The 144,179-nt window shown below is 41.9% G+C and overlaps 2 protein-coding genes across 3 annotated transcripts; one reads left to right on the forward strand and one right to left on the reverse strand.

Moving 5' to 3' along the window:
- The first annotated feature begins 44,687 nt into the window (after nt 1-44,687).
- On the forward strand, nt 44,688-79,424 carry LOC112224951 (von Willebrand factor C domain-containing protein 2-like). Its single transcript, XM_024388542.2, has 3 exons — nt 44,688-45,140; nt 69,585-69,714; nt 78,462-79,424. The coding sequence occupies exons 1-3, from the start codon at nt 44,688-44,690 to the stop codon at nt 78,611-78,613; spliced, it is 735 nt and encodes a 244-aa protein (XP_024244310.2). The 3' UTR covers nt 78,614-79,424.
- A 7,153-nt stretch (nt 79,425-86,577) lies between these two features.
- On the reverse strand, nt 86,578-115,647 carry bard1 (BRCA1 associated RING domain 1). 2 transcript variants are annotated; one of them, XM_024389654.2, is made up of 11 exons: nt 115,379-115,647; nt 115,173-115,229; nt 114,892-115,046; nt 112,324-113,435; nt 111,444-111,524; nt 110,711-110,886; nt 99,531-99,657; nt 99,174-99,306; nt 98,042-98,134; nt 89,810-89,907; nt 86,578-87,602 (listed from the first exon to the last, which is right to left on the reverse strand). In XM_024389654.2, the coding sequence occupies exons 1-11, from the start codon at nt 115,465-115,467 to the stop codon at nt 87,237-87,239; spliced, it is 2,487 nt and encodes an 828-aa protein (XP_024245422.1). In that variant the 5' UTR covers nt 115,468-115,647; the 3' UTR covers nt 86,578-87,236. The 2 variants fall into 2 exon arrangements, with proteins under 2 accessions (XP_024245422.1, XP_024245423.1); XM_024389655.2 differs by lacking the exon at nt 115,173-115,229.
- Nucleotides 115,648-144,179: the final 28,532 nt, after the last annotated feature.

A 144,179-nucleotide genomic window follows, 5' to 3' on the forward strand; every position in this document is an offset into this window, starting at 1 on the left:
ACAAAAATCTCCGCCACGGCACAACCCAAGGGGGGGGGCGTCAAGAAATGAATTGCCTTTTGGTTGAAACTCTATATCAACTATGTTCGACTACCTCAAGTTTTTGAAATACATATATTTTCTGCCAAAGTCTGCGTCATACGCTCACTATCATTTAAATATCTGTCAGAGGTGGATGGTAGTTCTTCTTCAGTCTTGCCTTTTACATTAAATCAAATCAAATCAAATCAAATCAAATCAAATTTTATTTGTCACATACACATGGTTAGCAGATGTTAATGCGAGTGTAGCGAAATGCTTGTGCTTCTAGTTCCGACAATGCAGTAATAACGAGCAAGTAATCTAACTAACAATTCCAAAAAAAAAACTACTGTCATACACAGTGTAAGGGGATAAAGAATATGTACATAAGGATATATGAATGAGTGATGGTACAGAGCAGCATAGGCAAGATACAGTAGATGATATCGAGTACAGTATATACATATGAGATAAGTATGTAAACCAAGTGGCATAGTTAAAGTGGCTAGTGATACATGTATTACATAAGGATGCAGTCGATGATTATGCTACATTATGCTACGTACTGACTCGTACTTGTGACAGAGATGCATGCTCGGGACAGCACGTACCAAAATAAGTATACAGAGTGTACTGTAACAAGTCAATCCATTGCAAACTAAAACAGATGGTTTGTAGTTAAAACACGGATAGGATAGAAAGGGCTGGGTGTTTCCTTTTGCTAAGTCCCAAATGGCACCCTTTTACCTACATAGGGTGCCTTTTGGGACTTCAACTTGCCTCAACCTAATACAGAAAAAGGCTAAGATAAACGTGTGTTAGGTGAAGATGAGAGTATTTAAATGATTTTAAAATATGTCTTACTTCAACCTGAGTCCAGAATGGGAGCTGTGTCCTGGTCCCACCCCTCAGTAAGTTCACTTTTCATGCATCCAACAGTTATTGATGACTCTGGCACTTCCCTGACTTCATTATAGTGATTGTGTCCCAAATGGCACCCTATTCCCTACATAGTGCACTACTTTTTGTAAAAGTATAGTGCGCTATGTTGGGAATAGCGTGCCATTTGGAAAACATCCCGTAGATTTTTAAGACTCAGGCCCAATTTAAGACTCAGGACCAATTTAACCACATTAGCAAGGATATTTCAGTCATTTAAAAAGTAGTCTAATAAGGTTCTCCTGCCAATGCATTGAATGATATACTGTACCTGGGCCTGTAGTCAGTTAATAACGGTAATCTGGTTTTGTAAGAGATAATAGACTAATTCAGCTTGTGCCGTAAGCCGATCATGTTTGAATCATTACGGAGTTGGGTTTCTTTTTCTTTTCTTTCACAAAGTTATCATTGTTTTATTACATAAAGCCATACATACGTTCTCACAGCTCAATAATACATTTTTTTGTCTTATCTTGAAAAACTAGTTTAATGATAGGATACTCTCAGGCCCATCCTTAAATTCAGCATATATCTCACCAATGTCTTGTTATTAAATTAATTATCATGGCCTATGCACAAAAACAATAGTTTATTCTAAGTGGCATATCTTTCCAGTACTCTAGTCTACAGAATGGTGGTGCTCTCCTCTTCAGTATTGCAGAGCCTTGAGAATTGGAGCCTGTGGAGAAATACACAATCCCAGCTAGCACTGGTTCCATCCCAAATAGCACCATATTCCCTATACAGTGCACTACTCTTTACCAGAGCCCTATGGACACTGGTCAAAAGTAGTGCACTACAGTATGTAGCAAATAGGGTGCTATTTAGAGATGCAGATACTGTGTTCTCTATTGAAGGCATCCAGGGGAACAAAAAGAAACTGCCGCAATGAAACGTAACCCATGGAAAACTGAAAACCAATCAATTGTAAAATCAACGTAGTAGACTTTCCAGATTGCATCACCATTTTCTTTCTCTTCATGTTGCTAGAACCCTATTCCCTCAGTTGGTCATTATGTCAGATACCTAAAACCAGTTTTCAAACGATAATAAGCAGGAAGTAATAGGAGGGAGTAAAACACAGATTGTAAAATAATTTGTATTAAATCATGAATGGAAATAGGATTGCCTATGTCCAAAATGGTACCCGATGGGCCCTGGTCAAAAGTACTGCACTAAATAGGTAATCTGTGTGAGATGAGGGTATACTTATGGAAAACCAAGAGACCAACCAAGTTCTTGAGAAAATTGCTGAAGAACCAACCAACTTTATTCCAGTAATTCAAGGTCAAAGGTGAGGTCCGACTGATCCAGTAGTTTGCAGTAATTCTATTTCTATGGTTACAACATTAAATCATAGAATCCAGTGAATTACATTAATTCCTTAACCTCCTCAGTATTCTATTTCATGTGGAGAGGAAGGCAGAGATAACAACAGACAGTATGAGCGATGGGGCTATGACACAGTAAGAGATATGGATATAGATCGGACCAATAAATACTATTCCAGAGACAAGGAGGGGACAGATGCATTAGTTTAATCCACTTTCAGAAAGGCTGCGAGCAAGGGAGGCTGGCTGTGCCAGTAGACTCCTATAGGATCCTCCTTGAAGAGTCTTGAGGGGATGTAGAGCTGGATATATATATATATATATATGTGGGCTGGTTTAATGTAAACAACTCATGTCTACAATATGTCAGGGCCTGTGTTCATAAAGCATTGCAGAGTAGGAGTGCTGATCTAGAATCAGTTGCCACCTGTCCATACAATCTTATGCATTATGATCTTCAAAGACATTATGATCGAAAATGCCAAACGGATCCCAGATCAGCACTCCTGGTTTGAGACGCTTAGTGAATACGATTTCTATTCTTACTATAATGAATAGAACCAGAGCAAACCCACTAGGCGCAGACATCATTTTAATGTCTAGTAAGTAGTTTTGATATACATTTGGTTGCCAACTAAAGTGAATTCAACATGAAATCAACAAAAAACGTCACCATGTCATTGGAATTTTAAGTTAAAAGTTGGGTGAAAAAATAATATCCTTTACATTGTACACTTAGGGTGATACGTGATTACTGCCCTGAAAACAACCACTTAACAGAATGATTTAAAACACAAAGCAAGTCACAGAACATGGATTATTCAACACATTACCCACAAAGCTAGGGAGAAAAGCAATCAACCATTTTCTTCTGTCAATACATTTGAGTTTGTGTGTTGGATGGAGAGCAGTTGTCAGAGGGAGAAAAATAACAGAAAAGTGTAACGTCCTTTGTTCAACATTGTGATTGATGAGTCGACCCTGAGAGAAAGTAAATATGTCTTCCGTCTGAGTACACAGTCCTCTATAAATCTGTTGGGATGAGGGTTGGATGCATGCAGAGATGGGAGGAATAACATTTGCTCATCCACAAGAAAGGCCCTGCTACCGTTTCTTCTGATTCAGTGTGCATGGCCAATGCAATAGCAGGGCTAAAAACCATCCATCAAACTGGTCCATTCATAGGCATTAAACATCTATCCTAGGCCACAGCAATAGCTATTGGTTTCAGAAGCTGTGCTTTTTTCTTTGCTTCGTTATAGACTCATTTTGAATGTGGATTAATATTTGTCATTTCACAAAAACAAGCCATTTGTATTTCTTCCTTTTGGAGATTTCCATGCATAAAATATAGATTTGATCACTGGTTATTGGATGTGAACTCTATCCTATGCATGTTGCATACTTGCATTCTTTTCCTTTGCATGTGTGTACAATGAAGGTTTGAATATTGTCTGCTGTGCTGATTGCTTGGGCAAGCACAAGAAGTGAACATGACTTTACTGTCTATCGGGACTGGTATGCACAGAGAAAGAAGCAGGTAAAGGAAGTGAGTTTCTTGAAGTTGCAGTAAAAATATGTTTAAACATGTTTTTATTTTTTATTTTACCTTTATTTAATTAGGCAAGTCAGTTAAGAACAAATTCTTATTTTCAATGACGGCCTAGGAACAGTGGGTTAACTGCCTTGTTCAGGGGCAGAACAACAAAGGTTTGTTTTCGATATATCAGTTATTAGTGACTTGGCAGTTGTACTAAGGCAAGTTAATGAGATAAGCATGCTGACTACCTGCCCAGAAGTAAAACTTCTAACTACCATTTCCAATACATTTTAAATGTCATTTAGATGGAACCAGATCCCAGATGCCGTTTCAATGGGAACATGTGGCCTTTTCAGTGTTCATTCCTCTGCTACACTTGGGCACTAATGCCTTCCCTAGGCTCTGAAATGGCTGGATAAGTCAGAGGAACAGCTGACAAGACATGCTTGGCAGATGTGTCCTGTAAATCTGGGCACAATCGAGCAGACTGAGGCCTTTTCAGTGGCACAGATGGGAGGACATAGAGGCAGGAAACAGGATGCTATACAACAGCATCTCTAATGCAGGACATTCTGTAAATACAAAATGATTGCCCATTTTGTACAAACAACATTCTGTTTGGATTCTGCCCAGCTTTGAATAGGTTTAGTACCGTCCATCTGCATTGGGGAAAAAGAAGGGAAGGGATGTTCTCAAAAAAACAACATTCTACAAACCCAGAAGGAGAGAGAGAGAGATGGGAGAATTGGAGGGAGCATACTTAAGTTCACACAGGACACCAAATAACCAGTGCAATGTTACAGTAAATGATGTGACTACCCAAATAGCATCCTATTTGCTATAAAGTGCACTACTTTTGACTACAGCACTATATATGGAATAGGGTGCCATTTGAGACGTAAGCATTAGATGCTATTTCCCTCTCCTATCCCATCCTTGGAATGATTTTATAAGCTACCAGATATATCACAATCCCTGGTCTTTGTTGATAAGAGTTTAGTTCTATTTGAGCTGGGAGGAGGGAGTGGGGATTTGAATGGCATTTAAACTCTACTAGTGAGCATTCCTTATGGAGCATAGATATAAACAGTTGTAGATTTCAAGGAGACATTCAAATGCCATTAAGGGGCCGTAATAAACCATTTATAAGGCATTTATTAACCAAATTATACACACTAAGCTCACCATTTATTAATCATGACTCCCACATTTGTAAATGTTGGTAAGGTAACTATAGTTATTCACACATGTATGTATATTTCACTAAACATCCAGTGTTGTGTGTATATTCTTTTACCAGGTACTGCTGGAACGTCTAACAATGGCATGCCCATGTTTTTGTGAGAAATTACACTGGTCACTCAAAACATTTTCTGGTCTCTGGCAGGTCTCTGGCAGTGCTCCTCCTGCTCCTCCTTGCACAAAGGCGGAGGTAGCAGTCCTGCTGCTGGGTTGTTGCCCTCCTACGGCCTCCTCCACGTCTCCTGGTGTACTGGCCTGTCTCCTGGTAGCGCCTCCATGCTCTGGACACTACGCTGACAGACACAGCAAACCTTCTTGCCACAGCTCGCATTGATGTCCCATCCTGGATGAGCTGCACTACCTGAGCCACTTGTGTGGGTTTTAGACTCCGTCTCATGCTACCACTAGAGTGAAAGCACCGCCAGCATTCAAAAGTGACCAAAACATCAGCCAGGAAGCATAGGAACTGAGAAGTGGTCTGTGGTCACCACCTGCAGAACCACTCCTTTATTGGGGGTGTCTTGCTAATTGCCTATAATTTCCACCTGTTGTCTATTGTTGCTTCCTAAGTGGACAGTTTGATTTCACAGAAGTGTGATTGACTTGGAGTTATATTGTGTTGTTTAAGTGTTACCTTTATTTTTTTGAGCAGTGTATATCAGCTACTCAGTGTTATTTGCCAAAAAGTGAGCATAGAAGTAATTTAGCTCGTCTGGTAGGCTTGTGTCACTGTGCAGCTCTCGGCTGTGCTTCCCTTTGTAGTCTGTAATGGTTTGCAAGCCCTGCCACATCCGACGAGCATCAGAGCCGGTGCAGTACATTTCGATCTTAGTCCTGTATTGAAGCTTTGCCTGTTTGATGGTTCGTCGGAGGGCATAGCGTGATTTCTCATAAGCTTCCGGGTTACAGTCCCTCTCCTTGAAAGCTGCAGCTCTCGTCTTTAGCTCAGTGCGGAGGTTGCCTGTAATCCATTGCTTCTGGTTGGGGTATGTACGTTCAGTCACTGTGGGGACGACGTCATCGATGCACTTATTGATGAAGCCATTGACTCATGTGGTGTACTCCTCAATGCCGTTGGAGGAATCCCAGAACATGTTCCAGTCTGTGCTAGAAAAACAGTCCTGTAGCTTAGCATCTTCTTCATCTGACCACTTTTTTAATTGATCGATTCACTGGTGCTTCCTGCTTTAATTTTTGCTTGTAAGCAGGACTCAGGATAATAAAACGATGGTCAGATTTGCCAAATGGAGGGTGAGGGAGAGCTTTGTATGTGTCTCTGTGTGTGAAGTAAAGGTGGTGCAGAGTTATTTTCCCTCTGGTTGCACATTTAACATGCTGATAGAAATTTGGTAGGATGAATTTAAGTTTCACTGCATTAAAGTCCCGGCCACTAGGAGCGTCGCCTCTGGGTGAGCGTTTTCCTGTTTGCTTATGGCGGAATACAGCTCATTGAGAGCGGTTTTAGTGCAAGCATCACTCTGTGGTGGTATGTAGACAGCTCCGAAAAATGAATGAAAAAACAGATTAACACTCTCTAGGTATGTAGTGTGGTTGACATCTTATCATGAGATACTCTACCTCAGGCAAGCAAAACCTTGTGTCTTCCTAAGATATCGTGCACCAGCTGTTATTTACAAAAAGACATAGTCCGCCGCAACTTGTCTTTGAAAGGCTGGTCATGGCTCACATCAATCCTGTTATCCCTGAAACCCTAGACACACCTCAATTTACATACTTCCCTAATAGATCCACAATCTCTGTTGCACTCCTCACTTCCCTTTCCCACCTGGACAAAAGGAACACCTATGTGAGAATGCTATTCATTGACTACAGCTCAGTGTTCAACACCATAGTCCCCTCAAAGCTCATCAATAAGCTAAGGACTCTGGGACTAAATACCTCCCTCTGCATCTGGACCCTGGACTTCCTGACGGGCCACCCCAGGTGAGGGTAGCTAACAACACATCCGCCATGCTGATCCTCAACACAGTGGCCCCTCAGGGGTAGTGCTCAGTCCCTCCTGTTCTCCCTGTTCACTCATGACTGCACGGCCAAGCACGACTCCAACACCATCATTAAGTTTGCCGGTGACACAACAGTGTTAGGCCTGATCACCGACAGCGACGAGACAGCCTACAGGGAGGAGGTCAGAGGCCTAGCCATGTGGTGCCAGGACAACAACCTCTCCCTCAATGTGATCAAGACAAAGGAGATGATTGTGGACTGCCGGAAAATGAGGACGACGCACACCCCCATTCTCATCGATGGGGCTGTAGTGGAGCAGGTTGAGAGCTTCAAGTTCCTTGGTGTCCACATCACTAACAAACTAACATGGTCCAAGCACACCAAGACAGTCATGAATAGGGCACGACAAAACATATTCCCCCTCAGGAGACTGAAAATATTTAGCATGGGTCCTCAGATCCTCAAAAGGTTCTACAGTTGCAAAATCGAGAGCATCCTGTCTGGTTGCATCACTGACTGGTTTGGTGTCTGCTCAGCCTCCGACCACAAGGCACTACAGAGGGTAGTGTGTATGGCCCAGTACATCACTGGTGCCAAGATTCCTGCCATCCAGGACGTCTATACCAGGCGTTGTCAGAGGAAGACCCTAAAAATTGCCAAAGACTCCAGTCACCATAGTCATACACTGTTCTCTCTGCTACCGCACAGCAAGAGGTACCGAAGTGCCAAGTCTAGGTCCAAGAGGCTTCTAAACAGCTTCTATCACCAAGTCATAAGACTACTGAACATCTAATCAAATGGCTACCCAGACTATTTGCATTGCCCCCCCCCCCCTCTTTTACACCGCTGCTACTCTCTGTTATTATCAATATGCATAGTCACTTTAATAACTCTACCTACATGCACATATTACCACAATTGCCTCAACTAATCGTTGCCCCCACACATTGACTCTGTACTGGTACCCCCTTCTATATGGTCTCGCTATTGTTATTTTACTGCTGCTCTTTGATTACTTGTTACTTTTATTTCTTATTCATATTTTTTTTGGACTGCATTGTTGGTTAGGGGCTCATATGTAAGCATTTCACTGTAAGGTCTACAGCTGTTGTATTCGGCATATGTGACTAACACAATTTGATTTGATATATATATATTCTAAAAGCAACTAATCTAAAAACATCTACCTTTTTTTCTATCATCAAACAAGCAAACGAGTGCCGCCACACCTGTTGTGACGATGGAAAGAGAATGATGAAATCCAGCAATCTGGACATGTAAATATCAATATTTATACAGTGGTTAACTCTCCATTGGTCTCATTACATAGCATATGATGCTAACAGTATGCTCCAGATGATATGACACATATCATTGGGCTTGCATCAGTCCCCACTCTGATGCTCATAAATCTCGACTTAATGTGAATTTATTAAACATCCCCATGGTGTAAGCAGTGCTGATCTCTACGGGAATACAGACTGTAATTAAACAGTGTGCAGATGGCTGCAAATGGCCACACCAATGGGGAGACAGATCAGAATGACATTAAGCAAAACATTTAATGTAACAGAATGTAAATATGAGTGTGTGGGAGGGTTTCTTAGGCTTGAGTCACATTGCTGTGTCTAGTAACCCAAAGTTGCAATCGACTGAGCAATGGATCTGCCATAGTAGAGATCTACCCAGTAACCCAGAGTCACAATCTACAATGGATCTGTAGAGACAGCCCCCTAACCTTCCCAGTGGTTTCTCTAGTTCATCTACTGCAGTAGTTCCCAGTACGCCTCTTTCCTTGGGTGCTTTTCTATTGTGTCATATCCAGTGTAAACTGTTTAATAGATGTTTATCTTGAACACTTACTAAAATGTTAATGTCACACATTTAAAGGACTATTTGGGAACAAGACAAAAGCTGGGTTATGTGAGAGAAAATATATAATCAAACATTTCACTCTGAATCTGAGATTAAAATATTTATGATGAAAAGGCATGATTTAATCATGGTTTTTATCTTCTATGTTTAAAAACCAAACATAAAACAACTCTCCCTCAATTTGGTTGAGGTAACTTTCATCTTCTTCTTCAAAGCTGTTCCATGGCTTACAGCAAGTATTCTATTTTCCCTTCCTTTTTTTCTGGTATGTTTCAACAACACACCCTTTCCCCAGATGGATAACATTTAAGAAAATATTTGAAGCATTGTTGGAAAAGTCTTTCATAATTCGGACACTTAGGGGAAAATAACACGTCATTGACAATTAGTTTGTTGTGTGAATTTAAAGGGTTGAAATGATAACAGTTCTTAGTTAATAATAGAAAGGAGAGGACACATGGAATCAAACTGACATTTTCATGACTTCTCAGTCACATCCATTCATGAGCAAAAGTGGATTGTTGAATTATATTTTCCAATTCCTACCAATTACGAGATTCATTTTTACATCTGTTTTTGTTTTGCACTTTCAAAGAAGAGGACCCCTTGGCTTCTAAGACTCTTGTTGCTCATACATCATAGACTGCTTTAACTGTGACTACTATTTGCGAGTGTAGGAGTCTAAACAACAGTCATATTTCTACCATGGAGAAATAGAAACAGACAAACCATACTGTAGCTATTGCTGAGAGAAGCTGATCCGGAGCTGTTTACTGTGTGTCATCCACTCCCTCGTCCCTTCTCCTCCTTTAAAAGGTGTTGTTTACCTCAGTCTGTCTGTCTCACTCGCTCTCTTTACCAATCACTGATTCTGTCAGGCAAGATTTCAAATGATCTCTATATCTACTGGGGTTCAACTCTGCTTGCGTGCTGAAATATATTTAATTTAATTTACCCTGCAGTGGTATTTTCTTCCACCCATTGATATTGAAAGAAGAGTTTTTGCGTTTTATCATGTAAGACAGAATCAAGGACGTTCAAATGTTTATCGAATCACAGCACAGTTTGGCACCAACAGGGTACATCAGATTAACTGAGTCGCTGGTTGGAAACAACGCTCTATTCCTTCATGATCAGGAAAGGTTTAGACATAGCTCTTAACCACCTCTGTACCAGAGACACTCATTCATACCCTTTGATATAGTATGGAGAAGAGTGCTCCTCTGAAGTCAGGTTTAATTTGCCTGTGGCGACCCAGGGTTTGAGAAAGCCTGCTGTGACTGAGTGACTGGCTAAGGGCAGGAGGAGGATAAGTGAAGTTGCCTTGTATTTTAATGGAGGTCATAAATGTAAAGGAGCTCATGTCTTCCTATCCTCCATAAAATGAAATTCTACATAATGTTACCCCTCTGAAGGAAGGGCATGAAATACAAAAATGTACTGCATAGGATGGAATTTTTAAAGCAGAAATATAAAACTTCAATGAAAATCATAATATTTTGTGTCTTCTAATAATGCCTTTTTAATGGTTATGATGATTACAATTTATGCTACCATTTAGCCTACAGTAATGATCAATTAATAGCAGTATAAACAAAATAGGATTCAGCAATATCAAATAGGTTGTTATTAAAATGAATTATTACCACTAAACTTGATGCCAATGATCTAAACTACACTTTTGTGGTTTATTACATTCAATCCAGTGTCCGTGATAGAAAAGCAACTCTTGATAGTGTGCCAGTACAGATCTGCAGGACACTTTGAAACTAGTGTAGCAGATACAAAGTACATGCAACACCTAGTAAGCATACAGTCAAGAAATGGGGTATTACAGTACCATCACTCTCTTGAGCACAGTGTATAGGATATGTTGTACCCACTGTGACTATTAAAACCTACCCTAACCAGAAACCGTGGATAGATGGCAGCATTCATGCAAAACTGAAAGCGCCAACCATCATATTTGACCTGGAAATATGGCCGAATACAAAGTGTAGTTATTCCCTCTGTAAGGCAATCAAACATGCAAAACGTCAGTATAAAGACAAAGTGGAGGCTCAGACACGAGACATGCGTATGTTCTCCAGAGGGTAGTGCGGTCTGCCCAACGCATCATCGGGGGCAAACTACCTGCCGCCCAGGACTGAAAAACAGCTTCTATCTCAAGGCCATCAGACTGTTAAATAGCCATCACTAGCACATTAGAGGCTGCTGCATAGACTTGAAATCACTGGCCACTTTAATAATGTTTACATATTTTGCATTACTCATCTCATATGTATATACTGTATTCTGTCCTATTCTACTGTATCTTAGTCTATGCCGCTCTGACAGTATCCTGTCCAAATATTTATATATTCTTAATTCCATTCCTTTACTTTAGATTGGGTGTATTGTTAGATATTAATTGTTAGATATTACTGCACTGCTGGAGCTAGAAACACAAGCATTTCGCTACACATGCAATACCCTCTGCTAAACACATATGTGACAAATAAAAATGAATTTGATTTGATTTGAGTAATGACCAAGCATGGACAGCACTTCACTGATAGGTTTTAGGTCTAACAACTAAAAACTGCAAAAACCTAATCAAAGTTAGCTTCACTTGTAAAGTAATGACTGCCCATAACCATGAAGCATGTTTGGCAAGTAAAAATACTGGTTTTATAAATCTATTGAGCTTGCAATTAGCTGTGTCATGTTATTGACTGCTAGTTTGCTTGCCTAACTAGCTTAGCGCTAGTTTTGAGCAAACATGAAGGCTTTGAGGAGAACATGTTAGAAACTCACAAGCCCAAAGGCCGGCGGATGGTGATATTGAGATGTTTTATCTTTCCAAGGGGAATTAGTACAGCCAGCTATACGCTCGTATCCCTGTAGACCGACTTGTACATTAAACATTCTCCATTCGGGCTGCAAAGGCGTGAATTTCCTCTTTAACTCGATTTGGGAAAATATGCATACTTTATTTATGAAACAATCTGATTGACTGAACATGATACACAATGTCCGGGACTACTATTAGCTACTCTAGAATGGTTGTAGAAAATGGTGTTTCATAAAGAAAGTTCTGTATGAATATTTTTTTCTGCCTTCTCGCCATTAAACCGTCAAGTGACTTGCTTAGTCGGGCATGTAAGCCCCAGGGTTACGTTCAGTATATCCAACAGAGGAGGAAAAATTACCCCATTGTCATACTTGAGTAAAAGTAAAGAAACCTTAATAGTATAAGTGAAAATCACCCATTAACATCCTACTTGAGTAAAATTATTTGTTTTTAAATATGCTTAAGCATCAAAAGTACATTTAATTTCAAAAATATACTTAAGTATCAAAAGTAAAAGTATAAATAATTTCAGTTAAATAGACATACATTTATTTTGGAAAGTAGTGAAGTAAAAGTAAAAGTTTAAAATATATATGTGAATAGTAAAGAAAAGTACAGACATTCTTAAAAAGTATTTACTTTCAAGTATTTTTACTTAAGTACTTCATACCACTGATTGCCAAACATTGTCATACGTTGCAGATAGAAATGCTATGAATGGAGCCAACATTATTCCTTATTCTACATGTTCTATCTGAACATGTAGAATAATGTCCTGGTGCTCAACGCGCACCACGACTGGCCTGGAGGGCCAGACCAAATCCGAGGGTTGACTCGGTTGTTCAACAACTTATTTCATCAACATTCAAACCATGCAGACTATAATGTCTGCCTATAATAAAGCATCTCTATAGCATGTCGCGTAAGCACGATTAAAAAGTATAGGCCTAAATACGAGTGAACACAAAGGTATTGCAGCTCATTGTCAGCTTTTCAGATAACCCTGACCATGATCCCTGACCTCTTCATTGTGAGCTATGCTGCTTACGGTACAATTTTCACCACATACCTCCTCTGCATGATTTATTTCTTCTGATTCCAGTGATGACTTCACTCTCTGTGCAAACCTTTCACACGTTGGAATTGTGTTATTCATATCTCCCTCTTCATTACGGACTGAAATTACCTTATTATTGCTGGTGAATAGGAGAGCCACAGAGATATGACCTTAGTCTACCTCAGAGTATTAACACATTATCATGGTTTGACGCTCGGGGAAAACATATTATCCATCATCCATCTCTTTGTATTTTGATACGTAATCTTGGACCTTGAATGAACCATTGATTAGCTCCTTTACATGTTGTAGAAGGGAATACAAACAACCATTATTAACAGTGCACCCATCAATAAATCAAATCAAATCAAATTTTGCACCAAATACAAAACCTTACAGTTAAATGCTTACTTACAAGCCCTTAACCAAAAACATTTTTTTTAAACAAGAGTTATGAAAAGTATTTACTAAATAAACAAAATAAAAAAATAAAAGAGCAACAATAAAATAACATTGGGGCTGTTACAGGGGGCGGAACCAAGTCAATGTCCGGGGGTATAGGTTAGTCGAAGTAATGGAGGTAATATCTACATGTAGGTAGGGGTGAAGTGACTATGCATAGATAATAAACAGTGAGTAACAGCAGAGTAAAAGGATGGCGGGGGGACAAAGCAAATAGTCTGGGTAGCCATTGATTAGCTGTTCAGCAGTCTTATGGCTTGGGGGTAGAAGCTGTTAAGAAGCCTTTTGGACCCAGACTTTTCAGTCTCCTGCATGTCCTCTTCGACTGTCTTGGTGTGTTTGGACCACAACTTACCACTTGTCCACTCTTGATCACGACATTTCCTTTGTCTTGAGGAGGGAGAGGTTGTTGTCCTGGCACCACACTTCCAGGTCTCATCGTTGTCGGTGATCAGGCCTACCACCGTTGTGTCATCTGAAAATGTAATGATGGTTTTGTAGTCGTGCATGGCCACGCAGTAATGGGTTGTACAGGAGGGGATTAAGCACGCACTCCTGAGGGGCCTCAGTGTTGAGGATCAGCGTGGCAGATATGTTGTTACCTACCGTTACTACCGGGAGGCAGCCCGTCAGGAAATCCAGGATCCAGTTGCAGAGTGAGGTGTTTAGTCCCAGGGTCCTTAGTTTATTGATGAGCTTTGAGGTCACTATGGTGTTGAACACTGAGCTGTAGTCAATAAACAACATTCTCACGTAGGTGTACCTTTTGTCCAGGTGAGAAAGGGCAGTATTGAGTGCAATAGAGATTGCATCATCTGTGAATCTGTTGGGGTGGAATGCAAATTGTAGTGGGTCTAGGGTTTCTGGGATGATGGTGTTTATGTGAGCCTTGACCAACCTTTAAAATTACTTCATGGCTACAGACGCGAATGCTATGGGTTGGTAGTCATTTAGTTATTTATGCAGGTTACCTTGGTGTTCTTGGGCACAGGGACTATGGTGGTCTGCTTGAAACATGTAGGTATTTTAGACTCGGCCAGGAACTGGTTGAAAATGTCATTGAAGACGCCTGCCAGTTGATCAGCGCATGCTCGGAGTACACGTCCTGGTAATCCGTCGGCCCTGCGGCCTTGTGAATATTGACCTGCTACAGTGAGACTGATATATCACAATGTATTTAATTTAAACCTGCAGTGTCAGAACAATCTTAATTATAAAGTTATTATCAATCAGTACAGATGTGTTGAATACCAAGTGACATTGATTGATTCAAAAGGCAGAGCTATAAATGGAATATGAGGCAAAACATTTAGTTGTGTTCTTTTACCAAGAGGTATAAGTGAATGCTAAATGAAAGACATACGTAATTCATTGACTCATGAGATGTTTATCATAGTTACTTCTCTGTGTATTTCTAATGCGAGTACAAAAAGACTAGCATCATTACTCTATCTCAAAATTGCCCACACCATGCAGTTTTGGTTCTAGCTGAACTGTACAGCTTCGCAAATGGCAGCCTATTCCCTACACACGGCACTACTTTTGACCAGGGCCCATATGTATTTTGTCAAACGTATTGCACTATATAGGAAGTAGGGTACCATTTGGAAAGCAGACTAATTTTGATGAATAGTTTAAGAAAGTTGGCCCAAAAAAGCCCACAGCTACATTTAATTCGTCTCTCTCCCTCTTTCTCACACCAGGGCAGAGGTGTACCAGGGCTGTAACTTTTCACATTCTAGAATGGTGAATTATTGATGTTTCCTTCCAGGCCATTTCATCAGTCTTCTGGTTGGCTACAACTGATTACATCTGCCTTCCTGCCTGTAAGTTAAACTTTACAGACTACAAAATGTTCCCTGTTAAACATAGTCGAGCTCTTCCCATTTACCCACTATATTGTGCAAGTACTGTAGACACCTCTGGCTAATGTCAACCACCACTGTACTAAGTATTTAACACTGTACATTCTGGCAAATATAAGAATATAAATATAGAACTAGCAGCTGTGATAAAAATAAATTATAAACATGTGCCAGGGTTATGGATATGTTTCTAAACACTTTAATTGTGATGCTAAAAACTGAAAAAGAGGACATTTTGCAGTTGCCATCAATGTACATATTCATATAGTGTCTCAGAGCAGGAGTGCTGATCTCGGATCAGGTCCCCCCTCTTATTCATTAGGATTTAATATGTACAACTGATCCTAGACTAGCACTCATATTCTGAGATTCTTTGTGAATATGGACCCAGTTCTCTGAATCCAAATGACAAGTTGATCAATGGCTAAATTAGAGGTAGGGATTGTGCTAAAAGGGTGCTAAAGGCTGCCACTTAGTAGGCTGAAGGACCATGGCCCTCAAGAGAACCCCAAAATCCAATTATTTTGGTTAACAGGCTGACCTTCGCACGTCTAATGCCAGCGTGTCCTTTAGATTATTTTCCTTGAGGCTAGCAGCCACTCCAGGGCCTCAGCAAACCTCTAAATATTGCTGTGATTGCACTCAGAAGTAATGTCCATCTTCATCAAACTCTAGAACTGCGTCCCAAATAGCACCCTATTCCTTATATAGTGCACTACTTTCGACCAGGGTCCTTTGGGAATAGGGAATATGGTGCCATTTGGAAGTCTGCGCTTGGAGGAATGTTGATGGAATGGAGCTGTTGGAGACTGATTCCGTGCCAAAAGATTGCCAAAATTTCAGGACAAAACTCATTTTTAGTTTAATTATATATTCTTATAGATGATGTATGAGTCTGATCTAATGTTATTTTACATGGTCTCTAAAGACAATAACTTTAAATATGTCATATAAACAATCTGGGTTGATATTAACTCTCCGAGAACAAAAGTAGCATATAAATGGATTCTGTTTTGGGAAATTCCTTTACATACCAAAGCTTCAAATTGACTTTGATGAATGTAGTCTTAGCTGAGTGATTTGGCAGGTTATGAGGTGTAAACTATGCATGAATAAATACAGGGATATTTTCGCCTTTGATAGATATATGGCAACCTCTGTAATAAAGACGCTCTCTATTCACTCTCATCTGGTGCCAAAGTGCCATTCCAAAGTGGCAACCATTAGCATAATATTGCGTAATTCGCCCTGCTAGGAAAAATTGCAATTAGAAAGGAAAAACGTATCAGCCTGGAGCATCCCGGCCCTTGACTTCCCAGCTCTGCATGCAGGAAGTTGTGCCAAAAGCTTTTCTGGGGATAAACAAGAGGAATTATTGAGCTTTTTAGAGTGTGATGAGGCTTTGAAAGCCCTCTCTCTCTCTCTCTCTCTCTCTCTCTCTCTACCCCCCTCTCTTTTAAACAACACCCAAGTGTTGAATTGCATTAATTGAAAATATTTTCCACACTGAACAAAAATATAAATGCAACATTCAAAGTGTTGATCCCATGTTTCATGAGCTGAAACAAAAGATCCCAGAAATGTTCCATGCACAAAAAACATATTTCTCAAACATTTTGTGCATAAATTTGTTTACATCCTGAGGGAATATTTCTCCTTTGCCAAGATAATCCATCCACCTGAAAGGTGTGGCATGTCAAGCAGCTGTTATCCATAGATAGACAGGCTATACTATTGTTTTGTTGCACACAACAATTGTCCATTCCCCCTGTCACAACAGGATTTATGGCTGATTTAAAAATAAAGCCTCAACCCTGTTACGGTCACACCTGTTACGGTCCCACCTGTTACGGTCACACCTGTTACGGTCACACCTGTTATGGTCACACCTGTTACGGTCACACCTGTTACTTTATAGGTACTTACTACGGTATTTGTTTTAGATGGGAAAACATGTATTTCATTAAGTTAAAAATGTCCTCTTTATGACAATGTTATAATTAGGTGAAATCCAAAGCTACACTTCTCAAAATGCACTGAATTGGTGGAACGGCCCAATAATTGTATTGTAAGCCATATAGAATACAATACAATCAGTCTTTTGACAAACAGATTTTTATATCATACATAAAAACGAATGACAAACTGAGCCACTACGTCACTTTGGTACTTTATTATTATGTACAGTATGACAGCTTTCGCAGTGAGATTACTATTTGTTTGTCTGATTCAAGCTGTGAAGCTGAACAGGTGCTGTGCAGAATTGTGGCGAGCAGAATGGCAGTGGCATGAAAATGATTGTTTTACCTGTATTGTTGATTTGCAAAGACACTGCCTGGAGCTCTACAACCGCATGTTCTACTATTCTCATCACTCCCCTCCAGGTGAGAGAGGGGGGGATGGAGAGAAGTAGAGAAGACACTAGAGAGAAGTAGAGATGTTGGTTCCTGGGTGTAAACAGTCCCTGGAGAGGTCCCCCTCTCACTTTCTCAGAGTGCAGCATGGGGTGGCCACATGCACCATTAACACACTCTAATTGATTATCAACCAAACCAGGAACAACCAGATGTTCAGCATCCAATCCACATCATGTTCAGCATCCAGTCCACATAATATCAAGCATTAGCATGAAGAATGATAACCTGCCACTTCCAAACAGAACAACATGAATTACAACTGATGGGTGATAGTGCTAAACATATTTTTCATTTGGATAAAGTTTGGTGATTTTTAATTTTGGCGTAATATATTCCAAGTAAAATGAAACAAAATGGACTATTTCCATCTTCCAATTCAGAGTAACGGCCACGTATAAAAGCAGTCATAGTTGAATGGAGCTTTTTGTATTCATGTTTTGTGTTGGACTGTATACATCATTTCAAATTCCAAATGTAACTCTGGAATTCAAGCAGGAAGTGGAGGGTTTACTTGGAATTGAATATGAATTAGATTTGTGGAATTGACCCAAACCATGGTATGCATTCTACATTTCAATAGATTTTCTCCAGTGGTATGAGAAAACACTGGTACAGTGGGACCAGTGTCATTAAATGGGGAAACATTAGAAAAGGATGGGTAGGTGATAATGTATTGATTAATCACATTGAAGTCTAGCTGTCCTGCCAGCTAATCGATTAGACCTCAACCTGAACGGTTCCTCCCTAATTACTGTGAAGAAAAAATGAATTTTGGTCTGATATACCTTTATTGTACTTACCTACAGATGCAATCACACAATGTTGCACCTTCATATGAATCATTGGAGTTGCTAATGTGCATTTGGTCATTGCACATTGTATCAACCCATAATGATTGAGCAGCATCACCATCGTTACCAAGGTAGTATCGTTACCCAGCAGTCACATTTTCCTGCCGTCTGATATTTTGTCTGCATCAAAAATGGCACCCTGTTGCACCTATGTGGCTCTAGTCAAAAGTAGTGCACTACATAGGGGAAAGGGTGCCATTTGGGACACAATCTTTTCCTCAGTGACAAGTTTTAATGAGGTCGTCAAGTCCCCCTCAGTATGCTAAACACTGTTTCATTTCACCCTCCTACTCACCCATTCATTCCACTACCAAATCAAATCCCCACTCAGAGCCACAGAGCCACAAGATTATCCTCTAGCAAACCTGCCCCATTAGGTTTGGGGGGAGGGAGGGAGTGAGGGAGGGAGGGAGGGAGTGAGGGAGGGAGGGGGGAAAGTGGGTCTATGATTACCAAGGAGCCAGTCGATGATCATCGCCATCCTGATGCATTATGGAAACCAACGGTTAGATGTGGAATTTTACATTTTCCCCTACTGACAGCGGCCCATTGAGACTAAAACTACGTCCCAAATGGCACCCTATTCCCTATATAGTGTACTACTTATCAGGGGCGCAATTTGGTTTTAGAGGTGGGGGGGGCATCATCATTTTTTATATATTTTATCCAGTTGGATAAACACTCCAAACAGCCTACCCGACCGCTCAGAGGGGTCTGCATGGTCCTAAACCACACCGTTTCCTCGTTTTGTATTACATCCCGATGATAAAACTGGGGGGGACAAAAATGCAATTCCAGTGAAACTTGCACCCATGTTACTTATGACCAGACCCCTATAGACCTTGGTCAAAATAAATGCACACTATAGGGAATAGAGTGCCATTTGGGACCAGATTAAAGCTTACGATGCATAACCATAAACGGGACTTGTTTTTCCTCTGAATGTTCCTTCGGGGTGGCATAACACAGTGGTAGGAGACGCACAGAGAGATTTTGAATAACACAAAACATGCTTGAAAACATTCTGTGACAAATGTGTTGCAATCATGCACCAGCATCATCAGTCTGTGATGGATTCATTGGAGTTATTTGCATAGCCCTTACCGTAGTTCTCATCAGAGTAAATGGGTGGAAACTGAGAGCATTGATTTAATCCACAGAAAGCGGACACCAAAATATTAAACATTTTCCTAAAACAATCAATGCAGCTGATCGGAAGTCGAAGCCCTCCATTTTCTATCCATTTTGCAAATGTAACAGAAGTGATCTGGGGCTACGCTCATCTGATGAGTAACAGTGCTGATACCTAAACAATTGTGTTAGCTCCCTAAATTAATGACTAGGCTTTAGCTCAGCAAGCTAACAGTCTAATGGCGTGGGCTCGAACCCCAGTCTGCCACACAATCTATTTACGTTGACTGATAAATGGGTGGCAGGTAGCCTAGCGGTTAAGAGTGTTGGGACAGTAATGGAAAAGTTGCTGGTTTGAATCCCCTAGCCAACTAGGTGAAACATCTGTTTATTTGCACTTGAGCAAGGCACTTAATCCTAATTGCTCCTGTAAGTCGCTCTGGATAAGAGCGTCTGCTAATTGACGTAAAAATGTAACACTGAGATGCAAGTAATGCAACCCGCTCTCTCATTATATCAAGTTAGCTTGTTGTGGAAACATCAGAAGCCTGCTGGAGCCTGCCATATCAAAGCCAGGAAAGGATATGGGCTCTCTATCCTCAGGGGTGGCATAATTGATGCTGATTACATAAAATATATTACACCCATAAAAGGACTACCTTTGACCCTGCATGTGGTCATAACCAATCCGATTGACCCCTGGCTGCCTGTGCAGAGCAGTAGCACACAGCACACTCCCCCCTCCCATGCCTCGCGCCGCTGTAAGGTTATCCTTTGGGGATCTTCCTTCCCTAATAACACAAAACATGCTAAATAAAGTTAAATAAAGGTTAAGTCAAATATATAAATAAATACATTTCCTTCCTCACTTTTTCCTTGCTTCTTTCTCACTGCTTGCCTGCCTTGTCAAGCAGCTAAAGACTTGAACAAAAATGCCTATAGAGAATCAATCCAGGTCAATCAGATACGTTAATATCAGTTGTGTGAGTCTATACAGTACTGTATCGGCACAAAACCAGGAAGAGTTCATTACTATGTACGACAATACTCCAGGGTATGTATTCACAAAGGTCCCTCCTGCCCATGTCATATTATTCATTATCATCTGAAAGGTCCTAGATCAGCAGTCCTACTCTGGGACTTTTTGAATACAGCCTCAGGTATTTAAAACAGAGGCTTCATTAAAAGCAATGAACAGTGACATGAACTCACTCAACAGCCTCTCTTTTTCTTCTAATAGCAGTGTGTGAAGTGCTGAATCAGTCTTTGGAGACAGATCAGCAAACCTGGGATCAAATAATACACTGAACAAAAATATAAATGCAACAATTTCAAAGATTTTACTGAGTTGCGGTTCGTATAAGAAATTAGTCAATGGAAATAAATTCAATAGGCCCTAATCTATGTATTTCACAATTTGGGAATCAAATCAAATCTAATTTTATTGGTCACATACACATGGTTAGCAGATGTGAGTGTAGTTAATGTGAGTGTAGCGAAATGCTTGTGCTTCTAGTTCCGACCATGCATTAATATCTAACAAGTAATCTAACAATTTCACAACAACTACCTTATACACACAAGTGTAAAGGAATGAATAAGAATATGTACATGAGCAATGGCCGAACGGCATAGGCAGGATTTAGTAGATGGTATAGAGTACAGTATATACATATAAGATGAGTAATGTAGGGTAGGTAAACATTATATAAAGTGGCATTGTTTAAAGTGACTAGTGATACATTTATTACATCCAATTATTAATTATTAATGTGGCTAGAGGTTTGAGTCAGTATGTTGGCAGCAGCCTATCTTTGTTAGTGATGGCTGTTTAACAGGCCTTGAGATAGAAGCTGTTTTTCAGTCTCTCGGTCCCAGCTTTGATGTACCTGTACTGACCTCGCCTTCTGGATGACAGAGGGGTGATCAGGCCGTGGCTCGGTGGTTGTTGTCATTGATGATCTTTTTGGCCTTCCTGTGACATCGGGTGGTGAAGGTGTCTTGGAGGGCAAGTAGTTTGCCCCCGGTGATGCGTTGTACAGACCTCACTACCCTCTGGAGAGCCTTGCGGTTGTTGACGGAGCAGTTTCCGTACCAGACGGGGATGCAGCCCGACAGGATGTTCTCGATTGTGCATCTGTAAAAGTTTGTGAGTGTTTTTGGTGACAAGGCAAATTTCTTCAGCCTCCTGAGGTTGAAGAGGCGCTGTTGCACCTTCTTCACCCGGCTGTCTGTATGGGTGGACCATTTCAGTTTGTCCGTGATGTGTACGCCGAGGAACTTAAAACTTTCCACCTTCTCCACTACTGTCCCGTCAATGAGGTTACGGGGGTGCTCCCTCTGCTGTTTCTTGAAGTCCACAATCATCTCCTTTGTTTTGTTGACGTTGAGTGAGAGGTTATTTTCCTGACACCACACTCCGAGGGACCTCACCTCCTCCCTGTAGGCCATCTCGTCGTTGTTGGTAATCAAGCCTACAACTGTTGTGTCTTCTGCAAACTTGACGATTGAGTTGGAGGCATGGGTGAACAGGGTGTACGGGAGAGGGCTGAGAACGCACCCTTGTGGGGCCCCAGTGTTGAGGATCAGCAGGGTGGAGATGTTGTTACCTACTCTCACCACCTGGGGGCGGCCCGTCAGAGAGTCCAGGACCCAGTTGCACAGGGCAGGGTTGAGACCCAGGGTCTCGAGCACAATGACGAGTTTGGAGGGCATTATGGTGTTAAATGCTGAGCTGTAGTCGATGAACAGCATTCTCACATAGGTATTCCTCTTGTCTAGATGGGTTAGGGCAGTATGCGGTGTGATTGCGATTGCGTCGTCTGTGGACCTATTGGGGCGGTAAGCAAATTGGAGTGAGTCTAGGGTGTCAGGTAGGGTAGAGGTGATATGATCCTTTAGTCTCTCAAAGCACTTCATGATGACGGAAGGGCCAACAACCTTGCGAGGGTTAACACGTTTAAATGTTTTACTCACGTTGGCTGCGTTGAAGGAGAGTCTGCAGGTTTTGGTAGCGGGCCGTGTCAGTGGCACTGTATTGTCAAAGCGAGCGAAAAAGTTGTTTAGTTTGTCTGGGAGGAAGACATCGGAGTCCACGACGGGGCTGGTTTTCTTTTTGTAGTCCGTGGTTGACTGTAGACTTGCCACATTCCTCTCGTGTCTGAGCCGTTGAATTGTGACTCTACTTTATCTCTATACTGACATTGCTTGTTTGTTTGCCTTGCGGAGGGAATAGCTACACAATTTTTATTCAGTCATGTTTCCAGTCGCCTTGCACTGATTAAAAGCAGTGGTTTGCGCTTTCAGTTTTGTGCGAATGCTGCCATCAATCCACGGTTTCTGGTTGGGGAAGGTTTTAATAGTTGCTGTTGGTGCAACATCACCGATGCACTTGCTAATAAACTCGCTCACGAAATCAGCGTATACATCAATGTTGTTGTTCAACGCTATCCGGAACATATACCAGTGCACGTGATCGAAGCAATCTTTAAGCGTGGAATCAGATTAGTCGGACCAGCGTTGAACAGACCTGAGCACAGGTGTTTCCTGTTTTAGTTTCTGTCTATAAGCTGGGAGCAACAAAATGGAGTCATGGTCAGATATGCCAAAAGGAGGGCGAGGGATGGCTTCGTATGCATCACGGAAGTTAGAGTAACAATGATACAGAATTTCCCCAGCCCGGGACGCACATTCGATATGCTGATAACATTTAGGGAGCCTTGTTTTCAGATTAGCCTTGTTAAAATCAATACAGATATGGATCTGTTGGTAACAGTTACCATAAAAAAAGGTAGGGGTCGTGGATGAGAAAACCAGTGAGTATCTAGTGTGACCATTATTTGCCTCATCTCCTTCGCATAGAGTAGATCAGGCTGTTGAATGTTGTCCCACTTCTCTTCAATGGCAGTGTGAAGTTGCTGGATATTGGCGGGAACTGGAACACACTGTCATGCACGTTAATCCAGAGCATCCCAAATATGCTCAATGGGTGACATGTCTGGTGAGTATGCAGGTCATGGAATAAATGGGACATTTTTAGCTTCCAGGAATTGTATACAGATCCTTGCGATATGGGGCTGTGCGTTATCATGCTGAAACATGAGCTGATGGCGGTGGATGAATGGCACGACATTGGGCCTCAGGATCTCGTAACGATATCTTTGTGCATTCAAATTGCCATCGAGAAAATCCAATTGTGTTAATTGTCCGTAGTTTATACCTGTCCATAACATAACCCCACTGCAACCATGGGGCACTCTGTTCACAACATTGACATAGGCAAACCGCTCACACACACACGACGTCACATAAGCTATCTGCCGGTACAGATGAAACCGACATTCATTCGTGAGGAGCACACTTCTCCAGCGTGCCAGTGTCCATCGAAGGTGAGCATTTACCCACTGATGTAAGTTACAACGTTGAACTGTAGTCAGGTCAAGACCCTGGTGAGGATACAGATAAGCTTCCCTGAGACAGTTTCTGACAGTTTGTGTAGAACTTCTTCAGTTGTGCAAACCCACAGTTTCACCAGCTGTCCAGTGGCTGGTCTCAGATGATCCCGCAGGGGAAGAAGCCTGATGTGGAGGTCCTGAGTTGGCAGGTTACATGTGGTCTGCAGTTGTGAGGCCTGTTGGGCGTACTGCCAAATTCTCTAAAACGACATTGAAGGCGCCTTATGTTAGAAAAATGAACATTAATGTCTTTGGCAACAGCTCTGGTGGACATTCCTGCAGTCAACATGCCAATTGCACACTCCATGCCAATTGCAAACTGGCACTCCAATTGCACACAATTGCACACTCAAAGCCAATTGCAAACTTGAGACATCTGTGGCGTTGTGTTATGTGACAAAACTGCACATTTTAGAGTGCCCTTTTATTGTCACCGGCACAATGTGCACCTGTGTAATGATCATGCTGTTTAATCAATTTCTTGATATACCACACTTGTCGGGTGGATGGATTATCTTTGCAAACCGGAAGTGTTCACGAATAGGGATGTAAACACATTTGTGCACAGAAATAAGCTTATTGCGCATATGGAACATTTCTGGGATCTTTTATTTCAGCTTATGAAACATGGGACCAACACTTTACATGTTGCATTTATATTTTTGTTCAGTGGCTTTGAAATCTTTCAAATACTGTACTTATAGCGTTTGCTTTAGCCTAACTGGAGTTTTAGATGGTTATGGTTTGTACTCTGCCTTGTGCGAGGCAGGCTAAATTAAGCACAGCTGTATTTTACACTTTTTCAAGCAGCATTTGAAGCCAGGTCTGATGGAGCAGTGCATCAATCTTCAGAGATGGAGCAGAGCTGAAGATTACTAGCCACGGCTCTTTGGGAGAAGGAGGGAGGATACGGAACGAACAGAGCAAATCCCAAGGATTACCACAGCTCTTTGCGAGAAGGAGGGTGTTACAGAACGAAAAGAGCAAACAGAGGACTACCACAACTCTTTACGAGAAGGAGGGAGTTACGGAACGAAAAGAGCAAACAGACGACTGCCACAACTCTTAGCGAGAAGGAGGGAGGTACGGAACAAACAGAGAAAAACAAAGGATTGAACCAGCTCTTTGGGATATAAGGAGGCAGAAGGAATAAGAGCTCCTAGCCCAACTCAGTTGGAAATGCCATCAGCCACAGGGGGCCGTTACACATAGTTTAGTCTGACTAATAAGTATTAAAGAGAGGGAGGCTCTGATCCCCTACAGCTGAGCACACCTACACACACTCCCTCCCTCCCTCCCTTCCACACACACACACACACACACATTATTGTATAACTTACCTTATGGGGACACACAATTCAGTGCCACTCAATATCCTATTTTCGCTAACCCCTAAACCTAACCTTAACCCTAACCCTAAACCTAACCCTAGCTTCTAACACTAACTCTAAAACTAATCCTAGCTCTTATCTCTAACCCCAAACCACATTCTAACCTTAACCCTAAATTGCATTTAAAACCTTGTGGGGACAAACAAAATGTCAGTTTAATAGTTAAACATGTCTACACACACACACACACACTAACTACACTGGAGCTGAGTCATCCTAAAACCTGTTCATTCTCTGGCTGTGTCCCAAATGGCACCCTATTCCCTATATAGTGCACAGCTTTTGACCAGTGCACTATGTAGGGAATAGGGTGCTATTTGGGAAGCAGGCTATACCATGCCATGCCACTTCCCCTCTTGCTAGAGAGCAGCTCTTTAATTGCTGACTCAGTCTCCCATTTAATATGTCTGCTACAGCAGGACCATAGGAAAATGGATAGGGGGAGAGGGGATGGGTTGTTTTAATGTAGCAGGCTATGGGAGACAGGGGTTAGGTTGAGTTACTCTTCGAATTCAGAGCCATCCATGATTGTTTAATTTATTCAAATGGAATATCTTCCAAATATGATCATTAATAAATGGCCAGGTCTATATGATTGCAGTAATATTGAAATTAAAGTCACTTATCACAAAGTACACTCGTCATTTACTGAATAGAATAATGATAATCAATTGCATTACTATGCAGCATAAAGACATGACAAGACATTGTACGCTAAGTTATTGAACAGTTGGGTTAATTCCATGCATTGCTTCTGCAGCTAAGTAGGGTTGGTCCTGGTTAGTCCCTGGATAGGAGACCAGATGCTGCTGGAAGTGGTGTTGGAGGGCCAGTAGGAGGCACTCTTTCCTCTGGCCTAAAAAAATATCCCAATGCCCCAGGGCAGTGATTGGGGACACTGCCCTGTGTCGGGTGCCATCTTTCGGCTGGGACGTTAAATGGGTGTCCTGACTCTCTGCAGTCATTAAAGATCCCATGACACTTATCGTAAGAGTAGGGGTGTTAACCCTGGTGTCCTGGCTAAATTCCAAATCTGACCATCAAACCATCACGGTCACCAAATAATCCCCAGTTTACAATTGGCTCATTCATCCCCCTCCTCTCCCCTGTAACTATTCCCCAGGTCGTTGCTGCAAATGAGAATGTGTTCTCAGTCAACTTACCTGGTTAAATAAATAAATAAAATGCATTAATAATGTGTACACATTATTATATTTACCACCACACATGGACGCTGGCACTAAGACTGCACTCAGTCAGCTGTATAAGGAAATAAGCAATCAGGAAACTGCTCACCCAGAGGCGGCGCTCCAAGTTGCCGGAGACTTTAATGCAGGGAAACTTAAATCAGTATTAACTCATTTCTATCAACATGTTAAATGCGCAACCAGAGGGAAAAAAATTCTAGATCACCTATACTCCACACACAGACTCATACAAACTCTCCCTCGCCCTCCATTTGGTAAATCTGACCACAATTTCATCCTCCTGATTCCTGCTAACAAGCAAAAATTAAAGCAGGAAGCCCCAGTGACTCGGTCTATAAAAAAGTGGTCTGATGAAGCAGATGCTAAACTATAGGACTGTTTTGCTATCACAAACTGGAACATGTTCCGGGATTCTTCCGATTGCATTGAGGAGTACACCACATCAGTCACTGGCTTTATAAATAAGTACATCGAGGACGTCGTCCCCACAGTGACTGTACGTACATACCCCAACTAGAAGCCACGGATTACAGGCAACATTCACACTGAGCTAAAGGGTAGAGCTGTCGCTTTCAAGGTGCGGGACTCTAACCCGGAAGCTTATAAGAAATCATGCTATGCCCCCCGACGAACCATCAAATCAAACAGGCAAAGCGCCAATACAGGGCTAAGATTGAATCGTACTACACCGGCTCCGATGCTCGTCTTATGTGGCAGGGCTTGCAAACTATTACAGACTACAAAGGGATGCACAGCCGTGAGCTGCCCAGTGACACAAGCCTACCAGACGAGATAAATCACTTCTATGCTCACTTCGAGGCAAGCAACACTGAAGCATGCATGAGAGCATCAGCTGTTTCGGACGACTGTGTGATCACGCTCTCCGTAGCCGATGCGAGGAAGATCTTTAAACAGGTCAACATTCACAAGGCCGCAGGGCCAGACAGATTACCAGGACATGTGCTCCGGGCATGTGCTGACCAACTGGCAGGTGTCTTCACTGATATTTTCAACATGTCCCTGATTGAGTCTGTAATACCAACATGTTTCAAGCAGTCCACCATAGTCCCTGTGCCCAAGAACGCTAAGGTAACCTGCCTAAATGACTACAGACCCGTAGCACTCACGTCCGTAACCATGAAATGTTTTGAAAGGCTGGTAAGGGCTCACATCAACACCATTATCCCAGAAACCCTAAATCCACTCCAATTTTCTTAACGCCCAAACAGATCCACAGATGATACAATCTCTATTGCGCTCCACCGTGCCCTTTCCCACCTGGACAAAAGGAACACCTACGTGAGAATGCTATTCATGAAATACAGTGTTCAAAATCATATACCCTCAAAGCTCATCACTAAGCTAAGGATCCTGGGACTAAACACCTCCCTCTGCAACTGAATCCTGGACTTCCTGACGGGCCACCCCCAGGTGGTGAGGGTAATTAGAAACACATCTGCCACGTTGATCCTCAACACTGGAGCGTGCTCAGTCCCCTCCTGTACTCCCTGTTCACCAACGACTGCGTGGCCAGGCACGACTCCAACACCATCATTAAGTTTGCAGACAACACAACAGTGGTAGTCCTGATCACCGACAATGACGAGACAACCTACCAGGAGGAGGTCAGAGACCTGGCCGGATGGTGCCAGAATAACAACCTATCCCTCAACGTAACCAAGACAAAGGAGATGATTGTGGACTACGGGAAAAGGAGGACCGAGCACACCCCCATTCTCATCGATGGGGCTGTAGTGGAGCAGGTTGAGAGCTTCAAGTTCCTTGGTGTCCACATCACCAACAAATTAGAATGGTCCAAACACACCAAGACAGTCATGAAGACGGCACGACAAGCCTATTCCCCCTCAGGAAACAAAAAATATTTGGCATGGGTCCTCAAAAGGTTTTACAGCTGCACCATCGAGAGCCTCCTGGTTGCATCACTGCCTGGCACGGCAACGGCTCGGCCTCCGACCACAAGGCACTACAGAGGGTAGTGTATAAGTTCCTGCCAGCCAAGACCTCAACACCAGGCAGTGTCAGATGAAGACCCTAAAAGTTTTCAAAGACCCCACCCACCCCAGTCATGGACTGTTCTCTCTACTACCGCATGGCAAGCGGTACCGGAGCGCCATGTCTAGGACCAAAAGGCTTCACAACAGATTTTTCCCCCAAGCCATAAGACTCCTGAACAGGTAATCAAATGGCTACCCGGACTATTTGCATTGTGTGTCCCCCCCCCCATCCCCAACACGACTTTTACACTGCTGCTATTCTCTGTTTATCATATATGCATAGTCACTTTAATCATATCTACATGTACATACTACCTCAATTAGCAAGACTAACCGGTGTCTGTATGTAGCCTTGCTAATGTTATAGCCTCGCTACTGTATATAGCCTCACTACTGTATACAGCCTCGCTATTGTTATTATTCACTGTCTTTTTACTGTTGATTTTTATTTCCTTATCTATTGTTTACCTAATACCTATTCTTTACTTAAAGATTGCACTGTTGGTTAGGGCCTGTAAGTAAGCATTTCACTGTAAGGTATTCAGCGTACGTGACAAATACACTTTGATAATCTATAGAGAGAGATTCATTTATTTTTGCTCAGCTTTTCTTAACAGCAAGGTGGTTCCAGCAGCTCTGCCAAGGAGTAGATTTGTCACGGTGAAATTATGCTAGGATCAATTGAAGTCCAAGGGAAGATTACAACGACGTCAAGAATGACAGCCAATTGGCAAGAGTATGAAGGCAAAAATATGACACAGTCTACTGTACTGGAAGGGAAGGATAATGACACAGTCTACTATAATGGAAAGAAAGGTAATATGACACTGTCTACTATACTGGAAGGGAAGGTAATATGACCAGTCTACTATACTGGAAGGGAAGGTAATATGACCAGTCTACTATACTGGAAGGGAAGGTAATATGACCAGTCTACTATACTGGAAGGGAAGGTAATATGACGCAGTCTACTATACTGGAAGGGAAGGTAATATGACCAGTCTACTATACTGGAAGGGAAGGATATGACACAGTCTACTACACTAGAAGGGAAGGATATGACACAGTCTACTATACTGGAAGGGAAGGATATGACACAGTCTACTATACTGGAAGGGAAGGATATGACACAGTCTACTATACTGGAAGGGAAGGTAATATGACCAGTCTACTGTACTAGAAGGGAAGGATAATGACACAGTCTACTATAGTGGAAGGGAAGGTAATATGACCAGTCTACTATACTGGAAGGGAAGGAGATGACACAGTCTACTATACTGGAAGGGAAGGTAATATGACCAGTCTACTATACTGGAATGGAAGGTAATATGACCAGTCTACTATACTGGAAGGGAAGGATAATGACACAGTCTACTATACTAGAAGGGAAGGTAATATGACCAGTCTACTATACTGGAATGGAAGGTAATATGACCAGTCTACTATACTGGAAGGGGAGGATATGACACAGTCTACTATACTGGAAGGGAAAGGGATGACACAGTCTACTATACTAGAAGGGAAGGATATGACACAGTCTACTATACTGGAAGAGAAGGTAATATGACCAGTCTACTATACTGGAAGGAAAGGATATGACACAGTCTACTATACTAGAAGGGAAGGATATGACACAGTCTACTATACTGGAAGGGAAGTTAATATGACCAGTCTACTATACTGGAAGGGAAGGAGATGACACAGTCTACTATAGTGGAAGGGAAGGTAATATGACCAGTCTACTATACTGGAAGGGAAGGAGATGACACAGTCTACTTTACTAGAAGGGAAGGATATGACACAGTCTACTATACTGGAAGAGAAGGTAATATGACCAGTCTACTATACTAGAAGGGAAGGATATGACACAGTCTACTATACTGGAAGGGAAGGAGATGACACAGTCTACTATACTGGAAGGGAAGGTAATATGACCAGTCTACTATACTGGAATGGAAGGTAATATGACCAGTCTACTATACTGGAAGGGAAGGATAATGACACAGTCTACTATACTAGAAGGGAAGGTAATATGACCAGTCTACTATACTGGAAGGGAAGGTAATATGACCAGTCTACTATACTGGAAGGAAGGTAATATGACCAGTCTACTATACTGGAAGGGGAGGATATGACACAGTCTACTATACTGGAAGGGAAGGAGATGACACAGTCTACTATACTGGAAGAGAAGGTAATATGACCAGTCTACTATACTGGAAGGGAAGGATATGACACAGTCTACTATACTAGAAGGGAAGGATATGACACAGTCTACTATACTGGAAGGGAAGTTAATATGACCAGTCTACTATACTGGAAGGGAAGGAGATGACACAGTCTACTATAGTGGAAGGGAAGGATATGACACAGTCTACTGTACTGGAATGTCAAATTTTTAGATGTTCCAAATTAATTAAGTTTAGGCATTAATTCTGCATTTTTAATTAAGGTTAGGGTTAGATTCAAGCATGAAATAAAAATGATTAACTAAGGTTAGGCATTAACTTTGAATGGTTAAGGTAAGGGTTGAGGCACGGGAAAGGCTTAAAACAAAAATTACTTTTTCATCGCTGGATTTGAACATGCAACTTTTGGAATTAGAGGCAGATGCTTACACCCATCTACAACAGCCTAGCAACACGAAACCTACTTGAAGGTAACAGTGCTCACTCTTGCCCCTAGATGCCGGTTTCTATGTCATCTCCCAACATCCTTAGAAATGGATTGACATCAAGTTGTTATTTTATTTGTATTTAATCTTTATTTAACCAGGAAGGACTCATTGAGATTTGAAATCTCTTCTTCAATAGTGTCCTGGCCAAGATAGGCAGCACCAATTCATTACACAAGTACAGACACTCAACATGAAAAACTACAAGTCATCTAGTAAAAACCATAGAAATCACAGGAGTACGAAATCATAAAACAGTAAATTAAAACATTTCAGGTCTCAAAATCCTTCATCAATGATTTAAAAGGACAAGTTCAGTTTGGCCATTTGGAACAGTTAGCAGGATCAAGTCTTGCGGACGAAGAGAGTACCCACCACATTTCTGAAGAATAAAAATGGCCAAATAAAATGGTAATAAACGCAAAATTGTAGGCTTGTCGTCTGGGGAAGGAGAGGAGGACCAAGATGCAGCGTGGTAAGTGTTCATATTATTTAATGAAATATGCAACACTAGACAAAACAACAAACATGACAAACAAACAGTCCTGAAAGGTGAAACAAAAACACTAAACAGGAAACAACCACCCACAAAACACAATGGAAAACAGGCTACCTAAATATGGTTCTCAATCAGGGACAACGATTGACAGCTGCCTCTGATTGAGAGCCATACCAGGCCAAACACAGAAATAGAAAATCATAGACAAACTAACATAGACAACCCACCCAACTCACGCCCTGACCATACTAAAACAAAAGACAAAACAAAGGAACCAAGGTCAGAACATGGCAGTACCCCCCCCCAAAAGTGCGGACTCAGGCCGCAAAACCTGAACCTATAGGGGAGGGTCTGGGTGGGTGTCTGTCCGCGGTGGCGGCCCTGGCGCGGGACGTGGACCCCACTCCACCATAGTCTTTCTCTGCCTTCTTAACCGCCTCCATGGCCTCTTAAGAGCGGCGACCCTCGCCGCCGACCTCGGACTGGGGACTCTAGCCACGGGTCACGAACGGACTGGAGATTCTGGCAGCGCTGGACGGGCGGGAGATTCCCGGCAGCGCGGGACGGGCGGGAGACTCTGGCAGCTCCGGAGTGAAGGGTGATTCTGGCATCGCTGGCGTGACAGGCGGCTCTGGCAGCTCCTGGCTGACTGACGGCTCATGGCGGCTCATGGCGGCTCCTGGCTGACTGACGGCTCATGGCGGCTCATGGCGGCTCTGGCGGCTCAGGACAGACTGGCGGCTCTGGCAGCGCAGGGCAGACTGATAGACCGGACTGTGGAGGCCACTGGAGCTCTTGAGCACCAAGCCTGCCCAACCTTACCTGGTTGAATACTCACCCTAGCCAGGCCAGTGCGGCGAAAAACACTAAACAGGAAACAACCATCCACAAAACACAATGGAAAACAGGCTACCTAAATATGGTTCTCAATTGGGGACAACGATTGACAGCTGCCTCTGATTGAGAACCATACCAGGCCAAACACAGAAATAGAAAATCACAGACAAACTAACATAGACAACCCACCCAACTCACGCCCTGACCATACTAAAACAAAAGACAAAACAAAGGAACTAAGGTCAGAACATGACAAAAATGGCTTTGTAAATAAAAGTATACCAGTGACTGAGCTTGCGAGTGACTAGAGAAGGTCAGCCAACCCTGGTATATAAAGTGCAGTGGTGCGTAAGGGTTTTGCAGTTTAAAATAAATCTCAATGCTCCATGGTAAAGGGTGTCAATTGATCTTAAACACTGAGCAGAAGCATTCATATATCAAATGTCACCATAGTCTAGCAAAGGTATCAATGTAGCTGATACAAGCCTCCTTCTGGCTTCAAAAGAAAAAATCCTAAAATTAAATCTTGAGCTTCCATTTTTTTGTATATGCAATTTTAAAGAGAGGCTGTCATCAATTAAAATGTTTATGTACGGTTACAACCTCAATCTCATTACCCTGACAGGTAATAATAGGTGAAAGGTTCAGAGGTCTATTTCTTGCTTTAGAAAACACCATTAGTGTAGTTTTGTCAGCATTAAGGATGAGCTTCAATTGACACAAGGTATGTTGAACAGTATAAAAAGCAGTTTGCAAGTTCTGGAAAGCTTTTGTGAGACGAGGCACAACAATAAATAACAGAATCATCAGCATAAAAGTGAAGTTGCACATTTTGCACATTTTTGTCAAAATTATTTTTATAAACACTAAATAAGGGGACCAAGAACAGAGTCCTGGGGCACACCATTACAGATAGACAATTTAGCAGACATGAGCCCATCAAATTGAGTGCTATCAGATAGATAGTTAGCAAACCATGCAACTGCAAGCTCCAAAAGACCTACGCTCAACAATCTCTGCCTCAGTATAGGATGATCAACTGTATCAAAAGCCTTAGCAGTGTCTCACTTTTTATTGGTCTCTCTGTTTTTGTCAAGCGCTTCAGTGATATCATTTAAAACATTCATGGCTGCTGTAATTGTGCTATGCTTCTTCCTGAAAGCCCGATTGGTATATAGATAAAATAGTTAGTATATAAAAACTATTGTAGCTTTTTACTAGCAAAGGTTTCAAGTATTTTTGCAAGGGGTGACAGCTTTGAGATTGGCCTATAATTATTTAAAAGAGTTGGGTCCCCCCTTTTAATAGTGGTAGGACAAATGCTGATTTCTAGATATTTGGAATTTCATTACATTCCAGGGATTGATTGAACAGATATGTAAGTGGTTCAGCTATGAAATCAGCTGCTAGTTTAAAAAGCAGGGATCAAGAAGATCAGAACCTGCAGGCTTTCTCTGATCTAAGGATGTCAGGGCTTTATATACCTCCTGCACTGAGAATGTCAAAAAGCTAAAAGTTTGACCAGCTCTCACTGGTTCATCCACACAGGGTTGTACAGAGACAGAGGATACTGAATCAAACAGCCTAGCAGATGATGCAAAGTGATCATTGAAACAATTCAGCATTTCAGTTTTGTCATATACAGCAACAGTCCTTCAATACCTCCCTGCATACCACTGCTGGCTTGCTTCTGAAGCTAAGCAGGGTTGGTCCTGGATGGGAGACCAGATGCTGCTGGAAGTGGTGTTGGAGGGCCAGTAGGAGGCACTCTTTCCTCTGGTCTAAAAAAAATATCCCAATACCCCAGGGCAGTGATTACCCTGTGTGTTTTTGTTTCACTGCCCTGTGTAGGGTGCCGTCTTTCGGATGGGACGTTAAACGGGTGTCCTGACTCTCTGAGGTCATTAAAGATCCCATGGCACTTATCGTAAGAGTAGGGGTGTTAACCCCGGTGTCCTGGCTAAATTCCCAATCTGGCCCTCAAACCATCATGGTCACCTAATAATCCCCAGTTTACAATTGGCTCATTCATCCCCCTCCTCTCCCCTGTAACTATTCCCCAGGTTGTTGCTGCAAATGAGAATGTGTTCTCAGTCAACTTACCTGGTAAAATAACGGATAAATAAAATAATAAATAAAATACACATAATGGTAATTCATTGACATTACTTTTACCAGATATAGACTTAATCTTCTTCCAAAACTGTCTAAGGTTATCAGTGTTGACTTTTTGGGAAAAAACATAATGAAATAATTTCCAGGCAGTTTCCACATCAGGAATAAGCTCAATCTTGCTCCAGTCAAAATAAAACAAATCATGAAAGAAAGCCTGCTCATTAAAACTCTTAACATTTCTCTTACGAATAAAGCGTGGGTTTGTCTTAGGAACCTTAGTATTTCTACCAGCAACAACAGCACAATGGTCACTTAAATCATTACAGGAAACACCAACCGCAGAATATTTGTGTGGAACTTTTGTCAATATCAAATTAATCAAGGTAGATTTCTCTGGACATTTGAGAGTTGGGCGAGTGGGTGAGTTAATCAACTGGGTAGGATTCATAGAATTACAATACATTTTAAAATCTTTCACACACCGGCTTTAACCAACACCAGTTGAGATCACCAATCAAGATCATTTCGCTGTAAACATAAGGTGCATAAGAGAAGAAAATGCATCACAGAGAGCAGAGGGGGGTCTATAACAGCCAATCACGTCCTGACTTGTATCACAGGTGACCTGGCTGGGAAACCAATAGGAATTAGACATCACTTTGCAAGCCAGCATAATGTGACTTGCAGTCCTGAAAACCAAGAGGTTCCTAAAACCACTGTGATTGGGTAAAATTAGATCAACAAAGTAAGACCTTTTGAGATCTGTATTGTATTATCATAGCATTACATTTTTATTATGGTATTGTACTAAGTTTTCACTTGGCCACAAGCCTATATATTATAGATTTCAATAACTATGTGTCTGTCACTAACAAATACAGTCATGGGTGGTAACTCTACAATTCACTCAAAAAGAGAAGGCACCATGGGAAATATGCACATTTGGCTTTGCACAACGAGCACAAAGGATCTACTGTGATAATACAGGTGTTCATTTCTTACACTGAGAAAGTGTAAGAGTTTCAGCACTAAGCAAAGTAAATCCAGTTCACTCTAAATCAAGTGTTATGTTTTACACTGTAGGTGTTGCATATTACTCCAGAGCAGAGCTATGCAAACACAACAATCAAGTTCTTTTGAACACTTTAAGAGTTGAATGGGGAACACTGCAACAGAGTTAAATCTTTAACACTTTATTTAAGTTCTTTTAACACCAATTCATATGTTCACTGAAAATAATGTACATTTAACACTTTTAGAGTTAAAAGTACTCCATTGATTTTGCTGTGTAAAGTACACCTGTCCGCAAGAAAGGCTTACAGTTGAAGTCAGAAGTTAACAAACACCTTAGCCATATACATTTAAACTCAGTTTTTCACAATTCCTGACATTTAATCAGAGTAAAAATTCCCTGTCTTAGGTCAGTTAGGATCACCACTTTATTTTAAGAATGTGAAATGTCAGAATAATAGTAGAGACGATGATTTATTTCAGCTTTTTATGTATTTCATCACATTCCCAGTGGGTCAGAAGTTTACATACACTCAATTAGTATTTGGTAGCATTGCCTTTAAATTGTTTAACTTGGGGCAAACATTTTTGGTGGCCTTCCTCAAGCTTCCCACAATAAGTTGGGTGAATTTTGGCCCATTCCTCCTGACAGAGCTGGTGTAACTGAGTCGGGTTTATAGGCCTCCTTGCTCACACACGCTTCTTCAGTTCTGCCCACAACTGTTCTATAGGCTTGAGGTCAGGGCTTTGTGATGGCCTCTCCAATACTTGGATTTTGCCACAACTTTGGAAGTATGCTTCCAAATTGTCCATTTGGAAGACCCATTTGTGACCAAGCTTTAACTTCCTGACTGATGTCTTGAGATGTTGCTTCAATATATCCACATAACTTTCCCTGCCTCATGATGCCATCTATTTTGTGAAGTGCACCAGTCCCTCCTGCAGCAAAGCACCTCCACAACATGATGCTGCCACCCCTGTGCCTTACGGTTGGGATGGTGTTCTTCAGCTTGCAAGCCTCCCCCTTTTTCCTCCAAACACAACGATGGTCATGGTGGCCAAAAAGTTCTATTTTTGTTTCATCAGACAAGAGGACATTTCTCCAAAAAGTAAGATCTTGTCCCCATGTGCAGTTGCAAAGCGGACTCTGGCTTTTTTATGGCGGTTTTGGAGCAGTGGCTTCTTCCTTGCTGAGCGGCCTTTCAGGTTATGTCGATATAGGTCTCATTCTACTGTGGATATAGATACTTTTGTTCCTGTTTCCTCCAGCATCTTCACAAGGTCCTTCGCTGTTGTTCTGGGATTGATTTGCATTTTTTACACGTTCATCTCTAGGAGACAGAACGCGCCTCCCTCCTGAGCGGTATGACGGCTGTGTGGTACCATGGTGTTTATACTTGTGTACTACTGTCTGTACAGATGAACGTCGTACCTTCAGGCATTTGGAAATTGCACCCAAGGATGAACCAGACTTGTGGAGGTCTACAATTTTTTATGAGGTCTCGGTTGATTTCTTTTGATTTTCCCATGATGTCAAGCAAAGAGGCACTGAGTTTGAAGGTAGGCCTTGAAATACATCCACAGGTACACCTCAAATTGACTCAAATTATGTCAATTAGCCTATTCTGGAATTTTCCAAGCTGTTTAAAGGCACAGTCAACTTGGTGTATGTAAACTTCTGACCCACTGGAATTGTGATACAGCGAATTATTAGTGAAATAATCTGTCTGTAAACAATTGCTGGAACAATGACTTGTGTCATGCACAAGGTAGATGTCTTAACCGACTTGCCAAAACTATAGTTTGTTTACAAGAAATTTGTGAAGTGGTTGAAAAATGAGTTGTAATGACTCCAACCTATGTGTATGTAAACTTCCGACTTCAACTGTACATACAGCTCTTTGGCTGTCATGTCATGCAAGAGAACATCTTTGTACAGTGACTGACATAATAGAAACCTCAAGGCTGTAGTGGCAGAACTCACCTCAGGCCTTTACTGCCACTCTGGCATTGAGTTTATTAGGCCAGCGTGAACAGCCGTGACCGAATATAATACTGAGAAAATCTGATAGCGGTCTATAAATGTAACCCTAATGGCTAAACCATTATAACATTGTTACAGTCCCTGCCTGGTTGCAGTTTGTGAATGAAGCCCTGGGAATGGAAAAGGAGGAGGAGGATGCATGCTGCTTCTTCCATTAGCTAATTGATTTTGAATCGCTCCTACAGATCTCTTCATTTGATCACTCTTTTGTTGCTGAGAATTTTTATGCACAGTAGCAAATGCAAACGTTACTGTATTCAAGGTTTAAAAAGGCTTCTAAAGTTTATAATTTCCACTTCAAAATTGCAGACTTCATATGCCATAACAAAGAATTATCTACCCCTACATCAGTATACTGACGTCTGTGATTTTCTCATCTTTTGTTTTTCACAGTATGTCAAGCAAGTGCAGCTTTAGGAGCCGTAAATAATTACACTTTTGGAAGTAGCTAGAGAAAGGAAAAGTCAGCAGTGAAAAAATAAATGCTAACCTTCTGAGATGGAGCTATTTTAGGTACTATTTCACTTGTTTCTGCTCGGCTGTAAACAACAGTATGATCCGTTGCATGGTTTCCACAAGCCAAAGTGAAGGGCTAATGGACCAAGGCTTGCTGTAGTAGTGGTTAGTTGTCTGTACATAGCCGACCTTATAACCCTATAAGGACCAGTGTGCAGCAGTGTCACTAAATAATTGATCCAGCGTGTTCTGGCTTGATGCCATGATGCCTTCCCAGTTGGAGTCCTGCCTTAAATGTGAAATCTGGGAATCTGTTCAATGGTCAATTAAAAAGGAAAGTGATAGGTAAGATATACAAAACCTTGCAAGCAAAAAGCATATCCAACTGACAATCTCTTAGAAGAAAATATAAACTATTGGAACCAAGACTTAAAAAGAACTGATGTTAGCACAAGATGGAAGGAAAGTTGGAGCATAACTAATGAATGAACAGAAATGTAAGCTTAATCCAGTATAAACTAATATAAATAATGTATTATACAATTCACAAATTCTACAGTACAACAGCAGAGTCATGTTTTAAGTGTAAAACGAACAATGATTCAATAATCCATGCTTTCTGGGAATGCTATAAAGTCCAAAAGTTATGGGCAGAGCTAGAACATTGGCTGTCAGAAGTATTACTACAACTTACTTTAAATTTGTCTGTCTGCATGTTTCAAGACATGGCATATGGGGGTGTAGTGAGATACCCAACTGACTGGATGATTCTCTTCTCATCACTCATCTTGAAAAAAACATATACTAAAACTTGGAAATCAATTAATCTGCCATCAATAACACAATGGAAAAATATAATGAATTGTTATTGAAATATTGAATTAGCATGGCGACTGAGAAAAGAAATTGGTACAATTTAAGGCCATGTGGCAAACAATAATGCAGGCTCTAGGGATGGACGTGTGAGCATGCGGATCTGGTCAGAGGAGATGTGTAGTTCGTGTGTGTCTGTAAGTTGTTGTTCGTATGTGTATGTTTGTATTTGGTGTGAAAAAATACATAACAAAAATACAAAGGAAAGTGACTTGGCTACTATGGAGCTGAATTGTTTTTCTCCAGATTGAAACCATCAGTGTTTCTAGGCTTCATACAATCATACAACCAGGTCACAGACAAGCATATACTGTGGTGTTAGATGGGAGATGATGTGATTCAGAGCTAAGAACTAAGCATGACACAGCCTGTGACTGTGGCTGCACATCTAGCCCCTGCCCATGGTCATGAGGAGCGAGCTCTCATTCAGAAGTCACACGAGCCGGTCTCGTTAACATCTTCAGAGGCTTACACAGACTCAAAAAGGCACGAGGAAGGTAAGTAAGGTAAGGTAACTCCCTGATAAGTACACTTAGGGCAGGTTTCCCAGTAGACCAAAGAGGGATTTTCAGTAGAGATTATCCATTCAACTTTTTGTGATCAGAATTAGGCTTAATAAACTGTGTCCGGTACACAGGTCCATAAGCTTTGCTGGGTGTAGACGAATATGAAGACATGAGGGATAGCATCAATATGCATGAAGAAGAATATGATAATATTGCCAACAATGTATTTTAGTGAGAGACAGGGTCAGCACATTTCATACTGTACATTCAGGATAGATAATTGTTCTTATCATCAGTGCAAGTGCAACCTTGTCCTTGCTTGTTAACGTTTCAGCTGAAAATGTAATATAATATAGATGGATGTCACATCACACACGATGGCGTCAAACACCCACTTCACCAAGCGGCCACAGCTTCCCATTGGACTGCATCTGGATCTCACTAATCATTCAATACGAGAAATTACCCATGTAGAATTTCAGCAGTAGCGCCTTAGCTAATGTACTATAGGTTATTCCTTAGTGTGTGCGTGTGTGTGTGTGTGTGTGTGTGTGTGTGTGTGTGTGTGTGTGTGTGTGTGTGTGTGTGTGTGTGTGTGTGTGTGTGTGTGTGTGTGTGTGTGTGTGTGTGTGTGATCCTCTGAGGCTGCTGATCGTCTTATGGAACATGCTGTGCCTATGATACTCCAGTACTGTGAAGGGTGACCTATCTATATGTTGCTATAGTGAAACCTTTCAAAGTCTGTGTGGGTCTGTATACCTGTGTGTGTGCATGCATGCATTTGTAAGTTTGTGCCTGTGTATGCTGTGTGCATGTGTGTGAGCGTACGTGAATGTTTTTGTGCCTGTGTGCCTGCCTATATATGTGTGTGTGCATGTTTGTGTGATGGGTGCGTGAGGAGCCAATTAGAGAGTACATTGCGTCGGTGATCTAACAGGGAGACAGCTAACACGTTGCTATTAAAAATGTGATAAATCAAATCAAATCAAATTTATTTATATAGCCCTTTGTACATCAGCTGATATCTCAAAGTGCTGTACAGAAACCCAGCCTAAAACCCCAAACAGCAAGCAATGCAGGTGTAGAAGCACGTAGAAATGTAGAAATCATGCTTCAATTACTAAGGAGCAGGGATATGACATTAGTGATGGGTATTCCGAGTCTTTTCGGTGAGCCAGATCTTTTGGCTCAGCTCACCTAAATGAGGCGTTCATTTGGCTTCCAAACGGCTCTTGGTCCAGTGGTGCTTAAAATGTGATGAAAAGCAATGAAAAATAGCACATTTCTAATGTAAAGCTTAATTAAAGGGCTGCCTACCATTATGTCAGATCATGAAATTTGAGTTCAAATACTACATTTCGCCTGACAAAATTTTGCGTGGACCAGAATGTGGCTCTCTCCCCACTACCTATTGTTCCTGCAGTGAGGAATTACCATCTCCAGATAATGTTTTTATAATGTTTCTATAGATCATAATTTTCTGGTGCTCAAAAATCAGTAGCAGTAGTATACAAATCAGGTACTCAATTGAACGGCTCTTTCTCTCTCTCGATTCGGTTCCCTATGTTCTCCAAAAGATATCTGGTCAAAAAGAGCTGTTTGTTCGCGAATGAATCATCACTGTAAAACGTCATCCAGGGCTCTGACACAATTCATCCTGATTATCTCTGATAGGTGTTGTTTATGCTCCATTTAAAGAAGCATAGCACTGACTCTGACAGAGAGGACGGAGACAAGGCTAAGCACACACAGAGACATTATACCACACGCAGGCAAGCATACGCACACACACAGATGGACTTACTCACGTACTCTCACACACACACACACCGATGCATGGTACTCTCTCACAAACACACACGCACACACACACACACACACACACACATACACACAACATTCTACAGTAGTGTACATGCTACATGTCTCTGCATGGCTACTTGTCAAGTGAGGTATTATGAGTATGTTTTCACTCAGAGATGAATCAACCCTTGACATTTTACACCATGTTAGCCAGAGATCCCCAGGGACAGCCTGAGAAGAGAGCTTTAGTTATATCCATTATAGACATGAACCATACCCCTGTACTGTACAAGAAAATGCCTTGGGAGCTGAGCTCTGTAGTTTCTTATTTCTCCCCTCCACTCGAAAATGTTGCACCTCTGTAGGTTCTGTTAATCTTCAATCCTGGGAAATTACTGTGTAGTCTATTCTGAAATGAACATAACGCCACATTGTACATCATCTTTTCTCTAAGTCTATTTCAGTTATTTGCTGCAAGAATGGTAAAGTGTGTGTGATCTAGCTCATAGGCTACAGTAGCATAAATAACGTCTGCGCACAGAGAAACTGTGCTATCTGTTTATGAAGCTTTCAATAAAAAGTGTTACACGTGATATTTAAGAGAGCAAACCCCATCCATCTATTTCGATTGATTCAGTGCATTTGGGGCGGATATCGATATAATAAAATGCCACTTCAAGTTCTTTGAAGGGTGATCTAGCTGCGCCAAACCATTCGCTTTTTCCTTGCTGGTCTGGGGAGCAACACAAGATGGGAAAGCTCTCCAATCTCCGCGTGCTCAGCGGGACGCTCGACTGAACAGCGACAGTGCTGAAGATAGCGCTGTCTGCCGCTGTGCCCTCTGCCACTGTCCGTGGTCCTGAAGTCAAATGCGTCCCCTCTTACTCACAAGGGCGATGTAAAGCGCCGCTGTTCTGCACGGTCCTCTTCACAAAATTGGCGGTATAGGCGGAGGACTTGAATCGGGGCTTTTTCACCTCAGCTTATTCAACTAACGAGAATCAAGCTATGATTGGTAGGCTACCATATTCTCTGCTTCTTCTCGGAGAGTGCGCACGGAAAAGTGTGGACAAATAAAATATCTTTAGTAGGCTAAACATTTAACTTTTACTGGAGATGCTGGGTTTAAACTTATTTTCTTTTAGTTAATTTTTCTCTTCTTAAAGGTGTATCTTCCAGAGTTTGGGTCTATTGTTCAAATTGCACTCGCTGCTGGATGTATGTTACAATGCATAATTCTGTTTTTGATCTACCTGCAGCATTTGGAAGTTGATTGAAATGACTCTCACTGCCGTGGACGACTATGAGTAGCCTATTGGCAAAAATAGAAGGCAATATAATTTCGTACCATTTTTTTCAAGGCTTCTTTTTCACACATCAGTACCTATTGTTATCTTTATCTACGGGAAATACGGGATCCTCTGAGTCATGTATCAGATTGATTTGTGTGTGCATATCACATCGCTCGCGCTGCTCCGAAGTCATCCGTACCGAAAATGGTCTCGTTTCTAACTGCTTTTACGCGCAACAACAGCAACTGAAGGGGGATTATATTTTTTATCTGGAGCCTGTTGGTTTAATCCAATGGTCAATCTGGAAGTTATTGGATCCTGTGTTTAATCCATTCTACTGGGTTTGGATCTCTGTTGATCCCGACTCCAACTAGTGGAACCGAACATTTCAACGCGGTGAGTTTATAATGCCCAATGTATCCACCTTCCCATTCACTGTAAAACTCATCCTAAAACCTCATGTCTTTTTTTCATTGTAAACACATCTTGTTTTTATTGGGAGGGGGGGGGGTGTTATCTTACTTAATATACTGACATTCTGCAATGTATGTAAGAAATGTAATAATAGAACATTATTCAGTTAAATCAACACTAGTCCATTGTCTATATCGGTCCACACTTTTCAGCGTTAAATTAACAGTGTGTTAAGCATTATTTGCATATTTCCCAGAGTGCCTTGCCTTTCAGTGAATTGTAAAGCTACAAACCTTAACTGTATTTGTTAATGACAGAGACATGATTGTTGCATTCATCAAATACAATTTCCTGGCCATCAAATGAGATCCTATGTAAACATGTTATCATAAGATGTAATTAACACACTGAAACACTTCTATAATAAGATCTTATTTTGAGGGCTGCATTTTTACCTAATACAGTGGCCTGAAATTCATGGCTTTCATGCTACATCAGGCCTGCAAATCACATTATGCTGGCTTGGAAAGTGATGTGTAATTCCTATTGGAATACAGCCAGAGTGGGGATATTCAACATTTTGAATCTTTATTCACCCACAACCTGCATTTCGAAAGACTGCCAGGGTTGGGAAGACTAAGATAGGAGACCACACCATGGATGTCAAACATACGGTCCAATCCGGCCAATTTAAAATGACTCAAATCAAAACTGAGTATAAAGTATAATGGACCTACATTCATACAGTTTCAGTGGGGCCCTCTGGACCTCATTGAAGATCAAATGCAGCACCCAGGGAAAAATGTATTTGATACCCCTGAGCTAAACCATTTCAACTGGAACAACCATTTCAGTAACGGGTAACATATTTTTTCTCTGCCCCATGGCAAAAACTGTGGAATTGCAGGAAAATAGCTTTAAAACTTCAACATTTTCTCTTAGCCTCATGACAAAAAGTGTAGAAATGCAAATTTTTCTCTCTGCACCTTGGCAAAATGTATTGAAATGCAGTAAGTTAGCTTATTTCCCCCAAAAAACGGTGGGTGGGCCCCTGGAGATCGGTGCCCTGGGGCCCCAAATGCGGTAATCCAGCCCTATAGTGCAATAAATCCAGCTCACGGATTGGATTAGAAAAATGTTTGTTATTTATTTTTGAGTAGCATAATATTAATTAACCAATCAATGTACATGCACAAACATAGATATTGAAACAAACAATTCTAAAAAGCCACCTGCAATAGAGCATACTGGGAAATATGATAAAGATGAGCATGGTTTTAACTTAACACTGGTTATTAACACCAACACTGGGGTTCTTTTACATCAGTGAGTGTTAAATTAATTATGTTAGTGTTAAATTAACACCTGGATCAACACACTGGACCCGTGTTAAATTTAACACTAAGTTTTGAATTAACACTTGAGAATTTGATGTGTTAGATTGTAAATCTTTTCTGGAATTGTGTCCGTTGCTGTGGATACTTCTAATTGAATATATACCATTCTATTTGCATGATATCATCAGCATGTTCATTTGGCCTTCGTGCTGCACAGACTGGGAATGGAATGGGCAAAGTAAATGCAACTTCGACCCTTTCCTTGACTGCAATAGGAATACCGCGGCGAAGGATGGGCCCTCTCTTTCCAACACCCTGCATTGTCCTCCTCGTCCTCCACGCCACCTTGTCACCAGCCTCCCTCAGTCCCGAGGATTACGCCGCAGACGAGGCAGAGCGAACTGCCAACAGCGACAACATCATTTTCGACGATTACCGGGGGAAAGTTTGTGTGGACGACAGTGGCTTTGTTTACAAACTGGGGGAGCGTTTCTTCCCAGGACACTCGAACTGCCCATGTGTGTGCACTGAGGATGGGCCAGTGTGCGACCAGCCGGAGTGCCCCAAGATACACCCTAAGTGCACAAAAGTGGAGCACAATGGATGCTGTCCTGAATGCAAGGAGGTTAAAAACTTTTGTGAATACAGGGGGAAAACTTACAAGATCCTGGAGGAATTTAAGGTAGGGATGTTTGGTGTTTATTGTTTTAATTTGCATGGTCTATTGATCAGTCGTTTGTAATCATTTTAAATGTTCAATTCTCATTTGGATGCAATTGCATTTGTACCACAATACACACTATAAGCAGTGTTGCTTATTTAGGTAGGCTGAATGAGCTAAGTGTGACAATTGTATGTGATCAAAACAATGCAGCAGTGTTGACTGGATAGCCATTCCACTCAAAACATCATGATTTTGTTTTCCCCCAATGTTCTCTGCTCGTAGAGAATCAACACAGCAAATTCTCCATTGTTAACGAAAGTCTAAATTAACAGTGTTCAATCAACCATGAAAGGATTGAGTCTGTGGACCTATATAGACACCGCGACAGTGTTAAATTTACACACTCCGTAGTGTAAAGCCTTATTCAAATATTTCCCAGAGTGCCATGCCTTTCGAGTAAATTGTAGAGTTACTGTATTTATTAGTGACAGATACATATTTGTTGCATTCATCCATTTCCAGTCCTATGGACTTCACCAAGTGACATCCTAAGTGGATATGTTATCTTTCAACATATATATTTAACACAACACCATATGTTTTTTTCTTAAGACCTTATTTTGAGGGCCTAGCTTCACCCTAGTACAATGGCCTGAAAGTCATACACAGCTCATTATCATATTATCCAGCATTCAATATTGCAAACATTTATAAAAAATCACATGATTTCATTAGCCTTGAAACCATGTCTCTGTAACTAATAAATTCAGTCATGGGTGGTAACTCTACAATTTACTCGAAAGGCAAGGCACTCTGGGAAATATTTAAATAAGACTGTACACTAAGCAGAGTTAACATTTAACACTGTTTCGGTGTAAACATGGGTCCACAGAGACTCAACATTTTAATTGTTGATTCAACACTCTTAGTCTTAATTCATTATATTACACTGTAAAAAACACAACTTGTTTTAATGGTAAATTACTGACAAACAGTTACCTGTAAGTTACTGTAAAAAGAAGTACAGCATGTTACTGTACATTATTGTAAATAAGTGCCTTCTTCACAGCAATGTAGAGTTAAACCAAGGTTTATTGGAATTTACAGTAACATAAGTTACCTTAAAAACAAGTTACAATGTTTACAGTGTAGAATACTGATAATAATGGCCCCGGAGGGGATGGCTGCCATTTTACGGGCTCCTAAACAACTGTGCCATTTTGTTTTGCATTGTTTGTAACTCATTTTGTACATAATGTTGCTGCTACCATCTCTTATGACCTAAAAAAGCAATTACTCACCTAGAACTGGACAAAGAGTTTTTCTTTAATGAGTCCAATGCAAAATATATGCTGCTTTGTCAAGACAAGGCCCAAATCCCACCTTTACTCCACACACATACAAAGCATACAAAGCTCTCCCTCACCCTTCATTTTTGCAAATCTGATAATTAATAATTATAATAATTATATCATCCTGATTACTGCTTACAAGCAAATACTAAAGCAGGAAGTACCAGTGACTCACGCAATATGGAAGTGGTCAGATGATGCGGATGCTAAAGGACTGTTTTGCTAGCACAGACTGGAATATGTTCCGGGATTCATCCAATGGCATTGTGGAGTATACCACCTCAGTCACCGGCTTCATCAATAAGTGCATTGGCGACATCGTCCCCACAGTGACCGTATGTACATTTCCCAACCAGAAGCCATGGATTACAGGCAACATCCTCACTGAGCTAAAGGAGCGAACCATCAAACAGGCAAAGCGTCAATACAGGACTAAGATTGAATCCTACTACACCGGCTCTGATGCTTGTCAGGTGTGGCAGGACTTGGTGAAACAGATCAGGGTATGACAGTACCCCCCCCCCATAGCAGGGTGGCTGGTCGCCCCATTGCAGGGTGGCATAGAGAGGGGGCGAGTAAGGGGAGAAGAACAATTATCTTTCAGACCCACCAGTGTACTCCAACGAATATGATAGCTCTCTTGAAGGGACAAGTAGACACAAAATGACCGGCAGTACCATAATACAGACAACTCTGGGTCTCAAGTCTGCGTACGCGTTTGGCTGGAGAAAGCCCAGCCCTGCATCGGCTTGGGAAGAGGTGAGTTTATCAGCTACAAGGCGGGATCCCTGAGTGAGCGATTGGGACAGCATTCGAACCTCTTCTCCCTCCTACGTTCCCGTAGCCGACCATTGATCTGGATGGTTAAAGCGATGAGTGAGTCGAGATCCGTCGGTAGTTATCGGGCTGCCAGCTCATCCTTTACCTCTTCTGATAATCCATGCAGGAACGTGTTGAACAGCGCTTCTGGGTTCCAGGTACCCTCTGCTGCTAGCGTGCGGAACTCCACCACATAGTCTGCCGCACTGAAGGTGTCCTGCCGAAGCTGGAGTAACTTCCAGGCAGTCTCTCTCCCGGACACTGGAGCCTTCAACACCTTTCTCACCTCTGCCACGAATACCTGAGGCAGACGGCGGATTGTTGCTCCCATACCGCCGTGGCCCAGGCGAGTGCCTTCCCGGACATCAGCGTGGTAATATACGCTATATTCAAGCGGTCAGAGGAGAATGAAGAAGGCTGCAGCTCAAAAACGAGGGAGCACTGGGAGAGAAAGGCCCGGCAGGTTCTGGAATGTCCATCATTTCACTCCGGTGGAGGTAAGCGGGGTTCTCGGGATACCGGGGTGATGACGCTGCTACCAGCTGGGTTACAGAGGGGCTGGGAGGGTACCGTCGTGGTCGGCTGCCTAGTAGGCAACCCACGGACTTGCTCCCGCAAAATGTCCAATGCTTGGTCGTGACGATCAGCCGTGGCCTGGAATCCCTCCATCATGCCGCAAAGCAACTCCTCATGCATACCAATGGTGGCTTCTTGGGAGGAGATGGAGTAGCGGAGCTGGTCCAAGACTGCTGGTTCAGTCATGGCCAGTTCGTACTGTCAGGGATCAAGGTAAGACCCAGATGCAGACTGTCGAAGTAACACTGTTTATTGTAGCAACAGGGGCAGGCAAAGACAGGTCAAGGCAGGCAGGGGTCGAAACTCCAGGGTAAGGCAAAGGTAAAGGACGACAGGCGGGTACATGGTCAGGACAGGCAAAGGTAAAAACCGGGAGGACTAGCAAAGAAAGGCTGGGAAACGATAGGAGCTGACAGGAAAAACGCTGGTAAGCTTGAACGAACAAGACAAACTGGCAAGTGTCTTCATTGACATTTTCAACCTGTCCCTGACCGAGTCTGTAATACCTACATGTTTCAAACATGTGCCCAAGAAAGCGAAAGTAACCTGCCTAAATGATTACAGCCCCATAACACTGACATCGGTAGCCATGAAATGCTTTGAAAGGCTTCTCATGGCTCACATCAACACCCTCCTGCCGGAAACCCTAGACCTACTCCAATTCGCATACCGCCCCAACAGATCCACAGATGACACAATCGCACTCCACACTGCCCTTTCCCACCTGGACAAAAGGAACACCTACATGAGAATGCTATTCATTTACTACAGCATTCAACACCATAGTGTTGCTGTTAATTGACTGTGTCCACATCACCAACAAACTTTCATGGTCCAAACACACCAAGACAGTCGTGAAGAGGGCACGACAGAACCTATTCCCCCTCAGAAGTTTGAAAATATTTAACATGGGTCCCCAGATCCTCAAAATGTTCTGCAGCTGCACCATCGAGAGCATCCTGACCGGTTGCATCACCGCCTGGTATAGCAACTGCTCGGCATCTGGCCGTATGGCGCTAAAGAGGGTAGTGCGTACAGCCTAGGACATCACTGGGGCCAAGCTTCCTGACATCCAGGACCTACAGTGGGGTAAAAAGTATTTAGTCAGCCACCAATTGTGCAAGTTCTCCCACTTAAAAGATGAGAGAGGCCTGTAATTTTCATCATAGGTACACTTCAACTATGACAGACAAAATGAGAAAAAAAATCCAGAAAATCACATTGTATGATTCTTAATGAATTTGCAAATTATGGTGGAAAATAAGTATTTGGTCACCTACAAACAAGCAAGTTTCTGGCTCTCACAGACCTGTAACTTATTTTTTAAGAGGCTTATCTGTCCTCCACTCATTACCTGTATTAATGGCACCTGTTTGAACTTGTTATCAGTATAAAAGAGACCTGTCCACAACCTCAAACAGTCACACTCCAAACTCCACTATGGCCAAGACCAAAGAGCTGTCAAAAGACACCAGAAACAAAATTGTAGACCTGCACCAGGCTGGGAAGACTGAATCTGCAATAGGTAAGCAGCTTGGTTTGAAGAAATCAACTGTGGGAGCAATTATTAGGAAATGGAAGACATACAAGACCACTGATAATCTCCCTCGATCTGGGGCTCCACGCAACATCTCACCCAGTGGGGTCAAAATGATCACAAGAACGGTGAACAAAAATCCCAGAAGCACACGAGGGGACCTAGTGAATGACCTGCAGAGAGCTGGGACCAAAGTAACAAAGCCTACCATCAGCAACAAACTACGCCGCCAGGGACTCAAATCCTGCAGTGCCAGACGTGTCCCCCTGCTTAAGCCAGTACATGTCCAGGCCTGTCTGAAGTTTGCTAGAGAGCATTTGGATGATCCAGAAGATTATTGGGAGAATGTCATATGGTCAGATGAAACCAAAATATAACTTTTTGGTAAAAACTCAACTCGTTGTGTTTGGAGGACAAAGAATGCTGAGTTGCATCCAAAGAACACCATACCTACTGTGAAGCATGGGGGTGGAAACATCATGCTTTGGGGCTGTTTTTCTTCAAAGGGACCAGGACGACTGATCCGTGTAAAGGAAAGAATGAATGGGGCCATGTATCGTGAGATTTTGAGTGAAAATCTCCTTCCATCAGCAAGGGCATTGAAGATGAAACGTGGCTGGGTCTTTCAGCATGACAATGATCCCAAACACACCGCCCGGGCAACACAGGAGTGGCTTCGTAAGAAGCATTTCAAGGTCCTGGAGTGGCCTAGCCAGTCTCCAGATCTCAACCCCATAGAAAATCTTTGGAGGGAGTTGAAAGTCCGTGTTGCCTAGCAACACCCCAAAACATCACTGCTCTAGAGGAGATCTGCATGGAAGAATAGGCCAAAATAACAGCAACAGTGTGTGAAAACCTTGTGAAGACTTACAGAAAACGTTTGACCTCTGTCATTGCCAACAAAGGGTATATAACAAAGTATTGAGATTAAGTATTTGGTCAATAACAAAAGTTTTTTTCCACCATTATTTGCAAATAAATTAATTAAAAGTCCTACAATGTGATTTTCTGGATTTTGTACCTTAATTTTGTCTGTCGTAGTTGAAGTGTACCTACAATGAAAATTACAGGCCTCTCTCATCTTTTTAAGTGGGAGAACTTGCACAATTGGTGGCTGACTAAATACTGTTTTGCCCCACTGTATATACTAGGTGTTGTCAGAGGAAGACCCCCAAAATTGTCAAAGACTCCAGTCACCCAAGTCATAGATTGTTCTCTCCTCTACCGTATGGCAAGCGATACCGGAGTGCCAAGTCTAGGACCAAAAGGCTCCTTAACAGCTTCTACCCCCAAGCCATAAGACTGCTGAACAATTAGAAATAGCCACCCGGACAATTTCCATTGACCACCCTGTTTGTTTTTACACTGCTGCTATTCGCTGTCTATTATTTATGCATAGTCACTTTACAATTACAATTACCTCAACTAACTTGTACCCCTGCACGTTGACTCGGTACCGATACCCCCTGAATATAACCTTGTTATTGTTATGTAATTTTCTTGTCTTACTTTTTATTTTTATTCTACTTTGGTTTATTTAGTAAAAAAAATGTTGAACTCTGCATTGTTGGTTAAGGACTTATAAGTAAGCATTTCACTGTAAGGTCTACACCTGTTGTATTTGGTGCATGTGACAAATACATTTTGATTTGATTTGATAGTCATAGTGCAACATGAACTCATTAACTTATTGCATTATTTGACATCTGTTCTATTTACCTAATACACCAGATTTTGACGTTAAACTTTATTTTCCACTCAAAATGATGCCATAATATCCCCAAACTCTTTACATAGCAAGAACCTTGAAATGTTAAGGTTAGGTAAGAACCCTGAAAAAGTTAAGGTCCTTTAATTTGGTTTTTCAAAATTCAAAATGATAAATAATTATAACAATAAGCTATCAAGTCAAATTAGGCAAACCAAATGGTCATCTAATCAAGGAAAAGCAAAAACAAAAGCAATCTGTCCATCAGTCAGTCCACAATGTGTCTTTGTGTTGTGGGTGGGGTCTGGGCTGGCAGTTGCTGGATGGAGGTGGCAGTTGTGGTTGGTCAGTGCTGTGTCCAGGGTTGTTGCTGGTGTTGGGGCCAGGACTGAAGTCTTGTTGGTGCTGGGACCAGAGTGGAAAACTGGAGACCAGGAAAAAACAGGAACCGGGAACAAGGAACTGGGGCTGATTCAGGTGCTGGATTGGTATCTGGGTCTGTAGAGGGGAGGAAGGCCAGCCTGATGAGCAAGCAAACACACAAACTTTCCTGTGGCCTGATCACCAGGTGAAGGTTTGATCTTTGGTCCCTCCTCTGCACTTCTTCCAGTATTCTGGTGCTGTGACTCGGTCTGGTGCTGGAACTGGGTCTGGTGCTGGAACTGGTGTTGAATCTGCAGAGGGGAGGTTAAGGTTGGGGTTAAGGTTAGAGGAGAGGCTGGGCCTGAACCTGGTGGCAGAGAGAAAGTTGTAAATGTGCACGTCTTATGACACAGCAAATCATGGTATCTTGTATTCAGGCCTACGCCTACTCTGTGGATTAGAAATGGACAAAATGAGATTATATTAGATAATCTGGTCGGCGTCTATCGGCGTCTAGCCTATGTATTTATCCATCCTCCAGGCTAAGATTCTCAAGCGTCTCAAGCATCTTTGCTGTGACAGTGGGGGGCGTAACGGATATGGCTGATTAGTAATGACACTGTGCTGTACAACTACAGGCACCTCACACTTTATCAATGGGCTTGGAGATTCCCCAAGCACATTCATCAATGGCAAATTGAATGCTTTGAGCCATGGTTGGAGCTGTACCACGATTGAGGTAGGCTGGCCTACTATACTATCCTATTATACTGGATAAAATCTATGCATACCCAGGCCTACCCTAAGGCCTGAACTGGCCTGATATATTTATATGATGATTAATCATGGCAATTAGTCGTGTTGGTTGGACATTACATGATGGAAGAGGCTGAAGCACATTGTCAGTGTTGGAGGGCAGTCGGGTGAGAGCAAGAGAAGATGGCAGAGTCATATATTTATTGTTCTGTAGTTGCCATGGCACCAGCCTAAACAGAGAGCTTAAACAGAGAACTCCTGTAAATGTGTACATATTTAATTATTTGTTATTTGTTTTTTTATCAGCTGTTTTGTTTTTGATAACATTGAGTTTTAGTGCATATTTCTGGTGTTTTTTTACCCACAGATTTGCAGATAGACTGGCAGGTCAACTATTTTTGGCTTGTTAGCTAGCCAATTGTTTTTGTTTGAATGATGCATCTGGACACTGTACCAGCTTTTTTGTTTCACCTGGCTGCTGGTTCCTGATCTTTTGAAAACATCAATTTAAGAGTCACCTGAAGCCTGAGAAGAATGGGAGATGGAGTAAATTAATGCAGTGCTGAGGCAGAGGGCTTGTGGTTGGGGACGACTGGCTTGTACTCTGAACTGTGTGTGGTGAGCTTTCTGGCACCAAGAGCTGCTGATGCGTCACCCAACTGGATGCCATACATTGTGAAGGAGGATAAGTCCAGTAGCTACACGACTCGTGCTGGTTCCCAGAGTAGCCTTCTACATGATTGTCACCAGACTCTTCATCAACCATCTCCCTGACCATACTACCTCTGATCAAGCCATGAACTTCCCATCTCTATCTTTGGATGATGCATGGACTCAAAGACATGACCTATTGGTTACCTAACTATGGCTAAACTACTCATGATGAAGTATTGCTTGTTTATTTTTTGCTTTTGAATCACATTAAGATTGTTATGAAAAGTGCTGTAGAAATGTGATAAATTATTATAATTATTATTATTATAGTGTTGGTATGGACATGTCTTGTCTATACTGACCAATAGTGATTCTTATCAGTGGCTTGTAAACATTACCTACAGTATACTACAGTGCTGCTCATTTAATTTAGCTATGAGAGAGTCAGTTGAACCTACAGATTGGAAGAGTAGGATTGAGTAAAGAATAAGTCGATTTTCACTTGCATAGATAGACCCATTTTTCACCCACACACTGTTGCCTATATCCCCCAACAGTGTTTAATAGAACTCTACCGGATAATGCAGCAATCATTCTAAGCATGAGAAGGAATTGTACCAACTTTTATCTCAGAACATATCTTAGACCTGTGACAGGAGGAACACCTGGGGGGGATACACAATGAGCTGAATACAGTACAGTAGCTCTGACATGACAAACCTAAACTAAATCATCCAGAGATATGCCCTAAATAGTAATGCATATTGAGACTGTAATGCCTTTTTTTACTGATGTGAAATAGGAAATGTTATATTAGAAACAGTAGGCTAGCTAGATGAGCAGCTTAATCCCATGGTGCCTCCCTAATCTGCTGTTAGAGCATTGTTTTTCTCTCCCTGTCAATAAAAAACAATATACACTATTTACAGGGTTCATATTTGTTATTATAAACTGGGTGGTTTGAGCCCTGAATGCTGACTGGCTGACAGCCGTGGTATATCAGACCCTATAACACTGGTATGACAAAACATGTGTTTTTACTGCTCCAATTACATTGGTAACCAGTCTATAATAGCAATAAGGCACCTCTGGAGGTTGTGGTATATGGTCAATATACCACAGCTAAGGGTTGCGTTGTACATAAGAACAACCCTTAGCCCTGGTATATTGGTCTTATACCACACCCCCTCAAGACTTATTTCTTAATTATAGTGTCAAGAAACATACCAACTCTTATGCAGTATCATATCATTCCTAGTATATCTTGTGTAAATTCCTCCAGTGAAGATGTGTATAGATCAAATCCAATTTTATTTTTCACATGCGCCGAATTCAACAGGTGTAGACCTTTCCGTGAAATGCTCACTTACAAGCCTGTAACCAACAATGCAGTTTTAAGAAAATAATGAGGCTATATACAGGGGGTACTGGTACTGAGTCAATGTGTGGGCTTACAGGTTAGTCAAGGTAAAATTACTATGCATAGATAATAAACAGCCAGTAGAGATGTATAAACAAAGGGAGGGGGTGTCAATGCAAATAGTGCAGGTGGCCACTTGATTAATTGTTCAGCGGTCTTATTGTTTGGGGTTAGATGCTGTTAAGGAGCCTTTTGGACCTAGACTTGGCACTCAGGTACACTTGCCGTGCGGTAGCAGAGAGAACAGTCTATGACTTGGGTGACTGGCCTCCCTCTGACAACACGTAGTATGTAGGTCCTGGATGATGAACTAGGCCGTACGCACTACCCTCTGCAGCGCCAAGCAGTTGCCATACCAGGTGGTGATGCAACCGGTCAGGATGCTGTCAAGGGTGTAGCTGTAGAACCTTTAGAGGATCTGAGTACCCATGCCAAATCTTTACAGTCTCCTGAGGGGGAAAAGGTGTTGTTGTGGCCTCTTCACGACTTTCTTGGTGTGATTGGACCATGATAGTTTGGTGGTGATGTGGAAACCAAGGAACTTGAAACTCCCGCCCTGCTCCACCTCAGCTCCATCGATGTGAATGGGAGCATGTTCAGCCTTCCTTTTCCTGTAGTCCACGATAATCTCTTTTGTCTTGCTCACGTTGAGGGAGAGGTTGTTGTTGTGACACCACACTGCCAGGTCTCTGACCTCCTCCCTATAGGCTGTCCAGGGTTGGGTCGGTTACTTTCTAAATGTAATCCATTACAGTTACCTGTCCAAAATTGTAATCAGTAACGTAACTTTCAGATTACCCAAACTCAGTAACGTAATCTGATTACATTCAGTTACTTTTAGATTACTTTAGATTTAGATTACTTTCCCCTTGAGGCATTAGAAGAAGACAGCAATGTATGTTACCAATTGAAGAACATATTTTGCAAGATAAATCTATGTTAAAGTTTATATTGCTGGCCATATATATTTTTTATTTAACCTTTATTTAACTAGGCAAGTCTTACTGTAAATTGGTCAGTGTAGATTAGATTAACAAGAATTTAAGCTTTTGCCCATATGTCTATGTCCCGGGGATTTTTTTGTTTGTTTCTTACAACCTCATGCTAATCACATTAGCCTACGTTTCCTCAACTGTCCCGTGGGGGATATTCTTATTTACAATGACGGCCAAACCCTGGCCTGGACGACGCTAGGCCAATTGTGCACCGCCCTATGGGACTCCCAATCACGGCTGGTTGTGATACAGCCTGGAATCAAACCATGGTCTGTAGTGATGCCTCTAGCAGTGAGATGCAATGCCTTAAACCACTGCGGGAGCCCAAAATATATGGATGTTAAATTTTATGGTTTGGTTATGTAGGCTTCTTCTAACCCATCACCACATACAATGATATGATTAAATGATAATATTTACATTAAAATCACAATTCCAGTCATTCCAATAAATGTTGTACCCCTTGATCTTCAAGAATAGGACTTTGAAATATGGAAGTCTAGATTAGCCAAATTGTTTTACCTGAGCATAACCCCAAAACTAAGGACTTATTAGCCAGCGCTACTCTGTTGTTTATGATTTTGTTGTCATGGAGGACTGATTGGGCTCAATAATTCAAGTTGAAAAATAAATGCTGCGCTCATGGAATGGCATGCTTTGAGCACTACTTAAAAGTGCTATTTACATGTGATAAATGAATGCCATATGCTGCATTTGCAATAGGCCCATTATTTACCTTTTTGTTGGTGACACTTTTATCTCGTTTAAAGGGCAAATCCACAGATGAAACAATAACAAAATGGATGCCTGTCACGCCCTGGTCTAAGTATTTTGTGTTTTTCTTCATGTATTGGGTCAGGCCAGGGTGTGGCATGGGGTTTTTGTATTGTGGTGTGTTTTGTCTTGGGGTTCTGGTGTGTTTGTATTGGGATTGTAGCTAGTGGGGTTATCTAGCAAAGTCTATGGCTGTCTGGAGTGGTTCTCAATCAGAGGCAGGTGTTTATCGTTGTCTCTGATTGGGAACCATATTTAGGCAGCCATATTCTTTGAGTTTGTCGTGGGTGATTGTCCTTAGTGTATTTGGTCCTGTCTCTGTGTTAGTTTACGCAAGTATAGGCTGTTTCGGTTTTCGTTACTTTATTTGTTTTATAGTGTTTGTATTTAGATTCGTGTTACGTTTGTTGAATAAACATGGATCGCAATCTACACGCTGCATTTTGGTCCGACTCTCCTTCACACCTAGAAAACCGTTACAATGCCCTGTTCTGTTTTTGGTAAATGGCTGAGGGATGGGCCACGAGAAATGAACCACTCAGATTAATAGACAGAGCTATCGATGCAAGGACAGACAGTCCATGATATATAAAAAGTATTGTTTTAATCATGTTATGAGGCTACAGTGTTTGTTTACATTTACAATGTTTACAAACTTCGGAGAAAAACAAGCTTACAGTTGAAGTCGGAAGTTAACATACACCTTAGCCAAATACATTTAAACTCAGTTTTTCACAATTCCTGACATTTAATCCCAGTAAAAATTCCCTGTTTTAGGTCAGTTAGGATCACCACTTTATTTTAAGAATGCGAAATCTTGGTTCCAGGAAGATTTCTTTTGGTTTTCCACAGAGGGTTTTACATGGAACTAAAAAGGGTTATCCTATGGGTACAGCCAAATAACCCTTTTGGAACTTTTTTTCCATTATACTTTAGTATTCACTGTGCATGCAGTTGCCAATGTCATTAATTTCCTTTACATGTAATGTGTCCCCAATCATCAACTTATGTGATGATTAGCATTAAATCAAATTATGCAAATGTTCCATTTCCATTCCCAAGCAAACCATGGTCCCTAAAGTTTGATATAAAAGTTAGACAGTAGCTAGGTTTCAATCCAATTGGCAAAATATTTTCATGCAAATATTCTAGAATCTGCATAAAGAAAACATGTGCATTTTCTAACCAAAGGTGTGTTTCCACCAAATGAACTTGTTGTGGATAAAAATCAGTGCGTGATGACATAGTGCACACACAAAATAATGATGTACCGAATAAAAATCTAAAGTTCAATGTGTTTCCATCACTTTTTCAACTCTACCGATAGTTTTTTTCACAAAACTGTTGCGTTAAGTGGCAAATGTGCCTACTCTGGCTCTGGTCTTGGCACCTGCGCACTAGCCAACAGCTAGCAGATACAGTGCGGGTTAGCTAGTCTACAAAATGAGATTATTATGAGATGAGAGTATTTTTATTTGAGAATATTTTTACTTGTCAAATAGCAGTCAAGCATCACTCATCATGTCCCCAGAGTAAAACTCTCAATAGTTATTGGAAAGCAGCATCAAGCTCATCACCGTGTACTTTCACCACCCTGTGAAATTCATCGTAACTTATTTTATCTGTAGCCTAATTAACAGCATGGTTTTCCAAGTAGTGGGAGGACCACACACCATATTGTTGCGTGACTTCAAATTGACTTTGTTTCCACCACCATTTCCCGCATAATTAATTTTACTAACACAAAAAGATCCCACCATGTCGAACTAACAAATTATCTGTCGACATTTAGAAAATTACACCGAAACTTCCTGTTTCCATCACAGGTTTTTTTTTATATATACGATATGACTTTACTTGCATAAAAACTGTGAATTGAAACGTGGTTAGTGGGCACCAAAATTTGTAATTTTTGTTTGTAAGAAATCTCATCTCTCGAATAGCTCAGTTCATTGATTTGATTTTCCTATTGTCCATGTTCCACCTTTGTCCTTGATCACATTCTTCAACTCAATTCAATTCAATCACAATGTGACTGCTCACCCCAGTGAAACACCTGGCACTAATTTTAGACTCCATATCATTTACAAGGCTTTTAGATCTCCAAAAAGAGCATGGCATTAGCTAATTAGTATGAGGCACTTAAGTAAAGCAGTGTGTTGCTAATAAGGTTGTGAGAGATCAGCCCTTTAAACCCGTGTACTTAATCCATTGTGATCAGTGACTGGGGGCGCGTCCCATGGCACCTTATTCCCTTTATAGTGCATTACTTTTGACCAGGGCCCTTAGGGTAGTGCACTATAAAGGGAATGGGGTGACATTTGGAACTCAGCCTGGCTGGATCGGTGTTGAGCGGACGAAGCCTCTTAGGCCTGTATTGGGATGCAGATCCATGCTCCCCTCAGGGAGAGAGAGAGGCCTGTAAGTAAAGCCTGCTGGTTTGATGTGAGATCAAGTCCATCAATAGTGCAGCTCACCCTCACATCCCCACTAACCTTGAGTGGCAGGGCCGGGCGAGAGGGAAGGACATTTCACACCTCTTGAAAAACCATTCATTTGTTCCTATCGATTTTCTCACCTGAACAGAGAAATTACAAGGAGAGGCAGAACACAGAGGGGAAACTGTGGATGGTCAATGAAAATCGCCATTTTCAGATAGTTTAGATAAATAATTGATATAGCAAAGAATTCCCATTGACCACAGCTTTGAAGCTTTGGTCAGATCACTGTTGTGGGGTTGTTGATCCGTGACAGGCATCTGATGACTTGAGGAAGCTAAAGTCATAATCACCATGGTTGTGCCAGAATGAAAGTGCCTATTTATGAAAGTATTAAAGACATGAAAGTATAATTTCTCTTTGAATTACTGTATAAAACGATGACTGCATAGTGTCCAGCGGAGTAAACAAAAAATTGAAGGGTGTTGGTAGCTTCTGATCAAAGCCCCAATTAAGAGGATGCTGACAGGGCTGGCTGGTTAACCTTTGGCGTGGGCTGCGGTGGCATTTCCTTGGCCGTCGTCCTGGCTCTTTATGCATAGCTCCGCATTTACTGAACACAGCAGGCGGGGAAGGAGTCCAACAGAGATCTATATCTTTAAGACCCACAAGGCAGGTTCGATCTCTTTAAGGTTGGAGATCTCTCTGATATCTCTTCTAAACAAAGAGGCATGCAGACATAGGGACCATGAGAGAAACACTGGGGTTTTGGAACACAAGCAGTGTATCTAAGACCAACAAGGCAGGTTTCATCTCTGTAAGGTTGGAGATATCTCTGAGGGTTGATTCAAACTACTGTGCCAAGTGCCAGGCCGAGCTGAGCCATGATGCACTGGCTTGGTTAGGCATTCAACATAGCTGCTGGAACCGTGCTGGAAAGGACAATGTAGGGAGGATGTATAGGAGCCAGGATGTGAAAAGGGTATTATATTTCTCCTAAACACAGGCCAAGAGAGAAACACTAAAGTTTTAATCTCACAGATCAGACTGTATCACCACCTTGTCCAACATTATGTGTCTCATAGTAACTAATTCACTGATCATGGAATAGGGAATGTGATCAATCTTTTGTGCAAGTGTCTCAGGGTTACATTCTGTATAGATGTAGGGTCTTCATTTGATCACTATTTTGTTAATGAGAATTTCCCTGCACAGCAGGAAATGTAAACTTGTAGTGTATTCAAAGTTTAAAGTTTGTAATTTCCACTTTAAAATGTCATACTTAATTTGCCCTAATGTAAAATGTATCAACTCCTACAAAAAATGTCCATTAATTATAATCCACATAATAATTCACATTTACGGTTCCTGTATTATTTTCCTGCTGGAGAAAACTGGCTCAAATTAAGATACTACATCTGTAGATACCTTGTCAGTAATAAAACCCTTTGATAAGTAAGGACTCTCTAAGCATTGATTGATCACGGACGATGCCCTGTAATCTGTTAAGAAATATGATCCAGCCTTAAAGACCTCATTCATCAGAAAGTGAATATTTCTATCCACAGAATGCTGAGTCAGTCTCTATTGGGCAGTGGTCCATTTTTAATATGGATGTAATGTAGTTGATGTGGAGCTACTTTCTTAGCCTGATGGACAGTTATGTGGTTTGGTGATGGGGACGGTAGAGTGAAAACAATAGTAGTTCCATAGAAAAATAGTCATATTTGTGAATTAGTCTGTAGAAATAGAATCACATAACTATGGGTGGGTCTTTGCTGCTGTGTTGTATTCAGTACTATAGCACACTAAGTACAGTTTCATTTCAGATGCATGTAATGTAGAATATAACACAGATATATATATAAATATATATATACAGTATATTTATAAGATAGAGAGATAGTATACAGTATGTATATAAGACAGTATGAGAGAGTTGTGCCACTCAACCTCGGTAGGTGTTTCACCTACAGGGTTCCCCGTCCGACGAGGAAGGGACCAGTCCGCCCGCCGTCGCGCCCGTACTACCCCCGGTCCTACCCCCGGTCCTACCCCCAGCCTCTGCAGCGCAGCTCCAATCAAGAACCAGGAAATATAGGGTGAGTTCAGATCCCAGGCCACAGATATAAAACAACTGTTCTATATCTATGTCCCGTGTGAGAAGAACAGGACTCGACAGGCTGTAGGGCTGAAATCCGATCAATCCCCATCCCATCCGTGTTCCTGACTGAGATCTCTAGGGGAGAGGGGTGAGAGATGGGCTGAGAAGGACCTTAAAGACATTTGTTGTTGGGTCTCCATCCATTCAAAAATGGCACAAAAAGCAACTGTAGTCTTACAAGCTACACTGATTTATTTTGTTTTTACATAACGTTAATCCTCTTAAATATATTCTGAGTGTAAAAAACATTATGAACACCTGCTCTTTCCATGATATAGACTGACCAGCTAAATCCAGGTGAAAGCTATGATCCCTTATTGATGTACATTGTTAAATCCACTTCAATCCATGTAGATAAAAGGGAGGCAGGTTAAACGAGACATGTTAAAGAGGGTGAATGGGCAAGACACAAGATTTATGTGCCTTTGAATGGGGTATGTTAGTAGGGGACAGGCGGGCCGGTTTGTGTCAAGGACTGCGACACTGTTGGGTTTTTGACGCTCAACAATTTTCCGTCTGTATCAAGAATGGACCATCACCAAAAGGACATCCAGCCAACTTGACACAACTATGGGAAGCATTGGAGTCAACATGGGCCAGCATCCCTGTAGAATGCTTTCGTCACCTTGTAGAGTCCATGACCCGATGGATTAAGGCTGTTCTAAGGGCAAAAGGGTGGGGGTGGGTACAACTCATCAGCTAACATCACTTCTCGTGAATTTTTAAGCATTTATGTAATAAAAAAAGCACATCAAGGCTTTATTCTTAATGTTAAATGACTGATATCATCTCATAGAACAAAACATATTAGATCTCCTAAACCTGTGTTAACCTCAGACCATATTTTTGCCGTTTATCCCAAAACCCTATTCTTTCCCCACTATTTTTCCCATAGGAATGGCTGAACAAACCAGAGGGGACTAATTTCCGTTTTTTAGGAATACAAGCTGGCGAGCTCTATTACCCACATTGTTACAAGAGACAGATAGGACACAGTTTAATAACATGGGAATCCAAGAGATCCAGCTCTGAATCTACTGAATAGTAAAGCACTCATCAGAATCATAACAGAAGTGACTGCAGTGGAAGTTTCTAAATAAAATGCAGTTATTTACTAATGACACTTTTGGACAAAATGTCAAGGTTTAGGTTCAATTCTGAGGGTGTTATAACTCTCAGCTCTCTCAACTGCCCAGTCTGACATTGCAGCAGCTTTTTAAACACTGATCAGGCTCATAAGAGTAGTGTCTGACTGCAGTAAAAGTTCTGCAACAAAATGCAATGCCTTTCACAATCACAAATATTACAGGAAAACCAATTTACAAAGTAATGAACCAATATATCACCCTTTGCACAGCAGAAAATGATAGAATGGAGGACAGAACACACACTTTTACACACACGTGTGCATACACACAAAAAAAAACTTCACCGCCCACACTGCACATCCTACACTAATTAGTTACTGTGCTCTTCAGCACTGACACCTATGAAAGGAAACCTATGAAAAGCATCTAAAATAAGTTGCTCAAATTGATTTTCCTATCCAATTTGCCTGAAGAAAAAAGCATTGTTTTAAGTTCAAAAGCTGATTAAGAGAAGCAAACAAGTAGGTCAGAGATAACTGGAGCGTTGAACTAGTTTGAGCAAGTTCCCCGCATAACTTACTTTAAATGAGTTAACTGAGTGAGGTAAATGAAAGCTAAAAAAGATTGCCTTGTGTCTTTATCTGACTTTGGATACCCCTTATACCCCCCCCATCCCTTCATCTCCCATCTCTACCTCTCCTCTCCCATCTCTACCTCTCCTCTCCCATCCCTTCATCTCCTCTCCCATCTCTATGTCTCCTCTCCCATCCCTTCATTTCCCATCTCTACCTCTCCTCTCCCATCCCTTCATCTCCCATCTCTACCTCTCCTCTCCCATCTCTACCTCTCCTCTCCCATCCCTTCACTTCCCATCTCTACCTCTCCTCTCCCATCCCTTCATCTCCCATCTCTACCTCTCCTCTCCCATCCCTTCATCTCCCATCTCTACCATCCCTTCATTTCCCATCTCTACGTCTCCTCTCCCATCCCTTCATTTCCCATCTCTACCTCTCCTCTCCCATCCCTTCATCTCCCATCTCTACCTCTCCTCTCCCATCCCTTCATCTCCCATCTCTACCTCTCCTCTCCCATCCCTTCATTTCCCATCTCTACCTCTCCTCTCCCATCCCTTCATCTCCCATCTCTACCTCTCCTCTCCCATCCCTTCATCTCGCTCCCATCTCTACCCCTCCTCTCCCATCCCTTCATCTCCGATCTCCCATCTCTACCTCTCCTCTCCATCCCTTCATTTCACAACTCTACCCCTCCTCTCCCATCCCTTCATCTCCGATCTCCAACTCTCCTCTCCCATCTTTTATCTCTCCCATCCACCTCCCCTCTCCCATACCTTAATCTCCCATCTCCAAATCTCCTCTCCCATCTGTTCATCTCCACCTCTCCTCTCCTCTCCCATTCCTTCATCTCCCATCTTTCATCTCTCCCATCCACCTCCCCAACTCTCCTTTCCCATCTCCACCTCTCCTCTCCGATTCCTTCATCTCCCATCCCTCATCTCCCATATTTCATCTCTACCTCACCTCTCCCATCCAACTCCAATCTCCACCTCTCCCATCCCTTTATCTCCACCTCTCATCTCCCATCTCCATCTCTCCTCTCTCATTCTTTCATCTCCACCTCCTCTCTCATCCCTTAATCTCCCATCTCCACCACCTCTCCTCTCCCATTCCTTCATATCCCATCTCCACCTCCCTCTTCCATCCCTTCATCTCCCATTTCTACTCCACCTCTCCTCTCCCATCCCTTCATCTCCCATTTCCACTCCACTCTACCTCTCCTTCATTCTGGTAACATAAGATGTTGTTTTGACGTAACTTAGAATAACGTAGAATAGTATCAGAGTACAACCACTACAGTCTCTAATGCAGCTTCGACAGTCAGTTCACTCTTATGTGAACCTGAATGGGCTCACAAATCACCATATAGTTTGATCCACAAACTCACTAACACACCCCTCGGCATGGCAAAACATAGTCTTGGTGTTTTTCTTTTTTTTGTGAGTTACTGTCGTACTTACAGACCGTGGCATGATTAATCCACTTCACCGAACGGTAAATCTCACACAAAAGGTTGCATTCAAAGCACTCTAGCACTGTATTATTGAGATGCAGGAAGTACAGTATACAGTGGATACTTCCCGTTCATTTTAAATATACTTTAATTTCAGATGTATCAAATGTATAACAATGCATCCAGTCAAGAAATTGCATTCAATGTGTTTTTCTTGTCATGATTACAGAGAAATATGTAATTATTCCGGTGATCATGTCAAATAAATTAATCTTACAGTCTTTGTAAGAGACACTGTGACAGCACATGAACATGTACCGTAGGGACGTAACACAACTTATACAAAGGAAATAAATAATAGCTTCAGTTGAATTCAACCATCCATATCTAATGTATCCCTCGATGAGTAGTGTGCAATTTCTTATTTTGTTTCATCTTCTATCTATGCCATGAAGAAGCAAATGTTTGTTATATGATGGTAAATATAGAGTGCAGTAAAGGCTTGTCAGTGTTTTAACTTCATCACCTTCCCCATAGATTTGGCAGTGGCACCAGATCAAGCAAATTCAGCGAGATATATCCATCCATTTACATCTACAAGAAAACTGGAGGCAGTAATCTAGTGCTGAAAATATTTGTTCAAGGTCTCGTACTAATTAAGGTATTTTAATGACTATTGAGTGCTGGTAAAAAATATTCCAAAGGAAAGGGGATAGAGAAAGTTACAGGTATGTTGGAAGATCAGTTGCAGGAAAATATGTAAATTAGATAGATTGATATCAAGTAGATATCACAGTTTGAGGAGTTTTGTGTTGTCTGAAAAACAGAGGAAGCTCTGAAAATGACAGGTTTCGGTAACGGCTTTCTTCCGTCGAAGAAGAGTCGGACCAAAATGCAGCGTGGTTAGTTCGATACATGTTTAATGAATAAATAAACACGACAAATACAAAAACAAGAAACGGAACGTGAAAACCTATACAGTCTGTCTTGTGCTAACACACACAGAGACATGAACAATCATCCACAAACACACAGTGAAACCCAGGCTACCTAAATATGGTTCCCAATCAGAGACAACGAGAATCACCTGACTCTGATTGAAAACCTCAGGCAGCCATAGACTATGCTAGACACCCCTACTCAGCCACAATGCCAATACCTACTAAAACCCCCAATACCACAACACAACACAAAATAACCCCATGTCACACCCTGGCCTGACCAAATAATTATATAAACACAAAATACTAAGACCAGGGCGTGACAGTTTCATGAAAGTCTGTATCATGAAATTGCATGTTACTAGTTACAAGCTGAGGATGCTTGAGTTGTCTGACAGTTCACTTTTACTAAAGGTTCAATAAGACCATTATCCCAGAGCTGCATTCCATAGACCTTTAAATGCCTTCATAAAAATGTTACTGCCAGTCTGTGTATAATAAAGTATTTTTTAAAATTATTTATGACAATAAATTACATATATGATAAGGCATTTCTTTGGGGGCCTAGTTATGTCTAGTGATGTTTGATACTGGAGCTCTGAGGCATGCATCAAAATCTCTACGCAGTATACTTCAAAGCAGTGTGCTGATGCCTGTATCACTTTATCAGAAGCATGTGATCAATGATGTCTGAAGTTTAGTTTCATCGAACAACCACCTGATTGGTTTGGAATTGGTTTGGTAGAAGACAAAAAGGCTGTTGCGCACGAGATACGGGGTGTGGGACATCATCTATAATAATTTGGCAGCTGTAAATTATTTTTACCAGCAGGTGCCACTAATGTACACTGTGTTAATCAATGTCTCTAGTAATGAACCTGTTTTCAAGACTATTGGAAAACCACAATGCTTCATCAAGCTTTGTTTCACTATCACTAATTATACCCTAACACAGTGTTAAGAATCTCCTGTTTTACAGGTCACATCAAGCCTGCAAGTCACATGCTGTCTTACAAAGTGATGTGTAACTCCTATTGGAATCCAGCCAGAGTTAGGATATCCAACAAGTGGCATTGTTAATCGCCTGCATTCAGACTGACTGGCAGAGTAAGGAAACTTGAATACTGAGACTGTCAGTCATCCAAACTGGAACAACCATCTCAGTAACAGGTGCAATACATCCAATAGATTGGATTAGTTTAGAAAACTGTATGTTCTTTATTTTTGTGTTGCATAAAATGAATCAACCAAAGAATGCACATGCAAAATAACAGACATGTTAGGAAATATTATATATGGTTCTATGTAGAACCCTTCTTGCCTTCCAAAGAATCCTTCTTGCCTTCCAAAGAATAATCAAATAACCCTTTCTTCCAAAAATAGTTCTTAATATGTTAACGTTCTAGGTAGAACCCTTTGCCTTACAAAGAACCCACTTTTAACCCTTTTTTTCTGAATATGTACAGTTGAAGATGGAAGTTTACGTACACCTTAGCTAAATACATTTAAACTCCATTTTAAAAAATTCCCAACATTTAATCAGAGTAAAAATTCCCTGTCTTACATCAGTTAGGATTACCACTTTATTTTAAGAATATGAAATGTCAGCTTTTATTTCCTTTATCACATTCCCAGTGGGTCAGAAGTTTACATATACTCAATTAGTATTTGGTAGCATTGCCTTTAAATTGTTAACTTGGGTCAAACGTTTCGGGTAGCCTTCCACAAGCTTCCCACAAGAAGTTGGGTGAATTCTGGCCCATTCCTCCTGACAGAGCTGGTGTAATTATAGGATTGAGGTCAGGGTTTTGTGATGGTCACTCCAATACCTTGACCTTGTTGTCCTTAATTAAGCCATTTTGCCACAACTTTGAAATTATGCTTGGGGTCATTGTCCATTTAGAAGACCCATTTGCGAACAAGCTGTAACTTCCTGACTGATGTCTTGAGATATTGTATCAATATATCCACATAACTTTCCTTCCTCATAAGGCCATCTATTTTGTGAAGAGCACCAGTCACTCCTGCAGCAAAGCACCCCCACAACATGATGCTGCCACCCCTGTGCTTCACGGTTGGGATGGTGTTCTTCGGCTTGCAAGCATCCCCCTTTCTCCTCCAAACATAATGATGGTCATTATGGCCAAACAGTTCTATTTTTGTTTCGTCAGACCAGAGGACATTTCTCCAAAAAGTACGATCTTTGTCCCCATGTGCAGTTGCAAACCGTAGTCTGGGTTTTTTATGGTGGTTTTGGAGCAGTGGCTTCTTCCTTGCTGAGCTGCCTTTCAGGTTACGCTGATATAGGACGCATTTTACTGTGGATATAGATAATTTTGTACCCTTTTCCTCCAGCATCTTCACAAGGTCCTTTGCTGTTGCTCTGGGATTGATTTGCACTTTTCGCACCAAAGTATGTCCATCTCTAGGAGACAGAATGTGTCTCTTTCCTGAGCGGTATGACGGCTGCGTGGTCCCATGGTGTTTATACTTGCGTACAATTGTTTGTACAGATGAACGTGGTTCCTTCAGGCATTTGGAAATTGCTCCGAAGGATGAACCAGACTTGTGGAGGTCTACAATTGTTTTTCTGAGGTCTTGGCTGATTTCTTTTGATTTTCCCATGTCAAGCAAAGAGGCACTGAGTTTGAAGGTAGGCCTTGAAATACATCCACAGGTGCACCTCAAATTGACTCAAATGATGTCAATTAGCCTATCAGAAGCTTCTAAAGCCATGACATAATTTTCCGGAATTTTCCAAGCTGTTTAAAGGCACAGTCAACTTAGTGTTTGTAAACTTCTGACCCACTGGAATTGTGATACAGTGAATTATTAGTGAAATAATCTGTCTGTAAACAATTGTTGGAAAAATGACTTGTGTCATGCACAAAGTAGATGTCCTAACCAACTTGCCAAAACTATAGTTTGTTAACAAGACATTTGTGGAGTGGTTGAAAAACGAGTTTTAATGACTCCAACCTAAGTGTATGTAAACTTCCAACTTCAACTGCATCACTAACTGTGAGGCTTCACAGTAAAAGTCATGCAGTTTCAGTCAAAAATACTGCCATTTCACCCTCAGGCACAAACTTGTTTGTTTGTTCTTGTTTACCATTGAGCTCAGTACAATTAGGGAGCGTTTCCATGGATAAGAGCCCTTGGCTCTGAGGCCAAACAGTGTTATTTAAGGCATAGACAGGGGATCTGTCTCAGTCTGGCAATTACCTATGTACAAAGTTTAAACACCTTGGCTACTGAGAGGGCTCAGGCTTCTCCTCTGTCTCTCATCACCCTATTGACACACACACACACACACACACCACCAGCCAGGCGGAGGCACCGCTCCAAATGTATGAGTCAACATCTCTCTGGCTTTGTCTCAAATGGCTCCCCACTCGCTTTATAGTGCATTATTTTTGACCGGGGCCCATATGCCTATGGTCAAAAGTATAAGACTATATAGGAAATAGTGTGACATTGTTAAGTTGGGGCAGAGAAAAGGCCATTGGGGCTGCAGGGACTTTTAACATTGCTAAAAGGATACCCTTTGCAGTGGGTGAATGTGAAAATGAAAGATAGTGGTTTTGTCATTCTCTAGAGGCAGTGACTTGCTTTCACTGTAGCTTACAACATGATGGCATACATTCTATACTACAAAAGGCATGTAGTACACTCTTAGGAAAAATAAGTGCTATCTAGAACCTTAAAGGGTTCTTTGGCGGTCCCCATAGGATTACACTTTGAATAACCCTTTTTGGTTGCCGGTTGAACCCTTTTGGTTCCAGGTAGAATCCTTTTGGATTCCATTTAGAATCCTTTCCACAGGGGGTTCTACCTGGAACCAAAAAGGGTTTTCCTATGGGGACAGCAAAATAACCCTTTTTTTTAAAGAGTGTACAAACTATAATCGAAATGTGGTCAGTGGGTAAACTAAAGGTTTCTGCTTATGCAGACATGGCATGACAACAACCGTTGGAGTTCATTCTGTTTCAATTGGGTTGAGTTCTCCCACGCAGTATATTCTTTACATGAGCTTAATATTTACTACAGACAGACATTTTTCTCTTTTATTTTACCTTGGACTTACTCTAAGTCCCATGGACATACAGTAACTTTTTTCCAATAGGAGACCTGCCCATGACATTAGGTACCATTTGGATCTCAGTAGGTAGAGGGACAGACGGAAACATACCCAGGTTGATGTGGTGTGATTGAGATGTTCCAATTCAATCACTCTGTTTCCAGCATGGCCCCCAAAGATGAGTAGGCTAAGCACTGTTGCTTAGGAACACTGCTAAATAATATCATAGTTGTCAGTTTACAAGTGAAGTTTCAGTGGATTTCCTAATGTGTTGTAAAGAGTAACCCTACACACTTAGAAAACATGTGTTGTCTAGAACCTAAAAGGGTTCTTCAGCTGTCTCCATAGCAGAACCCTTTGGTTTCAGATATAACCTTTTTGGATTCAATGTATAACCCTTTCTACATGGGGTTCTACCTCAAACCCCAAAGGTTTCTAAGTGGAACCAAAAAAGGTTATCCTATGGGGACAGCCAAATAACTCTTTTGGAACCTTTTTTTCTAAGAGTGTGCAGACATCCTACTGTGACCATGAGTTGATCTTTTAAATGTTCAGTCAAATTAACCCTTGTATTTTTTCAAGGCTTATAACTTGATATTAACAGTAATCTTGCCACCATGTTGTTACAATAGTTATATGATTGGTATTCAAATGCAATTAAAATCTTCCCCTTCCCTTTCTTTCTCCCTCCCTCCCCTTGGTCTCCCTTTCTCCCTCACTCTCTCTCTCTCGCTCTCCATTTCCTCACTCCCCCCTCTCTCCCTTCAGCCTTCGCCTTGTGAGTGGTGTCGCTGTGAACCAAATAACGAGGTGCACTGTGTGGTCTCTGACTGTGCCGTCCCAGAGTGTGTCAACCCAGTCTACGAGCCAGAGCAGTGCTGTCCCGTCTGTAAAAACGGTAAGGGCACTTACTGTCGTGTGTTTCTGACACGCAAGCACATAGGTTTTACTGAAATACTTTATGTATATCAACCTTACGATTGCATTGCTGGTTGTTGTGTACATGTACCCTGGTAAACCAGACTGACGCTGTGCTCACCATTGTTTCACAAAACAGAATGATGAACATAGCTATTTGTCTGGTTAACCAGGCTAGTATGTTTGTATATTTCTTGCTGATCTTGTGATTTTATTGTGAGCACACTGGAGAGTTACATTTCTAAAGTAGTCATTACACATTCGTTACACAAATAAACTTGAAACGAAACTGTTTGAACCTCAACCCACATACACACACAAACCCACTACAAAATAATTACACTTTTATCACATCGAAACCAACCAAAAGATTCTCTTTCTCTACGTCTATATTTTCATGATTCAAGTCTTCAGTCTCTTTAATTGAGGACGTGCATCTTTTATGTTTTACTGTATATTAAACTGTTACTTTGGGGGGGTTGCCGGAGCGCTAATGAGGACACAACAAACTGCTTTAATTAAATACAACACACTAAGCAGCATTAACACTGCAAATGTGTATGAGTCTCAGGCCCATGTATTTGTGTAAAACTAGGCCCTCAAAACAAGGCTTAATGAAATATGTATGATATTTAGTTATGTTACGTTTGATACAGGAACTCCAAGGCATGTGTCGAAATCGCTAAGCAGTGTACCTCGAAGCAGTGTGTCTATGTCTGTATCACTATCAGAAGCACATGATCAATGACGTCTGAAGCTTTGTTTTGTCAAACAACCATCTGATTGGTTTGGTATTGGTTTGGTAGGAAACAAAAAGGCTACACTGCAAACGCGATATGGGGTGTGGGACGTCGTCTATAATAATTTGGCAGCTCTAGATGATTTTGACCAGCAGGGGCCACCAATGTACACTGTGTTGATCAAAGCTTCAAGTAATGAACCTATTTTCGATGCAATTGGCTAGGAAACATCAATGCTTCAGGAAGCTCAGTTTCCCCATCACTAATGGTATTGTGTTAAATAATAAAACATTTTAATTATAACATATGACGGAAAATGGATGAATGCAACAACATTGTCTCTGTCACTAACAAATACAGTCATGGGTGGTAACTCTACTAAGTCCTGTGTTAATTTAATATGGTTCATGTGTATATATTGGTCCACAGACTCAACATTTTCAGTGTTTAATAGATTAAAACATTTACACTGAAGAATTTGCCTTGTAGCTCAGGGCATCCATACCTGAGCCAAATAGCCACTATGCGTGTATGGTCTTGCAGGTCAGACGTCATGATGATGATTTTGCCGTTGTATAGGCTAACTCTCTCAATGGAAAATGCAAAAGGGACTAAACGGACTGTTGATTAAACTAGCTCCACGTAAACAATGAAGAACAAACTAATGAAGGGCTTCTCACATGCAAGAGACAGGAAAGGACATTTCAGTGCATCCTTAAGGAAAAGGACAAGAGCATCCACTTGGGATATGGCTCATAGCAGTATATATAAGGAATAAAGAATAAATAAATGTCCCAATTTAGACTTCAATCAAATTCCTATGTTCACTAAAATGACTGTATCTTCGTTTGTAGCGCAGTTTGTCCTATATAGGCTAAGCTCTCTGAAAGAGGGTACTGGAGCTGTAAGGTGTACAAGGAAGATGCTTGTACACACAGACACACACTTCCGCAGGCGTGCGCGCACACACATGTTGGGCCTGCAGCTGGAGGAAGCACTAATCCACACAGACAGGATACAGTGACACCCTCGTGGTGGTGGCATTTCAGGGAGCCTGCCTGCCATCTCCAGCCCCATAGGGAACCAAAGCCAGCTCTGGCAAGATTCATCTCTGTTGTAGAGCGAGAGAGAGAGAGTGTGTGTGTGTGTGTGCGTGTGTACGCATGTGTGTGTGTGTGTGTGTGTGTGTGTGTGTGTACGCATGTGTTTGTGTGTGTGTGTACACATGTGTGTGTGTGTACGCATGTGTGCGTTTGATTTTGTGTGTTCTTTTTCTTTGCAACTGACTAGAAGGCCAGCATCCCAGAGTTGCCTCTTCACTGTTGACGTTGAGACTGGTTTTTGCGGGTATTATTTAATGAAGCTGCCAGTTGAGGACTTGTGAGGCGTCTGTTTCTCAAACTAGACACTAATGTACTTGTCCTCTTGCTCAGTTGTGCACCGGGACCTCCTACCCCTCTTTCTATTCTGGTTAGAGCCACTCCTCTTTCTATTCTGGTTAGAGCCAGTTTGCGCTGTTCTGTGAAAGGAGTAGTACACAGCGTTGCATGAGATCTTCAGTTTCTTGGCAATTTCTCGCATGGAATAGCTTTCATTTCTCAGAACAAGAATAGATGGACGAGTTTCAGAAGGAAATTCTTTGTTTCTAGCCATTTTGAGCTTGTAATCAAGCCCACAAATGCTGATGCTCCAGATACTCAACTAGTCTAAAGAAGGCCAGTTTTATTGCTTAATTAATCAGCACCACAGTTTTCAGCTGTGCTAACGTAATTTCAAAAGGGTTTTCTAATGATCAATTAGCCTTTGAAAATGATCAACTTAAAACGTGCCATTGGAACACAGGAGTGATGGTTGCTGATAATGGGCATCTGTACGCCTATGTAGATATTCCATAAAAAATCTGCCGTTTCCAGCTACAATAGTCATTTACAACATTAACAATATCTACACTGTATTTCTGATCAATTTGATGTTATTTTAATGAGCAAATTTTTTTGCTTTTCTTTCAAAAACAATGATATTTCTAAGTGACCCCAAACTTTTGAATGGTAGTGTAGCTCTGACTATATCTGGATAGTGCCAATACTGAGATATTCAAGGTAACTTGATGCCAGAGAAATTAAACACAGTAAAAGTGACTATTAAACTGTGAGAAAATTATTTCTACAGTATTTTACTGTAATTACAAGGGATTAGACCAAGCAGGTTGGCTCTATGTATTTACATATTACAGCATAAATACACACACACAAATACTAGGTGTTTTATATCAGTTGCACTTTTGGCCTTAATAAAGGCTTCTAAACTGACAGAAACGGATCAAAAGCACATGGCTAGTCACGCAACCATTAAAGGTTATTCCAAATTCAATACATGCTCAAATTTCAAAACAAATTTTGTTCAATTCCAAAAATAATAAACAATTCAAACAATAAATAATCAATTCAGCTTACATTAATCAAATCAAACAATTACACCCCCCCCAAATTGCATCTGTTATAATAACATGTAACAATCATCAGTCCATTAGGCACCCGGCCCACAAGGGGTCGTTCAAGCACAATGAGCCAAGTAAAGTCCCACCAGCTAAACCCTCCCCTAACCCAGACGGTGCTGGGCCAATTGTGAACCATTCAATATCTCTCACGGCCAAGGCCGACCATGTCACAGCCCAGGAATGTACCCGGGGTGATTTAGCCGTAGACTGTTGCACCATTGGAGTAGCTTATATTACCGTATTCTGTGGAGGTACAGCATTCTCACTCACGGGTGCAACAAATATAGTCTTTTACAAACCATACCTTAAAATATGTTAATGAGTCAGAGACTCTTTCCCTGCCCACACCATTTTCTCAAAATGCACCATAATTAATACAGTAAAACACATTTACGTTATTTTACTCTGCATTTCACAGTGTTTTACTGTTGAAATTACGGTGTACTGTAAAATAAATGTTTTACTGTGCATCCTACGGTAATTTACTATATTCAGTTTACACAGTATCCTACTGTTGATTAATACAGTAAATTACTACTAAAATGACAAAAAAAACGGCTAACATTGCAGGGCCCATCAGGTGACATATGGGACACTCACATAGCATCAGCAGATACACATACTTTGACTAAAGTACTCTGACTTGCAGAGGGCTTCATCAGGCTTTCTTCAAGGTTTCCTTAGGCAAATTAAGCTGAGGATCCCTAAGGACTATGCAAATGTAACAACCTAGCTCTATCCTAAAGGGATATAAATTAACTTGTGAATTTGATTTAAATATGAATTTACTTTATGTAAGATACATTTAAATTATTCACAAGTAAATGTAGCTTACTTAAAGTTCTTTTACAGTTTTGCAGGGAAAATACACATGGGAACTAGTCTTTTCAGCGTCTATCTATTCCTTTTCATCTGACCTGTCAGTCACTGTATGCCTGATAGACACTCGAGTGACAACACAGGAGAAACAGGTAACATGTATCCCTGTTGACAGTACTAACAGACAAGCACTGGCTTTGAATTGAGCAATGTCCCAAGGTCTCAGAGCCTTGTCTTTTCCATCTTCTGCAGTGACAGGCAGTAGTGACAGGCAGTGGTGACAGGCAGTGGTGACAGGCAGTGGATACTGTGTCCTTGCATGTGACTGCATCACAAATGGCACCGTATTCTCTTTACAGTGCCGTTATCGGGAGCCCCATAGGGCGTCGCACAATTGGCCCAGCGTAGTGCGGGTTAGGTGGTGGTTTGGCCAGGGAAGGCTTTGCTCTAGCGAATCCTTGTGGCAGTTGAATGGTGTTTTCTCCGACACATTGGAGTGGCTGGCGTCTCGGTTAAGCGGGCTGGTGTTAAGAAGTGCGGTTTGGCGTGTCATGTTCCGGAGGACGCATGTCTCCACCTTCGCCTCCCAAGCCTGTTGGGGAGGTGCAGTGATGAGACAAGATCGAAATTGGGGAGAAAAGGTACTGCACTGCAAAGGGAATAGGGTGCCATTTGGGACCCGTATTGTGCCTTTCTCCTGATGTGACTCAGAAGTGTCATTTCCCATCGTAAACACCCACACTTGGCAGGGCTGCTTGATGCCCACTTTTCTTATCAACCTCTGCCCAGTTTGTCTATGACTTGTGCCAGCTGTACTGAAGCTGTACTGAAGGTGGATCAATGAGAATTAGGACTTGGCATCAGGCCACTCACGATTTCTCCATTGAGGTACAGATTGATTGATGGGCTTTTATCATATCTTAGTAGACTACGAGAGGAGAATCGACCCGGGCACGGAAGAGAGGGGTATGGGTAGCCCAAGGTGCCGGAAGGAGGTAGTGCTAGGCTAGATAGTGTTTGATGTATTATAAGGTATACTTGATGCCATTAGATCTATTTGGTTCAGAGCAGTCTTGAACTTCTACACTGCTAGTGTGTTCACTCAGCTATTAGCAAGAAATCCGGAAACCGAAGTTTGTTCCAGAGCAGCTGAGGGGTGTTTCCAAATGCCTGGGTGTCTGTTAAAACACTAAACTCCTGGATGGAGTGAGTAGTATACCTTGAGGAAGAGGAGTAAGAGACAGTACTGCAGATCATTGAGGACTGCTTACAGTAGGCCTTGAGACAAGCTATTTTAATGCAATAAAATCAGAAAGAAAACTGATAGTGATTGCATATTTTAGATTCTGCTGTGGGGATGTGGGCAGTGTCTTATTATTATGAGGTGTAGCTAGTGGTCTATTATTACTATAGTGAGAAATGTTTTTACATATGATTATTCCTGACATGATATTCCCCTATGTGGGTTAAACAGACAAGGGTGAGTTAAATATGCGTCTGAAATGGCACCCTATTCCCCTATATAATTCTGACTACAATCCTAAAGAAAATATGTACTTTTACTCCCATACATTTTCCCTGACACCAAAAAGTTACACTTCGAATGCTCAGGCAGGACATAATTATGGTCCAATTCAAGCATCTATTAATATACCGCTGTAATGAATACTCAGGGAGAAAAAGGTGTAGATTCATGCGCAGAGCGCAGCAGGTGTTAATTTCACCTTCGCAGAAGGCAGGAATCGTGGTCACAGGCAGGCAGTGGTCATACACAGGTAGGCAAACAGGCAGATGAAACAAAACTAGGACTGAAAACCAGGTGAGTAACTAACACAGGAGAAATCAATGAACATAAATGAAAGACAGGGCTACGTACAAGAACACAACGAAACAGATCACAAGGTTGACTAAGAAAATAAATACAGAACCTTACAACCATGTTGTCATCCCTAATGCCTCTGATCTGAAGCACTTACTAAACGCAAGTGCTGTGTTTGTAAATTATGTCTGAGTGTTGGAGTCGGACCCTGTCAGTCAGTAAATAAAATAAACAAGAAAATCATGCCGTCTGGTTTTCTTAATATTAATCAAATGTTATTTGTCACATGCTTCATAAACAACAGGTGTAGACTAACAGTGAAATGCTTACTTACGGGCCCTTCCCAACAATCCAGAGAGGAACATTTTTAGAAAGTGTAAAAATAACCAAGCAGTGATGCAGCCAGTCAAGATGCTCTCAATGGTGCAGCTGAAGAACCTTTTGAGGATCTGAGGGCCCATGCCAAATCTTTTCAGCCTCCTGAGGGGGAAGAGGCGTTGTCATGCCCTTTTCACGACGTGCTGATGTGTGTGAACCATGATAGTTCCTTAGTGATGTGGACACAGAGGAACTTGAAGCTCTCCACCTGTTCCACAACAGCCCTGTCGATGTGGATTGGGGCGTGCTCGGCCCGCGTTTCCTGTAATCCACAATCAGCTCCTTTGTCTTGCTGACGTTGAGGGAAGGGTTGTGTTCTTGGTACCACACTGGTCTCTGACCTGGCAGGTGTCAAACTCATTCCACGGAGGGCTACAGGTTTCAAACTCGTTCCACGGAGTGCCAAGTGTCTGCGGGTTTTTGTACATAATTGATTAATTAAGGTCACTAATTAGTAAGGAATTCCCCTCAGCTGGTTGTCGAGGGCTTAATTGAAAGAGAAAAGCAAAAACATGCAGACACTAGACCCTCCGTGGAATGAGTTTGACACCCCTGCTGTAGGCTGTCTAATCATCGTCGGTGATCAGTCCTACCACCGTTGTGTCATTAGCAAACTTAATGATCTTGTTGGAGTCGTGCATGGCCGTGCAGTCGTGGGTGAACAGGGAGTACAGGAGGGGACTAAGCACGCACCACTAAGGGGCCCCTACTGTATGTTGAGGGTCAGCATGGAAGATGTGTTGTTGCCTACTCTCATCACCTGGGGACGGACCGTCACCAAGTCCAGGATCCAGTGAGAGGGAGGTGTTTAATCCCAGGGTCCTTAGTTTAGTGATGAGCTTGGAGGGCACAATGGTGTTGAACGCTGAGCTGTAGTCAATGAACAGAGGTGTTCCTTTTGTCCAGGTGGGAAAGGGCAGAGTAGATTGCAATATAGATTGCATCATCTGTGAATATTTTGGGGCGGTATGCAAATTGGAGTGGGTCCAGGGTGTCTGATGACGGTGTTGACGTGAGCCATGATCAACCTTTCAAAGCATTTCATGGCTACAGATATTAGTGCTACGAGGCGGTAGTCAGTTAGACAGGTTACCTTGGCATTTGTAGGCACAGGGACTATGGTGGTCTGCTTGAAACATTTAGGTATTACAGACTGGGTCAGGGAGAGGTTGAAAATGTCAGTGAAGACACTTACCAGCTGGTCAACGTATGCTCTCAGTACGCTTTATGGTAATCCGCCTTGTGAATGTTAACCTAGTTAAAAGGTCTTACTCACATCGGCTATGGAGAGCGTGATCACACAGTCGTCCAGAACAGCTGATGCTCTCATGTATAGTTCAATGTTGCTAGACTCGAAGGGCGCATAGAAGGTATTTATCTTGTTTGGTAGGCTTACATCACTGGAAAGCTCTTGGCTGGTTTTCCCTTTGTAATTTGTGATAGTTTGCAAACCCTGCCACATCCTACAAGCGTCAGAGCCGGTGTAGTAGGATTCAATATTGATCCTATATTGATGCTTTGCCTGTTTGATGTAGAGCATTTACTTTGACTTTTTACTGAAGTATAATTTAGGCCATGCAATAGACTTGTGTCCTGTCCAGGACGTGTACTTATACAGCAAGCTACCTCGTGCTTCAGAAACAGGAGATAGGCTCCTGCCCTATGGGCCATTCCAGATCAGACAAGGCTAGCCACTTACTTTACATTACTTTTGAATCAAGATCATATGCAGCCAGGGAGCAGGGACACAATCTGGACATGATTATCTTTTCCAAAGAAATTAAATAGGCTACTAGGCTTTCCTAATCTCAGCACCCAGAACCAAATCTCACGTGCATGCTGGGAAACATTCATTGTTAAGTCTTGTAGGAAGATAATGTAATACATTATTCAAAGCGACTTACTGTCCTGTGTGCATTTCACATATGGGTGGTCATGGGAATCAAACCCAGTATCTTGCACAATGATCGACCAAATAAACTTTCCACAGAGGCTGAGGCCTTTTCCATGCAGACTAGGAATCAAGGAGTGACTTTCTCTCTCTCTGTGTGTTGGTGTGCATTTGTTGTTGTGTGTGCAGGAGTACATGTGTACATGTGTGCATTTGCATGTGTGTTTGTATTCCAGCCCTCTCTGTGCTGTCAAGCCCTCTCCTTCCTCTTCTCTCCTCCTCTCTGCTTGCGGCACATTGAAATGCAAAGCATTCTATGTCGAGGGAGAGCCAGGCTAAGAAAAGCGCTTTAATGTTGCAAAAACAAGCCCATCTGTGCATGCCCGTGAAAGGATCTGTGTGTCTGTCCTGACTTCGAAACTCCCCAAGCAGGCATCACTCTGCCATCCTCTTCTTACAGAACCTCCCGAGAAAACAACCACCACACTCATTTCTCCTTTTCTCTCCCCTCCCTCCTTCCCTCTCTGTCTCTCTTCCTTCTGTCTTTCTCTCTTCACTCTCTTCCTCTGCTCCCATGAGGCAGGTCCAAATTGCTTTGCCGGAACGACGATCATCCCAGCCGGTATTGAAGTGAAGGTAGATGACTGCACCATTTGCCGCTGTCACAATGGGGACTGGTGGAAGCCAGCACAGTGCCTGCGCCGGGAGTGCCTCAATGGCCAGACGTTGTCATAGAAACCCCGGCGGGGACGGTGTCGGTGACGTGCAGCCAGGGAGCGGTCCTGCCTGCTGCAAAGGCAAACAAACAAACAAAACGCTCATCTTGTATGATTGATAGGATGGACAGGAGAGGAGCACAATTCCTTGGCAACATTGACTAGGAGACTGCATAACAAGCTGAAATGAAAAGCTCTCGTACACAGTACCTACACACCACCACTACTACAACTTTAACCACAGAGGAGCGGAGAGAGCAGGAGGAACTTTTCTTGAGACTGTTTTTTTGTCTTCTGTTTTGACTGTGTGACTATTTATATTTTCTGATAACTACTTACTGCTTATGCTGCTTATAAACATAATGTTTATATATGAAGTCATTTCCACCTAACCATTAGCACTGTTAAACATGGTCAGATGTGTTCTGTCATCTGCTTACTGTAGCTCTCTCTCTCTCTGAGATGTCTTCACCACACCGCTTCGCTATGGGAATTACAATGGTCACAAAAACGTATCACTCACAGCTGTTGGCTTCCCACTAAATGCACAATCCTTCTATGAGTCAATAGCAAGAGTTCACTTCTGGTGTTGGGGTCAATGAAATTAATTATTGACATAAAATGTCAGCATTCTGATGTGCTGTTAGTTACACTCATCTGGGCTGACAAAAGATGCATGGCCACAAACAGATCCCCTCAGTTACTGTTTTTACTACACACAATATGCTTGATGAGACTGTCTTCGAGGTGCTCTTCTCTGCATGGAGAGATTGGAGGCCAGTTTTATCTAATATACAGTACCTGTCAAAGGTTTGGACACATCTACTCATTCAAGGGTTTTTCTTTATTTGGATTATTTTCTACATTGTAAAATAATAGTAAAGACATCAAAAGTATGAAATAACACATGGACTCATGTAGTAATTAAAAAAGTGTTAAACTAATCTAAATTTATTTTAGATTTGAGATTCTTCAAAGTAGACACCCTTTGTCTTTATGACATCTTTACACACTTTTGGCATTCTCTCAACCAGCTTCACCTGGAATGATTTTCTTGAAGAAGTTCCCATATATGCTGAGCACTTGTTTATTGATTTTCCTTCACTCTGCAGTCCAACTCATCCCCAACCATCTCAATTGGGTGGAGGCCAGGTCATCTGATGCAGCACTCTCTCACTCTCCTTCTTGGTCAAATAGCCCTTACAAAGCCTGCACTGGTAACTGGGTCTTCCTTTCTTTTCTCAGTCCTCATGACAGGCAGTTTCATCATAGCGCTTGATGGTTTTTGCGACGGCACTTGAAGAAACTTTTAAAGTTCTTGAAATTTTCCAGATTGACTGGCCTTCATGTCTTAAAGTAATGATGGACTGTCGTTTCTCTTTGCTTATTTGAGCTACAGTATTCTGGCCATAATAAGCACTTGGTCTAGGAAATTAATTCCACAAATGGACTTTTAACAAGGAACACCTGTTAATTGAAATGCATTCCAGGTGACTATCTCATGAAGCTGGTTGAGAGAATACCAAGAGTGTGCAAAGTTGTCATCGAGGCAAAGGGAGGCTACTTTGAATAATCTCAAGTATAAAATACATTTTGATTTGTTTAACACTTTTTTGGTTACAGCATGATTCCACATGTTATTTCATAGTTTTGATGTCTTCACTATTATTCTACAATGTAGAAAACCTTTGACTGGTACTGTATAGCCAACCGATACATTAGTAAGTGATAAGTTACTGGAAACAGTAGAAAAAGGAACCAACTTTACTTATTTTAGTAGTTGAAACAACTACTTAAGTTAGAAGCCATGTAACCCATAACAGAGGGGGTGAAAAATAAATATGCTCCAGCATTCATACACTACCGGGGCCATTCCTCTTGGCTTAATTGCCTTTGTTGTTTTTCCCCATAGCCCAAACCAACAAAAATTGTCCTCAGTGTGAACAGCTTGAACTTGTTATCTAAGAAATTAGCGAGCCAAGCAGTGGCCTGCTTTAATTTCAATTAAGCAAAGGCTATTCTGTGATAAATCATCTGGCCGGGCCTCTCTGCACTCAACACTACGCCACCTGGCTGCCGTCTGCAAGCATCAGCCAAGCACCAAGTACACTCGGCAAGAACTCAGAGAGAGACAAAGGGGATATCTGCATAAGCAAACAAACACACAGGTGAACACGTATGCATGTGCCTACACACAAGCATGTGCGGGCACACACACACTTGTACGCACACCCTTTCATCCTCTAAGGCCCATACCTACAGCTTTCACAATTAATTTTCAGCTTAAAAAACGTTGATCCACTGCACCCCAAGAAGAAGCACTTAAGCCAATAAAGCTCTCACTGAGATACACAGATCCTCTCCTCCCCTCCCCTCCTCTATAGATTACACAATAGATTTTCTGTTTTCTAGCCTCCATATATCTGCATAGCTCCGCTACAGCACCCCACAGTATGGCCAGGGTTATAACTTAGCTTGATTTAATGCATTGCTTAGCTTATAGATTCCTTCCTATCGGTTTCAGGGTCACACTCCAAGCAACCAACCCCACCCAACCTCCTTTTCTTTTTGAAATGATAAAAACTATTCATTAACTCAAAGGCAGATTTCCTGCTAAGCCCATGCAATTCATCACTGATACTTTATATTTGTGTGTTTCAGTGAGAATCCATTCCTGTTCACCTTTTAGAAGCTATTTGTCCTGTGTGATAGATTAACTACTTAATAACGGCTTCCAGCTTCTGGTAATGAGACGGAAATTAACACAGGAGTGAGACCCCTGACTAAAGAGGTGGAAGAATAGAAAATGACATAGACTATGTCCCAAATGGCACCCCTATTCACAATGTAGTGAGTGCACTACATTTGACCAGGGCCCAAAGGGCTCTGGATAAAAGTAGTGCACTATATATGGAGCAGGGTCCCATTTGGGACATTCCCAAAAATATACATGACCTAATAAGCCTCTCCTCCCAAACCCATCTATGTCTGTCTGCAGCCACTGTACTGTAGACTAGCTCATTCTGTTATACTCAGCTGCCTGTAGTTGTATCATTATTGATTCAGGAATTCAGAAGATGAACAAATGAGGGAAGGGGACTTCAAACCTGGGTGCATCATTATGGTCAAAGTTGCTCAGGTCATTTTTATCATTACCTTGTCTCGTGATGAATTAGTCATTTGTAATGAGAAGAGAGACGCAATTTGTCAAGCCAGAATACTTACTCGTACAGTATCTAGAGAAGAGAGTACAGTTTTACTTTATTAATCCCAACATGGGAAGTTGTTTTATCACAGCATACATCATCAATAACTCACAAGGACACATAACGACAGACATAGAATTAAAAAACGACACATATTAAGATGCATGAAGGCACATGCACCCTAAGATATACATCACTCTACAGGTACATTGTATGAGACTCCATGACACCTTTATCACTCATCTCTTTTAATTAGGTCTATCATAGTCCTGATATCTGAGATTTTCTCTTTAGTGTGTTATAGATGATTTTTAGTACTGGATATAGATTATCTCTTGCTACCATGGTAATAATTGAGAGACAGAAAGAGAGGTGGAGAGAGAGGGAGACAGAAAAAGAGAGAAAGACAGTATTCCAGATGAACAAGACAGAAGTTGCTCTGGAACCCTTACAGGAACCGTCCATGGTCCGCAGCTGCAAACCAACCAGCTAAGACCTCCTCAAGTGCTATGTATATCCATGATCTGCCTCAATTTAGGTAAACATACTCTACATGCATAGCCAAGAGGTAGTGGATATGTAGCTCCCCATACATACAGCATAGCCAAGAGCTAGTGGAGTCACCTCGAACCTACATAGCTCCTCTGTGACCAGTGGCCAGCTGGGTTCAGTGTACAGTGGGATAAGGAGGAGCCATATATAATGTATAACAGTGCATATACAGTATATAGCGCTGGGGATAGGGAAGGGGTCCTCCAGGGATTGTGTGGGTAGCAGTACAGCTGAACTCAGACTAACCTGTTCTGGATAGGTGGTTAACCTCTCCCTCAGGAATTGCTAACTTCTGCAATTCTACACATTTTGCCATGGGGCAAAGAGAAAATGTTGCTGTTTTAAAAGTAATTCAAGCTCAAATATAGGTGTGCTGACTGTGATAAAGGAACTGGATTATGAGCTGTCTTGCTTGTTGAACGAACAAATGATGTAGGCAGTGGCATGGTGCATATAGCCATAGAAGCACAGTGACATATCCATCAATGCGGTCATATTCATGGTTTGTTGGGATGTGGCTTTCAGTTAGTTGTTTTTGGCCACCCATCCCATGAAAGTGAATTTCATTCCAGTGCACTGCTTGCTATGAATTTTTCTGGTGGTGTTTGCATGTTCAGGTAAAAAGGCTAAATAATGTCCCATAGAACACTGACAAGTAGAGAGCCATAGAGATTACATTAAATTAATAGAGGGGCTGTGTCATAAACCCTCAATGTTCCAGAATAGGGTGAAAATAGCAGTCATATTGGTCAGGGAGAAACCCAAACCAGTCTAATTGGAATTAATGGCAGTAGAGGCATTTAATTATGCAGGGGGGAAAAAGTAAGATGTGATATATAAAAAAAAATGTGGTAATATAATTATTTTCAACACAACTTAAAAAGGTTTTATACCAATTTTCTGTAAAATAGCCTCTACAATATATGCAGAGACCATAAATATCAACACATTTGTTTTCTTGGAAAGCTGTGAGTGCTATTATATGAGACAATATCAGTACTTGTTGCATTTACAACTTGTGTAAGTCCTATCATCAACTGATTTCAGCCAGTGTATTGACTGCATTGTTTGAATGGAATGTTGGCCTATTGGCAGTTAGAAATATTTATGGAATCATTCCTCTAAAACTGTCTGGACAGCTAGCTAACAAGCGTACAGTGCAGATCAATTATTAAAATTAATTATTTTACACAATATCTTATCACAGCAATGGCAAACAATGGTTGACCAACTCCCTGACCAAAATGGCTGACCTTTATCCCATAATAAGAAGGTTCTACTCCATTCTAGTATTGTAATTCCTAATTCTATGTAGGGAGCATAATATTGAAATAACCCCTCTCCCATTAATATTGCTAACCCCTCTCTTTATTGACAATCATATTCCAGGTATTTGTTTCATGAACAGTTGTACAATGAAAGGACGGAACGTCTTGTTTGAATAATACAGAGGGAAATTATTCAAGTACAAAAGGTTAAGACGGCAGTCATAATTGTTTTCACCACCAGCTACCGCCTAGCATCCTGAACATGGGTTACTGCAGGGAGCTTTCAATGTACTCAAACTGTTCAGTGAACTTGCAGTAGATTTGGAATCCAACTGTGAGACCCCAGCTGCAGTGAAGAATTATTGACTGAGTAATTGAGTTTCAAAATGTATCAAAAGATAGTCTGAAGGAACAGTCGATATCCCTGTTAATTTTCTGCTCATGAAATAGTCTGGTCTTTTGTGTGTCTGGCCATGAAAGTCTAGCCTACTACTCACAAAGCACTCTCCAACCCATTCAACTTGACACTGCTCATTTGCTGTAAAGGTATACCATACAATTTCTCTTTGCACCGACTTACTGTAGCTGGAAGCTATGAAAGATTGTTCTATTGCTTCTTTTTTTTCTTCTTTTTTTACAAAAAAAACGTACATAAAGTGTGCCTGAAAAAACAAGAGTACTATCTAGTATTGAGAGAAAAACACTTAAACAATCAAATTGCATTATTATACAGGCGCTGGGGGGTTACTCCTAAAGATTCTATTAATATTAACTCCTTCTGTTATCAATTAATGTTATATTGAATTAGAGCCAGAAATGTTCAGAATAAAAACAAAGAGATGGTTTGGTTGGAAATACCAAGACACACTGACCTCTAGAGTCTAGAGACCATACATAGCTGATAACACATGGTGGGTACATACATCTAACCAAACACTCCCGATTTTTGTTCCAATTGAAATAAAACCCTTGGTGCCAATTATGGTGTATAGTAAGTTGTAAATACCTTCAAAACGTATGTGTATTCTGAAAATCAGAGTTGAAGAAAAAAATGTGTATTATTTATGGAGACAAACTATTTTGTTAAATAGAGTGAAAAATAAGTGTTATTATACAGCAAGGGTGTGTGTGTCAATTTATTTCATTTCCACTTCTATTGTCCAGGCAGAAACACAATCCTACATGTGTGCAACTCTTCACCACTTTATTGTAGGAAAGGTCACTCCTTATTCACAATATAACCTCTGCATGAAACTTAGGGGCTGTAATTCACTGCACCACAAATGAGATAAATATGGTGGTGTTAACATTTTACTTCCAATTCTTCACCATTGACACCGACAGTATTTCATATGACTTACACCTGAAGCATCATGCTTCTTCCCATCCCGGTGTAGCTGGGAGCGAGAACACCAGTCAAACAAACCATGCAGAGATCAGAAAAAGAACTATTTTGGGAATAGTGCCTGGGCCATAGCCTACCACTATCGACAACCAGGAAAGGGAGGATACTTGTTTCAGGGGTAGGTCAACTTTAATGATGTACAGATAGAGGATATAAATGTCAAAGAAGTGGGAATTCCTGATTGATCAGGAATAATCATATCCCCGAGGTCTACTAGAGGAAGTGACCCAGGGCTTTCCTCTGTCTTTCTAACAAATGGCACCCTATTCCCTATATAGTGCACTACATTTGACCGGATCCTATATGGCTCTAGTCAACAGTAGCGCACTATGCAGGAAATAGGATGCAATTTGGGATACACAGCATCTGCTTAAACACACCATCTGCTTAAACACTCTGGTTCTATTCCACATTCCTATTAATTACGAGGCTGAGCTGAGGTTCTGTCTGTCTGCACCATTAATTGCCCCCCTACACCTCCCGCAAGAACAGGAAGGGGTAATTTAATGTGGCACGCTGCAATCAATAGCAATTAGACCTATCCCTGACTAATGCTATTGAGAAGGAGAGGGGCATCCTGGGATATGGAAGAGAGAATGGCTGTGTCCTACTTCAAAGGCTGGCAGATGGCGATATTGAGTAATTTCATCTTACTGTCCAAAGGCATCGTATGCAGCCAGCTATACACTTGTATCCCCATGGACCGGTTCGTACATAAAAATAATAAATTAAACAAAAATAAATAAAAACATTCTCAATTCAGGCTGCAAAGGTGTTTCTTTCCTCCTTAACTCGGTTTAATGGAGAGAAGGCGGGAAAAAAAATGGGAATATAAATATATACTTTATGAAACACAATTTTCCACCATTATGGCTAATGCTACTTTCTGATGTTTACACCCCAACGTTCAGCCAGGGACTGCTGCAACCTGATTGGCTGAATACGATACCCAACATCCAGGACTAGCATTCCTATGCATGAGCCACTATGTCCACCTTCTAGCCATAAAATTCCTATTATTGAGTTGCACCCCCCTTTGCCTTCAGAACATCCTCAATTCATCAGGGCATAGACTACATTGGGTCAAAAGCGTTCCACAGGGATGCTGGCCCATGTTGACTCCAATGCTTTCCACAGTTGTGTCAAGTTGGCTGGATGTCCTTTGGGTGGTGGACCACTCGGGAAACTGTTGAATGTGAAAAACCCAGCAGCGGTGCTGTTCTTGACACAAACGCACTGGTTGGAGTGTGTCAAGAACTGCAACGCTACTGGGTTTCACATTCAACGGTTTCCCGTGTTTATCAAGAATGGCACCTACTACCATACCCCATTCAAATATTTTGTCTTGCCCATTCATCTCAAAGCATAAAAAAAAAAAACTTTAGCCTGTCTCCTCCCCTTCATCTACACTGATTGAAGTGGATTTAACAAGTGCCATCAATAAGGGATCATAGCATTCAACTGGATTCACCTGGTCAGTCTCATGGAAAAAGCAGATGTTCTTAATGTTTTGGACACTCAGTGTATATAATTAAGATGCATGAGTCAGTAATTGTGTTGCTGCAACAACATTTATTTTGTAGAATACCATTCGTTCTCAAAAGCCCAAACAGAAAACTGTGTGCAGCAGCAGGAGGTGACGTTGGTATTAATAAAAGGCAGTGTTTCATAATTTTTCTTTTTTAAGTCATACAAATGGAGAAGAGGCCGTCACAATTCAATTTCAAAGAAAAGGTTATTCTCAAAAGCACAGACGTTATAAAGAGTCTCAGTAGGAGAAAACAGTTAGATTTTTCACTCCTTCATTCAAAATAGTGAAAAGTGCTAACATTTTTATAATCTTCTATCGTCATTGAGCGGGGATAAAATTAAACACTTCCCTAGCTTATCTTTGAGCTACAGGTACAAGTCGTGGATATATTTAAGGCCAAATCCAGAGACATCAGAGATTGGGGACTGACTGTGGCTGTACAATCTCTATTATGTCAAGGTTATAGTTTTACAACCACAGCTGTCTGTGTTCAGATTAGACCTTGATATTCAGGTGCGAGACGGAAAGACCATGGGCCTGTTAAAGAGGGTGCAATGTTACGGAACATTTACATAGAAACATATTGTGTAGAACAGATATGATTGTCTGTCATGTAGAATAGGCAATCATGACAACCCTATTTATTACATTTCTATCAGAAATGTTGCGAATGTTTCACCTCACTGATTACACACCAGGTGTGTCTGTGATTCAAGCTCAGGCACTGGCAGTAGCTGGAAGGCCGATATACAGTTTACAACCCATGTAGATGGAGCTGACCACACCTTTCCTAACCTCACCCTGGGTGGCCTGTAAGAGCCCTGGGGATCATAGATGATGTACTGGGTACACAGGGCCTGGTCTGAGCCCAGAGAGGCGTGGTAGGCTGCAGCAGACAGGGTCTGGGTCACATCACTGTCTGGTTTGGGCTGTCGGGTAAGAATCTGGCCCCCTGCCTCTCTCACCAGCTGGAGGAGCTCGTCCCTGGGGGGCTTCCTGAAGGAGCCCATGAGGTAGAAGAAACAACCGTCCAACAGCGGGGGCAGCTGGGGTAGAGTAGAGATGAGTGGAGTATTGAAGAGTAGAATAAAATAAAGTCAAATACAGTAGTCAAAAAGAGTATAGTTAAACAGAGTAGAGTCAAATAGAAAGAGGGGACAGAAATGAGATAAGGCTTGTTAAGACAAAAACACGTCGTCTGTGGACTGCAAGGAGAACTAAACAAATCATTTGTTGTCCTCTAACAAGGAAAAGTGAGGATGTTTCATGAATTTTGTAAATTACGGTAGACAAGCCCTTACAAATTCATCAAAGCCGTGCACATACAGAGGGAGAAAAAAAGAGAACAGAGAATGTATCTTCTTCCTTGATCCTAAACGATGCTAACCACTCTAGTGCCTCGGGATAAAATCAAGTCCCACTAAGAATAGCCGAGTGTCTGGACAAAGTGTCCAGACAACAGAGATTGTTCTGTAGTTAATGAGTTGAAATGCTGCTGAATCACTGCTACATCACAGACACAACATTTCAGTTTTTCATAACCGCAGCCTCTACTCCACTCCTAATAAAATACCAAATACTCCACTCCTAATAAAATACCAAATACTCCACCAGGGTTGGGTGATATGGACTAAAACTCATACCTTGGTTATTTCAAAACTTATGGGCGATTTATGATATACATTTCGATTTGTTTTATTTTCTCTAAATAAGCTTTGTTGCACAATTAAAAAGTTCAAACACATCACATTTTTTAAAAACAGTCAGCAATAATCTATTGATTTCAAAGCTTGTGTAATGATACCGAGGCTGAATACATACCTTCCAACAACCATAAGACCCACTAATCATTTCATCAAAATAGTTGTACCTGCTTTTTTCGTTGCAATAATCACTGATCTGGATTTCAGGTCTGTCTATAGAAATGTCATTTTTGTTACAAATTTAATCACCAGAACCATTCTTAATGCACATTCACTAATAATGTAGCAGGCATTATAGAAAATTAAAACTGGTCTCAAACAATTGCTCAAGCACAAGCCCACGTGCTAGTGAGTAGGCAGCTAATATTTATATTTCAAGTTTAGCCAACTTGGCATTAGGTATAATTCCATAATATCTGAATTCAGCTAACAAGGCAGAACAGTTGAATTGTTATGAACACAGCTTTCTGTCCATCTCCAACTGTTTGATCAGCATGCTTGCCAGATGTTGAAATCAAGTGGCCTACCTTATTTCTCAGAATGAGATGTCAAATCCTTATTTGTTTTACGCTTATTGCACATTTATAAAAACATAGACTAAACAGCTAGTATAACAATCCTTATTTGACTAAAATGCTGCTAGCGATACATGGTACCGTAATGCGCACGCAACAAACTGAGCCTACATTTTCCAGAATGAATGTTCATTGGTACATCCGTTTTAGTAGTGTCAAAAAGATCAAACATAAACAGGGTATGGTTCAAAGGTTAACTTCAGTGTCACAGTAAAATAATAATCTCCATGTGTTTCGGTGTCCATATGACCAATTCTGTTGGACCAAACCTCAAAATGCAAATCGCCGTTGAAAACATTTATCAGAGAAGAAAAAGTGATCTCTCATCTTTGTTGTTGTGAGTGGTAGGGGGAGGGGTGTAGGAGAAAGTGGCAAAGCGAGAGGTTTTACTCCCGCCAAAATCTGCTTATTTTGAACCTTAGCTGGTCGCCTGCCCACCTGCCTTTGGGACAACGACTCCCATTGTTAGGGCGGAGACAGGAGCATCTCAGAAGGAGCGACTGAGACAAGACCAAAAAGACATGAGTACAAGCGGACATAAACGCTCAAAAACTATTCTGCAATTCTGGTATTTGGAATATCACGCAAAAACATGCATTTGAATTAATCAAATTAATTCCATAGATCACCCAGCCCTATTGCATTGTACTCCTGTATTGTATTCCTCTATTGCATTCTATTCCATTCTATTGCATTGCATTCTATTCCATTGGGATTGCATTGTAATGACGTTGCTTTCCAACCCAAGAGTCAGACTCCATTGTAGCTTTTTTTTTTTTTTAAACAAAATTCTTATCAGTTTAGTGGCTGTGTATTCAGGTGCCAGAAGGCCCCTCCACTGAATGCATCAATGCACTCAATTGTTTCCTGCTGTAAACTGGTACTCTCCAGAGTTTTAGAGAAAGCCGGTTCATTGCCTCCATTTTGTTTTGTTTCTTGTTTGCAGGGGTGTGTGTGTGCGTGTGCGTTACCTACCAGGCTGTGTCTGTTAATGCGGCTGCGTTGCGGTCCTGCTCCTGCTTCATGGTCACTCTCGGAGATCCAGCTGTCTGCCTGCAGGCACGCCTCTACCCCTGTATGAGGAGAGAAAGAGACAGGGACAAGAAGGGGACAGCAGAAGTTTAGATGAGAGGAGAGAACTTGAAAACCTATTTTATAGCTAGATGAGGAGATCCCTGCAGTCAAATGAACTAGAGGTCGACCGATTAATCGGAATGGCCGATTAATTAGGGCCGATTTCAAGTTTTCATAACAATCGGAAATCGGTATTTTTTTATATATATATATATATATTTTTTTACACCTTTATTTAACAAGGCAAGTCAGTTAAGAACACATTCTTATTTTCAATGACAGCCTAGGAACGGTGGATTAACTGCCTTGTTCAGGGGCAGAACGATAGATTTTTACCTTGTCAGCTCGGGGATTCAATGTTGCAACCTTACAGTTTATGGTTAGGTACACGTTGCATATAATCGATGCGGTGCGCATTCGCGGAAAAAGGACTGTCGTTGCTCCAACGTGTACCTAACCATAAACATCAATGCCTTTCTTAAAATCAATACATAAGTATATATTTTTAAAATCTGCGTATTTAGTTAATATTGCCTGCTAACATGAATTTCTTTGGGGTAGGGTGCAGTATTTTCACATACGGATGAAAAGCATGCCCAGAGTAAACGGCCTGCTACAAAGCCATAAAAGCTAGAATATGCATATTATTAGTAGTAGATTTGGATAGAAAACACTCTGAAGTTTCTAAAACTGTTTGAATGATGTCTGAGTATAACAGAACTCATATGGCAGGCAAAAAGCTGAGAAAAAAAAATCCAACCAGGAAGTGGGAAATCTGAGGTTGGTTGATTTTCAACTCCGCTCATATTGAAGATACAGTGGGATATTGGTAATGTTGCACTTCCTAAGGCTTCCACTAGATGTCAACAGTCTTTAGAACCTTGTCTGATGCTTCTACTGTGAAGTGGGGCCGAAGGAGAAGGGAATGAGTAAGGTCTGCCATGAGCTGACCATGCGCGTTCACATGAGGAGGGAGCTCTGTTACATCGCACTTCTGAAGACAATGGAATTCTCCGGTTGGAACATTATTGAAGATTTATGTTAAAAACATCCTAAAGATTGATTCAAAATATTGTTTGACATGTTTCTAATGACTGTTACGGAACCTTTTGACATTTCGCCTGCTTTTAGTGAACGCGCTTCGTGACTTTGTTAACCAAACGCACTAACAAAAGTAACTATTTTGACATAAATGATGGACATTACCGAACATTTCTCGTGGAAGTGGGAGTCCTGGGAGTGCATTTCGACGAAGATCAGCAAAGTGAAGATTAAAAATGCTATTTATGACTTTTGTTGACTGCATAATATGGCGGATATTTGTGTCTTGATTGGGCTCTGAGCGCAGACAAAGATTATTGCATGGTTTGCTTTTTCCGTAAAGCTTTTTTGAAATCTGACACAATGGTTGCATTAAGGAGAAGTATCTTGTATCTTTTAGCAATGTTTATTATGAGTATTCCTGTAAATTGATGTGGCTCTCTGCAAAATCACCGGATTTTTTGGAACTACTGAACATAACGCGCTAATGTAAACTCAGATGTTTGGATATAAATATGAACTTTACCGAACAAAACATACATGTATTGTGTACCATGAAGTCCTATGAGTGTCATCTCATGAAGATAATCAAAGGTTAGTGATTCATTTGATCTATATATCTATACTTTGGCTGGAAAAATGGCTGTGTTATTGTGTGAATAGGCACTCCCCTAACATAATCGTTTGGTTTGCTTTCGTCGTAAAGCCTTTTTGAAATCGGACACTGTGGCTGGATTTACAACAAGTGTATCTTTAAAATGGTGTAAAATACATGTATGTTTGAGGAATTTTAATTATGGGATATCTGTTTTGAATTTGGCGCCCTGCAGTTTCACTGGCTGTTGAATAGGTGGGACGCAACCGTCTCACGTACCCTAGAGAGGTTAACTAGGTAAATTATGTCACTTCTCTTGCAACAGAGTCAGGGTATATGCAGCCGTTTGGGCCGCCTGGCTCGTTGCAAACTGTGTGAAGACTATTTCTTCCTAACAAAGACAGCCAACTTCGCCAAACGGGGGATGATTTAACAAAAGCGCATTTGCGAAAAAAGCACAATCGTTGCACGACTGTACCTAACCATAAACATCAATGCCTTTCTTAAAATCAATACACAGAAGTATATATTTTTAAACCTGCATATTTAGCTAAAAGAAATCCAGGTTAGCAGGCAATATTAACCAGGTAAAATTGTGTTACTTCTCTTGCGTTCATTGCACGCAGAGTCAGGGTATATGCAACAGTTTGGACCGCCTGGCTCGCTGTGAACCAATTTGCCAGAATTTTACGTAATTATGACATAACATTGAAGGTTGTACAATGTAACAGCAATATTTAGACTTAGGGATGCCACCCGTTAGATAAAATACGGAACGGTTCCGTATTTCACTGAAATAAACGTTTTGTTTTCTAAATGGTTTCCGGATTTGACCATATTAATGACCAAAGGCTTGTATTTGTGTGTTATGTTATAATTAAGTCTATGATTTGATAGAGCAGTCTGACTGAGCGATGGTAGGCAGCAGCAGGTTCGTAAGCATTTATTCAAACAGCACTTTAGTGCATTTTGCCAGCAGCTCTTCGCAATGCTTCAAGCATTGAGCTGTTTATGACTTCAAGCCTATCAACTCCCGAGATTAGGCTGGTGTAACCGATGTGAGTAGTTGTTCCCCTTGCTCTGCAAGGGCAGCCGATTTTGTGGAGCGATGGGTAACGATGCCCTCGAGGGTGGCTGTTGTCGACGTATTCCTGGTTCGAGCCCAGGTAGGGGCGAGGAGAGGGACGGAAGCTATACTGTTACACTGGCAATAGTGCCTATAATAACATCCAATAGTCAAAGGTTAATGAAATACAAAATGGTATAGAGAAAAATAGTCCTATAAATAATATATTAACTACAACCTAAAACCTCTTACCTTGGAATATTGAAGACTCATGTTAAAATGAACCACCAGCTTTCATATGTTCTCATGTTCTGAGCAAGGAACTTAAACGCTTTTTTACATGGCGCATATTGCACTTTTACTTTCTTCTCCAACACTTTGTTTTTGCATCATTTATTTATGTTTCATTATTTATTTGAGGCTAAATGGATTTTTATTGATGTGTTAAAATAAGTCTTCATTCAGTATTGTTGTAATTGTCATTATTACAAATAAATAGATAAATAAAAATCGTCCGATTGATCGATATCGATATCATTTTTTGGTCCTCCAATAAATCGGTATCGGCGTTGAAAAATCATAATCGGTCGACCTCTAAAATGAACCCACGAAATTGGCTGTTAGTACCACACACCAGGGTTGTGAACATATAAAAACAAAATTGGGATCCTTCAAGTTAAGAAAAATCCCTAACTCAAAAACGTTTTAATCAGTGTAGTTATCACAAAATATTTGTGTTATAGCCTAATTAGAAAAATAAATGTGTAATTTGAATGTAGACTTGGTTATATGAAGTAGATACAAAGAAAGTAAACAGCAGTGGGTCAATTTCCACAAAAACTAAAGAGCTCTGAAGCGCAAGGCTCTGGAGCCCTAGCTACCACGCTGTAGATAGAGTGAAGCGAACCTGTGCACATGTGCCAATAATGTGTGAGCCAAGTGTTGAATTTCGCTCATCTCAATAATCTAGCCTATTCATTGATGATGGCACGGCCCCTGCTTTACTGAAGTTGCGAGACATTGCAAGCCAATCATTGCAGATAGATAATCCTAGTGCACCATTTGGACTATCTGCCAGGTGGCCAACCTGCCTATACTGTGCCCCTCCTCTCTCGCTCTGTCCCTTGCTAGTTCGCTATGAAAAATTTGAGTTTTTGTGTTCTCGAAAGTACGGCAACTAATCAGTCTCCTCCGGTCCAACAATACTGAATCAAATCTTGACACTCAGAAATGGGAGTAGACGGTACACCACCACATCATCGTCATTAAGAGTTGGAAAAATGTCAGAGAAAGGCAAGTGAAAGCAGCAAAGTCCTGTGTGGCAATACTTTCAGAAGGAAATGCAAACTTTGCGGGGTAGAATTGAGGTAAAGTAATGGTAGTATAGGTGCAATGCTTAACCATCTGAAAGGGACGCACTGAGACCCAAACTGTTGCCGGCAGCAGCACAGCTGCATTGTGAATTCATATGGAATTTTATGAAATCCTTATCGTTTTAATGGAAAACTGATTTCCATTTGTCAAATCCCTACCATACACTTACAGATCATAGCTACAGTATATAACCATGAACATGTCCTATGTACCCGCATTTAACCATGGAAAGGTGACTGGGAACATGGCAGAACACAGTAGTCATTCCCTCCGCAAGGGAATCAAACAGGCAAAACGTCAGTATAGAGACAAAGTGGAGTTGCAATTCAACGGCTCAGACATGAGACGTATGTGGCACAGACTACAGACAATCACGGACTACAAAAGGAAAACCATCCACGTTGCGGACACCGACGTCTTGCTTCCGGAAAGGAACATGTTCTTTGCCCGCTTTGAGGATAACACAGTGCCCCTGCTGCCGGCCCAGACGGAATCCCTAGCCACGTCCTCAGAGCATGTGCAGACCAGCTGGCTGGTGTGTTTAAGGACATATTCAATGAATCCCTATACCAATCTGCTGTCCCCACATATTTCAAGATGGCCACCATTATTCCTGTACCCAAGAAAGCAAAGGTAACTGAACTAAATTATTATCGCCCCATTGCACTCACTTCTGCCATCATGTAGTGCTTTGAGAGACTAGTCAAGGATCATATCACCTCCGCCTTACCTGCCACCCTAGACCCACTTCAGTTTGCTTACCGCCCCAATAGAGCCACAGACGATGCAATCGCCATCACACTGCACACGGCCCTATCCCATCTGGACACATATGTTCATTGACTATAGCTCAGCATTCAACACCACAGTACCCTCCAAGCTATCATTAAGCTTGAGGCCCTGGGTCTGAAGCCCGCGCTGTGCGGGCCGCCCCCAGGTGGTGAAGGTGGGAAACAACACCAGTTAGGTGATCCTTGACACTGGGGCCCCACAAGGGTGTGTGCTCAGCCCCCTCCTGTACTCCCTGTTCACCTGTGACTGCGTGGCCAAGCACACCTCCAACTCAATCATCAAGTTTGCAGACGACAACAGTAGTAGGCTTGATTACCAACAATGACGAGACAGTCTACAAGGAGGTGAGGGCTCTGGGAGTGTGGTGTTAGGAAAACAACCTCTCAATTACCGTCAACAAAACAAAGGAGATGTTCGTGGAAACAGCAGAGGGAGCACCCCCCCCATCCACATCGACGGGACAGCAGTGAAGGTGGAAAATTAAGTTCCTCGGCATACGCATCACAGACAAACTGAAAATGGTCCACCCACACAGACAGTGCGGAGAAGGCGGCACAACAGCGTCTCTTCAACCTCAGGAGGCTGAAGAAATTTGGCTTGTCACCGAAAACCCACAAACTTTTACAGATGCACAATCAAGAGCATCCTGTCGGGCTGTATCACTGCCTGGTACGCCAACTGCATCGCCCACAACCGCAGGGCTCTCCAGGGGGTGGGGCGGTCTGCAAAATGCATCAACGGGGGCAAAATACCTACCCTCCAGGATACCCACAGCACCCGATGTAATAGGAATGCCAAAAAGATCAAAGGACAACAACCACTGCCTATTCACCCCACTACCATCCAAAAGGCGTGGTCAGTACAGCTTCAAAATTTGATTTGAAGAAACCATTTGAAAAATTAAAGAGTGATGAAGAGTAGAATGCCCTCAACACACTTGCCCTATAGGTAAATGATGCAACACAGAATTAAATATGGCAAGCTTTAGCGTAGTATCTCCTTCTCTCCACGTGTAAGAAATGAACCATTTACAAAAAGCAGTGATTTTTCCCACATAGCACTTGAATAAATTGAGTACCACGATCTGGTCTAGTCGTGCTTCTGACTGACGACATATCCCCCAGTGGCAGGAGTTCAATACACACATCCACCTTAATCCTCTCTTCACTTCACTCTAATCTAGCGCCCCCTTTCATTTCTTAATATAATGTCACAATTGTTTTTAAAAAACAGGAGAAGTTGCATAGAGATGAAAAGGCCCTAGGATTGATCCCAAATGGCACCCTATTCCCTACATAGTGCACTTATTTTGACTGTAGGATCCTGGACAAAAATACTGCACTATATGCAGTAGGTTAGAGGGTGCCATTTGGGAAGCAGACGTTTTCCCCCTCCCTGTGGTGCCACAGACAAGAGGAAGGTTTTCTCCAACGGTACCAGACAACAGAACTTTAATAGTACTGTCTGGGACTAGGTAAATGCTCCATTATTACATTATCGATTGTAAAAACAAAAACAATATTTGGGTTGTTGTGTTGCTCACCACTGGGAGACCTCTTCGTGCCGAGAGAGGTTCGGATGACAGATGAACAGCAGTCATGGATAAAATAAGAAGCATTTCAAGGGGATGGGAGTGAGGGTTGCTTTAAACTTTTCCATTGGCTGCATCCGAAATGGCACTCTATCCCCTACATATCGCACTATATAAAATACAATTTCAGACAACCCTTACTCCAGTAAAATAAGGCTTTCAAGGTGGAGGGTTGCATTACACTTTTCTGTTAGTTGGGGTAATTTATGGACATTAGTTACTACATGCAAATAACATGGCCTAAAGCTTAAAGCTTAATTAATCTGCAAGGTAACCAAGTGTTTTCCATTTGAATGTCTCATGATGCCATTGTGCTTGGCATGATGATATGTGCTATCAATACAACAGTGCCATGTTGATCACTGCCTAACCGTGGCAGTGGCAGCTACAATGTATTTTCTCATGTGGGCACTTCCCATGTGACCACACTACACAGTCACACAACACTGTCTGACACACACAAACAGTGTCCAAAGCAGTCATCAAGCATAATTGCATTTACTAATCCCCCTAAATTGCAGCTTTCATTTTGAGAGAACCTGCGAGGCCTTGGCGGGGGGGAAAGAGATACCGGGGTTAATCCAGGCTCCCACTCCACTCTGCTTCGGAAGATAGGGCCAGCTAGTTAGCCCCACCACCAGAGACAGGGGTTCATGGAAAGAGGGACAGACAGAGGGATGGAGCGTGGCACACTTGTTGTTGAGGGTAGACAGGCTGTGTCAAGTGTTCATCCTCCATGGAGGAGAGAGAGGTGTTGGGAATAATAAAAATGTTCTCAATCCTAAAAAGACAAGACACACACACATACCCCAAGGCATCAGACACCTTGATGACAGTCACCTTTTTCCTTTTTGAGGTAGACTGCCTGTGAATATCTAGTATATTTTATGGTTGCCGCTAGGAATAGATATAAAACTGCATGGAAATTGTAAAGTTTCCACTTATAAATTCACCTCTGTAGGAAACAAACACAAGAGAAGAGAGTTTCTTTCTTTGATTTCTACCAATTTTGACATCTAGGTCCACTGACAATTCTCAAACCCCCCTATTTCAATCCACTGTATTTGCCTGTATGCCCGACACGTAATATCTACAATATCCTGTTGAACAAACGCTTCATGCCTCTCAGGACACTGCATGACATAGAATAAAGAAGATAAAAGACAAAGTACAAAAGCAAATGCATTTCTTCCAAAAGCAAGGAAACAGCAGATAATGCAAGGGAAGATGAATAAAAAGTAGGCATATTTCTCCATATAGATTATTATGGAGTATAAATCCATACTGCTTTAAAGCATACTTGAAACAGAGGGTAGAGGATAACTCTGAATGCCTGACATCGATCATGTAAAAATGTAAGGGTTTGAAATTATATATTATTAATGCCCAATGTATCCATGTACAGTATATTACACAAAATATGGACAGTTTTAGGGTATAATTAGATTTCTCATTAGAATACATTAACCATACATAGACACACATTTGAAAGAAGCAGTACAGAACCAAGGTCAAAGTTAATGTATGAGGGAAAAGAGTACCATTTGAGATGCATCCTGTATAAGAATAATAAGATACTTAGACATAAGTTCATAGAGGCTGAAGGTATGGTAAGAGGCAGAGTTGTAGGCCAGGGTACGGTCGGCCTAGGAGGCAGAGGTGAACGTTTCTTACAGCTAAAGTTGAGGACCCAGCAGCCGTTCAGGAGGCCAAGGAGAGTGGACAAGGTGGTGGGCATCGGCCCGTCTGGGACCACCACATGAGTGACTAGAGGAATGAGAGAAGAAAAATGGGATGTCATCCAAAGATCTATTTTATTGCATGGGTAGTGATGGATACAGCACATATCAACTAATGTCTGCCATTTCATGGGTTGGGTTAGTACACATCAAATGCATGCCAGTGCATTCAATTGGTTTCGTATCTGTTTATAACAGTTACAATCTGATAATTAGGCCTAGTTATGAAAATGTAATATCAATTTAGGCCTACTAAATAAATAGACAGTTGAATACAATTTTAATAGAATAGCCTTCTCCAAAATATTATTTGAATAAAATAATGGCAATGTCTTTGTTGTGAGTGATTGCAACACCGGCACCGGAATCAGCCTCATTCACACCAGGCTTAGACAATGAGACTTTTATGTATATATATATTTTTTTAGACATTCTTGTTGTCTCTGCAGTCAACAAGGCTCTGTGGCTGATAGGCTGCAAAATGACCTTAATTGTATCTCGGGGCTAAACTCTGTGGTTTACATGCTGTGGAGCTTTGCTCTGCCTTCACTTTAAATAATATGAGACACTGAAGTCTTTACTACCCAAAGCCCTGTAGTCTAACGCTCATCACAACAGAAGTCACAAACACCTTATGAGAAATTACTTCACTTACTTTCCAGCCCTGTCCTGTGTTCCAACTGCTATTACCAAAGAACTAACAAACTGCCTTCCCTGTTACTCTGTATCACTAAGATTTGCAAAGCTCCAAAAAAGGTAGCTACTTGTATGTAATAAGTGATGTTGCAAACCTTTCACAATTTGACAAATGTGAGTCTTATGTTTCTTAATCAAACCTAGAGTGGTTGGGAGTAACCAGGAATTAAGTCCCAAAATGTGCCTGGACCCAAATCTCTTTGTGCTGCATTGCCAACTCCCATTTGGTCGTTGACATGCCAAACAAATGTTTGCCATAGGATTTGGCACGACAGAACTAACAGATCTGGGAGCAGGCTCGTATCAAATGTGTTGTAGCAGGTGGCAGTGTACAGGTTGATGGGTACAGGTATAGTGGACAGGTAAATTACCAGAGCAGGAGAAGGCGTCTGCCCTCTTTCCTCCCAGGAGATGTCCCAGTTTGGCCAGCCGGGTCTGTTGGGACTGGGACAGTTTACTACCCAGTACAACTGCCTGTTCCTCATGTCTCACACCTTCACTGGCCTGTAACAGAACATAGACACACACCATGGGTTTTAAATGACAGATTTTATATGTTGTTGCCCTCTTGCAACTTACTGTATATAATAAATAAAAAAAGGTATAAAATAAAACTTCCTGCTCTTTCCGTAGTCGTATAACTTGGAATAAGTTAACGCAGAGCTAGAAGGTAATGGTTGATGTAACATTGCTTTTGTGTGAGAACAATGATGGGCTGATGGGCATACCTTATTGAGGCTGGGTGAAGGACTGAGAGGTGAGTTGACTGGGTGGGGTCCTTCAGAGGCTGCCAGAAGGATTGCCTGCATCTCTGGGCTCACGGCATAGTCCACAGGGCGAAGGCCAAACATATTCCTGTTAGATAGAGATACAGACCGTCTCCGTCACAAACCTGAACCATGTCAAAACTGTCTGGGTATCCGTATACACAGACTAGTACCATCTAGCAGCCGGACAGCAATGCATCATTCTGGGTGCTAAGATTAGGGTTATACAGACATGGATGGTAACAAAGTCACTCATCGGTGACAATATGATACAATATATTAGTGCATGGATTGACATAGGGCTATGTGGATCCAGTGAACAGCAATGCAGCGCGAGACACTGAGACACAGAAGACAAAGTGAAACAGCACATTCCTGGAGGAGGGGAAGGAAGGGATGAGAAAAAGGAGGGGAAGAGGGAGGAGAAGCAGAACAGGTTGGTGCATAAAGATTAGGCGTCAGCAAAGATAACACCTGGGGGACAATTAATAGGTCCACTGGTCCATAAAATATTTCAATTGGATTCATAACACCCCCCCGCCACACACACACAGATAGACACACAAATACTGCAGACGCGAACATGTACAAAAACACACACACACACACATTCCCAGTGAAAGGATATGAAAAGCATGGAAAATTGCTTTGGGTAGGTGGTGTAGTGTGTGTATCTAAGGGGTGTGGGTAACCACTGAAACCAAGCCTTTCATACTGATAAGGGGAAATGCATTAATTTATCAATTCAGATCTGAATGCAGAGTACAGTAGTTGCAGTGTTGTCCATTTTATTTTTTATAAAAATGAATTCTCAAACTTCCTCCATCTACATACGACAAACCTTGCTATAAATGAATAGGCCAGATGTTTTGTCAGTTGTTATATCTGTAAGTAAATACCCCATTGAGATCATCTTTTATTGATCATGATACATATATGATGTGTGAGGATCCAAGACAAGACGATGACATCCAGAAGAGGAACCAGAAACACCCGATGCATGGCTCTTTGCAGTGCTCAGTGCAGCTGGGAAAGCGAAGCGATCAGCTGTGAAAGCCCAAAAACACCTTGTGTCTGTCTGGGAGTGCCTTGTTTCTCTTGTTTCTTACATTTTTCTGCACCAAAAAAATATACATGTCTCGTGTTTTGTTTTGGTTATACCTTTTTATATTGAATACTGCCCTGCTGTGTAGGGCTTGCAAGTTTAACCCAGAATGCAATCAAAAACTAAAAGCATTGTAATTTGGGACAAACCATTCACAAAACCCTAAACCTCAACTAAATCTGGTCATGAATAATGTGGAAATTGAGCAAGTTGAGGTGACTAAACTTCTTGGAGTATCCCTGGATTGTAAACTGTCATGGTCAAAACATATTGATACAACATTAGCTAAGATTGGGAGAAGTTTGTCCGTAATAAACCGCTTCTCTGCCTTCTTAACGCTATCAACAAGGCAGGTCATACAGGCCCTAGTTTTGACGCACCTGGACTACTGTTCAGTCATGTTGTAAGGTGCCACAAAGAGGGAAAATTATAATTGGCTCAGAGCAGGGCAGCACGGCTGGCCATTAAAAGTATACCGGAAGCTAACAATGATATGCATGTCAATCTCTCATGGCTCAAAGTAGAAGAGAGATTGACTTCATCACGACTTGTTTTTGTAAGAAGAATTGACAAGCTGAATGTTTCGAGCGGTCTGTTTAATCTGTCCTTTGGTCTGATGAGTCCAAATTTGAGATTTTTGGTTCCAACCGCCACGTCTTTGTGAGACAGAGTTGGTGAACGGCTGATCTCTGCATGTGTGGTTCCCACCATGAAGCATGGAGGTAGTGTGATGGTGCTTTGCGGGTGAAATTGTCAGTGATCTATTTAGAAATCAAGGCACACTTAACCAGCATGGCAACCACAACATTCTGCAGCGATATGCCATCCCATCTGGTTTGTGCTTAGTGGGACTATCATTTGTTTGTCAATGGGACAATGACCCAGAACACACCTCCAGGCTGTGTAAGGGCTATTTGACCAAGGAGAGTGAGGGAGTGCTGCATCAAAAGACCTGACCTCAACCCAATTGAGATGGTTTGGGAGGAGTTGGAGCGCAGAGTGAAGGAAAAGCAGCCAAGTGCTCAGCATATGGGGGTACTCATTCAAGACTATTGTTAAAACATTCCTCATGAAGCTGGTTGAGAGAATGCCAAGAGTGTGCAAAGCTGTCAAGGCAAAGAGTGGCTACTTTAAAGAATCTCAAATATATTTGTTTAACACTTATTTGGTTACTATATGATTCCGTATGTGTTATTTCATGGTTTTGATGTCTTCACGATTATTCCACAAAGGTAAAAAATAAAGAAACTCTTGAATGAGAAGGTGTCCCCAAACGTTTCACTGGTAATGTATGCATGTAAACTCATAAAAATTAAAAAAATTAATCCATTTTTCAGGAGCCGGTCTTTCAAAGATAATTCGTAAAAATCCAAATAACTTCACAGATCTTCAATGCAAAGAGTTTAAACACCGTTTCCCATGCTTGTTCAATGAACCATAAACAATTAATGAACATGTACCTGTGGAACGGTCGTTAAGACACTAACAGCTTACAGAGGCAATTAAGGTCACAGTTATGAAAACTTAGGACAATAAAGAGGCCTTTCCACTGATTCTGAAAAACACCAAAAGAAAGATGCCCAGGGTCCCTGCTCATCTGCGTGAACGTGCCTTAGGCATGCTGCAAGGAGGCATGAGGACTGCAGATGTGGCCTGGGCAATAAATTGCAATGTCCGTACTGTGAGACAGGACGGACAGCTGATTGTCCTCGCAGTGGCAGACCACATGTAACAACACCTGCACAGGATCAGGTACATCCGAACATCACACCTGCGGGACAGGTACAAGATGGTAACAACAATTGCCAGTTACACCGGGAACGCAAAATCCCTCCTCCAGTGCTCAGACTGTCCGCAATTGGCTGATAAAGGGTATTACACCAGCAACAACATCGTCTATGGTCACAAACCCACCGTCACTGGACCAGACAGGACTGTCAAAAAGTGCTCTTCACTGACGAGTCGCGGTTTTCGTTGAAGGAATGAGCGTTACACCGAGGCCTGTAGTCTGGAGAGGGATCGATTTGGAGGTGGAGGGGCCGTCACAGCATCATCGGACTGAGTTTGTTGTCACTGCAGGCAATCTCAACGCTGTGTGTTACAGGGAAGACATCCTACTCCCTCATGTAGTACCCTTCCTGCATGCTCATCCTTACATGACGCTCCAGCATGACAATGCCACCAGCCATACTGCTCGTTCTGTGCATGATTTCCTGCAAGACAGGAATGTCTGTTCTGCCATGGCCAGCAAAGAGCCCGGATCTCAATCCCAGTGAGCACGTCTGGGACCTGTTGGATCGGCGGGTGAGGGCTAGGGCCATTCCCCCGGGAACTTGCAGGTGCCTTGGTGGAAGAGTGGGGTAACATCACACAGCAAGAACTGGCAAATCTGGTGCAGTCCATGAGGAGGAGATGCACCGCAGTACTTAATGCAGCTGGTGGCCACACCAGATACTGACGGTTACTTTTCATTTTGACCCCTCCTTTGTTCAGGGACACATTACTCAATTTCTGTTAGTCACATGTCTGTGGAACTTGTTCAGTTTATGTCTCAGTTGTTGAATCTTGTTATGTTCATACAAATGTTAAATTTGCTAAAAATAAAAGCAGTTGACAGTGAGAGGACATTTCTTTTTTTGCTGAGTTTATGTATGTACATACGTACGTACACAGTGCTACTAGCAAAATATTTAAAAACTACAGTTGAGTTGTTTGGAAGGAACACACAACACTATGTGTGAAAAAAAAAGGCAAAGCACACCAACATCAAAACCTCATCCCAACTGTAAAGTATGGTGGAGGGAGCATCATGTTTTGGGGCTGCTTTGCTGCCTCAGGGCCTGGACTGCTTGTTATCATCAACAGAAAAATGATTTCCCAAGTTTATCAAGACATTTTGCGGGGAGAATGTTGGGCTATCTGTCCGCCAATTGAAGGTCAACAGGACAACGACCCAAAACACAGAAGAAAATCAACAGAATGGCTTCAACAGAAGAAAATAGAACTTCTGGAGTGGCCCAGTCAGATTCCTGACCTCAACCCGGTTGAGATGCTGTGGCATGACCACAAGAGAGCAGTTCACACCAGACACCAAGAGAATATTGCTGAACTATTGCTGAACTGAAACAGTTTTGAAAAGAGGAATGGTACAAAACTCCTCCTGACCGTTGTGCAGGTCTGATTCGCAACTACAGAAAACATTTGGTTGAGGTTATTGTTGCCAAAAGGAGGGTGAACCAGTTATAAATCCAAGGACACATACTTTTTCCACCCTGCACTGTGAATGTTTACAGGGTGTGTTCAATAAAGACATGAAAACATATAATTGTTTGCGTTTTATTAGTTTAAGCAGAATGTGTTTGTCTGCAGTTGTGACCTAGATGAAGATCAGATCAAATTTGATGACCAATTTATGCAGAAATATTCCAAAGGGTTCAAATACTTTTTCTTGCCACTGCATGTATGTATGAAGTGGTTAGTTTACATACACCTCAGCTAAATACATTTAAAACTCAGTTTCACAACTCCTGACATTTAATCAGAGTAAAAATGCCATGTTTTACGTCAGTTAGGATCACCACTTTATTTTAAGAATGTGAAATGTCAGAATAATAGTAGAGAATGATTTATTTCAGTTTTTATTTATTTCATCCAATTCCCAGTGGGTCAGAAGTTTACACACACTCAATTAGTATTTGGTAGCATTGCCTTTAAATTGTTTAACTTGGGTCAAACGTTTCAGGTAGCCTTCCACAAGCTTCCCACAAGAAGTTAGGTGAATTTTGGCCCATTCCTCCTGACAGAGCTGGTGTAACTGAGTCAGGTTTGTAGGCCTCCTTGCTCGCACATACATTTTCAGTTCTGCCCACAAATTTTCTATAGGATTAAGGTCAGGGCTTTGTGATGGCCACTCCAATACCTTGACTTTGTTGTCCTTAAGCCATTTTGCCACAACTTTGTAAGGATGCATGGGGTCATTGTCCATTTGGAAGACCCATTTGCAACCAAGCTTGAACTACCTGACTGATGTCTTAAGATGTTGCTTCAATATATCCACATAATTTTACTTCCTCATGCAGCCATCTATTTTGTGAAGAGCACTGTCCTTCATGGTTGGGATGGTGTTCTTCGGCTTCCAAGCCTCCCCATTTTTCCTCCAAACACAATGATCATTATGACCAAACAGTTTTATTTTTGTTTCATCAGACCAGAGGACATTTCTCCAAAAACTACGATCTTTGTCCCCATGTGCAGTTGCAAACCGTAGTCTGTCTTTTCTATGGCAGTTTTGGAGCAGTGGCTTCTTCCTTGCTGAGAGGCCTTTCAGGTTATGTCGATATAAGACTTATTTCCTTGGTCATCTTCACAAGGTCCTTTGCTGTTGTTCTGGAAATGATTTGCACTTTTCACACCAAAGTACTTTCATCTCGAGGAGACAGAATGCATCTCCTTCTTGAGCGGTATGACGGCTGCGTGGTCCCATGGTGTTTATACTTGCTTACTGTTTTTTGTACAGATGAACGTGGTACCTTCAGGCGTTTGGAAATTGCTCCCAAGGATGAACCAGACTGTGGAGGTCTACAATTGTTTTTCCTGAGGTCTTGGCTGATTTCCCCATGATTTCAAGCAGAGGCACGGAGTTTGAAGGAATACATCCACAAGTACACCTCCAATTGACTCAAATTATCTCATTTAGCCTATCAGAAGCTTCTAACGCCATGACATCATTTTCTGGAATTTTCCAAGCTGTTTAAAGGCACAATCAACTTAGTGTATGGTAACTTCTGACCCACTGGAATTGTGATGCAGTGAATCATAAGTGAAATTATCTGTCTGTAAACAATTGTTGGAAAAATTACTTGTGTCATGCAAAGTAGATGTCTAAACAGACTTGCCAAAACTAGTTGGTTAACAATAAATTTGTGGAGTGGTTGTAAAACAAGCTTTAATGACTCCAACCTAAGTGTATGTAAACTTCCCACTTCAACTGTATGCATCTCTGCCTGTCTACACTATGGAGGTTGGAATAATACTGTGAAATGGTAAAATATTAGGATAATACCATTTCAGTGTAATAGCAGTTTGAAATAACTGCCTAACATTACTGCCTGTTTGAGTTGGTTTGAGTTGAGTGGTGACATCACCAGGTGGTAAATTAGTTAGACCAATAAGAAAGAGTTCCCAAACCTCTGCCCATAACAGCTAGTTTTCTGTTTTCCCCTCCCCACTCACAAAATTCTTGCTTGAGAAATTGCTCTTTGCTAAGAAGCTATTTTTCTTAATTTTTTTGTACTTAATTGTCACACAGAAAATATTTGATAGAGATTTTTTTTTAAAGGCTGCATGAGACCTTTATGCATTTCACTGTGCTACTGCATGTGACAAATAAAACTTTCAGTTGAAACAAACACTTCTCATGTAGTCTAAATCCACAAACAAAAAAGACAGCTGGTCCATTGTTGCATATGCAGAGCTGGGTTGAGGCTATCGAGATGGATGATTTCAGTGGACATGGCCACAGAGAAATCCTCTTTCTTTCTCTCACCGTGCAGCTCTGTGTGCAAATCAATCCATTAGGGATGGCACTGGCTCTCTGTCTGACTCCGGCACAGCCTTCAGGGAAATGATTTCGGACTTGGAGGACCAGGGTGTGTCTTTGTGTTTGTGGACGTGTTTAACTATACTTGTGGGGACCAGAAGTAAATTAACAAAAATTGGACTAACTGGGGATAGTTTGTTAGTCCCCACAAGGTCAAATTATTTTTCTACTGATTTAGGGTAGAATTTGGTTTTGGGGTTAATGATAGAGTTAGGGCAATGGTTAGGGAAAACAGGGTTTTGAGTGGGACTGAATTGTGGGTCTGTCCCCAAAAGATTAGTTATACAAGACTGAGGCAGCGTGTGATCATCCCTGTGTGTGTGTAGACTAAATTCATTGATAGTGTGTGACGGGGAAGGGTTGCACTTGTCTTGTGGCATCATGACAGATTGTCTCTTTTGCCTCGCAGACGACTAGCAGGCAGGCAGGGTAAACTTGAGTAAATCTGCTGTTGCTAACCTCCGTCGCCAAGGCCCCGGGCGCCACCCACTACAGCGCATCAACATGCTGAGCAGTGGGGAAGAGAGAAGGGAAGGTGAGAGGGGGAAAAAGAAATGGAAGGAGAGAGAAGATAGAAGGGGAGAATATATAGGTAACTGTTCCTTCAACACTCAGTTAACGACCGCCACCTTATCAGCATCAAATAATATGCGAGTGTCCTCACACACACACACCAGCCCCTTCCCACCCCACTGGCTGATGTATTCTAAGCCAACCTGCCCAATGAGGTCAAACCACTTGACCATCAAACAACCAATCAGTGTCCGGCTGTCCAACTAGAATTGTGACTCTGGCTGTCCGCTACCGCAGATCATGAAAAATTAACTCATGGTATTTGTGACTGGTAAATAGGGTTGCAAAGGGTCAGGAAGTTGAGCCCCGGAATTTGGGAACTTGCTTAAATTCATCAAAAAGTTTAGCTTATAGCAGAGAACCTTTTTTTGTAGGATACACATAAGGCAATTCTAGGTATTACGGCATATTTAGGCTACACTATCCCCAATTCAATGGAATTGCAACCCTCTGCATGCACAGTGCATTCTTCCATCATATGTACAGCTGATTCTCCAGGACTTGCACACTAATGAGATACTATGGAGCCCACACTACTACATGGACTGCGCCAAGGAGTACATGCTTTCTGGTAAGTTTTTATTACAATACCAGGTGGGGTGAATATATTTTATATGACATGATATATATTTTTTTAAACTAGTAAATAGTAGCCTACAGCAAAGTATGTTTAAATCATTTCCACCTTTTATCAATTTCTGATAGTTTTTGCTACCATGTGGGTTTTAGCTTGCTTGAGTCTGCTAACTAAGGAGTGTTAATTCACCTGTTTCCATACATGTTTCATTTTAAAACATGTATCTTACAAAGGAGTTGTTTAATCTAACTGCTTAACCATTTATCTGTTCATGGAATTGTATTTGTTTTACTCATTTAAAAAAATCTTAACAGGAAAATGTCAAGGGCACTATCTGATGTTTGGAAAGATTTCACTGCAGCTAATGTAGAAGGAAAAGCTGTGTACATTTGCAAATAATGTTCAAAATAATATGTGAAGAATGCAACAAAGATACAGAATCATCTGGCCAAGAGCATAAAGTTCCCTCAGCACTCATAACAAGCAGCCTCTGACAAAAGTCCCTCTACTCCTATTCGAAGTGAAAATGATGAATCGGACACCTTATCGATAGCAACAGCTCATGGTCCTTCTGGAATCAGAAGCTTTTTTGACTCAATGGAGGAACGTAGTCAGAGAAATGCTGATGAATGTATGCAAATGGTTCATGCTCACAGGCAATGTGTATTGGAAGAGATTTCTGAATGTTCTTTGCCCAGCATACACCTCTCCAACCAGACATGCTTTATCTACTCATTTGCTGGATGTAGAGTTCAGAGTTTAAGTGAAGGTGAAGCAAATCATAGAGAAAGCAGACTGTATTGTAATGATCTCTGATGGGTGGCCTAATGTTCGTGGGCAAGGAATATTTAACTACATCATCTCCACCCCTCAACCAGTATTCTACAAGAGCACACAGACACAAGGGACAACAGACACACCAGTCTCTACATTGCAGATGAGCTGAAGGCAGTCATCAATGACCTTGGACCACAGAAGGTATTTGCACTGGTGACAGACAATGCTGCAAAATTTAAGGCTGCTTGGTCTAAAGTGGAGGAGTCCTATCCTCACATCACACCCATTGGCTGTGTTGCTCATGCATTGAATCTGCTCCTCAAGTACATCATGCCAATGAAAACAATGGATACACTCTACAAGAGAGCCAAGGAAATTATTAAGTATGTGAAGGGTCATCAATTTATAGCACTACCCCACCAAGCAAAGTGAGAAGAATAAGAGCACCACATTGAAGCTGCCCAGCAACACCCGTTGGGGTGGTGTTGTCAATATGTTTGACAGTCTCCTGGAGGGGAAGGAGTCTCACTAAGAAATGGCCATATCAGTCTGCCCCATCAAGAGGATCCTCCTGGATGATGTATTTTGGGAGAGTGGTAAGCAGCCTGAAACCTATAGCAGTAGCCATTGCAAGGATTGAAGGAGACAATGCCATCCTGTCTGATGTTAAGACTAGAGGTCGACCGAATATGATTTTTCAACGCCGGTACCGATTATTGTACTATAGCTCACCAGCATGTTTTTTTAATCGACAATCAAAAAGCCCAGATCTTTATAGGTGGGAAACTCATCGTAGGGAATATCAATCAATTCATAAATATGTAGACCAGCTCTATTTTAGAGAACATATATTTAGTGTTCCTGACATTAAGTATAAGTTAGAAAGTAAACATTTTTGTAAGGTAACAAAAACAGAATGCAGCTCTAAAAACACCTGGTCTACAGTTGGGGCAGGATTTGTAATGAATTTACCTACATTCACCTCCAAACAAGCAAGATTTCTGGCTCTCACAGACCTGTAACTTCTTCTTTAAGAGGCTCATCTGTCCTCCACTCGTTACCTGTATTAATGGCTGTATTAATGGCACCTGTTTGAACTTGTTATCTGTATGAAAGACGCCTGTCCACAACCTCAAACAGTCACACTCCAAACTCCACTATGGCCAAGACCAAAGAGCTGTCAAAGGACACCAGAAACAAAATTGTAGACCTGCACCAGGCTGGGAAGACTGAATATGCAGTAGGTAAGCAGCTTGGTTTGAAGAAATCAACTGTGGGAGCAATTATTAGGAAATGGAAGACATACAAGACCACTGATAATCTCCCTCGATCTGGGGCTCCACGCAAGATGTCACCCCTGTGGGGTCAAAATGATCACAAGAACGGTGAGCAAAAATCCCAGAACCACACGGGGGGACCTAGTGAATGTCCTGCAGAGAGCTGGGACCAAAGTAACAAAGCCTACCATCAGTAACCCACTACGCCGCCAGGGACTCAAATCCTGTAGTGCCAGACGTGTCCCCCTGCTTTAGCCAGTACATGTCCAGGCCAGTCTGAAGTATGCTAGAGAGCATTTGCCATATGGTCAGATGAAACCAAAATATAACTTTTTGGTAAAAACTCAACTCGTCGTGTTTGGAGGACAAAGAATGCTGAGTTGCATCCAAAGAACACCATACCTACTGTGAAGCATGGGGGTGGAAACATCATGCTTTGGGGCTGTTTTTCTGCAAAGGGACCAGGACGACTGATCCGGAAAGAATGAATGGGGCCATGTATCGTGAGATTTTGAGTGAAAACCTCCTTCCATCAGCAAGGGCATTGAAGATGAAACGTGGCTAGGTCTTTCAGCATGACAATGATCCCAAACACACCGCCCGGGCAACGAAGGAGTGGCTTCGTAAGAAGCATTTCAATGTCCTGGAGTGGCCTAGCCAGTCTCCAGATCTCAACCCCATAGAAAATCTTTGGAGGGAGTTGAAAGTCCGTGTTGCCCAGCAACAGCCCCAAAACATCACTGCTCTAGAGGAGATCTGCATGGAGGAAAGGGCCAAAATACCAGCAACAGTGTGTGAAAACCTTGTGAAGACTTACAGAAAACGTTTGACCTCTGTTATATACCCTTTGTTGGCAATGACAAAGTATTGAGATAAACTTTTGTTATTGACCAAATACTTATTTTCCACCATAATTTGCAAATAAATTCATTAAAAATCCTACAATGTGATTTTCTGGATTTTTTTTCTTCATTTTGTCCATCATAGTTGAAGTGTACCTATGATGAAAATTACAGGCCTCTCTCATCTTTTTAAGTGGGAGAACATGCACAATTAGTGGCTGACTAAATACTTTTTTGCCCCACTGTATGTGACTAAGGGTTTCGCTGCGGATATCAGTGTGCATTCTTCCATACTCACAATATGCTCTACCATATTAATGTGTATAATGCCATGTGGGATGGGCCACAAGAGTGGCTAAAAAAAATAATACATAAATTCAATCATACTCACAAGACGCTCTGTGAAGCCCCGTGCTGCAGCAGTAGCATGGCAATGCCAGTATGTCCGTTCCTGACAGCGTCGTGTAGAGGAGAATCGTTCTTGTAGCCTGGTGTGTTCAACAGCACGCCTCCCCTCTCCACCAACACCTCCACTACACCCAGGTGGCCCAGGTTACATGCCTCGTGCTGTAACAAAAATTTCTAAGTATCCCTTTAAAAATGCCAAAAGTCATATATGTGTAATACTGTATGCATACGTATAACAGCGCTTCTATCGGGCAGGGCAAAGTTAAAGACTGGCATGCTATACCAACATGTAAATCAGGGGTGTCAAACATGAAGCCCGTATGAAGGGGTCTAATCCGGCCGAGGGTAGTTTGAGTAAAAATTTGTACAAAAGGTGTTGGGGAGGAACGAACACAATATACTTTAAAATGACGAAAAAACAAATTAAAACGGTGTAGAAATGACAATGGACCTACATTCATAAAGTTTGTGTCAAGCCCGCTAAAAATCACAAATGAAAGCTAGATAATCAGGGAGCATCGGAAATTTCGAAATCAAATTTTGACGGCAAGGAAATACAACCAGTTTTCAATGAGGCCTTCCGGACCGAATGCAGCCCACGGGACAAAATGAGTTTGACACCCCTGACCTGTATTCCTATCTGTCCCTTGATGTATATGATTGGATGTATTTGCTGTCTAGACAAGGAGAGACTGAGGAGACAAGGCTTCATTCACCAGCGGTGTCCATCCAGCATTGTCTTTCAGGTTGGGGTCAGCCCCTTGGTCTAGGAGCTCCTTCACCGTCTCCACATCACCCTGCAGGGGTGACAGAGAGAGGAGACAGGCCACAGGTTTAGGGTCAGTTGTAAAAGATATGAACATGCCATTCAAACACATTGGCTGATCTAAAATCATCTTAGACCAGCTGCTATGATCAATCAATTACTCTGAGGTTCACAAAGATGCATCAGGCCACATGTCTAGGGTCAGGTGTTAGAGACATGTCAACATGTACTCCAAACACAGCATCTGATCCTACACAGGCATCATGGGGCCTGCAGTGATCATCAATCAGGTTCACAGGTACAGAGTCAGTTACTAGAGACATGAGAAGATGCACTTCACACAACCAGCGTGTGTCCCAAATGGCAACCTAAGCCCTATATAGTGCAGTACTCTTACATAGGTATAGGGTGCCATTTGGGAAGCAGACAGTAATACAATCAAAGAGATAGTAACATAACCTGGGGAGACTATTGTAGTTTAAGGTTGTTACTATTGTAGTTTAAGGTTTTCTGGGTGCCTTGTTGTGAATCTAGCTTAAATCGGAATTTCTAAATCTACCTGGTTGTGCGGTGTGGTTCTCTCATGGCCCATAGCACTACTCTTTACTGATCAGACAAGCATTCCCTTCCCAGCCCTGGGAGAATAGCAGGGAGCTTAACATAAGCCCTGTAAACACTGCTGTAATCCCTGCATGGATCCTCCCGAGGTAATCAATGTCCCAACACTGTGAATGATTGATAATAGCAGCAGGTCTGGGATCAGCTGCTACAATTTAACATGTCTCTAACAACTGACCCTGAGCCTGTGACCCAAGTCATGTTTATCTCACCTTTATTGCTGCCAGGTGTAGGGGTGTCTCTCCCTTGTGGTTTCTCTTCACTACCGCTGGGCTGTTCTGTGACAGTCTGCCCGGGGATCTCTTCCCCAGGGGGGCGGGGGAACACGGGCTACTGCCCCACTGCTGCTCTCCTTCTCTGGATATCCTGGTGCTGGTGGAGGTTCGACCCTGTCTGGGGCAGGCAGCGGGGGAGGGCGAGGTATGCATGGCTGGGAGTGCAACCCTGTCCACTTCCGGACGTCTACCCTGGCCAGGAGATGCCCTGGGTTTCTTTGGGGTACACTGTGAGATGTTTTTATCTTCCACACAGAATCTTTTGGGAGTGCGCTTAGGAGGGGAGTGCAGGTCAGGCTTTTTAGTCATTTCTTCATTTGGTTTAGAGTGCTGCTTTGCAGATATCTTATCCAGCTGAGAAGGGGTGGTGTGTGGGCTTGGACTGTCCTGGTCCTCAGAGTGTGGGACGTTCTCTCCTGGCTGAACCACCTTCAGGATGCTTCTGCTGGGGCTGAGGATTATGGTGTTCCCCTGAGGGAGATCCTCCTTCTGAGGCTCCGCAGTGGCAGGCAAGGTGGCTGGACTTTGGAAGGAAACTCTTTTACTAGACCTGTGCTCTCCTTCCTCTGCAGTGACCTGCTCTTCTTCCTCTCCGACATCTCCTTCTCTCACTCCGCCAAAGCCCCACTGCTGGTTGATTGCCTCCAGCCTCTGTGTCTTGACATTCTGCTTGGTTTCTTCATGCTTGGTTGGTTTCTGCCCACCCCCAGCTGCAGGCTTCCTGACACCACCCCCATTTCTCGTCTTCTTAGTCGCTTTCTTCTTTTCATAGTTAGTCACCCTTTGAGGAGAGGATGAGCCAGAGTCTTGGGAGGAGGAGTTGAAGTTGAAGACAGACAGGTCTTTGCCTTTAGACTCAGGTAGTGTCTCAGGATGTCTTGGAGCAGCTTTCACAGTCCCACTCCCAACCTCCGGGAGAGGCACCACCGCAGGCTTCTCTACCCGGCAGCGCACCTTGCGGCTGCGGGGACTAAACCAGATCTTGAAGTTCTTCTTGTGCTTTAAGACAGATTTATCTGACTGTGCTGGTGGTGTAATGGGAAGGGCATCTGAAAATAGTACAGGAAAGAGAAGAATACTGGTAGGACAAACTGAAACCACACATCAAAACGTCTCACCTAAGCTAAGGACAGAGTCTATAATGGCATATGTGAAAGCAAGTGGTAAGGTAGCACTATAATTTTTTCTTTCCTTGTCACGGCACAATTTGTATTCCACTAGATTCACCCGTGGTTGTGTTTGGTTGTCTGCGCTGCATTCATTCACGCGACCTTGCTTGTCACACATCCAGCCTGTTCTGCCTAGCAAGCTAGCTAGTATCTAATTTGGTGACCCAGAGGGGCATGTAGCTGCCAGTCAGTGTTCCTCTACCACTGCGGCAACATGAACATCACCCGTTTGCTCAAGTATAGAAGCTAAACACCACCATACATAATGGCATTGCGTCATTACTGTCATTAACAGGGATTATGATGGGAGGGAGGAAAAAAAGAGGGAATACATGGTAATACTTCCATTTGTGCTAAATGCTAAGGGATACAGGACTACCTTTGTTAAGGAATAATATCACAGGTGAGATGAGGGCAGTGGAAAGGTAGGCCCCTAAATGGTAGGTAATAAAATGGAATATATTTACAAAGGAATACATATGGGAGCAGTCAGAATTGTACATCAGGGTGCACAACCCGTTGCAGTTGTGCATCCTGATGTACAATTCTGACTGCTCCTGTATGTATTATTTTGTAAATACGGTATATTTTGTTAATAGTTTACTAAAGTGTATTGCACCACACTGGCCGCCTATTTATTTATTTAACTTTTATTTAACTAGCCAAGTCAATTAAGAACAAATTATTATTTTCAATGGCAGCCTAGAAACAGTGGGTTAACTGCCTGGTTCAGGGGCAGAACAACAGATATTTACCTGGGGATTCGATCTTGCAACCTTTTGGTTACAAGTCCAACGCTCTAACCACTAGGCTACATGCCGCCTACTCGTCTTCTTCAAGGAATACTATCATTAATATCCTACAAGTTGTACCTACCTACAGGGGAAACAAAGTGAAAGCATAGTCATAACTATCATGTTGAGTGAACAGTCACAGACGTTCGGGGGAATAAAGAGTTAATCTAGGTTGTGGAAGAGTTCAGTGCTGTCTGTAATTCCTTTATCTTAAGGCTTGTGCACATCACACTGAATGTGGATCTAGCGTTAGTCTGCTGTGTTTTAAGAACCACCCGCTGTAGACATCTGACTGCCAACATTTTCAACCAATGAAATTGGTCAGCACTCTTTCACAAATTACAGCCTGCACTCTGTTCAGGGGTTATAAGTACTCTCGGCCAGCAAACACTAGCCGTGTGTCCGTATCCTAATTATCATGGTGAGTGACAGGCACAGTCGTTATAATATAATAATCTGGGGGTGTTGGGAAAAGCAGTAGAAACATTTCCATTCTAACCAATGGACAATACAGTTGTTTTTATTTTCTAATAATAACATACCGGAGTAATCGGAGCCAGTGGGATTGAGCAGTGAGTCTAGGTTGCCATAGAGTTCTGTGATATTGCTGAGTTGTCTGTTGATCCGAATGTCTTTCACCCAGGCAGGACTGTGACACACCACACATCCCTCTCCAGCCTGAGGACCAGCACACGACCTAGTAGTTAGTACAAAGAATCACAAGTCATTGATAACCTCAGGATAGTAAAATAACAAGCCAAGTAAAGTACAACAATCTGCTTCTACCAAGTTAGCCATTCCAAGAGGGACACCATCCACTCACCTGCAAAGCATATGTTCACAAACCCCGAGGCACACAGGTTCGTTCATCAGTTTTGAACTGGAATGACAAAGTATATCAAAGACATGACCATAATCGTGTAAGTTAGATCTCGCTATTATTATAAATGACCTCAATTAGTTAGCAACAAGCAGCCAAACATGCCCAGTTTCACAATAAATAATTCAAGTTAAATGTAGCGTGTTTACCATTTTGAGCACAGCAGAAGTTTTCGAAAATGCGCGACAGCCTCCTTCGTTTTCGTCCAGCCTTCGTCCGTGCAAAGATCAGGATCCATTTAACGAAATATAGCTACGTTTTCCACTATTTTGAAATTATCGTACACGTTTGATATCTTGAAATGACGCTAAAGCTGAGTTTGACTGCGGTAGCTTCACTTCTTAGTTTTTTTCGCTTCTCCCGCCAAAGCGTCAGGGACAAGGGCCTGCCCGTGATGTAACTGCGTATACTTCCCTCCCGCCCTCTTTTTCTTCTTCTTTGGATTTCACAACCGAGAAGGGTGTATTGCTGCCACCAACTGGACCGGTTGAAACCAAAACAAGGTTAAAAGAAAATCCATACGTAATAGGGAAACTAACTTAATCCACCCAAATAAAAATAGTACATTGACAAAACAAAAATCCCAGTTCTTCCTTCTTTCAAATCTCCATGTCTCCCTTCTCAGGCTGTAGGCCCTGAGAGGGTGGTAGGGCTTGTGACAACTCCTTCGCCAAGAAATCTTTCAGCCCCAGGAACCTCTCTGCAGCATCCACAATGATTTATATCTTCCTGGTCCTTCTCTCCACCTTGGCAGTGCCCTTTATCCCCATAGATATAAAGGCTACGAAGTCGAACTTCTTAATTGCTAGATGGCGCAGCAGTAAGACGTGTTTGTTTATGTCCCATGTAAATATTGTATTTTCCGGAGGGGGGGTTGAATACATGTCATTATATTTAAATCTCTTTTTTTTCTATTTTTTAATTAAATATACCTTCCTGCAACCTGCCTCACCCAATGTGGTACAGATCTGCTATTTTTTAGACCTTGTAACTGGAACATCCATCAGAAGCTAGCCAGCTAATTAGCTACTAGCTATTTAGTCATTGTTAGCCACTGCTAGTGGTCTTTACCTTTAGCTCGGATTCCAGCCGCTTTAGCCCGGACAGGCCGGATAATACCTGCAGTAATATTCATATGTGTAAACATACTGAATTGTAATTGGATGCATTTTACCCCCATATCATACTGTGCTATGATTGGTTAAGACCACCCAAATGGTTAGGTCATGGTCGTTTTGAACCTAATTGGCGATACATGAACATGCCAGTTATAGCTAGCTAATAAAGAGCTATGTTAAGAAATATCCTGTAGCACTGCATTTTATTATTCAGAATGTGAAAGACTTGATCACGAGAACAAGGATCAATCCTTGCCTACTACAACCCCGACAAAGAGCTCAGACTCCAAGTGGACGCGTCGAAGTATGGACTAGGTGCAGTGCTACTGCAAGAAGGAAAGCCCATCGGCTACACTTCCAAATCTCTCACAGACTGTGAAATCAACTACGCTCAAATCGAAAAAGAGCTCTACGCCATTCTGTTCGGATGTAAACGTTTCCATCAGTACATATATGGATGACAAGTCATTGTAGAATCTGACCACAAGCCCCTTGAGTCAATCATGAGGAAACCACTAGCCGCTCCCCCGCCAAGGCTACAGAGAATGATCCTTCAACTTCAAAAATACGACTTCACAATCACTCACCGTCCAGACAAAGACATCCCTGTCGCAGACACACTCTCCAGGAAGTTTCTTACCTGTAAGGACAGCAGCCTTAGTGAAGGCATGGACATGCAAGTGCACACTGTGTACAGTAACTTACCAGTTAGTGACACAAAACTGAAGGAGATCCAAGCAGAAACAGAACAGGACACAACTCACACAGCTGAGGAAAGTCATACAGGATGGATTATCTGAGGAGAGGAGAAAATGTCCTCAGAGCGTCTCAGAATTCTGGAACCATCGTGATGAACTATCACAGATCAACGGAATCATTTTCAAAGGAGAGAAAATCATTATTCCTACCAGTCTCAGAGAAGAGATTTTGACAATGATCCATGCTGGACACATGGGCATGGAAAAGTGCAAACAGAGAGCATGGGACATTTTGTTTTGGCCCAGAATGTGCAAACATTGTTGGTAAATGCACCATATGTCTTGAACGACACCCCTCAAACACCAAAGACCCAATGTTACCTCACTGTATCCCAGACCGACCCTGGCAGGTCGTGGCAACCGATCTGTTCACCTGGAACAGCGAGGACTACATCGTAACAGTGGACTACTACAGCACATACTTCGAACTTGACAAGCTTCACAGCACCACATCTGCAGCTGTGATACACAAGCTGAAAGCAGCCTTTGCCAGGCATGGCATTGTAGAGACTTTAATACCTGACAATGGGTCCTGTTACAAATCAAATGAGTTTGAATCCTTCACAAATTCATGGAAGTTTACACATGTCACCACAAGCCCACATTACCCTCAAAGTAATGGCCTTGCTGAAAAATCTGTGCAGATTGCTAAATCACTCATGGATAAAGCAAAAGTAGACAAGAGAGACCCCTACCTCAGTCTCCTTGAATACCGCAACACTCCAGTTGACAACTTCAAATCACCAGCTCAGCTGTTGATGAGCTGCAGACTTCGCTCAATCCTTCCCAGCACCAACCAGCAGCTGCAACCTGAGGTCGTCAGCTACAAGGAAATGCATGGAAAACGTGCAGAGACAACAACAACAAAAGCAATACTACGACAAGTCAGCTAGACCACTGCCACCACCACTGATCGACAGAGAGTCAGTTAAAATCCAGGAGCATGGCCTCTGGAAGCCAGCAGTCGTCATCCAGCCAGCTGACACTGAACGTTCATATCACGTCCGCACCGCAGAAGGAGTGGTGTACCGCCGCAATCGTCGTCACCTACGGACACAAAAGAACAACACCCCGATGGGATGAACTGTTCCTCTGAAAGAGAACGTGATGGACTAAACACACACACCGCACAACACACACCATACTCATCTGCAACACCACAAGAACTGTTGTCTGACACAGAAGCATGCTCAGCATCATATCGCACAAGGTCAGGAAGAGAGGTCAAGCCCAGAGCTGTCCTAGACTTGTGAAATGTCAAAGGGTGTAGGTGGATCGCTGTCCTAAAAGAGTTGCAGACTGTAAACTTGTTATTGAAAGTTCACTTGAAATGCTTTGGTATTGTATTAGTTTGAAATGTTAAGATGTTATTTCTACAGTGGAAGCTGAGTTGCTGAGAATCCCTTGTTTGAAAAGTGACAGTATGTTGGATTATTGTTTCAGAGTCTATGTTGATTCAGTTGGTGTAGTATGTAATATAAATGGTTACTTACCTTGAGTTCAAACTACAGAGCATGTATTCAAAAGAAACCCTTAGAATATGGAAACATTTATTTTGTTTTAAAAGAAGGGGGGATGTAATATGCATATGTGTAAACATACTGAATTGTAATTGGATGCATTTTACCGCCATATGATACTGTGCTATGATTGGTTAGGTCATGGTCATTTTGATCCTGGTTGGCGATACGTGAACATGCCAGTTATAGCTAGCTAATAAGGAGCTACGTTAAGAAATATCCTGTAGTACTGCATTTGATTATTTTGTACGAAGTGTGCAAAACAAGACACCTGCCAGTCTGCACAGCGCGATATCAGCCCTGAGTATATCGGATTGCTTTTTCCCCACTACATCACCGGATTCATGCCGCAAGCTCTGATCCATTACACCGAATCTTTTCAGCTAGCTAGTTGCTACCGAGTGGCTATTGTGGCTAACGCCGTTGTCCAGAAACATGCACCAGTTAGCCTCGAGCAAGGTCCATCTCCCAGCTAGCAAACGAAGTACACCAACTACAATACCTCTCTTGCCAATTGGCCTGGACCCTTTGTCGACACGGAGCCCCGCCGATCCATCACTGCTGGTTTGCTGACATAATTCGGCCGATGTGCTCTCAACGTCATGGATGTTGGTGATGATCCAACTGCTATCCCCGGCCCACTAGCTTCCTGAACGCTGTGTCTCCCACTCGCCTAGTGTAGTAATTGACTACTGAACAGCTCCTGTTTCATCTATTGCTTTGGACCCTATGATCACTCAGTTACACAGCTGATGCCTGCTGGACTGTTCATTAACACGGTACTTTGTTTATCTGTCGGCCCCAGCCTCGAACTCTGCCCATTCATCACCATTTACCCATTGTTGTCCTAGCTGTTTACCCGTTGTTGTCTTCTTCCGTTGTTGTCTTAGCTCTCCCAATCAACACCTGTGATTGCTTTATGCCTTTCTCTAGTGTCAATATACCTTGTATACTGTTGTTTAGGTCAGCTCTAATTGTTTTATTTTACTGAGGAACCCCTAGTCCTGCTCAACATGCCTCAGATAGCCCCTTTGTCCCAACCTACACACATGCGGAGACCGCACCTAGCTTAACTGGGTCCTCCAGAGGTGCAACCTCTCTCATCTTCACTCAATGCCTAGGTTTCCCCCCACTGTACTCGCACCCTACCATACCATTGTCTGTACACTATGCCCTGAATCTATCCTACCACGCCCAGAAATCTGCTCCTTTTATTCTTTGTTCCCAAAGCACTAGACGACCAGTTCTTACAGCCTTTAGCCATACCCTCATCCTACTCCTCCTCTGTTCCTCTGGTGATGTAGAGGCTAAGCCAGGCCCTGTGTGTTCCCAGGCGTTCTCATTTGTTGACTTCTGCAACCGTAAAAGCCTTGCGTTCATGCATGTTAACTTCAGAAGCCTCCTCCCTAAGTTTGCTTTATTCACTGCTTTAGCACACTCTGCCAACTATGATGTCCTAGCCATGTCTGAATCCTGGCTTAGGAAGGCCACCAAAAATTCTGAAATTTCCATCCCCAATTACAACATTTTCTGTCAAGACAGAACTGCTAAAGGGGGTGAAATTGCAATCTACTGTAAAGATAGCCTGCAGAGTTCTGTCATACTATCCACGTCTACTATTAAGATCCATCTCTCCAGAAATAAGTCCCTCACTGTTGCCGCTTGTTATAGACCCCCTTCAGCTCCCAGCTGTGCCCTGGACACCATATGTGAATTGATTGCCCCCTATCTATCGTCAGGGTTCGTACTGCTAGGTGACCTTAATTGGGATATGCTTAACACCCCGGCCATCCTACATTCTAAGCTAGAAGCTCTCAATCTCACACCAATTATCAAGGAACCTACCAGGTACAACCCCAAATCCGTAAACATGGGCACCGTCATAGAGTTCAGCCTGACCAACTAGCCCTCTAAATACACCTCTGCTGTTTTCAACCAGGATCTCAGCGATCACTGCCTCATTGCCTGCGTCGATTATGGGTCCGCGGTCAAACGACCACACCTCATCACTGTCAAACACTCCCTAAAACACTCCTGCAAGCAGGCCTTTCTAATCGACCTGGCCCGGGTATCCTGGAAGGATTTTGACCTCATCCTGTCAGTAGAGGATTCCTGGCTGTTCTTTAAAAGTGCTTTCCTCACCATCTTAAATAAGCATGCTCCTTTTAAAAAATGTAGAACTAAGAACAGATATAGCCCGTGGTTTACCCCATACTTGATTGCCATTGACCAGCACAAAAACACCCTGTGGCATACTACACGAGCTTCGAATAGTCCCCGCGATATGCAACTTTTCAGGGAAGTCAGGAACCAATACACACAGTCAGTTAGGAAAACAAAGGCTAGCTTTTTCAAACAGAAATTTGCATCCTGCAGCACTAATTCCAAAATGTTTTGGGACACTGTTAAGTACATGGAGAATAAAAGTACCTCCTCCCAGCTGCCCACTGCACTGAGACAAGGAAACACTGTCACCACTGATAAATCCGCGATAATCAAAAATTACAATAAGCATTTGGCTGGCCAACAATGGCTGGCCATGCTTTCCACCTGGCTACCCCAACCCCGGCCAACAGCTCTGCACCCCCGTCCCCAGCAACTGGTCTAAGACCCCCCCAATTTCCCCTTCACCCAAATCCAGACAGCTGCTAAATCTGGACCCCTACAAATCAGCTGGGCTAGACAATCTGGACCCTCTCTTCATAAAATTATCTGCCGCAATTGTTGCAACCCCTATTACTAGTCTGTTCAACCTCTCTTTCGTATCGTCTGAGATTCAAAAAATTGGAAAGCGGCCTCGTTCATCCCCCTCTTCAAAGGGGGAAACACTCTAGACCCAAACTGTTACAGACCTATATCCATTCTGCCCTGCCTTTCTAAAGTCTTCGAAAGCCAAGTGAGCAAACAGATCACCGACCATTTCGAATCCCACCGTACCTTCTCCGCTAGGCAATCTGGTTTCCGAGCTGGTCACGGGTGCACCTCAGCCACACTCGAGGTCCTAAACAATATCATGACTACCATTGATAAAAGACATTACTGTGCAGCCGTCTTCATCAACCTGGCCAAGGCTTTCAACTCTGTCAATCACTGTATTCTTATCGGCATACTCAACAGCTTTGGTTTCTCTAATGACTGCATCGCCTAGTTCACTAACTACTTTTCAGATAGAGTTCAGTGTGTCAAATCAGAGGGCCTGTTGTCCGGACCTCTGGCAGTGTCTATGGGGGTGACACAGGGTTCAGTTCTCGGGCAGACTCTTTTCTCTGTATATATCAATGATGTCGCTCTTGCTGCGGACGATTCTTTGATCCACCTCTACACAGACGACACCATTCTGTATACATCTGGCCCTTCTTTGGACGCTGTGTTAACAAACCTCCTACGAGCTTCAATGCCATACAACAGTCATTCCGTCTCCTCCTACTGCTCTTAAATGCTAGTAAAACTAAATGAATGCTCTTCAACCGTTCGCTGCAAGCACCTGCCCGTCCGACTAGCATCACTACTCTGGACGGTTATGATTTAGAATAGGTGGTGTCACGAGAATTTTCAATCCCAATGATAATAACTAACAATTATTAAAGCTTTGACTAATTCCAGAGGTTTGTAAGACCCTGAGTTTAATAATAATTAGGCAAAGACTCAGCATATGCAAAAGGTCCGTACAGTTTATTCAGAGAACGTTCTGAAGTCCATAATACAAAGACATCCATTTTATAGTTCACTCCCTACTTCCGCACATACATACACACAAACAGTAGATATCCTACGCACATACATACACACAAACAGTAGGTGAGTTGTATCCACTGTTTATCACTACCAAGCCGGCAGTTCCATTCCCCCGAGATTAGAGGAACCTTGAAAAGACTCCCTGTCAAATCAAATCAAATGTATTTATATAGCCCTTCGTACCTCAGCTGATATCTTAAAGTGCTGTACAAAAACCCAGCCTAAAACCCCAAACAGCAAGCAATGAAGGTGTTGAAGCACGTTGGCTAGGAAAAACTCCCAAGAAAGGCCAAAACCTAGGAAGAAACATAGAGAGGAACCAGGCTATGAGGGGTGGCCAGTCCTCTTCTGGCTGTGCCGGGTGGAGATTATAACAGAACATGGCCAAGATGTTCAAATGTTCATCAAGGACCAGCATGGTCAAATAATAGATCTGGGACAGGTAGCACGTCTGGTGAACAGGTCAGGATTCCATAGCCGCAGGCAGAACAGTTGAAACTGGAGCAGCAGCACGGCCAGGTGGGCTGGGGACAGCAAGGAGTCATCATGCCAGGTAGTCCTGTCCTATCGTAAGTTTCTCAGAGTTCTTGCCAAGGTTAGGTCATGCATAGTTCAATGGTTCTCGATCTCTCCTTAGTCACACTGAAGTTTACCATTCTAATTCATTATACATGTTACAGAATCAAATGATTACTAATAGTTACATTTGTCTAATTATTCATTATATCTGTTACATCATGTCATAATTACGTTTCAGGGTGGAATTTGTTTAGTCATTACCTTTCAGCATATAATTCCCTTATCAGTGGACAACTACAAATACCTAGGTGTCTGTCTAAACTGTAAACTCTCCTTCCAGACTCACATTAAGCATCTCCAATCCAAAGGTACATCTAGAATCGGCTTCCTATTTCGTATCAAGGCCTGTCATTTACAAAATAGCCTCCAACACTCTACTCAGCAAATTGGATGTGGTCTATCACAGTGCCATCCCTTTTGTCACCAAAGCCCCATATACTACCCAGCACTGCAACCTGTATGCTCTTGTTGGCTGGTCCTCGCTACATATTCGTCGCCAAACCCACTGGCTCCAGGTTATCTTTGCCAGGTAAAGCTCCAACTTATCTCGGCTCACTAGTCACCATAGCAACACCCACCCGTAGCACGCGCTCCAGCAGGTATATTTCACTGGTCATCCCCATAACCAACCCCTCCTTTGGCTGCCTTTTTTCCAGTTCTCTGCTGCCAATGAATGAAACGAATTGCAAAAATCACTGAAGTTGGAGACTTATATCTCCCTCACTAACTTTAAGCGTCAGCTGTCAGAGCAGCTTACTGATCGCTGCAGCTGTACACAGCCCATCTGTAAATAGCCCATCCAACCAACTACCTACCTCATCCCCATATTTGTTTTTGATTTTCTGCTCTTTTGCACACCATTATCCCTACTTGCACATCCTCATCTGCACATATATCACTCCAGTGTAAATTGACAAATTGTAATTACTTCGCCACTATTGGCTTATTTATTGCCTTACCTCCTTACTTAATTTGGACACACTGTATACAGATTTTTCTATTGTGTTATTGACTGTACGTTTGTTTATCCCATGTGTAACTCTGTGTTGTTGTTATTTGTTGCACTACTTTGCTTTATCTTGGCCAGATCGCAGTTGTAAATGAGGACTTGTTCTCAACTGGCCTACCTGGTTAAAAAAAGGTGAAATAATAATAAATAAATCAAATTTAAACACCCGAGCCATTGCCTGTTCACCACACTACCATCCAGAAGGCAAGGTCAGTACAGGTGCATCAAAGCTGGGACCGAGAGACTGAAAAACAGCTTCTATCTCAAGGCCATCAGACTGTTAAACAGTCATCTCTAACACAGATAGGCTGCTGCCTACATACAGACTTGAAATCATTGGCCACTTTAGTAAATGGAACATTAGTAACTTTAATAATGCCAGTTATCTTGCATTACTCATCTCATATGTACTGTATATACTGCATTCTATACCATCTATTGCATTTTCGCTTATGCCGCTCAGTCATTGCTCATCCATATATTTATATATTCTTATTCCATTCCTTTACTTAGATTTGTGTCTATTAAGTATTTGTTGTGGAATTGTTAGATATGACTTGCTAGATATTGCTGCACTGTCAGAACTAGAAGCACAAGCATGTTGCTACACTCGCAATAACATCTGCTAACCATGTGTATGTGACCAATAAAATTTGATTTGATTTGAAATGTCTAGCAGTGAAGGCCTTTCCACCACCATGGACTCTTCAGGTGCACCATTCCAACCCTCAACCCTTTTAACAGCTGCCGCATATGAAATGCTCTGGACAGCCCTGACTTTGGCCACCTCAGTCTCTTTCACTCTTGTGGGGCATTCGAAAGCTGTGGCTTCATGGTTCCCACCACAATTGCAACATTTCACATTTTCATCACTTTTATAACACATGATATGAACTTTTCCACAACTTGGACATCTTGGCTTCTCACTTCTGCAAACACTTGAAACATGACCAAAAACTTTACAATGGTCACACTGCATTGGTCTTGGGATAAATGCTCTAACTCTGTACTTTATATACCCCAACTGCACTTGAGTAGGGAGAGACTCTATATCAAAAAACAAAAGAACAGATAGACTTTACTTTTTCACCACACGATTCATCCGACGTGCTTCAATCACTCCAGGAATATTTTTCAACTCTTCAAAATCTACTTCCCACAAGATGCCAGATATAACCCCCTTGAGGTGTGCCCTGTTCCAAAGAGACACACATGAGACTTCAAACTTATAAAATCGGTTAAGACACAACGCACATTCCTTCTGATCCGCAGAAGCACAAAAAATCTTAACAATCCTCACAGCCTTCACTTTGCCCAGCACTCTCGCCATCAGTTTGGATAACTAAAATGGTTTCTTCAAGATTGGTACTCTGCTCAGCTGTTCCTCATTAACAAAACATACTCCTACATGATACAAAGGGTCATTCTTATCACTGTACGCTACTTTGCTCCGTTTTCCATTCTTTTGGACAATACTCAAATTTTCCTTGATTCTCCCATAATTGTATTCAGAATCCACTTCATCATCCGCTTCCACCATCTTTTTTTCTGCTGATGAAGCAGACACATTTCAAACCTCTGCTAGTCGCCGCTCATAGCTGGGCCTCGTATCTCCTCCTTCCCTTCCTCCCTCCCCTTTCAGCTCCATCAAAAGCAGCCTTCTTCTTTGGTGGGGTTTATTGGCGTTTGGCATCCAAAGTTATGGTGCATTACCACCCCCTACTGTATTGGAGTGTGGGCCAGAGACATTGAGAAACTAAATCCTACCTGTCAGCCCCGTTGCCAACCGCCGATAAACCTCACCAAAGAAGAAGGCTACTCAATATAATCTTTAAACAAATTTCCTGTACCCCCTTCTCCCTCATACTCTCAGCCGCTCTCTTTCTCTCTACTGCCCACACTGTATCAATGCATGGTCCGTGGTCTCTGTTTCCTGATGAAAATCCCACTTTCTTGTTAGATGCTTTTCAACCGGCTGTGTCCCCCCCTTAATCTTGCGAAAATAGCCTCCTCTCTTCTGTCCCTTCCTGCCACCCTCCCGTCCCCGACTTTCCTCTGTACTTGAAATAAATGCCTACTCTTAGTTTATCTATTTCACTGCTCCTGCCATCTCTGCACCATTGGTGTTTATATCAGGCTTTTTGCCCCTGACTTGCTCATTGAAACCACAACATCAACATCCCCACTACTATGTGTTGTTTAGCCAGTACATCAACTGCCTCATTCCCCTCCACCCCGCATGTGCTGGGACCCAAGTAAATCTTATCTGCATAATCTGTCTAATCCTGCCATGGGTTTGTAGCGCATCATAAAGCAGGTCTTGTCTGCTACATGAGCTAAAGGACTGCAGACTCACAACACTGCATATGAATAAGAGCAAATAACCACTCTGTCTGGTTTGTCTTCCTCCACCCATTGCAAGGCCAACAGTATGGCCATCAGCTCCGCCATATATACAGCCAGATGATCTGTAATACATTTCCTGACTGCCACCCAACATTCCTTCACTACAAATGCTGACCCAGTACATCCTGTCCTTGGATCTTTTGAACCATCTGTGTAAATGGCCACAATATCCTGATACACAGTATCCAGACATCTTTCTGTAGTCTCTTCAACACTTCTAGATCAACTTCTTGAGGCAGGAGTAGCCATGGTGGATTTACAGGAATAGCTCCCGTTCGACTAAACTCCCTTCCATACAGTCCCATCTCTTACGCCTGGGTATTACCCACCCACCCAAAGTTTGTGTTCTGTCCTCACTCATGTTCCCAGCATGCCTTTAAAATCCCTTTCACAGGATGAGACCCCGCATGTCCCTGTAGGTTGACCCAATAATTAATTGGCAGCTGCTGTCTCCTATTCTGCAATGGCATATCCCCCATCTCCACCTGTAGTGCAGCCACTAGTGAGGTCTGTAACGCCCCACTACATATTCTGAGTCCTTTCCCCAGTGTGACATCTAGCCTGTCCAATGAGGTTCGGCTGCCAAACCATACCCTATACTGGCCATAGTTTATTACAGATCGGATCAATGTAACATACATGGTCCTCAATGAGGAACGCCCAGCCCCCCCACCCCTTCCCCGTCAGACAGCGCATCACATTTAGCAGCTTCTTACACTTTCCCATGACTCTCTCTCTCTCAGGTCAGTCTAGTGTCAAAACATACCCCAAGGAACCTGAAAGCCTCACCCTCTCCAAGTTTCTCCCATATAACCTCAAGTGTACCTCATCTCTACCTTCCTGGTAAAGAACACTGTCTGAGTTTTCTCTACAGAGAACCTGAATCCCCACATTATTGCCCACTGCTCTACCTCATCAATTGCTTCCTGTGCCTCCCTGACGGTGTATGGCACATTTCTTCCCCTCTTCCATAAACGAAAAAAGCCTTAACAAGTAGATACTGTATCTACCATCTCAACGTTATACTCATTCATTATGCATTGGATATACTTAGAATTATAATGAAAATGACGGTAGCTAGCAACGATCTTTAATCATACTGGAATGGAGGAAGGTCATTTGCATGCACATGGTGAAATGCAATAGATAAGCCTAATGGACAAAGTAATGTTTCATGACACATTGTTGTAATAAGGAACCAACACTTGCTATCATATAATGAGCACACCACACAGCAACAAATGCTTTGAAAAATAGCGTTATTAAATGTACAAAAATAAGTTCAGTGCATTCATGTTTATGCGGAACTGTGCTTAAGGGGGCAATATACAGTAGCTACATAAATTGTTGCACTTATAAATGAATAACATATTCCCATTGATTCTTGAAGAATATAACTTATGAGTTTAGTTCAACTGTTATACCCCATCAGAACTAAAAATATAAGCTTGTTTTACTACAATGTTTGTAAACAATAAATGTAAACAAACACTATAGCCTCAAAACATGATTAAAACTATCATTTTGATATTATGGATGGTCAGCCCTTGCACCCATAGCTATGTCTATGAATTTGAGAGTGGTTACATCTCTCCTGCCCCATACCTCAGCTTTCTAGAGAAACCGTGGCGGGGAGAACGATTTGTCAACTGCTGATTGCTGCTTTAAAGCATTTGGAGGTGCCAATAAAACATTTAGATATGCCCTCAGAGGAAGTCGTAAGGAGAAACGAAGAGATATTGAGAACGTTTGTATCTCTGGGTGGCAAAACGTTTTTTTTTTCTATTGACTTACATCTATCTCAGAAGCTTTGATGATATTATCGTCACCATAAGTACAGTCTCTGCACATATAGTAGGTTGTACATTTTCAAGTATTTTTTCAGATCTTTTTTTGCTTAACCATTGGGCCAAATAAATATAATTTAATCAACAAAATATAAGAATTTCACCATTGGAATGCAGAGAATGGTTAAACATGGGGAATACTGATTTCTCTAAGGTTATAACTGTTGGTGAAGAGCAGTGCTTCCACCACAGTACTTCGATTTGGAATGATAATAACATGACAATACCATTTATTTGCTCTTAGATGTGATTGTAATTGTAAATATGTAATTGTACTTTTGTTAATTGGTTATAGCCTACAGGTGAGGAAGGATGGCCATTACATTTTTTGGACTTCAATCCATATTAGTGAAGAAACATGATAGAAGCATGTTAACATCTCTTTGATTCTCATTACATGATGAAACATCAATAGAGCAACCCGGTTCAATTTAACAGTCCAAAGTGGCCACAAAGTGACTTCATAAGTTATCCTTTATAAGGTATATGTGATACAGTGATTACAGTACCAAAAGCAAAATTATACAATTAAAATAAAGTAAATTAATTACAAGAAGAATTAATTTCATATTTGTATTATTATTCAACGTACATGCAGATCCATTTATTCAGATCCAGTCCAGATTGAATGTTGCTCTTCTTCCTTCACAGTGGGTGTCCTCAGACAGACAGACACATTGTATTGTGAACAAGATAGCCGCAAAAGCTATGTATCTGAAGCCTCAATGTATTCGAGGCTTATGCTGTGTGCTTGGGATTGTCTCCATGCCAACCTTTCCCATGGCAAAGTTCATGAAGACCTGGAAGGATCAGTGACTGGGTTTGTTATTCAGACTGCTTTACATACTGTAGGGTTATGCCTCAAATGGCACCCTATTCCCTGTGCACTACTTTTGACCTATAAAGGGAATAGGGTGCCATTTTGGGATGCAGCATAGGTAGGATTCAAAACATATTTTGCACCATTGATTTTTGAAGTGTGAAGACATAATGGCCTTTTAAGTCTCTGCCAGACTCCCCCCACCATCTCTGTCTGTCTCTCTTTTCTCACACCCCATATCTCACTTTCTCCATCTCCCTTCCTCTCCCTGTCTCTCTCACTCACCTCATCCAGGGTAGTCTGACAGAGAAGTGCTTGATCTGCAAAGTGGCTTTGTTGGACTCCAGCTGGTCAAAGATGTCTACCATAACTCCAGGTGCCACAGGAACATGATACTCCACAATGAAAGAGTGTTGGTCCTGTGAGGAGACAGGATGGCACATGTCAATCAATCAATCATCAATCAGGTGCCATACATCATAAACTGTGTGAATGTGCTTTGGGAACGTGCTGGGAGAAATGTGGGGAAGTGGTGTTGAATGAAGTTGGTAATAAACTCCACCTCACAGGAAGACACTGCCAGATACATCTTCACTGTGAAGCCACTGCCAAAGCTGAGACACACACTCAACCACAAAGGAATGTATATATTTTATTACCAATCAGAGTCAATGTTATTATCTGTCAGAAGGAGGAATATTAGGTTATAGCCATAGCGTACAGTTAGCCTGGTCCCAGATCTTTTTGTGTTGTCATGGTGCAATAGCTGGCTATACAACACAAATAGATCTGGGAACAAGCTAGCTTAGGGCACAGGAAACAAACATCAAATCAGTCAGGGCACAGTAGGAATTGCCTGGTCCTAGATCTGTTTGTGCTGCCTATGGCCGTTGTCACGAGAAACGATGACCATATGAGTTGGCAAGGCAGCACATAATACATATATGGGAGAATGCTACACAGCAAAATCTTCAGTGTAAAAAAAAACATTAAATTAACACAGTGTTAATTCAGCACGTAAAGTGTTGAGTCTGTGGACCCAGAAAGACACTGGAATATTGTTAAATAGTTCCTTGCCTTTCCAGAAAGTTCCTTGCCTTTCCATGACATGTTGCATTGTTGCATTCATCTATTTTTTGGTCCTAGGGACTTCAAGTGAGATCCTAAGTGAATATATTTTATTATTAAAAGTATCAATTATTTAGCACAATACAACATGTATTTCATAAAGCCTTATTTTGATGGCCTAGTTTTACCCTAATACAAAGCCCAGAAACACAAACCAAAACCATGCCCATCATTATCATATTTCCCAGCAGGCTATATTTCAGGTTGTTTCAATATCTGCTTGTGCATGTACATTGATTGATTGATTCATTAATTTTATGCAACTAAAACCCGGACACTTATAAGAAATCCTGCTATGTCCTTTGACGAACAAGCAAACAGTCAAAGCATCAATACAGGGCTAAGATTGAATCATACCACACCGGCTCCGACGCTCGTCTTATGTGGCAGGGCTTGCAAACTATTACAAACTACGAAGGGAAACACAGCAGCAAGCTTCCCAGTGACACGAGACTACCAGACGAGCTAAATCACTTCTATGATCGTTTCGAGGCAAGCAACACTGAGGCATGCATGAGAGCATCAGCTGTACCGGAAGACTGTGTGATCACGCTCTTCGTAGCCAACGTGAGTAACACCTTTAAACAGGTCAACATTCAAAAGGCTGTGGGGCCAGATGGATTACCAGGATGTGCGCTCTGGGCAGTGTAGCCTAGTGGTTAGAGCATTGGACTAGTAACCGAAAGGTTGCAAGTTCAAATCCCTGAGCTGACAAGGTACAAAATCTGTCATTCTGCCCTTGAACAGGCAGTTAACCCACTGTTCCTAGGCCGTCATTGAAAATAAGAATTTGTTCTTAACTGACTTGCCTAGTAAAATAAAGGTACATTTTTTTTTTAAATGTGATGACCATCTGGCAGGTGTCTTCACTGACATTTTCAACATGTCCCTGATTGAGTCTGTAAAACCAACATGTTTCAAGCAGACCTGCATAGTCCCTGTGCCCAAGAACACGAAGGCAACCTGTCTAACTGACTACAGACCCGTAGCACTCAAGTCTGTAGCCATGAAGTGCTTTGAAAGGCTGGTAATGGCTCACATCAACACCATTATCCCAGAAACACTAGACCCACTCCAATTTGCATACTGCCCAAACAGATCCACAGATGATGCAATCAATATTGCACTTCACACTGCCCTTTCCCACCTGGACAAAAGGAACACCTATGTGAGAATTCTATTCATTGACTACAGCTCAGCGTTCAACACCATAGTGCCCTCAAAGCTCCTCACTAAGCTAAGGATCCTGGGACTAAACACCTCCCTCTGCAACTGGATCCTGGACTTCCTGACGGGCCACCCTCAGGTGGTGAGGGTAGGTAGCAAGACATCTGCCACGCTGATCCTCAACACTGGAGCACCCCAGGGTTGCGTGCTCAGTCCCCTCCTGTACTCCCTGTTCACCCACGAATGCATGGCCAGGCACGACTCCAACACCATCATTAAGTTTGCAGATGACACAACTGTGGTAGGCATGATCACCGACAATGACAAGACAGCCTATAGGGAGGAGGCCAGAGACCTGGCCGGGTGGTGCCAGAATAACAACCTATCCCTCAAGGTAACCAAGACAAAAGGAGATGATTGTGGACTACAGGAAAAAGAGGACCGAGCACACCCCCATTCTCATCGACGGGGCTGTATTGGAGCAGGTTGAGAGTTTAAAATTTCTTAGTGTCCACATCACCAACAAACTAGAATGGTTCAAACACACCAAGACAGTCGTGAAGAGGGCACGACAAAGCCTATTCCTCCTCAGGAAACTAAAAAGATTTGGCATGGATCCTGAGATCCTCAAAAGGTCCTCAAAAGGCTGCAACATCGAGAGCATCACTGCCTGGTACGGCAATTGCTCAGCCTCCGACCACAAGGCACTACAGAGTACGGCCCAGTACATCACTGGGGCTAAGCTGCCTGCCATCCAGGACCTCTACACCAGGCGGTGTCAGAGAAAGGCCATACAAAGTGTCAAAGACCCCAGCCACCCCAGTCATAGACTGTTCTCCCTACTACCGCATGGCAAGCGGTACCAGAGTGCCAAGTATAGGACAAAAAGACTTCTGAACAGTTTTTACCCCCAAGCTATACATTCTATACATTCATGTACATACTACCTCATTTGGCCTGACCAATCAGTGCTCCCGCACATTGGCTAACCGGGCTATCTGAATTGAGTCCCGCCACCCACCACTCGTCAACCCCTCTTTTACACTACTGCTACTCTCTGTTCATCGTATATGCATAGTCACTTTAACCTTACTACATACTATCTCAATCAGCCCGACTAACCGGTGTCTGTACGTAGCATCGCTACTTTTATAGCCTCGCTACTGTGTATAGCCTCGCTACTGTTATTTTTCACTGTCTTTTTACTGTTGTTGTAATGCTCGTCGTTGCATGAAGAAGGAGTGGACCAAAGCGCAGCGTGGTACATGTTCATGATAATTTATTTAAACTGAACACTGAGACAAAATAACAAAATGGAACGGAACAAAACTAAACAGTTCTGTCTGGTGCAGACGCAAAACAGAAAACAACTACCCACAAAACACAGGTGGGAAAAAGCTGCCTAAGTATGATTCTCAATCAGAGACAACGATAGACAGCTGCGTCTGATTGAGAACCACACCCGGCCAAACAGAAAGAAATAGAAAACAAATAAATAAATAAACTAGAATGCCCACCCTAGTTACACCCTGGCCTAACCAAAATAGAGAATAAAAGCCTCTCTATGGCCAGGTCGTGACAGTTGTTTTTATTTCTTTACTTGCCTATTCTTCACCTAATACCTTTTTTGCACTATTGGTTAGAGCCTGTAAGTAATCATTTCACTGTAATGTCGGCGCATGTGACAAATAAACTTTGATTTGATTAGATTATTATTAGTATTATTTTTACTAATCCATTATGCTACTTGGACTTATTGCACCGATTAATGAAATGGTTGTTCAGGTTTAGATTTTTAGGTAGTCTCATAGCTTAGTCTTCCCAACCCTGGCAGTCATTCTGAATACAGGTTGCGGGTGATTAAAAAAATCCTAAAGTTGGCTTTCCCCAAACTGGCTGGATTCCAATACGAATTACACATCATCTTGCATGCCAGCATAATGTGACTTGCAGGCCTGATATTGCCTATAAACTGTGAGTTCTGTTGATGAATAGGTACATGAGAAACGAGACCAAGTTGCGACTCTGGACAAGGCGGATAATGTATAGTAAAGGCCGTTTATTCAAACGTACTGATATCTGGCAAAACGTGCTGCACGGCCCCTTCGTCTAGTTCTTATGGAACTATCGGAAAAAGAGAGAGAGAAACATGATGGGCAGTCCATTTTATACATTGAAATGACATATGTAGATTCTGGTAGTCCTGGCTTCTGGTAGGTTGCTTGTAGGTGATTGACAGTCCCCTCCAGCCTGGTGTCCGTATCACATTGGCTCTTGACAGAGTTCTTTGTCTTTGGAGCCCATCCCGAAGTGGGTCGAGTGTGTGTGTGTTTAGGAATTTCAGTGTTTACGTTATCTTGGTCAGCCCCCCTCCCGTACGGGGTTGTATCAGTGCGGTTAGTATCTACAGAAGGACAGGGGGAGGGGAAAGTTATAACACAGTGTGCAGGCTATAATATCATGCTTAGGCCACAGGCAGACAACAGTCAGTGAATGCGTTATTACATGTGTTTAATATGTTTATTACAGTTCCAGGCCATTGTATTATGATCTCAGAAAAAAAGGTTTAGATTTGTTCATAAAGTGGTACAAACATTTGACACTATAGTGGTACCTCGTGATGTTACGTTTTCTACCAGAGCTCCGATGCATTGAAATGGCTAAGCAGTTTATTTCAAAGCAGTGTGCCGATACATGTATCAATTTCATTTTTCTGTTTCCAGGAAACTTCCAACCAAGCTTCCTGGAAAAACTGGTAATTTTACCAAAATTATGCAACTCTACCTGCAAATCACATTAAACTGGCTTATAAAGTGACATTAATTCCTTTTGGAATCCAGCCAGAGTTAGGATACCCAACTGTTAGAATTTTTGTATCACTTGCAACCTGCATACAGAACAGTACAATAATCTCAATAAAATTTTGTGATACACAAAGCAACTCAAACATTGAAATTCCATCAACTTTCATCAATTTACATCAACCCTTTCGAATCAAATCAAATTGTATTGGTCACTTACACATGGTTAGCAGATGACAAGCATTTCGCTACACTCGCAATAACATCTGCTAAACATGTGTATGTGACCCATACCATTTGATTTGATCTTTATTTTATTTTTATACCTTGGCATGTCTTGTGCAGCGGGTCACAGCAGCACCGACAGATGTGTTAACTTGACAACTGCGTCTGAGTTTTGAACGACCCCCCCACCCCTCCTTTTGTTCCATGCTGGCTGAAGACCTAGCTAGCCAGTAAATAACTAACTAACACCAGACACAGATGAAGACCTAGCTAGCCAGTAAATAACTAACTAACACCAGACACAGATGAAGACCTAGCTAGCCAGTAAATAACTAACTAACACCAGACACAGATGAAGACCTAGCTAGCCAGTAAATAACTAACTAACACCAGACACAGACGAAAGGGGAAACATACAGGGTTGGGTAGGTTACTTTCTAAATGTAATCCGTTACAGTTACCTGTCCAAAATTGTAATCAGCAATGTACATTTTGTTTGACCTAAACCCAGTAACATAATCTGATTACATTCAGTTACTTTTAGATTACTTCTCCTCAAGAGGCAAAAATGTGTGTTACCAATTGAACCACATCTATTGCAGGATAAATCAATGTTAAAGTTTCCATAGCTGGCCAAATATGGATGATACATTTTACTTTAAGCTTTCTACTACATATAATAATACAATAAAATGTTATCTTTACATTAAAATCCAAAGTCTATCAGAATTCCAGTCATTCCAATAAACGTTATACCCCTTGATCTTCAAGAATAGGACTTGGAAATACAGTTTAGCAAAATTGTTTTACCTAAGCATGACCTCAAAACTAAGGACTTATTAGCCAGCGCTACTCTGTTGTTTATGATTTTGTTGTCATGGAGGACTGATTGGGCGCATTGAATCGAGTTGAAAAATAAATGCTGCGCTCATGGAATGGCATGCTTTGAGCACTACTGAAAAGTGCTATTTACATGTGATAAATGAATGCCATATGCTGCATTTGCAATAGGCCTATTGTTTACTTTTTTTGTTGGTGACACTTTGATATCTTGATAATATGCAGCAGTTTAACAGGCAAATAGACAGATGAAACAATAACAAAATGGTTGCCCCACCTCTGTTTTGGTAAATGGAAAGGGGGATACCTAGGCAGTTGTACAACTGACTGCCTTCAACTGAAATGTGTCTTCCGCATTGAATCCAACCCCCGAATCAGAGAGTTGCAGGGGGCTGCCTTAATCAAAAACTGAGGAATGGGTCTGGAGAAATGTAGCCACTCTCAGATTTAATAGAAAGAGCTATGGATGCAAGGACTGACCATCCATGATATCAAAAGGATTGTCTTAACCATGTTATGAGGTTACAGAGTGTTTGTTTGCATTTACAATGTTTACAAACATTGGATAAAAATAATCTTATATTTTGGGTTCTCATGGAGTGTGACAGTGAGGCATGTATTATTCATATTCTTCAAGAATCAATGTGCCAGGAAAAAGTTTAAACACACCTACTCATTCCAGGGTTTTTAATATTTGTAATATTTTCTACATTGTAGAATAATTGTGAAGACATCACAACTAATAAATAACACATATGGAATCATGTAGTTAGCCAAAAAGTGTTAAACAAATCAAAATATATTTTACATTTGAGATTCTTCAAAGTAGCCACCCTTTGCCTTGATGACAAATTTGCACACACTTTGCATTCTCTCAACCAGCTTCATGAGGTAGTCACCTGGAATGCATTTTAATTAACAGGTGTGCCTTGTTAAAAGTTCATTTGCAGAATTTCTTTCCATCTTAATGCGTTGTGTTGTGATAAGGTAGGGTTGGTATACAAAAGATAGCCCTATTTGGTAAAAGACCAAGTCCATATTATGGCAAGAATAGCTCGAATAAGCAAAGATAGACGTCAGTCTATCATTACTTTAAGACATGGTCAGTCAATACGGAAAATGTCAAGAACTTTGAAAGTTTCTTCAAGTGCAGTCGCAAAAACCATCAAGCTCTATGATGAAACTGGCTCTCATAAGGACCCCCACAGGAAAGGAAGACCCAGTGTTACCTCTGCTGCAGAGGATAAATTCATTAGAGTTACCAGCCTCATAAATTGCAGCCCAAATAAATTCTTCACAGACACATCTCAATATCAACTGTTCAGAGGACACTGTGTGAATCAAGCCTTCATGGTCGAATTGCTGCAAAGAAACCACTACTAAAGGACACCAACAAGAAGAAGAGAGTTGCTTGGGCCAAGAACACGAGCTAAGGACATTGGACTGGTGGAAATCTGTCCTTTGGTCTGAAGAGTCCAAATTGGAGATTTTTGGTTCCAACCGCTGTGTCTGATCTTTGCATGTGTGGTTCTCACAATGAAGCACGGAGGAGGAGGTGTGATGGAGTGGGGGTGATTTGCAGGTGACTCTGTGTGTTATTTAGAATTCAAGGCAAGCTTCCAGAAAATTGGAACGGAAATGGCGCCACACCAAACTGGAAGTCTTCCGACTAGCTTGGAAAGACAGTACCGTGCAGTACCAAAGAGCCCTAATTGAGGAAAATAAGAACAATCCGAAATTCCTTTTTGATACTGTCGCAAAGCTAACTAAAAAGCAGCATTCCCCAAGAGAGGATGACTTTCACTTTAGCAGTGATAAATTCATGAACTTCTTTGAGGAAACGATTATGATTATTAGAAAACAAATTACGGACTCCTCTTTAAATCTGCGTATTCCTCCAAACCTCAGTTGTCCTGAGTCTGCACAACTCTGCCAGGACCTAGGATCAAGAGAGACGCTCAAGTGTTTTAGTACTATATCTCTTGACACAATGATGAAAATAATCATGGCCTCTAAACCTTCAAGCTGCATACTGGACCCTATTCCAACTAAACTACTGAAAGAGCTGCTTCCTGTGCTTGGCCCTCCTATGTTGAACATAATAAACGGCTCTCTATCCACCGGATGTGTACCAAACTCACTAAAAGTGGCAGTAATAAAGCCTCTCTTGAAAAAGCCAAACCTTGACCCAGAAAATATAAAAAAACTATCGGCCTATATCGAATCTTCCATTCCTCTCAAAAATTTTAGAGAAGGCTGTTGCGCAGCAACTCACTGCCTTCCTGAAGACAAACAATGTATACGAAATGCTTCAGTCTGGTTTTAGACCCCATCATAGCACTGAGACGGCACTTGTGAAGGTGGTAAATTACATTTTAATGGCATCGGATCGAGGCTCTGCATCTGTCCTCGTGCTCCTAGACCTTAGTGCTGCTTTTGATACCATCGATCACCACATTCTTTTGGAGAGATTGGAAACCCAAATTGGTCTACACGGACAAGTTCTGGCCTGGTTTAGATCTTATCTGTCGGAAAGATATCAGTTTGTCTCTGTGAATGGTTTGTCCTCTGACAAATCAACTGTAAATTTCGGTGTTCCTCAAGGTTCCGTTTTAGGACCACTATTGTTTTCACTATATATTTGACCTCTTGGGGATGTTATTCGAAAACATAATGTTAACTTTCACTGCTATGCGGGTGACACACAGCTGTACATTTCAATGAAACATGGTGAAGCCCCAAAATTGCCCTCGCTAGAAGCATGTGTTTCAGACATAAGGAAGTGGATGGCTGCAAACTTTCTACTATTAAACTCGGACAAAACAGAGATGCTTGTTCTAGGTCCCAAGAAACAAAGAGATATTCTGTTGAATCTGACAATTAATCTTAATGGTTGTACAGTCGTCTCAAATAAAACTGTGAAGGACCTTGGCGTTACTCTGGACCCTGATCTCTCTTTTGAAGAACATATCAAGACCATTTCAAGGACAGCTTTTTTCCATCTACGTAACATTGCAAAAATCTGAAACTTTCTGTCCAAAAATGATGCAGAAAAATTAATCCATGCTTTTGTCACTTCTAGGTTAGACTACTGCAATGCTCTACTTTCCGGCTACCCGGATAAAGCACTAAATAAACTTCAGTTAGTGCTAAATACGGCTGCTAGAATCCTGACTAGAACCAAAAAATTTGATCATATTACTCCAGTGCTAGCCTCTCTACACTGGCTTCCTGTCAAAGCAAGGGCTGATTTCAAGGTTTTACTGCTAACCTACAAAGCATTACATGGGCTTGCTCCTACCTATCTCTCTGATTTGGTCCTGCCGTACATACCTACACGTACACGTACGCTACGGTCACAAGACGCAGGCCTCCTAATTGTCCCTAGAATTTCTAAGAAAACAGCTGGAGGCAAGGCTTTCTCCTATAGAGCTCCATTTTTATGGAACGGTCTGCCTACCCATGTCAGAGACGCAAACTCGGTCTCAACCTTTAAGTCTTTACTGAAGACTCATCTCTTCAGTGGGTGATATGATTGAGTGTAGTCTGGCCCAGGAGTGGGAAGGTGAATGGAAAGGCTCTGGAGCAACGAACCGCCCTTGCTGTCTCTGCCTGGCCGGTTCCCCTCTTTCCACTGGGATTCTCTGCCTCTAACCCTATTACAGGGGCTGAGTCACTGGCTTACTGGGGCTCTCTCATGCCGTCCCTGGAAGGGGTGCGTCACCTGAGTGGGTTGATTCACTGTTGTGGTCATCTTGTCTGGGTTGGTGCCCCCCCCTTGGGTTGTGCCGTGGCGGAGATCTTTGTGGGCTATACTCAGCCTTGTCCCAGGATGGTAAGTTGGTGGTTGAAGGTATCCCTCTAGTGGTGTGGGGGCTGTGCTTTGGCAAAGTGGGTGGGGTTATATCCTTCCTGTTTGGCCCTGTCCTGTTTGGCCCTGACATGATGACTCCTTGCTGTCCCCAGTCCACCTGGCCATGCTGCTGCTCCAGTTTCAACTGTTCTGCCTTATTATTATTCGACCATGCTGGTCATTTATGAACATTTGAACATCTTGGCCATGTTCTGTTATAATCTCCACCCGGCACAGCCAGAAGAGGACTGGCCACCCCACATAGCCTGGTTCCTCTCTAGGTTTCTTCCTAGGTTTTGGCCTTTCTAGGGAGTTTTTCCTAGCCACCGTGGTTCTACACCTGCATTGCTTGCTGTTTGGGGTTTTAGGCTGGGTTTCTGTACAGCACTTTGAGATATCAGCTGATGTACGAAGGGCTATATAAATACATTTGATTTGATTTGATTTGAAGGCACACTTAACCAGCATGGCTACATCAACATTCTTCAGCGATACGCCATCCCATCTGGTTTGCTCTTAGTGAGACAATCATTTGTTTTTCAACAGGAGAATGACCCAACACACCTCCAGGCTGTGTAAGGGATATTTGACCAAGAAGGAGAGTGATGGAGTGCTCCATTGGATGATGTGGCCTCTATAATCACGCGGCCACAAACAAATTGAAATGGTTTGGGAAAAGCAGTCTACAATTGCTCAGCATATGTGGGAACTCCTTCAAGACTGTGTGGAAAGCATTCCAGGTGAAGCTGGGTGAGAGAATGCCAAGAGAGTGCAAAGCTGTCATCAAGGCAAAGCGTGGCTACTTTTAAGAATCTCAAATATAACATACATTTTGAATTGTTTAACACTTTTTTAGATACTACATGATTCCAAATGTGTCATTTCATAGTTTTGATGTCTTCACTATTATTATACAATGTAGAAAATAGTACAAATAAAGAAAAACCCTTGAATGAGTAGATGTGTCCAAACATTTGAGTCATACTGGACACTGGATACTGGATACTGGAAGTTTACATTCACCTTAGCCAAATACATTTCAACTCAGTTTTTCATAATTCCTGACATTTAATCCTAGTAAAAATTCCCTGTCCTGTCTTAGGTCAGTTAGGATCACCACTTTATTTTAAGAATGTGAAATGTCAGAATAATAGCAGAGAGAATGATTCATTTAAGCTTTTATTTCTTTCATCACATTCCCAGTGGGTCATAATTTTACATACACTCAATTAATATTTGGGGAGGCAGCGTAGCCTAGTGGTTAGAGCGTTGGACTAGTAACCGGAAGGTTGTGAGTTCAAACCCCCGAGCTGACAAGGTACAATTCTGTCATTCTGCCCCTGAACAGGTAGTTAACCCACTGTTCCCAGGCCTTCATTGAAAATAAGAATGTGTTCTTAACTGACTTGCCTGGTTAAATAAAGATTAAATTAAAATTTGGTGGTATTGCTTTCAACATTGTTTAACTTGGGTCAAATGTTTCGTCAAGCTTTCCACAAGAAGTTGGGTGAATTTTTGCCCATTCCTCCTGACAGAGGAGTTCAAATACACATTTACACTTGTGAACAGCCATCCACAACAACCACAGTGTGATTCACAACAATGCGCTGTCTAGATAGATATAGATATATAGATATATATGTAGATATCAACAATAAGTGATATCCGTATCACCGTAGACTACACCACTCCTTACCTCCAAGTGTTTATTCAAGTTGGATAATCGTTGGATGTCGACAGCAGTCGAGACATTGGAAGACAGTTTGGACTGTAGTTTTACAAGCATTTCGCGACACCCACATTAACATCTGCTAAACACTTGGATGTAACCAATAAAATTAGATTTGATGATTTGAGTCTACAAAAGCCTATTCCTGTTGTTTTCCTACAATCCATCAAACCCATTTGGTATGTCATCATAGTGATCTCTGACTTATGGTCAGACAAACTTAAACTTGCGCTTTTTTAAAATGCTGATTTGAAATTTCATTTAGAAAACAAAGAAGTGTCAAAGTTTTTTTTTTTGCAAACATTCTTTCTGAATCTAATTGTAATCCTCGAAGTGATCATCTAGTTTTTCAAAAGTATCTGTAATCTGATTCCAATATTTTTGCTGGTAACTTAGTCAGTTACGCCCCAACACTGGAAACATATAGGTATCTTTGCAATAGATAAAGTAGAGTAGCTATCTAGCTATATTAACCACGCCTCTCTGCAAACACACAATTTCTCCAAAGTTGGTTACAAGGCGGTACTTATTTAAATCAGGCAAGAGAATATCACGTCACCATTGGTGTATTAAAATGAGAGTTAAAGTGATGTCACCTTGTCCCCTTAATACAGAATCCAAGTGCTTGACATTATGACCAAACGTTTATCAATGTAGACGCCACAGTCATTTGTCATACTATAATCACCATACCTTGATCTGGTGTCCTTCAAACATCATCCCATTTCATGAAAAACATGATTTTAACTGTTCAGAAATGTTAAATATATTTTCCTCTTTCACAATGACACATTCACTTAAGATCTCAGTGACTTACAATGAATGAACGCAACAACCATGTCTCTGTCACCAGTCATCGGTGGTAACTCTACAATTTACTAGAAAGGCAAGGCATTCTGGGAAATTGACCAACGTAGATATTTTCAAATACATGCAACTTAAAAGTTTTATATTACAAAATGTTTTTTTGAAATGTTTTGGACATCAGAGCAATCTTGAGGGAATCCTATTTGAGTCAGGAAAGGATATTCAAATTCCTTTCTAGTAAACCTTGCAGAGAGCCTATTGGATCCAAAACCTAAAAATAACTGATATTGGCACAAGATGGAGGGAATGTTGGAACAAATGTACACTTAATCCAGTATAAACAAATGTATATAATTTATTATACAAGAGACAAAATTCACAAATTCTACAGCACAACGGCAGAGTCATGTCTAAAACTAACAATGACTCAATAATGCATGCTCTCTGGGAATGTTGCAAAGTCCTAAAGTTTTGGAGCAGAGTTAGAAAGTTGCCGGTCAGAAGTATTACAATGTACATTTCTGTACATTTATCTGCCTGCATATTTCAGGACATGGCAAGTGAGGGTACAGTGAGATATCCTGTGGGTTGGACGATGCTTTTCTCGTCAATCATCGTGCAAAAACATATACTTATTAAAAACTGGAAATCAACCAATCATCCGTCATCAAATCAAATGCTATTGGTCACATACACATGGTTAGCAGATGTTAATGCGATTGTAGCGAAATGCTTGTAAATAATACATTTCAAAAAAATTATGCATAGTTTCCTTAGAACGCGAAGCGAGGAGACCATCTCTATCGGCACCATTTTTATACATCTTTATCATTTTACACGTCTGCACTCATTAGCACAGTGGAAAGGTAAGATTCTTTATTATCTCTCCGTGGGCGACGGAGAGAAACAAAATGGTGCAGTTTTAGGCCAAGTGGCAAAGAGTGATGGAGATGGGGGTGTGAGCACGTAGGTCTGGGCAGGTATGAAGTAGTTGATGTTTGTGTGATGATGTTGTTGTTCTTTGTATGTGTATGTTATATATTGTTTAAAAAAACAAAATAAAAATAAAAAGCATGACAGCAACAACCATGTCTCTATCACTAACAAATTCAGTCATGGGTGGTCACTCTTCAATTTACACTGAACAAAAATATACGCAACATGTAACGTGTTGGTCCCATGTTTCATGAGCTGAAATAAAAGATCCCTGAAATTTCTTATTCACACAAAAAGCTAATTTCTCTCCAATTTTGGCCATAAATTTGTTGACATCTCCGTTAGTGAGCATTTCTCCTTTGCCAAGACAATCCATCCACCTGACAGGTGTGGCATAGCAAGAAGCTGATTAAACAGCATGATAATTACACAGGTGCACCTTGTGCTGGGACAATAAAATGTACCGTTTTGTCACACAACACAATGCCACAGATGTCGCAAGTTTTGAGGGAGCGTGCAATTGGCATGCTGACTGCAGGAATGTCCACCAGAGCTGTTGCCAGATAATTGAATGTTAATTTCTATACCATAAGCCGTCTCCAGAATCTGGCAGTACGTCCAACCAGCCACACAATTGCAGACCATGTGTATGGTGTCATGTGGGTGAGTGATTTGCTGATGTAAACATTGTAAACAGAGTGCCTCATGGTGAAGGTGATTATGGTATGGGCAGGAAAAAGCTATGAACAACAAACACAATTGCATTTTCTCAATGGCACAGAGATTTGAATTGAGATTTGAATGCACAGAGATACCGTGATGAGATACTGAGGCCATTGTCGTACCATTCATCTACTGCCATCACCTCATGTTTCAGTATGATAATGCACAGCCCCATGTTGCAAGGGTCTGTACACAATTCCTGGAAGCTGAAAATGTCCCAGTTTTTCCATGGCCTGTACACTCACCAGACATGCCACCCAATGAGCATGTTTGAAATGTTCTGGATCAGCGTGTACGACAGCCACAATCAACAGCCTGATCAACTCAATGTGAAGGAAATGTATTTAAAAAAATGTTAATAGGGATAGACATCCCATCAGCGGGACACCTGTCGAAACATCTGGTGAAATTGGAGGGTGCGCAATTCCAAAAATAATTGTTATATTAAACATTTATGAACATACAAGTAGCTTATATCGATTAAAAGCTTAATTATTGTTACTCTAACTGCATTGTCCGATTTACAATAGGCTTTACAGCGAAAGCATACCATGCAACTGTTTGACGGCGCCCCATATCAACATATTTTTCAACCAGCACAGGCTACATAAAATCACAAATAGTGATTAAATAAATCACTTACTTTTGAAAATCTTCCTCTGTTTGCAATCCCAAGGGTCCCAGCTACAACATGAATGGTCGTTTTGTTCGACAAAATCCTTCTTTATATCCCAAAAAGTCAGTTTAGTTCCACTCGTTCAACGTGCAGACAAAGGAATCCAAAAAGCTAGAGCTAAACTTTGTTCAGACAAGTCAAACTACGTTTCTATTTAAGCCTCAGGTACCCTAAAATGTAATTAAACTATAATATTTCATATGGAAAGAAGTATGTTCAATAGAAAAATAATTAGCAGGCCCGCCAACAGACTGATTTTCCACTGTGACTCTT

The sequence above is a fragment of the Oncorhynchus tshawytscha genome, linkage group LG26 (genome assembly GCF_018296145.1).
Source record: "Oncorhynchus tshawytscha isolate Ot180627B linkage group LG26, Otsh_v2.0, whole genome shotgun sequence".
In the NCBI taxonomy this organism is placed as follows: Eukaryota; Metazoa; Chordata; class Actinopteri; order Salmoniformes; family Salmonidae; genus Oncorhynchus; species Oncorhynchus tshawytscha.

Excerpts from the sequence above, each read along its gene's own strand:
- LOC112224951 (XM_024388542.2), top strand. The coding sequence starts at position 44,688 with ATGGGCAAAGTAAATGCAACTTCGACCCTTTCCTTGACTGCAATAGGA. Across the intron at positions 45,141-69,584 it reads AGATCCTGGAGGAATTTAAG|CCTTCGCCTTGTGAGTGGTG; the intron begins GTAGGGATGTTT and ends CTCTCCCTTCAG. Across the intron at positions 69,715-78,461 it reads CTGTCCCGTCTGTAAAAACG|GTCCAAATTGCTTTGCCGGA; the intron begins GTAAGGGCACTT and ends CCCATGAGGCAG.
- bard1 (XM_024389654.2), bottom strand. The coding sequence starts at position 115,467 with ATGGATCCTGATCTTTGCACGGACGAAGGCTGGACGAAAACGAAGGAG. Across the intron at positions 99,307-99,530 it reads CTTCACCCAGCCTCAATAAG|GCCAGTGAAGGTGTGAGACA; the intron begins GTATGCCCATCA and ends GTTCTGTTACAG. Across the intron at positions 87,603-89,809 it reads GCATTAACAGACACAGCCTG|CTGCCCCCGCTGTTGGACGG; the intron begins GTAGGTAACGCA and ends ACTCTACCCCAG.